Source organism: Adiantum capillus-veneris, chromosome 22 (genome assembly GCF_014529385.1).
Source record: "Adiantum capillus-veneris isolate H3 chromosome 22, ASM1452938v2, whole genome shotgun sequence".
NCBI classification, from domain to species: domain Eukaryota; kingdom Viridiplantae; phylum Streptophyta; class Polypodiopsida; order Polypodiales; family Pteridaceae; genus Adiantum; species Adiantum capillus-veneris.
The window spans coordinates 80,076,190-80,220,368 of NC_140952.1; the positions used below are offsets into that span (position 1 = coordinate 80,076,190).

At 43.5% G+C, this 144,179-nt stretch overlaps 1 protein-coding gene across 2 annotated transcripts; it reads left to right on the forward strand.

The window, feature by feature from the left end:
* The first annotated feature begins 24,616 nt into the window (after positions 1 to 24,616).
* COAD (4-phosphopantetheine adenylyltransferase) lies at positions 24,617 to 111,578 on the forward strand. Of its 2 annotated transcripts, XM_086495920.1 has the most exons (8): positions 24,678 to 24,774; positions 44,742 to 44,779; positions 71,462 to 71,600; positions 71,679 to 71,750; positions 81,516 to 81,575; positions 81,649 to 81,743; positions 110,552 to 110,621; positions 111,228 to 111,578. In XM_086495920.1, the coding sequence occupies exons 3-8, from the start codon at positions 71,475 to 71,477 to the stop codon at positions 111,360 to 111,362; spliced, it is 558 nt and encodes a 185-aa protein (XP_086352046.1). In that variant the 5' UTR covers positions 24,678 to 24,774; positions 44,742 to 44,779; positions 71,462 to 71,474; the 3' UTR covers positions 111,363 to 111,578. The 2 variants fall into 2 exon arrangements, with proteins under 2 accessions (XP_086352045.1, XP_086352046.1); XM_086495919.1 differs by lacking the exon at positions 44,742 to 44,779 and having other exon boundaries at positions 24,617 to 24,774.
* Positions 111,579 to 144,179: the final 32,601 nt, after the last annotated feature.

The following is a 144,179-nucleotide window of genomic DNA, read 5'->3' on the forward strand; positions in this document are numbered from 1 at the left end:
AAATGCACGAGCATCTCATGGACATAATAAAATAAATTTGTAGTAGTTGCATTTGATGCGTCCAAGAAGCCCAAGGGGCCATCTGCCTAGTGAAGACTTTGAGAAAGCAAAGAAGGAAATCCTATGTTTTAACGGTTTAGGAAGTGGACACGGGAAAAAGAATTGTCCCAAGGAAAAATTTGCTAATGTTAAAGAGAAAGTGGTTCACATGGTGCAATTTCTTACTCTTGAGTCCTCTTCTCACTTTTCCAATGTGGAAGTAACACACACTGAAGGGTGCACGAGTGTTTTATTACAGCCTCCATGTAGCAACCAGCCTTTGGTACATACGAGGTGGTGCGCATGCATGGGTTTATCCAAGGTGAAGGTGAGAATTTCTATCGATAATGCTTCACACAATTTTGTTAATTATAAACTAGTCAAATGGCTCAATTTTCCCCAGACTCCTAATTCCCACCGCTACAAGGTCACTATGATTAACGGCCATGATGCCAAGGTATGGGATACACAGGTAAAGGATGGATATCATACGTCCTTGAATTTCCAAGTCATGAATATGGAATGTGCCAATGTGGTACTAAGTCGGGAGTGGTTATATGCCTCATTAGAGTGTAGCTATGAGCATAGTAGTTTGACGTTGTCAGGAGTTTTTTAGAGGAAGGGATTGTGCATATGTACATACACATGCATGGTGCATCAAATAAAGAATTTCTCATTTTCAGAGCCAGGTGGTTACGTGGGGCCCACATGTGTACAGGTAGGACAGTGTGTACATAGTGCATCAATTTTCATCATTACCAGTACCAGTGTGTTTTTTCTACAATAATGAGGAGTTGGTAGCACGTAAAACTTCTCGAGGAAGCTATCCGCAAGCCGATGACATGAGGTAAGCAGGTGCGTCAGATAGCATCTAGTGGCGTCAGGAGGTCGAATGGGGACAATACTTGCACGTGGATGAGTACGGACACGACGTGGATGTTTTCTTGTGATAATTATGCAGAGAGGTCATCATGAGGACCATCTTTTGGGGCCACTTCATGTGGTTGTGGGATGCATTATTGGAAAAAGTTGAGTGCCAGGTGTGCGGATGGATGCAGCAGGGTGACAACTATGCACTGCGAGGTTAGTTTTTGGCATGTTCGGGGTCCGTTTGAGGTCAACTAAAAGGCCAAGGGTGCCCAAGTAATAAAGTTAAGTGTGGAAACTAAAAAAACAGAGAGAAGACCAGGAAATACGTGGAGAAGAGAGGAGGAACAACCGCAACTGTGTTTTTGGGGTTTTTGGAGCCTGTTTTGGCCGTAAACTGCTCATCCGAGGTCGGGGGATTTAAGCACTTTGACATTGTAGACTGGGGTTTTGGGCCATTCCGGATGCGATGGCGCTGTCCATTTTGCCAAATTCCTCACTCTTTTTCTACTGTTTTGGCTGTGTAAGTTTCTCCTATGAGCGAAGCTTCTGCTCTAGTTTGTGATTGTATCTGGCTTACTTTACGCATACTGTGTGAGTTGTTTGCCCCCTTGATGTTGGCCCAAGCTCATTTGTATCTAAACATCAGAAATTCTCCTCTTTTGAGCTGAGTTTTTGGGTGTGTGTGTGTGTGTGTGTGTGTGTGTGTGTGTGTGTGTGTGTGTGTGTGTGTGTGTGTGTGTGTGTGTGTGTGTCTCTGTGTTGAGTGGGCAAGTGGGAAGTCTCTCTCCTCTCACTCCATCGGTGTGTTCCCTGTCTCGGCCAGGTGTGTTGTGTAAGCCGAGTGGTGCCCCATAGTGTGTGTGTGTATCATTCCAAGAGTGTGTGTCGGGTCGTTATAGAGGCGTTCTGTGTGTTTTCATCCCGCTCACAACGTTTGAATTCAATGGTGTGCACGTGTTTCAATTGGGGAGAAAGGGTATTCCTTTCTTGCCACTTATTCGTAAAGCCAAGCTTATGAAACTCTCTTCACAAGATGAAATAGAAGAAGTTTTTTTGTGTTACTCGTTGTGTCATTCTTTATCAAATGCTGATAATTTTTCAATAAATGACAATTCCTCAACATCACATTCTTCAAGCATGCTTTTGTCTCTTCTCTTCCACCTATGGCTACTTCTTTATAACCAAAACCAGAAAATGTTGCTAGTAAATTAAAAGAATTATTAATGGAATAGAAACATGTGTTTCCAAACAATTTACCACCAGGGTTATTGCCAACACAGTCTGTGCCATATGTCATATATGTGGTTGTTGGTAGTAAGCCCTTAGTAAACCACCCTATAGAATGAGTCATTCTGAGGCTATTGAGGTGGAACGTTAGCTTGCTAACTACCTTAGTAGAGGGTTCATTCAACCAGTCCTTCACCGTGGGCCTCTCTTATTTTGCTAGTGAGGAAAGACGATAGTATGCGAACGTGTATAGATTATTGTGGTGGCTGAATCTGATTACTGTTAAGAACAAGTATCTGTTTGCCTAAAGTGGATGAGTTATTGATAAAATCACCCATTCTTGTATCTTTACAAAGATTTGCAATCAAGGTATCATCAAGTACACATTTAGGATTGCTAATATACACAAAACTACTTTCCAAACAAGGTTTGAACATTATGAGTTTTTGGCTATGCCCTTCGGGTTGACCAATGCGCCTGCTACTTTCATGACGCTTATGGACAATGTCTCGAAACCATATATGGGCAAGTTTGTTATCATTTTTCTCTACGACATTCTAGTGTATAGTGTCTCTGAGGAAGAACACTTACAACATCAGAAGTAGTTGTTTGAATTATTTTCATCAACACAAGTTATATGCCACGTGATCTAAGTGTGACTATATTAAAGATGAGATTCACTATTTGGGGCATGTAATGTTGGCTACTAGTATTCATATGGATAAATAAAGGATGCCATGGCCTTCTTTCAAAAATATGGAAGAGATTCAAATTTTCTTGATATTTGTAGGTTTTCATCGATGGTTCCTTAAAAACTATGCTCGTATTGCCATTCTTATGATTGACCAACTAAAAGCCAAGAGGAAAACCTTTTAGTGGGGAGAAGCTCAACAGTAAAGCTTTGATGATCTCAAGGTTTCATTAGCTACAGCTCCTATTTTAGCTATTAGAGACCCTATGAAACCGTTTGTGCTAGAAACATATGCTAGTAATCATGTTATTGAGACAATCCTTCTGTAGAAGGGAAGGCCAACTGCATTTAGCAAGACACATGATTCTGCATATAGCTAAATTACTTTGCTACAAAAGACAACTCTATGCAATAGTGTCTGCTTTGAAAACATGGCAACATTATTTGTATATGGCTCAATTAAAAATTTTGTTTGACCATGAAAGTATAAAATTGTTTACACAACAAACCAATTTGAAGGGTCAAAAGGTCAAGGGGATTGAGATTCTTCAAGAGTATGATGCAACAATATCGTAAAGGATGATACAATGTGGTAATTGATGCTCTTAGCTATATCCGTGAGATCAACTCTCTTCTATTTACAGAGCTTCGAAGTGAGTTTTAGGAATCTTCAAAAGGAAAATATGAGCATGATGAAACATACTCCAAAGTGTGGGGCCATGTGAAACTGAGGGATCCTTCTCACTCTAATGCTGGCAATGTGTCTTTTTCCTCCACACGTACCCAATTCTCCTCTTTTAAGTGATGAACTATAGAGGTGGAAGAATTTTTTCCATAGATGATAGGGGTACTTACTCCACAAAGGAAGAGTGTGTACCGATAGACGCAGACATTTGACACAAAATTATTTATGAGTAGCCCTAGTGCAGGGCACCCAAGCATAAAGAAAACTTATGCAAGCGTACGACGATGATTTTACTAGCCAGGTTTATATGGATATGTTCAATACTGTGTCTTGCATTGCCAAAGATGTCAAGTTAATAAAGCAAAGCACTTGAACTCAGGAGGTCTCTTACATCCTTTGGAGATTCCCAATGGTAAATGGGAAAGTACCTCCATGAATTTTATTGTGGGTTTACCAACCACTATATGAGATCTTGACTCGGTATGGGTGGTAGTAGATCAGTTGAATAAACTTTGCAAATTTATTCCAACCAAGTCCACAATTAAAACTCGAAAGTTAACAAAGTTATTTACAAACAATCTGTATAGATTATATGGATTTCCCATCAATATTGTGAGTGATTGTGATCCCAAGTTTAACAACCATTTCTAGAGGGTTGTGTTTAAACGATTGGGCACACAACTCAACATCAATACTGTAGATAATCTAGAAACGGATGATAGAGCATAGGTTAGCAAAAAGCAATCTGATTGGGAAGATTATCTCCCTATTCTAGAGTTTTTTTATAATAATGGAAAGCATGTGAACATTGGTTTTAGTCCTTTCATGCGTATGTATGGTTTTCAACCTAGATCACCAGTTACGGTGGGGTTGGCAACTGATAAACTTTAGCAGGGCAAGGATTTTCTCCAAGATCACATGGATATGCTGAAACTTGCTTGCCAAAATGTGCAACAAGCACAAGATAGACACAAAAAGCACGCTGATGAGAAACACCGGCAAGTAACCTTCATAGAAGGGAAAGATATATTTTAACGCACGCTAGAACATTGAGAAAGTCCGAAACCTGGGCAATACTTAAATTATCTCCGAGATATTGTGGGCCTTTTAAGATACTCAAGCAAATTGGAGATATGGCTTACAAACTCTCTTTACCTACGCACTCTCTTACTCATCCAGTTTTTCATGTAAGTTGATTATGTAAACGCTTGTGTAGAGATGACAATGTCATTGACCAATAAGTTTTGGTTGATTTCATTGAACCTACAACCGAACCACATGAACATTCTCGACTATCATGATTTATGTATTCGTCATCATGTGCATCGTTAAGCATTAGTTAAGTGAAAAGATCGACCTGAAGAAGGAGCCACTTGGGCAAACATTAGTGTTCTTAAGAAGAAATTTCCCACTTTTTGTTTTTGAGGACGAAAATACTTCTCGAAGGGGGGAATAATGTAAGGCCAAGGGTCTAGTCTAAAACCAGAGCTTGTGAGAGACCTATAAATGGGGCAAGAGGCTAGGAGGAAAGACAGGTTTCAGAGCCCAAGGCTTCACATCCTACTTCTCTAGTCCTTGCATGGCATGGTATGTGGTATACTCACCATCCCTGATACTTTGGATGTGCATATTTGGGAGGGAGGGTCTTTGTTATCCCAATCAAACCAAGGATGTTGCTTGGGGAGAAGCTCAAGATTTTTCCAAGGGCTCTTTGGCTTGCATATCCATCTTCCTCACAAACTCCCCGATTGCCCTTGGTCAATATAAGAAACACCCAATATAGGAAAGCATCCTTGCTTTTAGTTTTTTCCTTCCAATGAAGTGATGCCAAGTGGCAGAGCTCCTGCTAGCATTCTCCAAAACACTATTATACAATCAAGGTAACGAAATGGGGTGGTAAAAAATAAATGCCTATAGAGAGAGACATCAAGTGGTCTCCAATATCATGAAGTACTAAGCTTTACTACCACTCTCCAACACAAAGTGATGCCTCCATCACATTGCTTAAATCGTTCATTTAGATGATGATGAAAGATCCCAAGTCTGACATCTCAAAATTTTGCATTCAAATTAGACCTGAAAATAGGAATGTGCTTCTCATTCGGCCCAATGAGCAACATGTCATCAACACAGAGAACCTTGATCTCTTCTCATACCAAGCACAAGGATTTTTGTTTTGAACCATACAAAGATTTGTTCAATCTACACCAGTTTGTTCCACTCTCTGTTTTCCTCATTCCACACACTTCCTCATGCAAAGAACCATTCAAAAATACATTTTAATGTTTCATTGATGTGCATCCCACCCTTATGAGCCACTGTTACACAAATGCTACAAATGGTAGTCATATTGTTACATTACAACCATAATGAGCTACAAATGAAACCAGAGAGAAAAAGCCTCGTCAAATTAATATTTTTCTCTTGAGCATAGCCCTTTGCCACAAGTGTAGCCTTATAGAAATCATCTGAATCACATTTCAACTTGGAAACACACTTAATAGCAATCAGCTTTTTTACAAAAGAAAATCACACAAAGACCGAGTGCCATTCTTCATAATAGCATTCATTATTCTCAATTTGCAAGGCAACCAACCAATCTTCTCAATTTTGTGCCTCATCAAGCAAAACGAGTTCCTCTTCTTCACATACTCTGGAAGCAACCAAAGCAAAACAGTCCAGCACATAAGAGGCATGATGAGGGAGATGTTTTTGAGATTGTGGCTAGTCGTGTCTGCATAACCGTTTGGAGCCAAGCATTGGGGACCGGGTTACCCAGTGTAAGGTGGCTTAAGTTACTGGAGATCCCCATTCATGGCTCATCATAGGACATGTATAGACGGGTATACTCTGGGTATAGGTGTTTTGAATGCCAAGTTGGGACTCTTTCGACGGCTCTTTTGAGTACTTTATGCCCTATCAACACTTTGTTTACAATTTATGCTTTAATTTGCTGAGTTTTACTTGAAATTTTGAGAGAAGACTCTTGTTGTATGCTTCTTGCAAGTCCTCTAGTATACTTACAACACTCTTTTGCATCAACATTGTAGCAATTTTGCCGAGTTTCTAGTTGAAATTTTTATCTCCAAGCAAAGAGAGACTTCCGATTTGTTTTTGTTTTGTCATAAGTTCTTAGTGTTACTCTCTTGCAATTAGCTCTTGTCAATATGGTTGGATATTTTGAGAAAGAAGATTACTACATTAAGAAATTTGACGGCACGAATTTCACTATATGGAAGTAGAGAATGTTTGATATGCCAGTCAACAAAGGACTTGTACTGCCATTGAAAGAGCATAGAGAGGATTTGTACACTAATGATTAGTGGAAAGAGCTTGATGCTCGTGCCATGGCAACTATTAGGTTACATCTTGGTGAGTCTATATTCTTCGCAATTATGGACAAGACCAATGCTAAAGAATTATGGGAGTCTTTATGATGAGAATGGGATGGTAAGAGTGCATTAAACAAAGTGTTTATGATGAAGAAGCTTATAGATCTTAACATGAAAGCAGTGTCAGTTCACACCTGAACAAATTTAACTATGTGTTTACTCAGTTGACATCAAAGGGACTTAATTTCCATGATGAAATGAAAATCATTTTCTTGCCATGTTCTTTTCCTACATCATGGGTCACATTTAGCATTTCCATTAGTAACTTTGTCTCTAAGGGCAAGGTTGTTTTTAGTGACATTACCAGTGTTTCGCTCATAGAAGAGGTTCGAAGTTAGTCTCTTGACTCTGGTGGGCACGATGATGCGTAAATGGCAAACGGGAGTAGTAAAAAACACATGGAATCACTCCAACAAGCTAGAGCACTAACCTTAGGAGTAGTATTTTCACTTGAACAAGTTTGTTCCACAAAAATCGCTTTTGAGGAGCTATAAATAAAAAAACAAAACACAAGCTACACTGTTCGTACTAAGAAATTTATTTAAAAATATATAAAGAGTAGATAGTGCACAGGATACGTGAGTTTCATACAAAAATATGGTGGAGAGTCGGCACAATGTTTCTCCAACCTTTGTATAAAAGCCGTGCCTTTCCCTATAGTCCAATTCCTACTACATAGTCATGGTATTCAAGAACAAGATGACGAACATGTGGCCTCTATTATGTTACGTGGAGCTTATGCAACCTCATTTAAAACAAGGTCAGGAGTCACGGACACTTGCTTAAGTTAAGGTGGGATGAGAGTTATGGAGAGTAGATCTAAATGAACTTACAATCACATGCCATTTGTGTTGTGTTTTAATATAAAATTGTATTGTCCATTATACACACATAATCACAAATTTTTTATATATTATGAAGGGCTCCACTCACACAACAAGGTGAAAGGAGCATATTGACATTTTACAATGAAATAAAATGAAAAGGAGGTAAAATAAGAACAATAAAATAAAGGGTCCATTGACAAACTAAAACAAAAGAATCTTTATTGCTTTCGATTATAAAGGTAGGTTTAATAAACATAAAAAATAATAAAATAATTTAATGAAATGGACCTTTTATGAGGTTAATAAATGAAAAGACTCTTTGACAAATCAAATTTTTTAAGTAAGGTAGGTTTAATAAACATAGAAAATAATAAAACAATTTATTGAAATGGACCTTTATGAGGTCTTCAAATGAAAAGACACTTTATCGAGTCAATATTTCTCATCATGGGAGTAGGAGGTACCAATTGAGGGAAATTCAAAAAATCTCTCATTAGGAGGGTATATTGATATGAGGTGATCCAAGGGGATATCGCGCAAACAGAAGGTGGGGGAGGGGGAGGGATCATGCAAACAGGAGGCGAAAGAGGGGCGCCAAAGGCATGGTGGGTTTTTGAGGGACTGCAAAAGTCGCAAGCGGAGGAGGGGGAGGTGAATGTTTTCTTTGTAATTTTAATGTACAGTTTTTCCTAGCATACGAGTGCACATGAGTATTTCGGATAAATTTTTTAAAAGGCTTGATCAGTCGAATCTCGCAAAATACTTCTAATCTTTCTGGTCTTTTGCATCGATAGTTGAGGGACGATGGGTCTTGATCTAGGCTCAGGTGTAGGTGCTTGTGTTCAGGTCCCTTCTAATCTTTCTAGTCTTTTGCATCGATAGCTGAGGGACGATGGTCTTGGTCTAGGCTCAGGTGCAGGTGCTTGTGTTCAGGTCCCTGCACACAGAGGGTCAACAGTTGCGGCACTAAGGGATGACTGGAGGAGGAGTGCACTTTCTCTCCAAAATAAGGAGAGCATGTTTCAACAAACATGCCTTGTTCATACGGATAGCTCGTATGGCTTTAAGAGCAAATCAACAATTTTCCTGTGTTCAAACACCATGGAAAGGGGTGGGAAACCCTCGTCTATAAACGCCACAGAAGAAGTCAAGGGATCAATGGTGGAAATTTGATCAACAGTTGATCAAATTTCCTTTTGCAAAAAAGTTAGGGTTCCCCTCCGTCGCGAGCACCCTTCAAACACTAAATGTCCCCCTATTGAGGCCCAACCCTTACCATCTAAGCTAAGGTGCATCGCTGAACGACAGATGGGCCCGTCTGTATAAAATTCCTCCCCCCCTGCTGCGTTGATCCAACAGCCCAAAGCCCCCCTGCTCTACCAATCAAATGCCAAGAAGTAGATCCCTCGAAGTCGTGGCATTTACAAACGAGGGTGCAACAAAGGGATACAATAAGAGCCTGCCAAGCAAAAATTTTTACTCTTTTCATTTCATTTCATTACCTTGATTATCTAAGACCGATTTCTGGAACGGAGCAAGAGGAGGCATGCCACTTGGCATCCATTGATTTGAAGAACAAGCAAGGTAAAAAAAAAAAAGCGAGAGCTGAGCGTGAGCGTTAAAGCTTGCAGACTTTTAGAGAGAAAAGCATGGTGAGCATGGTGGCCATCCAACTTATATAGCAACCATGCTCTAGTTATAGTAGCGTCCTTGCCTAGCGGAGAGAGAGAGAGAGAGAGAGAGAGAGAGAGAGAGAGAGAGAGAGAGAGAGAGAGAGAGAGAGAGAGAGAGAGAGGCGTGCATCTTGCTGTATAACGCCAGAGGCGGAATCTTGTCAGGGTTGTATCCAGAGATGGGCAATCAAGCAATATGGCTTGTCCGCCTGCAAGAGCGCTATGGCTTCTCACTCTTGATATGTCAAGATTGTTGTTGTGGGAAAGCAGCAGAGGAGTATAAGGTCTCATGGTCGCAAGAAGGCAAGAGAGGGAGTATCGCTACTGGTGTAGACTGTCGTGCACTTCAGCCAATTGGCATAGAGTGTCATACACTTCAAAGAAAACAGACTCTCCAGCATGGTGCTGCATCAGACTGCAAAGACGAAATCTTGTCAGGGTTGTATCCAGAGATGAGCTTCTTGGCCTTCGCTCCTTCTACTGTCCGATCCCCCTTACCCTTCCCTCACTGCTTAGATTTACCTGCAAGCCCTCCAGCACATCGGATGCATATCGCTGCAAAGGCGGCCGTTTCTTGCTACGCTGGCGGCTGTTTACTGCCCTTGCTCACACCTTCAATTTTGGCTCTGCACCCGATTGGCAATACACAACCTCGCACGCAATCGAGTCTTTGCCTGCCACGAGCGCTCACAGTGTTGTCCTAAGCCATGAGAGAGAGACCACCACTAAAGGCCCTAAGTTTCACTAACCGCCTTCCACTAGAGGCAGTTCACACAACTCTTATGCTCGAGCTTGCCTCTCTCCGGTTAGAGGTGCCCTCGAAAGTGATAACCATGGCAGCAGTAGAGAGAGAGAGAGAGAGAGAGAGAGAGAGAGAGAGAGATAGATAGATAGATAGATAGTTCTATTATCGTCCTGGGATGTCAAATATGACCTATGGGACCAAATGAACATGTCACGTGGTGTGAGTGGAGTTCATAAGTGACTCTCGATGCTCAAAAATGGCTGAAATGAGCGTCGCAATAGAGAGTCCACATCATGGTTGGGAGAGGAAGGTATGTAGGGAGAGCTCATGGCTGAATATATGGGGAAAAGAGGACCTAATGTGGTCAAAAGCTGAGCACTCAAGTAGTGTGTGGTACTCACTCTCTCGCACTTGACGAGCGCATAAGGTGCAAAGTCGATGACACTCCTCGCCAGTGCCCCAACGTCCTGTCTCGCAGCGTAGAGAATGGGAGCTAAGACGAATGGAGGCAATGGTGCGGATCGCACTCAACGGGATGGGCTCAAGGATGTAGGAATGGGTTCGGTTACCTCGTTCTGAGAAGAAGAGAGATTTGTAGTTTGGGGCAACGTGTGTGGTGTAATGGCTGAAGCGAGAACCTCCAGATTTCTCCCAAGCCATGATACATTGGCGTTGTAAGAAGGCCTCATTAACTTGGGAGTCGATCGACGCATCCTTGACCAAGTGACATGCATCCCATCTTCCAAACCATTTCTTGATATCAAGCATCCACCCCGAACTTAGTATTTTGCTCTTGCATGTCTTTTGAACCTTTTGACTTGCTTCATATGCGATTCTAGGAAGTCGATGCAAAGGGCTACGTTGTGTCTTACGCATGTACTCCACAACCCTTTCCATGCCCAAGACCTCAATGGGAAGCGATCCGGACTCAAGAAGTAAGAGCATGTAGGGTGTTTGTGTCTTGACTTGGAGAAAGTTGGTGAGAAAACGCTTTTGGACATTCTCAAACTCTTTCCAAGTAGACTTCCCGATGCTTCCACCCCACACCTCCACTCCATAAAGAAGCACCGGTGTCACCAATGTGTCAAAGAGGTACTTTTTGAGAGCCCAACACTTGATCTCTCCTACATTGCACATGTTCTCAAATGCATAATAAGCCCTCTTTCCGGCTTCCAAGCGACGCATTGCACAATCCTTCCATTTATGATTGGATGGAACCTCAAGGCCAAGGTACTTGAAGTGATCTACCACTTCAAGTTTCTCATTGTTGTATACAATGCATGGATTTTCGTCATTGAGGGTCTTTACAAACATAACCTTGGTTTTGGATCCATTCACGATCAGCCCGCTATGTAGGCAAAAGCGTTCCAAGACACTCATAAGCTTTTGTGCATCTTCTAAGGTATGTGCCAAGAGCACTACATCATCGGCATAAAGCAAAAGCATGATCACCGCATTTCCAATCTTAACCTCTTCTATGCCTTCTTGCTGCATAAAATCAAGAACCATGTATTCCAATTCATCAATGAGTAGCCCAAAGAGGGTTGGGGAAAGTGGGCATCCTTGTTTGACACCAATAGTGCTTGCAAAAAATTCTGAAATTCCATCTCCCATACGTAATCGACATATCACTTTTTGGTAGATGCGAAAGACTGCATGCATAAATTCTCTCGGCACTTGAAGGCTTTGCATACGTCTCCAAAGATTTCCTCGCGGTACCATGTCAAAAGCTTTTTTGAAATCCACAAAGCAACAATACAACTTTTTTCCTTTCAATCGAAACGCTTCCATAAGAACTCGAAGAGTGACAAGGTGATCAATAGTGCTATGATGCTTTCGAAAACCTGCTTGGCCAAGCGCACGTTTGCCATTCTTTTCAGCCCATTCACTTATCTTCATCTCCATGATACATCCAAATAACTTTGCCATCAAAGAACCAACCATTATAGTGCGATAGTTGTTCACATTGTTTACATCTCCTCCTTTGTGCAAAGGTTTGATCCAATTTGCACTCCAATCATGAGGCATGCCATACTGAAGTGCAAGGTTAAACATATCGCATATCCAATATCGTGTTTTCTTGCTTGTCCATTTAATCATTTCAGCCTTGACACCTTGAAGGTCACCTGCCTTGCGAGTAGCAAGTTTCTCAAGCGCGCGGCATACATCTTCAATGGTAAAGAAGGGAGACATAAATGGAAGGGAGCTACAACCCTCCATCTTATCAACATTGGGTTGTTCATAGAGGTTCTTACAATGCATATACATATCCTCAAGAGTCAAGTCACCAAAGCTCTCAACGCGCTTGCCTTTTAGATTTTGCCAAAACTTGCCACATGCATGTGCTTTCTCTTGTGCTAAAAGAAGTTGTTTTTCGACTTCCCACCTTCTCCTCTTCTTTTGAACAAGTGCTTTGTATGTGTGTGAACATTCCAAGTAAACTTCCTTGTCTTTGATTGCATCCAATCTTAGCAAGTGTTTTCGGGCTTGACTACATTCCATGTCAAACCATTTCTTCTTGGTGCTACCCTTCTTAGACCTTTTGCAAGACATGTGTTTCGCCGAAAAGCATTCCTTCGCACAAGAGAAAATTACTTCTTTGAAAACTTTCCACTTGCATTCTAATGTTGGGCTCCCTTGATGCTCTATCATGCTTAACATTTGGTCCACCATATCAGCATATATAAGTGCTCGTTTGAAGTCTAGACGTAGGTACAAATGATTCACATCATGATTGGAGGCTACATGCTCGGGCCGTTTACCACACTTGAGGTCAATACATAACATCCTATGATCCGATTCCGGATTCCATTCACCAAGTGTAAAGCTTTGTATGCATTCTAGAGTGGCTTCTGAGAACAACATATAGTCAATCACGCTAGCACCATTGTGCTTTCTACATGTAAAGTCATTGGTGCCTTGCCATAGAGATACACCATTTGCAATGAGCATTCCGGTACTATTGCACATATGTAGAAGTGACTTTCCATAGTGATCCACTTCTTTTGCATCATTAGAACTTCGATTATACATGTATGAGTCATCCACTCTTCTTGATACATGCGGCATGTCGACTTGTTGTGTGTCGTGTTGTAACATATTTGTGCGAGCATTCATGTCTCCAAAAACAATGACTTCACCTTGATCCTTGTAATAAGCAATGTCTTCCTCTAGTTCAACAAAGGGCTGATCTCTATCCATATTCAAGCGAGCATAAAAGTTGGAGTCATAGTGAGGAATGTAGCAGCCGGCCACAAACATGACTTGACCATTTGGTGGGCTGATTTTCAGCCATAAGTAGCGTTTATACTTATCTTCTTTGACAATGGAAACATCTTTCAAACCCTTTTTGGTCATACATGCTATGCCTCCTTGGCCTCTTCGTTGCTTTGCATTTTTGGCCCACATCAAAGAATGTACATCGTATTTGTCAAATCCAAGAATTCGTTGCGCATCATGCTCCCATGTTTCGACAAGAAGTATCACATCGGAGTCATTGGTAAGCTCATCAATGCCAATTCCCGCATTCCATGGATACCCGTTACAATTCCAAAAGCTTATTCGCAAGCGTGAGTTGGTCTCATAGATCATGTGTCCCTATTTGTTGGGTGGACTTGCATCCTCCTCAAGTGCCTTTTCTTCTTGAGATGATACCTTAACCTTCTTGCTTCTTTCCTCGTATGCTTTGCGACGTACATTTTGTTGCATAAGAGTGCGATCCTCATATACATTACAACCCGTTCCTTTGAGGTAGATCCAACCATTGTCAAGGATGATCTTTCTCTTTACCTCATCAGCCATGGTACATACAATAGGTCTTTCTCCCGAGCGAGGGACTCCTTGTTTTCCAACTCGATGTGCACCATAAGCCATGATTCCTGACATGCCAAAGTGTGTAGCAAAAAACTCTTCAATAGCAACCGCAAGAGATTGGGGTGTTTCCATGCTTTCCTCCTTGATTCCACGAATGACGATGTTCTTTGAGCGTTTTTGTCGTTCTTGCAATTCTTGAGTGTCCACATTCTCTACATTCTTTGCTTGGACAACGGCTTGCGTGATAGGAGATGTAGAAACCACATTATCCTTACATATATCAGCCCATGATTTGGATGCATTTCTCATCTCACATACATCATGTCGTATTGTATCTATCGTTTCCTCTTTCAATACATGATCACTCTCAACTTTGCTCAAGCGCTCTTTCACTACATTCATGTCCACAAGAGAGCGTTTACATTCTTGAACTTCATTCTCAAGATGCATCAAGCGCGTTGTTTGCATTTCAAGAACCTTCTTGAGGTGCTCATTCTCCACAACGAGAACTCTTAAAGTACCATTCTCCATTGCAAGTGCGCGCAACTCTTCACCTTGCTTGTTGACGGTTTCTTGTAACGAGATCAAGTAAGCCATGATCATTGCTTCCGTTGTTGTAGACGATGTGGTTGGATTAGCATCCAAATTCCTTGGAGATTTTGCATCATTCTCCATGGCGAGTGTGGCTTTTCCACCCTTGCGAGTTTTGTCTGACATTGCCTTCAAGTCGGCAACAAAAACGCAAAGTTTTGACAGTTTTTTCAGTTCTGAGATGCTATTACAGCAAAGCCTTCCATTACACAGAAAAATTCTGTCTTTACATCAATGAGTAGAGGGCTTCGTGCTCTTCGATTGAGGCTATAGATCACCTAAATCGGAGTTCGGATGAGCAAGTTATGGTCAAAAGAGTGAACTGCTGTCTACTAGGTCAAAAAACGACTGTGTGAGAGAGAAGGGGGGGGGGGGGGAGGGGGGACTGCATTCTGGGACGCAATCACCTACGCGTGCAACTGGCGAATAGCAGGGGTGATTGGCATTGCCTTGGTCGATATGTATACCAACTGTGGTGCGCTTTGAGAGAGAGAGAGAGAGAGAGAGAGAGAGAGAGAGAGAGAGAGAGAGAGAGAGAGAGAGAGAGAGTACTAAAAATGGATCCTGTGCCAACACAAGAAAATGTACGATGATATTGTTAGTCTAAGGCTGATGAAGAGCTGGGACATGCCACAGAGAGAGAGAGAGAGAGAGAGAGAGAGAGAGCGCAAGGGGGGACAAAAAGAAAAATTCACGATGATATTGTTAGTCTAAGGCTTTTCCATTATACTGTTCAACAAAACAACCAATTACTTTTTTGAAGTAATTCACAAAGATATTTTTTGAAGTAATTCACGAAGATATTGTTAGTCGAAGGCTTTTCGATTATACTGTTGAGCAGCAGCCAATTACCTTTTTGAAGCAATTCACGAAGATATTGTTAGTCGAAGACTTTTCGATGTTCTGGCTAGACTCCAAGTCAGGGAGAGAGAGAGAGAGAGAGAGAGAGAGAGGAACTCTGCGTGCATCTTGAGTAATTCACGATGATATTGTTAGTCTAAGGCTTTTCGATTATACTGTTGCCAATTACTTTTTTTAAGTAATTCACAATGTTATTGTTAGTGAAAGGCTTTTCGATTATACTGTTTTTTTTTAATTATACTATTGAGCAGCACCCAATTACTTTTTTGAAGTGGCCATGCTAGTCCTTTCTTAAAAAATACTGCATGCATGCTTGTTCCTTGAATCAAATGTAAGACAGCGAAGCTAACAAACTATCGTCATTTTTTTTAAAAAAAATTTACTAAAAAAACTAGCCCCTCTAACACTAGAGGAAAAGCATAAGTCTCCCTTCAACACTGGAGGGGATAAAAGTGGCGGGGGAAAGGCACATTCCTTACGGTATTATTAAAAATGTGGAGAATTGTGCCAACTCCACACCATAACACACTAGCATTCTGTGCACGATGTTTGCACAAAAAACACTAGCATTTTGCACGTGCGTCTTGCTGTATTCTATGGTTTACTGTAACAAATAATTCCATGCTGTCAATTAATGCAAAACTTCTGCATTGCCTTTTTTATTGAGAAACATTATTTCCTTAATACTCTGTCATTAGGGTATTAAAAAGAAAACCGAATTTAGGGTACATATCAATTTAGGATATTAAGAAGAAAATTGAATTTTACTTCTGTTTGCTGGGTAGATGTGAAGGACTGTATGACTGTCCAAAAGCCTGATCACTTCGACATCAAAAGTCCTCTCGATTGCAAATGTCGTGCTCCCCCATTCACACACTATGGTCATCATCTCATTTGTGCAGGCCTTCGTCTTAAACTGTAAAATTGAATTTACTTATGTTGCAGCGTAAATATAGAGACCTATATGAAACTCCAAAAGCCTAATCATGTCGACATCAATTGTCTTATTGATTGCAAATGTCATCTTCTCTCATTTGTGTACATCCACGTGCATGTTGTTGTATTGTACGGTCTACTGCAACAAATAATTCCATGCTATCAATTACTGCAAAACTTCTGCATTGCCTTTTTTATTGAGAAACCATATTTCCTCAACACTCTATCATCAGTTAGTGATTTAGTGATCAAGGTTGCTCATCCATTATGCAGTACTATGATGTTGTTGTTGAAAATCTAGGGATCAATTGATTGCTAGTATATTGTTTAGTATTATCAATCTATAGTTCCACGTTTAGAGGTCGTTTTTCTGTACATATCAATTTAGGGTATTAAAAAGAAAACTGAATTTTACTTCTGTTGTTGGGTGGATGTGAACGACTGTTCGCTTATGTTCTTATTTTTCTCTACAAGAACATCATTCAGCTTTCAAATTTTAGGATTCAACCGCTACATGTACTGCAGCTCCAAGACTGATCAAGATACTAGTCCCCTAAATGTCTTGCAATAACATCAAGAGAAATAGACAATCCATTCCAACAACCCCATGTCTAATACTTCTACAAAAACTGATCAACTAATAAGCAACAAACCATGTAGCAACAACTTAGCATTTGTACATGTATAAGTTTATCATAACTCATTCCAGCACTCTCCAACTTTATGCCTTCTCCTCCAAAGCTTGGCAATCAAGGCATACTAGTTACTTCGTTAGCATAGAAGCCAAAATCACAACGCTGCACTCTCGTTAACCCACGTGTCATGGCCTTTTCAACGGCGTCCAAGGCAGAAACGTAGGCAATGAAGTAAAGAGGAAGTAAACAAGGAATAAGGTGGCGAGTAAAGAAAAGCATGCTGAGGCCGCCGTCGAGGAGTAGAGCCATCAGACAAAGCAGGTAGCAATAAGCGCGCAACGAGCAGGAGACAGGATCAAAAAGCAAGCTGGCGAGGAGGACGGCTTAGTTGGTAGAGCACTATCTTTTGGAGGTGGCCGAGCGAAGCACTACAAGGAGGATGGCAAAGTGACGTTGCAGTGCAGAAGAAGAAGCCAGAGGGAATCGCGTGCAGATTTTGGGAGGTGTGAAATAGATATTAGGGGAGGAGGAGCCGTCGGTAGAAATCCGTCGTCAGAGCAGGAGCTAAAGAGGAGCAAAAAGCGGGAAGAGATGTTGTCGAAGTGCAGCGAAAGAGCTGCCGTGGAAGTGCAGGGGCAGGTATTTCAAGTAGGAGCGTCAACTGCAGCAGAGCGCGCACGGAAAATATAAAAAGGAGAAAAAAAAGAGCATCGGCAAGCAGCAGAGGAGGTCAAGGAGGAGAGGTGAGCATCTCTTGGCTCGCGAACGCTTATGTAATCGAAAGGCGGGAAGGGACGAGCAACTAGATTCAGAGGGGCCGCTAGGCAGCGAGGAGACCTATGGGCGGACGAGTGAGGCTGGTAAGCCTAGAAGGGAGGCTTGAGGCTGGCAAGGGAAAACAACAACACGGGAGTTTTCTGATAGAAAGCGTGGCGTGTAGTAAAAGAGCAGAGCTTGTGAGCCTACAAGGAGTCGAGCAATGAGGAGAGAAAAAAAACTATCGTACTTGGCATTGTCTTGGTTGATATGTCTGTGAAGCTCGCGAGGGATCAGCGAGTGCCTCTCTTCAAATGGAATTACCTATGCATGCATCGTGAAGGATGCTGATATGGGCACAAAAAAAGCTGTCGTGCTTGGCACTGTCTTGGTCGATATGTATGTGAAGTGAGGGCTCAACAAGGGCATATGGAATTACCTATGCATATGCATCTTGAAGGATGTTGATATGGACAGAAAAAAAGCTGTCGTGCTTGGCACTGTCTTGGTCGATATGTATGTGACGTGAGGGCTCAACAAGGGATTTTCTTCATATGGAATTACCTATGCATGTGCATCTTGAAGGATGTGGCTCTACGCAAGATGTTGAGATGCAATCACCTAGCATGCATCTTGAAGGCATGTGTCTCTACGCAAGATGCTGATATGGGCACAAAAATTCACAATTTATATTGTTAGTCAAAGGCTCTTGAAAAGAGATGTCATGATTGGCACTGTCTTGGTTGATATGTATGCGAAGTGAGGGCCTCTCTCGAGCTGCAATCACCTACACATGCATCTTGAAGGCATGTGGCTCTATGCAAGATGCATACTTCAAAATCTACAACAATGATGGTGAAGCTGCACCCGTGACATTCTCTTCTTTGTTAACTACATCTTCTTCTAAAGATCTTCTAGCTGTTTTGTAGACTCCTTGGAGCACCTCGATGGCTTCTTGCACGATGTTTTGAATTCAAGGAATCAAATCACAGTGTTAAGGCTGGAGCTAGAGGTTGAGAGGTTCGTGAGGAATCCAAAGCTAGCAACAACTGATTTTGAATCCAGTTTCCTCCTTATCGTGTTTCCCAACACTACGACGTGAAAGCCATGGCACTAGACAGCAGTGTTCCACCATCCCCATCGTGAATTCTTTTGGCGAAAACTCTAGAAAGAAGAGGTCTAAGTGTTAAGCTAGCATATATACCTGTCGATTCCGGATTTGACGCAAACCCTGCATCATTGCCACATGGGAATCTTGCGTTTAGGCAAAGAGCAAGGGAGGGTTCCATTGCTAATAATGATTTGATTGCTTCAAGAAGGATGAACCCGATTGGACGATCAGATCCATTGAAGAACGAATGGACAAATACAACAAATCCAGGGCATACATCTTTAGCAATATTGGTGATGTTAGAAAAAGAGATGAGTGCCTTACTGATGCAACAAGTAGTGACAGATCGGAAAAGCAGATGCGGTGGGCGAACATCTTGTCACAGTTTCACTTCCAGATTGTCCATGTGCAGGGCCAAAAGAATGTGGTGGCAGATGCTTTGTCTCAGAAGCCGTTGGTTCTGGCTATTTCTGCGATACATCATAGGAGCTTCGAGGATATGGTCGATCAGTATGCTTTTGGGCATCCCTTGTAACATTTAAATACGTGGATTAGGGCTCACTTCTCATAGCATCTGGACGCAGAGTCTGAGAGTGAAACCCTAACCGCTCTTTGTACTTTGATAATTGATTTAATGCATAAAGAAATACCGAAAGGGGCGCTAGTCTTTGGGGCCGATATCTCTAGGCACGGAACTCCGCTGGACCAGTGCAAATCTATTGTGATCTGTGAATTGTTTTGAAGTGGTTATTTGGTGCTGTCGCGATTGATTCTTGACTTGGAGTGTCCAAGTCTGTTACAGTGGCATGTGACGCTACGCAAGATGCTGATATGAGCTTACAAATTCACTTTCATATTGTTAGTTAGGGGCTGTTGCAAAAAATTGTCGCACTTGGCAATGCCTTGGTCGATATGTATGCCAAATGTGGTGCACTTCAAAAAACAAAAAACGTGATGAGGAGCTTCCTGCAAATGCCGTCTCTTGGAGTGCATTAATTACTAGATACGTGCAATAGGAGCAGGGCCAGAAAGCTCTCCAGATGCAGTCACATACGCGTGCATCTTGAAGGCATGTGTTGGTATGCAAGATGTCGATATGGGCTTAAAAATTCACTCTGATATTGTTAGTTAAGCGTTGTTGCAAAAAACTGCCATGCTTGGCAATGCCTTGGTCGATATGTATGCCAAATGTGGTGTGGGATGTCGTCAATTGGAACGCACTGATTGCAGGATATGCTCGACAAGGGCCAGGCCAGGAAGCTTTGGGTTGTTTTTAGAAGGTGCTTGAGGAGCTTACTGTTCGAAATGACGTCAGCTGATTGGGGGATACCCACAATAGGAGTAGGGATAGAAAGCTCTGGTTTCAGTGGATGCAAAGTGAGGGCCTCTACCCATATGCAATCACCTATGTGTGAATCTTGAAGGGATGTGGTTGTACGGAACAAAATTCACTCTAGTATGCCTTGATTGCCAAGCTTTGGAGGAGAAGGCATAAAGTTGGAGAGTGTCGGAATGAGTTATGATAAACTTATACATGTACAAATGCTAAGTTGTTTTTTTCATTTCTTTTTTTTTCAGCGTAAGATGCTCACAGTGCAAGCTAGAAGGAGAAGCTACCCACGTGGCAAGAGCAATTGAAAGCAAAAGCAGCCTCAAAACGCGCAGCGATCACGGTATTAAATAAAAACTAGAGTGCTTCGTTAGCTACGTTCGTATCCAATCAAGAATAAGAAAAATATTGGAAATTGTATATGCCATTTTAGCACTTCTCAAATGATTTTTTTTTTGTTAATTTCATGCTATTAATCTATGTCTAAGATATTTATTAAATGGGAGGAGAGACTTCAAAATGAAGGGGGGAGAGAGAGAGAGAGAGAGAGAGAGAGAGAGAGAGAGAGAGAGAGAGAGAGAGAGAGAGAGAGAGAGAGAGAGAGAGAGAGAGAGAGAGAGAGAGAGTTCATCAAAGGGTGTTTGATTTTTTTTTCGAGAGAAAATGAAGCACGGAGAGAGATTTCATCAAAGCATGTTAACTTTTTTTACCTGAGAGTGTTTGGGATACCGATCGTAGTGCTTCAAAAGGGTTCCTTGCAAAAAACCACAAGGAGGGCTAGAATTTTGTCAAGCTCATTGTTCCTGATTATACAAGATGTCAATGTTATTAATTGTTTGTTGTTCCATTTTCATGTTTCAAAAAAAAAAGAAAATGCAAGTTTCCTTACATGGGGGAGTTTGCATAGCCCTCCCCAAGTCTCCTTACATGGGGGAGTTTGCACAGTCCTCCCCAATTTTTATGATACGAGGGAACGTGCCATTCCCACGGTAGCGTGCAATTTTCAGTGCATTCATTAACTGCGTTCTCAGTGTCAAAATAAAAAAATGATAATGCTTACTGTGGAATTGAATGTCTCTCGTTGATGCACTTCCTTGCATCAATGAAGTTGGGCATCTTGCGTAGAGCCACATGCCTTCAAGATGCGTGCATAGGTGATTGCATCTAGAGAGAGGCCCTCGCTTTGCATATGTTGAAAACAAATTAGAGCTTTCTGGCCCTGCCCCTATGGGACAAATCTTACGTCCACACTCCAGATCATAGGAAGCACGATAATTTTTCGCAAAAGCCTGCGACTAGTAATCTCATCATTAATTCTCTCACCCATGTCAACGTCTTTCATAAGACTACACACCTTCAATGTGAAAGCGTAAGTGATTGTATTGGGACAATTGGAAAGAGGCCTTCACTGTCCCATGAGAACAACAAAGTACTTTGTTGAAACAGCCACGTTGGGCTTATCTACAATAGTGATGACAGTTTGGACATGAGAATTTCTCACGCTTTTCTGAGTTTGCTTGATGTGTTTCATGAGTATTGCTTCTTATCTAGAGTTGTTAGTGGATTTGTTGCCTTTCTGTGGACATTGTAAGGGCACCACATTTGCCATACATATAAAGAAAATCCCTGCTAAGAACAACCTGTTTCTAAATATCTTGTGTCTATCATAAATTCAGATAGACAGGAAGCTTGTCGAGCACTTGCATAGAGCCACATGCCTTTAAGATGTAAGCGTAACATTCAAGACGAAAGTATAGGTGACTGAATTTTGAGAGATACACTTACTTTTGCATTTGCTGAAAATAGCCTAGAGAGTTTTGCTGCTGCTCTTGTTGCACACATCCCGCAATTAGTGCATTCCAAGAGGTGGAATTCCAGACAGGAAGCTCCTAAAGCACTTTTTGTGCTTTCTCAAGCGCACCACATTAAGCATACATATCAACCAAGACAGTGCCAAGAAAGACAACTTTTTTCTTGCATAGAGCCACATGCCTTCAAGATGCATGCATAGGTAATTGCTCTAAACAGAGACCCTCACTTCGCATCTGCTGAAAACATACTAAAGCTTTCTCTTGTGGGGCAAATCTTGCAATCAATGCATTCCAAGAGTCCACACTCTGGATAGGAAGCTCAAAACAGCCTAGACCTCTCTGGACCTACTCTTGTGGTGCATATCCCGCGACCAGTGCATTCCAAGAGACGTCATTCCCATCACATTTCAAGAAAAATGGTCATCAAGAACATGCCCAGGTCGTATTGCATCTAGGAAAAATATTTTTGAGCATCCTTGCCTACCCTTGCTTGGCATATCTGCGTATAAAAGCACTTCAAGAGACTTTGTATGGTGAGAAACCCTCACTTTTCATGTGGTTAAAATAGCCGAGAACTACCTTGCCACAACCATGTCGCTCGTATCCAACAATCAACGTGCCTTTTGACGATTCGTAGTAAAAGCTTATCCATAACTGGCACCACATTCAACATACATATAGATCAAAACATTGTTAAGCATATCCTGCAACCAGCTCGCTCTAGGGGGCGACATCCTTGCCACAGCCAAGTTAAGCATATCCTACAATCAACATGTCTCAAGAGACAACATTTCACACGGAAAGCCCATCAAGAAAGTGCTTTGCGCTTTCATAAGGGCACCACATTTGGCGTACATATCAACCAACACATTTCCATGGACAATTTGTGTCTCCAGCAGCCCCCTTATAGCGTCTGACTGGATAGGTAATTGTATTTGAAGAAAGGCCTTTCCTTTACATCTGGTGAAAACTTCTTAGTGCTTCCTTGCACATATCTGGTGAAAACATCTTAATGTTTCCTTGCCACAACCATGCTGGGCATGGACAGAAAGCTCATCAAGAACTTTATGCGCTTTCATAAGGACCCCATATTTGACATACATATCGACCAGAGCAATGCCAAGCATATGTTTTTCCAACAACCCCTACGTAGGAATCTCATCGTGAATTCTCTTTCCCATGTGAAGATCTTGCAGATGGTGAGAGGCCTTCAAAGTGCAAGCAAAGGAGATTGCATTTAGAGAGAGGCCTTCGCTACGAAGAACGAGACCTTTCAGAACAGCCCTTGACTAGCACTCTCATCATGAATTCTCTCACCCATGTCAACAGGAAGGGTGATTCTTTAAAAGTACTTGCCAGTAAAAAGAGGTCTTTGCTTCGCATCTGGCTGTTGCCACAACCATGCTGGGAAATCAACGCGCTTGAAAAGACATCATATAAAGGATTCCCATCAAGTGCGAAGGAAAGGCCTTTCTTCACGGCTTGCTCAACAACCTACTTATTAAACCTTGCAATAATCAGCCATGCTGCCTTAACTCCTCGCATTCATCTCTGTGAGATCCGCCACTGCTTGTTGCATCATCGCTTTTTCTAATATCACCAATATTGCTAAAGATGTGTGCCCTTCTTCAACGGATCTGATCGAGGTCACCCTTCTTGAAGCAATCAGAGCATTGCTTCCAATGGAACCCTCCCTTGTTCTTTGCCTAGTCGCAAACTTCCGAGAAGATCAAGATCTTTAGAAGAAGATGTAACTGACTAAGAAGAGAACGTAGTAAATGCGATGATGGGGAGGCTGATGATGACAAAGAGGACACAGAGAACACTTGTGGTGATGGTTCCAAATGCTGCAGAGTGCAGCTTCACCACCATTGTTGTAGATTTGGAAGCCCATATCATATCAAACCCATAAAGGAGAGAGTTGTTGGAAAGCCTTGCAGAAGAAGAAGCAAACGGATTTACAGAGCGGCATTAATAAAAGCATAGGAGCTATATTAAACGAAAAAAATGTAGCCACGTGGATTATTGAGAGGCCACAATCTTGAATGCAATGTAACTGACTAAGAAGAGAACGTAGTAAATGTGATGATGGGGAGGTTGATGATGACAAAGAAGACACAGAGAACACTTGTGGTGATGGTTCCAAATGCTGCAGAGTGCAGCTTCACCACCATTGTTGTAGATTTGGAAGCCCATATCATATCAAACCTAGAAAGGAGAGAGTTGTTGGAAAGCCTTGCAGAAGAAGAAGCAAACGGATTTACAAAGCGGCATTAATAAAAGCATAGGAGCTATATTAAATGAAAAAAACGTAGCCACGTGGATTACTGAGAGGCCACAGTCTTGAATGCAATGTAACTGACTAAGAAGAAGATGTAACTAACTAAGAAGAGAATGTAGTAAATGCGATGATGGGGAGGCTGATGATGACAAAGAAGGCACAGAAAACACTTGTGGTGATGGTTCCATATGCTACAGAGTGCAGCTTCACCACCATTGTTGTAGATTTGGAAGCCCATATCATATCAAACCCAAAAGGGTTGTTGGAAAGCCTTGTAGAAGAAGAACCAAACGGATTCGCAGAACGGCATTAATAAAAGCATAGGAGCTATATTAAACGAAAAAAACCTAGCCACGTGGATTACTGAGAGGCCACAGTTTTGAATTTTCCTTCTACGCTAACGAAGTAAAAACGCCAGCGATCACGGTAAACGCAGGACGCAGCAAGCAGCCGTAACCAGCACTCGCAGGGTTTGAAGATCTTCGATTCAAGGCAGTCAGGTAGTTACACGTGCCTTTGTGTGTGTGTGTGAGAGAGAGAGAGAGAGAGAGAACGCGTTCATCAGTGTTGGGCGCCTGAGGATTTAGAGAGAGAGAGAGAGAGAGAGAGAGAGAGAGAGAGAGAGAGAGAGAGAGAGAGAGAGAGAGAGAGAGCGCTAGCTGTTGCTTATAATGATTTTAACTATGTTGACTCTGCAATGTCCAGCTAATATCTTGGGATCACATGCATGCACACTCCACCTGAGTAGGTACGTAATATACTGCAATCACCTGAGCAGGAGCAGGAGCAGGAGCAGGAGCAGGAGAGAGAGAGAGAGAGAGAGAGAGAGAGAGAGAGAGAGAGAGAGAGAGAGAGAGAGAGAGCTGATTTACACCAAGCGGCTCCTTTAAGGCAATGGACTCCCTTGCACTGCTGCTGGCATTGAGATTGTTGGTGTTTTGAAGTAGGCGGCACAAGCGATGTTGGTTCTCAGTCGAGAGCTATACCTGCGCCACACTCTTCGCAGGACGACTAGTGCTGCTGCTGCTGGAAGTTACCTTCGTGCTACTTGCATCGCCCCTCTTCTTTGGACCCATCATGTCTTCTTCGCCTCCAGGTTGCTAGCAATGCATGAACATCAATTAGCACTCCGACGTCGGGAGGAGGCTAGGGAGAGACTTTACATTTGGAGGACGTTTAGAAAATTCCTCGAAACCAAAATTCTATCGGGGGAACCCCCTCGTGACTAATTGACACGGGCATGGGAGGGTGTATTTTGCCAGCTTGCCAAAACCACGAAAAGCTGGGTGAGCATGAGGTCTAATTTTTGTAGATGGCAAGTACATTCGAGCACATGGTGTGCAATATGAATCAGATAGTAAAGCGGGGTAGGAGGCAGAACAACTTGAAATGGACTACTCCTCGATTGGATGCAACTTCGAGTATTTGTGGCTTGACAATTACCCCGCTCTAAGTACTCATTGGTCGCTGGCCGATAGGAGACTTCAAAGAAATCTTTAAGTTTTGAGGCTGACGTCGATCGCTCATCTAGAGCGGTTGGGGCGCCGGGAAGAAGGCCAAGTCTTGTGTCTCTTTATTTGCACTAGTACGGAGACAGATCAGCTTGTGGCGATCTAAAAGGGGAATTAGCAGTCGAATATGCACGCGTGAGAGAGAGAGAGAGAGCGAGATCACCTTGTGGCGATTTGAAAGAGGAAATAGCAGTCGAGGAATGGTATGTTTTTCAAAATGTTGCAAAGCCTAGAAATAAGTTCCTGGGATCAATTGGAACTGCAAGTTTTGTGGCTCACTAGATAGAGAAATACGTGGCATGCTTCCTTGCGGCGAGAGTACTCATGATCACGGTGCAAGTTGGAATTGGCAGGTACAGAGAGGCCGCAAGAGGGACTGGGTGCGTTGATGGCGTAGCGCCTGGGCTAGCAGTGGCAGAGAGGGGAAGGGCTAAGATGGGTTGAAGCATAGTAGGACCTGCAGTAACCGTGTTCGCAAGGAAAGCACTATATGCAAGGGGTTGGCTTCTTGTGGATTTAACCACAGCAAGAGCTTTAGCATCAAGTGTGGCGTTGGCATCTGCGAGCGCAAAGCTAGGAGGAACATCATTGGGGTGTGCAGCATCATGTGCGGTAGACATTTTGGTGAAAAAACTCTTCTTCTGCAGGGTAAACAACAATCATGGCCACAACAGGTTCGTCTACATCAGGTGCTTCAAGAGGCCGCCCGGCTGTGCTGGTTTGAACCAGGATCATGAAAGCCGCAAGTGCAGTGGGTCAATGACCCAAGGCGGGGTGCTCGGCAGTAGAAGAGATCGCCCAGGTTTGCTCAGTGTGAGCAGCTAGATGAGCCAAAGAGGTGGCGTTTACTTCATCATCATGAGCACCATGCAGGTGTATAGGCTGACAGGTGTACACCGGTAGCAGCAGCATGAGCAGGTTGAAGAAATGCTCGTGTGGGTTGAAGGAGAACCTCTGGTTTAGCATCACGGCTAGTAGAAGCTTCAAATGGAGAGGCGGCAAGATGGGCCGGATGCGTTGATGGCGTAGCGTATGGGCTAGCAGTGCCAAAGAGGGGAAAGGCTGAGATGAGTTGAAGCACAGTAGGATCTGCAGTAACCGGGTTCACAAGGAAAGCACCATATGGTTCATGCAAAAACCATCGAAAATTCTGCCACCCTTTTCATTACATCGTCTGGTCGTAGTGATCTGGTCTCTACTACGCTGGCTATTCTCATGCGCACTCATGTTGTGCTCCCACTCTGTGAACAATCCTCTTTGACGAGGGGGAACCCATCAACCAACTGCCTTCAACATCCAGCTAAACTCTCTATGGCCTATTTGAAACATTAGCCCTTGACTGTCCCAGGTCTGCTCAAGCATCCCATTCAGCTGCATTCCCTCTTGGTTACTTGCATATTTACGTCTGGCATGTTTTGCACTCGTGGGCTGCTCAACTGTCCCATAGTTTGCTTCTTCACAATTGAGCACGCCACGAAACCTTGTCGCCTCTTGAGGCTCCTGACAGTCTCCGCCCCAGCAGTCTTCAAGATTTACCTCTGCCTCGCAAGCCAACAACTCCCCATCACACGGGGCATGACCAGCATTGCATCAAACTTCATGCATCAGTTCTTCCTCATCATAGGCATTGACATTGCTGGGAAACATTACACCCAGCTTCCTCGCCCATTTCTTCCTCTTGATATCTACTCATACACCCAAGTCTCATAAAAACATGAGCAGAGCAACTCCATCCCCCAAGAAGCAAGAACAATCGAGTGATAAATGTAGAAGTCAATGTATATAAGACTAAGATGGACGTCCTAATGCTATCTACTTTATTTTATAGAATAACTAATGCAACACACATAAATATACAAACTCCAAATAATGGAAAGGTATCCCTCCAACACTTTGAGGAGAAGCATTGGTGTCCCTCCAACACTGGAGGTGAAAAAAGGTGACCGGGGAATGGCACATTCCCTATGGTTTATAAAACTTGGGTGAGGACGGTGCCACCTCCCCACCATACTTGCGTATGGTTTTTTCTTTTTTTTATGAGCACTAGCATGCGAGCACGTACTGCATTTCCTGCATCATTGAAAAACCAAACCACAATTAAGAATCTCTAATGGATAGGATGTTTCATATTGTAATTAATGCTTTCAGATCCCAAGCATGGTGATGGACAAACTCAGTCAGAAAAGAAAGAGGCAAGTAGCAAAACAACGAATAATAAAAAAGAGGAAAGAGAGTTTGAGTGCAGCTGCAAGTTCGTGGACTGGAATCAACATTCTATCACAACGTTGGCAAGATCAGTGCGTTGCTGCATCCAAAACTTTACAATTTGTGCCGGTTGCGGAACTTCCACATTCTCAAAAACTCGCCTCGGAAAGAAATTGCTAGACAATGCCCGTGTTAGTCTAGCTAGCATGACATTCTTGAACGCTGTCAAAAAGGAAGGAGTATCGATACATTGGTCATGTTACTCCAGCTGCGACAGATGCGTCAGGTGTCACGAGGACGTGGCAGTTATTAACCATGTCACAGAGATGTGGCAACTGCTAACCTTGGTTGTTGGTTTCTTTCCAATGGGGTTTATTTTATTTGTTTTGAGACCCTCTTTTTGAAGTAGCAAACGGTCGGACATTGTATGGCCAGTGTGAACGGTAGATTCACCCGCAGACGGGAAGTGGTCGGCACTGGAATTCGTATGGTAAGAGGATGTCTAGGCTCAGAGCAAGATCATATAGGTCCCCCCGTCGCACTTAGCAAGTTGGTGGATACTAGGAAGTGAACTCAATTAAGGCGTAAAGTCAAGGTGGGACTTCCAACAAAAAGTATCCGACAGTTGGGCCACATTGCACTTTTGGATGCGGTCCCAATGAGGATAGATGGTCAGAAGACTAGTGGGAGCCCAACGGAAGCATCTCCTAAAATTTAGGGAACTGCTATTTTGGGCCGTGAAATGTGTTCGCGTCATTACCTCCGGTATGACTAGGGGAACATTTTATAACTCTGCCGTGAAGTCAATTGGGCAACCGGTCAGGATATTTTTAAGCGGCAAACCCGAAACGGGAAAATGCTTGAAAATGCGCCAAGTGTCACATTTTCGTGAACTTTCCTCTTGCAGAGAAATGGTCGCTGATTTTTATGCTGGGAGAGGCCTCATTTCAGCTTTTGTCACAGGTTAAGAGCTATGGAGTGCTTTCTTTCCCTCTCATGTACAGTGTGGTGCTAGGAGTGATGCCCTGCACACTACACACTGCTCTCTCTCTCCCCTACGTGCAGTTATGTGATGCCCCACAAGAGGGCTACTCATTTGACTGATGTACAGTTGTGTGGGTTCATGCTTTTGTGCTGAGGCAAGAGCCTCCTTGAGCAGGAACAGGGGTAGCTAACTGCTGCTCCAAAGCAGGCACTGGTGAGGGTCATAACCTCACCATACAGGTGCAAAATCAGCGCTGTGTATGCGCTGTAAATTCACCGTTTTTCAGTCGTACGGACGCCAGGATCATTGGGAATCGTGCCCCACTGGCAAAGGACAGTTAGGGGACTGTTTGGGGCTGAAAACAGGGCAAAAACCAGTAAATACAGCGGGCTGAATTTACTGTTTTTGGACAGGAATCAGAGGGTATACGCCAGTGCAAGCGAGTTCCAGTAGGGAAATTGGTTTCGCGCAAGTTTTGGGGTTGTTATGCTGCCGAAATTTGGCCAAATCAAATGGTATCTAGGTGAATACACGTGAAGGATTCTCAGGACCTTACCTTGTAATTTACCCTCCTAAAGAATAAAGAAATACCGAAAGGGGCGCCAATTTTGGGGCCTACAGGTTGTCGGCGTCTGCTCGGAGCATTCTAGCTTCCGAGCCGTGTGTGTATTCAAGTGTTAACTCCCGTCGCGGGTTCTCTTTGCAAAGTGCTCTGTGTGTGTGTATAAAGTAAAGAATTTCAGGTGAAAGCCAACGCCTACCGCCCTACGGGCCGGTTTCATGGTTCCGTTGCCGGGACCTCAATCACTTTTTCCTCAAAGAGTGAGCCTGGATTGTTCAGGGTAAAGACACACAGTGCAAGAACACGGGGATTACACTATGGCCGACAAGGGGAAGGGAATTATGGAAGAGGGTTTCTCTCCAAAGGACAGGCAGGAGATTCCTATGGTTTTTGAGATTGGCGAGAGCTCACGGCCACGTCAATCTGTACCTCCTGTCAACGTGAATGTCCCTCCAGTAGTACAGGGCTTTATGACAGGGCAACTTGAGGATGATGCGTTTAAGACTCAGTTAGTTGCCGCGGTGAATGTCTTTTCGCAGCTGGTGCAGAATCCGAGGTTTATGGAATTCTTGCAAGCGCCACCAGTGCAACAGCAAAATAGGCAACCTACGCCGCGTACGGAGCTTGTTGAAGCTCAAGCCCAGGTACTTCATGAGGCGCAGGAGGAAAGGGAACACTCGCATGTTGCGGAGTCGGGGGCTCCAAAGCAGGTTCCTCTCGTGCTTAAACAGGTGGCTAGAATGCCTATTCCACAGGTTATGCCAGTTCAGCCCGCCACCTTTCAGAGCCAGCATGCTGTCTTGAATGGACAGGGAGCTGGATACCAGGCTATGCACTCAGTTTTTCCACCACCCACGGTACATCCTGGGTATTTCGGGGGTGGATCAGTGTTCCAAAGTATGGCTGGTTATGCGTCTGGAAGTCAGCCGTACATGCCAGGAACAGTGTTCGGGGGTATGCAAGGCATTATGCCAAACCCCATGTATGGTATTATCGGCATGCAGCAAGGTTTCCACGGCAACCAGGGCCAGTTTGGGGTGCCACAGGCTCATTTTGGCATGGCTGGTTTTTCTGGACAGCAGCCAGATATCGCACCTCTTACGCAAAATGTGAATGGCCAAGGCGTGCCGATCATACCTAGTACAGTGCCCATGTTGCAGACCATTCCGTATGACAACTTGGGGGCACTAGAGAAGCCGAAGGCTTACAAAGAAGGTGGTGCAGCGGTAAAGTTCAGTACCTTCAGTGGTTTCGAGGACAAGACAAAGGCACTCACTTTCCTCCAGCAGTTTGATACAGCTTATGCGGGAGGGAATTTTACAGAGGCCTCGAAGGTAGGAAAGCTGCCACTTTCTTAAAGGACAATGCGCTGACATGGTGGACGACATTGTTAATGCAAGGACAGGCACCCGCCACTTGGGTTTACTTCAAGCAAATGTTTGCATCTGCTTGGCTATCAAATGAATTTGAAGCCGATGTCCTGACAGATTGGCACCAGCTTACGGCAGCTTCGTGCAAGAGCTTGCTGGAGTACAATAGGAGGTTTTGTAAAGCATTACTCTCAGTGACCTCCTACAGATTTGTGCCATTGACAGAGAAGATAGAGAAGTATTGTTGTGGGCTGCCTAAAGGGCTTCGCGATTACTGTACAAAGAACAGAGTGGCTACCCTTACTCAGCTTATGGAAGTTGCGAACACTGGTCTTGCCCTGTTGAAAGTAGAGGACAGTGGATTTCCGAGCAGTGATAAAGGAGGGCAGCAAAAGAAAAATTCAGCGAAGAAGCCCTTTGTGAAAACGGCTCTTGATGCGTCACAGGGCTCAGAACAGGCCACCAAAGACAAGGATCCAGCTGGGACTTCTGGAGCGCAGGCAAAGAAACAGAAAAGGAAGCCTTTTGTGCGCAAGTCGCTCGAGGAAAAGAAGGTCCTAATGGCTGAGAACAAATGCTTTATATGCGAGCAGCCTGGTCATATTTCTATCAATTGTCCACAAAGAAAAAGGCCAGCTGACTCAGAGGATAAAGAAGACCAGAAAGGCAAGAAGCCAAAACCCACGGCAGGTTTAGTGCCAGACATGGTGGGTGACAGGCCCAGCACAGATGCCAGTGAGTTATGCAGGGCATGGGGTAAAGTTAGGGATCATACGGCACTCATCTTCTTTGATCCAGGTGCCAAAGCCAACTTTATCTCACCAGAGTTAGCTATGAAGCTGGGCATCAAAGCTGAAGAGATGGGGTACACAGCAGAGGCAGGGTTGGCATGTCCTGGCCACTCAGAGTGTGTTACTCCCATCATTGGAAAACTGCGTCTGCATATTCAGTCGTATGTGGACACTGAAGAGTTTTACATCATGCCGTTGGAAGGTTGTGACGCCTTGTTGGGGATCCCGTGGATGTTCCGAGTGCATGGAGTCTTGGATGCCTACAACAAAAAGATCACTGTACAGCATAGGGGCAAAACTCACATCTTGGATGTAAAGCTTAAAGGAGAGTCAGTCCCTATTGTATCTGCTTCTGCTATCACTTCTGTAATAAAGAATCATCTTTCTGTGTACTTGATTTTTGCACGTGATGTCTCAGATAAGGATCAGTCAAATTTATCTGTGTTAGATAAAGAAAGGTCAGCATTTTTGCAAAAGTTTAGTGATTGTTTTTCTGATTCATTACCGTCGCAATTGCCGCCAGAGAGACCTGAGGACCATCGGATAGATTTGGTGCCAGGGTGTAGCCCACCAAATAGACCTCCCTACAGGGTTAGTGCGGCGCAGCAGAAAGAGATTATGGGCCAAATTGAGGAGCTATTAGAGAAGGGGCTGATTCAGCCTAGTTCTTCACCCTTTTGCTCCCCAGTGCTCCTAGTGCAGAAGAAGGATGGCTCATGGCGCATGTGTATTGATTACCGTGCGTTGAATAAGAATACCATCAAGAATAGGTTCCCTATTCCTCGCATTGATGATATTCTCGATCGTTTAGAGGGTGCTGCAATTTTCAGCAGGATAGACCTGAAGAGTGGGTACCATCAGATTCGTATAAGCCCAGAGGATGTGCACAAGACTGCGTTTAGAACGACATTTGGTCTTTATGAGTTTCTAGTGATGCCGTTTGGGCTAACAAATGCTCCTGCCACGTTCAACAGAATGATGGACCGGATTTTCCGCTCGCATCAACAGTTTGTTGGAACATTCTTCGATGACATGATTGTGTATTCGAAGAATGAAGAGGAGCATAGGCGTCACTTGACCATTGTGTTCGAATTGCTGCGCAGTCACAGGTTACTTGTCAATCCTAAGAAAAGTGAATTCTTCCTCGAAGAGATCCACTTTCTGGGCCACATAATCTCAAAGGATGGTGTTAGAATGGATCCCGCAAAGGTCGAAGCTATCAAGACATGGCCAGACTTGAAGACTGTGCACGATGTCAGAAGCTTCTTGGGATTGTGTTCCTACTATAGAAGGTTTATCAGAAATTTCGCAGAGATAGCATCGCCTCTTCACGCATTGCAAAAGAAAGAGGTCACTTTCAGATGGACCCAAAAAGAGATTTCAGCTTTTAGTCTCTTAAAGGAAAAGTTGACTTCAGATCCAGTTATTGTTTTGCCAGATCTCAGGAAGTCATTTGTGGTCCAGTGTGACGCGTGTGGCAGTAGCATCGGAGCAGTGCTAATGCAAGATGGACGGGTAGTAGCCTATGAAAGCCGAATTTTGCAAGGGCCAGAGAGGACTATGCAAGTCTATGAGAAAGAGCTCTTGGCCGTGATTCATGCGCTTTCTAGCTGGAAGCACTACCTCTTAGGTGCTGATTTTGTTGTCCAAACAGATCATCAGACCTTGCGATACTTCTTGACACAGTCAAAGTTATCCGAAAAGCATATGCGATGGGCAAACATTCTTTCCATGTTCCACTTCCAGATTATGCATGTGGAAGGCAAGAAGAATGTTGTGGCTGATGCGTTATCAAGAAAGCCACAAATTTCAGCTGTGTCAATTCCTTATCATCATGAGTTAGATGACATGAAGGGACAGTATATTGCTGATGAAGATTTTGCAAGGATCTTTGAACAGTTACAAGAGGGGCAACATCACGAGCACTACCTCCTCAGAGATGGTTTTATGATGATGCATGGCAGACTTTGTGTCACTAGGCCATTGCGACATAAGGTCATGGAAGAGAGTCATGTCCCACCGTATGTAGGGCATCGTGGCATTGATGCAACAGTTAAAGCGGTAGAGACGTTCTTCTATTGGCCTACCTTGAGGAGAGATGTGGATGCCTTTGTGCGAGCATGCATAGTTTGCCAAAAGGTCAAGTTTGACAGGCAAAAGGCACCAGGGTTGTTACAACCACTGCTGATTCCGGATAAGCCATGGGAAAGCATTGCTATGGACTTTATCTTTGATCTTCCAAGGACGCCAACAGGGAATGATGGTATATGGACCATTATCTGCAGGTTCAGCAAGCAGGCCCATTTTATCCCTGTCAGGAAGAAGATAAAATCTGATCAGATGGCGCGCTTGTTCATGTACAATGTGTTTAAGTACCATGGTATGCCACAATCGATTATCAGTGATCGTGATCCTCGCATGACCAGTTTGTTTTGGAGAGGATTGTTTGAGAACATGGGTACTACGCCCAAGTTCTCGTCTTCGTTTCATCCACAAACTGATGGACAGTCAGAAGAGGCCAATTCTACTGTCTTAGATCTGCTGACATGCTATGTGTCAGATAATAAGGGCAAGTGGGAACAGTATTTGCCTATGCTTGAGTATGCGTACAATAATACGGTGCATTCGTCTATTGGCAAAGCACCTTTTGAAATTGTTGAAGGCGGCAAAAAGGTTCCTCCCATTTTGCACACAAAGGACAAGATCTTTGAGGCAGATCGATATGTTGAGAACATGGATGAGATGTATAAGAAGATTAAAGTTGCCTTGGAGAAGACTCAGGCAAAACAGAAAAAGGCTGCTGATCGTCACTGTCGTGAATTGCTACTATCACCTGGTGATTGGGTTCTCTTAAGGTTCGAAAAGGCAAGGTTAAAGAAGATGAAGAGCAAGGAACGGCTGTTTCCTAAGCTCAGCATGCGTTACTATGGGCCTTTTCAAGTGCTTGACAAGATCAGCGATGTGGCTTACAGGCTGAAATTGCCTGATGCGTGGAAGATTCATAATGCATTTCACGTGAGTCTTCTAAGACCCTTCGTGGGTGATGTGCCAGAAGATATGCCAGTTGAGGATCAGCCAGAAGTTGAGGAACTTGATGAGATCCTGGTACCTGAGCAAGTTTTGGCACATAAGGACAGAAAAGTTAAAGGACAAGTTGCAAGACGTTATTTGGTGAAGTTCAAGAACTATCCACCTATGGATGCAAAGTGGATGGAAGAGCATGAACTGTCAGAGTCACCAAATGTATTGCAGCTCTACCTTGAAGCCTTTGGGTTACAGCCTACTTATGCCCCAACCCAACGTGTGCAAAGGAGGGGTAATGATAGAGCTAGTACATCAAATGTACATATGAATTCAGTGCCATAGATAGAAATGGCAAAAGTATGAAGGCCTCATTAAGTCATTTGTATCTATGTATGTTGCGACCTTTGTTGCGGATACATGCGATGATAAAAGAGTGTTGATAGCACAAGATCATCAGTGGCGTGTATTTATGGTATGCAATCGAGGACGTTTGCGATTTCAAGAGGGGGGTATGTCACGAGGACGTGGCAGTTATTAACCATGTCACAGAGATGTGGCAACTGCTAACCTTGGTTGTTGGTTTCTTTCCAATGGGGTTTATTTTATTTGTTTTGAGACCCTCTTTTTGAAGTAGCAAACGGTCGGACATTGTATGGCCAGTGTGAACGGTAGATTCACCCGCAGACGGGAAGTGGTCGGCACTGGAATTCGTATGGTAAGAGGATGTCTAGGCTCAGAGCAAGATCATATAGGTCCCCCCGTCGCACTTAGCAAGTTGGTGGATACTAGGAAGTGAACTCAATTAAGGCGTAAAGTCAAGGTGGGACTTCCAACAAAAAGTATCCGACAGTTGGGCCACATTGCACTTTTGGATGCGGTCCCAATGAGGATAGATGGTCAGAAGACTAGTGGGAGCCCAACGGAAGCATCTCCTAAAATTTAGGGAACTGCTATTTTGGGCCGTGAAATGTGTTCGCGTCATTACCTCCGGTATGACTAGGGGAACATTTTATAACTCTGCCGTGAAGTCAATTGGGCAACCGGTCAGGATATTTTTAAGCGGCAAACCCGAAACGGGAAAATGCTTGAAAATGCGCCAAGTGTCACATTTTCGTGAACTTTCCTCTTGCAGAGAAATGGTCGCTGATTTTTATGCTGGGAGAGGCCTCATTTCAGCTTTTGTCACAGGTTAAGAGCTATGGAGTGCTTTCTTTCCCTCTCATGTACAGTGTGGTGCTAGGAGTGATGCCCTGCACACTACACACTGCTCTCTCTCTCCCCTACGTGCAGTTATGTGATGCCCCACAAGAGGGCTACTCATTTGACTGATGTACAGTTGTGTGGGTTCATGCTTTTGTGCTGAGGCAAGAGCCTCCTTGAGCAGGAACAGGGGTAGCTAACTGCTGCTCCAAAGCAGGCACTGGTGAGGGTCATAACCTCACCATACAGGTGCAAAATCAGCGCTGTGTATGCGCTGTAAATTCACCGTTTTTCAGTCGTACGGACGCCAAGATCATTGGGAATCGTGCCCCACTGGCAAAGGACAGTTAGGGGACTGTTTGGGGCTGAAAACAGGGCAAAAACCAGTAAATACAGCGGGCTGAATTTACTGTTTTTGGACAGGAATCAGAGGGTATACGCCAGTGCAAGCGAGTTCCAGCAGGGGAATTGGTTTCGCGCAAGTTTTGGGGTTGTTATGCTGCCGAAATTTGGCCAAATCAAATGGTATCTAGGTGAATACACGTGAAGGATTCTCAGGACCTTACCTTGTAATTTACCCTCCTAAAGAATAAAGAAATACCGAAAGGGGCGCCAATTTTGGGGCCTACAGGTTGTCGGCGTCTGCTCGGAGCATTCTAGCTTCCGAGCCGTGTGTGTATTCAAGTGTTAACTCCCGTCGCGGGTTCTCTTTGCAAAGTGCTCTGTGTGTGTGTATAAAGTAAAGAATTTCAGGTGAAAGCCAACGCCTACCGCCCTACGGGCCGGTTTCATAAGGACCAAAGGCATAGTAGTACTGCTACCAGACTATGTCCGACGTATCCTGGGATCCAACCAGCTTCACACTCAACTCCTCAGTATAGTTGACATTTCTTTAAACGTCATAAGCTCTGCGAACGCTGTAGCATACGGCGTACTTGAAAAAAGATCCTTGCTTCATGACCCTCTGATCTATTGGACAAAAGCAGTAAATATACAACAACTATGAAAGCTGCTCGCGTCCTCGCGCTTATCAGACATTTTGGCCTACAACTTACTCCATAATCCAGTTATCAAGATGTATAAGACAGTGGCAGAGCAACCCCACAAAAAAAACACTTTGTGTGTGTTGACACCAGACGCTGTTACGTCAATCATAACAAGCCACTCAGAAATGGAGCCTTTTGCATTGATGGAGGAAGCAGAAGCGCAATGTGAGATGAGCATTCTTGAAAACACGTACGCCACCTCAAGAAGCAGGGCCTATACCAGAACAGACTCTCATGAGTTTGGCTCAGTAAAGCTCCGTGAGGGCTCAGGCCTCATTGAGCGTACGACTATCTTCAGGTACAATGGGATGCTTGCTAGCCACTCAGAGGCCAAAGACGTGACAATAGAAAACGCTGTGTTCCCTTTTTTATTCCCGTTCGGGTGCGGAAACTACGAAGGAGACACCCGATTCAGTGACTACATCAGGATGAGGATCAACATGTTGTTCTCCGTGTATACCTTGTACAAGCCATATATAGTCATCATGTACCAACTCAAGAGAGCAATCATGATTTTCAATTCTACAAACACGACGATGTCGCAGCGTGACATAGACGCGTATAAGAGGAAGCACAAGAATGCATCCAACCAAGATGCAGTAAGAAACATTATAAGATACAAGCTTCCGTCAACAATGCCTGGCACTCCATCATGGCATCGAAAGAACCTCAAAGATCTCATCACAATGGTTGACTTGTGGAGCCTACCTGATTTGTTCCTGACATTTACAGCGGACGAAGTCACAAAAAGCAGGTGGAACGAAATTACAGTAATCGAAAATACTGCCCATTCATTCAATGGAAGCTACATGGAAAGATTGTCCTGTCGAGTGTGCCGTGTTGTTCCACGAGCGTCTGCACGTCTTCTTAAACAACCATATTTTTGGGGGGAGCAAAGTCCTAGGCGAAATAGAGCATCATCTTTTAAGGTACGAGATACAAAACCGAGGATCGCTGCATGCTCATCTGATTTTGTGGATTTTCCGAGGCGACATTGAGTCGGTAGCAGATGAAATAGCGGCATACATACTTGACCCACAACAGCCTCCTTTGAACTTCTCGAACCATTTACATCACCTCGTCACAAGAAAACAAATTCACAAATGCAAGTCCGCTTGCTGGGTAATGGGCCAACACTCTGCATGCAAATATGGCTTTCCATTCAGTCCTCAGCTATCAACCAAGCCCGTAATGGACCCACAAACATCAAGATGGTTGTACTATCGGCCCGGAGATGAACACCGTAACGTAGTTCCCAACCACCCGACAATCTTGCTGCTGTGTCGAGCGCACATGAACATCCAACGTATGACCAACTCATCTATATCTCACTACTTGCTAAAGTACGCAATGAAGACAGAGCCAATGGGTCCACTGAACCTACCAGAAGAGAACGCAGCAAGGCTCGGCTTGAATGGACTAGACAAGGTCAAGCTCCGCGTAATTGCAACATCGATAATGTCCAAGCCGATTTCAGCAATAGAGGCAGCACTAAATTGCCTGCAAATTCCAATCATCACAAGAAGCGAAGCCGTGGAATATATCGACTCATCGCCACCTTCACTAAGACAAAGATTGTTATCACAGAGTCAAACGATTGTTATGCACCCAATTGACTTGTACTGTGCAAGGCCATTGCAGCTAGAGCAATACACGTTCTGAAGGTACCACAAAAATTTCAAGATCGAGAACACCACCACAGGATCTCAGAAGAGCCAGATGTACGATGCCTACAACAACTTGGTACTAGAAAATCACCGGCTCGTACGATTCACCGAGTACCACCCTGGCCACCAACCGGAGGGCTTCTTCTTCAACATTTAGAACTGAATCCGATCTGATCTCGCAACAAAACCCAATGTCTTGTTACTTTACAGAATGCAAAATCCGACAATTAATAAGAGACGAGGAGAACCTTGAGATGTACATCAACGAGTACACACAACGAAACATGCTTTTAAACGAGAACACGGGGCACATTGTGAACTTGATCCACCAGAAGCTCTTCCTGAACCGCGAGAGTCCGATTCATTCAAGCCGTGTAGAGATAAATGATACAAAGGAAACTAGTAGACATAACATGCTGCAGCTTCTAAAGGAGTTCGCCGATGTCCGTAACGCAACACTCACTCCTGAACAACACAAGATTTTCGAAGACACATCACCAGAACATCCGGCCTCCACATTATCACGGTTGTCCCAGGATCGAGAAAGTCCTTCCTCATCAAATACATGACGACCAGGTTCGTACAACAAAACAAGACAGTCATATTGACAGCGTCAACTGGCGCAGCTGCATCTCGGCTAAGCAGTGCCGCAAAAACAGTGCACTATCAATTCAAGATAACGGTGGGCTCGAATAAACACTATCCAGAATCAATAAATCCAGGAGACGAGAGATTCACATCCATCAAAGAGGCTGACGTTATCATAATGGACAAGATATCAATGCTCACAAGCACAACATTCAACATGGTCGTTCGCCAACTTGTCAATGTCACAAACATATCAATTCATGATCCATTCTGCAATAAATTAGTGCTTGTCTTTGGAGACTTCGCACAGCTACCGCCCGTCTGTAAGCACCCTGGGCCTTTTTGTCATGTATGTACAATTACACAATCGGCACACTTCAAGCATGGCATTGTCCACAAGATGACATTCTCAGTTCGACATGCAGCGGACCCAATATTCCTCAACTTTCTGCATACAATTAGACAAAGAAAGCCAACCGAAGAAGAGATAACAAGCACGCTTTCAGAGTGCATCATAAACGAACAAGAACTATTGGAAACTATGGACGAAGACACCACAATCATTTGCACCCATCGCGACGACGCTCGAAGATACAATGACATCATATTGCAAAGGAGTTTTGCAAACGAACAGATATTCCGAATAGCGTTAAAAAGAAATGCGGACAACAAGCCACTCTTAGAAAGCTGGGTCAACGATAGCTCTTTCAATGAAATACACAATGTCGCTGTTGGTGCAAAGTGTAATGTCACCTCAAATCTCGACTTGGAAATTGGCGCTGCAAACGGCGCCACATGCAGGGTCAAGAATATATCCCATGATTGCAACGGTCTAGTAGACGCGATCAGTGTGCTCATAGAGAACACAAATACCAAAATCACCATTCGGCATACAAAACACTCCACTAGGGCATTCAACTTCAAATATTACCACAAATATACATTCCCTTTAATACTAGCATATGCAATAATGGGTCACAAATCGCAGGGTGCAACAATAGCTAAAAAGGCCATACTCAACATCAAACAAGTTTTCGCACTAGGTGTTAGGTGCAGCGGAATGAATGTTGTATTTTCTCAAGATTAGTGATCTTTATTGCTCAAGGTTCCTTTTAGTTCTTAAGGAAAGAGAGAGCTTTCCGTCTTGTAGAGTGCTGTGGTCACGAACAAAGTGAGTGGATATTGTGCGTGCAAGTGAATGAGACTGAGAGAAGGAGAGAGAAGAGATACGACACCCGAGAGGTTGTAAAACCCTCCTCCGAAGGCCCCACTCTCGTCGGCGAGAGTGGTCTATTCTTTGATTGCACAAAGGTGTACAATGCGTATGCAATGGACTATGAAACTTGGTCTATGCCGATGACGACGACGACAACGACGACGACGACGACGATGGCTGAAATCTGAGATCTTCTAATCGCTGAATTTCGGGACTGTTTCGGTGGCTGACAATGACTGTTTTGGCTGCGTTTTCTTGGCTGAAAAATGAGGTTTTTTAGGGCTGAAAACTGATGGTCTTTACGGGCTGAATCTGCTACACTTTAGGTGAATGATGCCGGTCTTAATTTGCTGCTGAAATCCAAAAACGCCAGGGGCTGAAATTGGTCCTTCTGTCGCCGGGGTTCTGTAAATGCAAAAACGCTAGGCTGATCTGCTGTGTGGTGATGACGCCGGGGCTGATTTGCTGTGCACAAATCGCCAAGGCTGATCTGATGCAAAAACGCTAGGTCTTCTGTGGAGAAAACGCCAGAGTAGTCGCGGGGGTCGGTCTTGCTGAGAAGTTGCCTGTTGAGCAGGTGCTCCTACTGCCTCTTCTGCCATTTAGTGCTAACTTGGGTTTGCTTATATAGAAACTTAGCAAAATTGCCCTACCTACTTTTGTTGGAAAGTCACTTAAAAATAATAAGTGAAAATCCCAATAAATAGGAAAATAGGCTAAATGCACTGGAAAATTCCCCTAACTGATGCAAATAGATTTTGATGGGAATTCCGATGATCATGCTGTGTGCAACCGGAGGATATGCATCTATGCTAAGTGAGTGGGCATGCACGGTCTACGAATAGACTCACAAAAGTGCTAGATCACTGCTAATCTAAACTGACTGAACTGACTGAACCCTGCTGTGGTGTAGCTTGTCCACGGACACGTAGGGTTGGGATGTGTCACGTGACATCCCCTCCTTTTCAAAGTGAGGTACTGGTACCGAACTGTATGGCGTCGAGGGAGATCGCCAACATCATCCGGAATCCTGGAAGGGACTCTTCGCGGGCCCACTCTGATGTGTGGGTCGAGCGGTACTTGAACTTCATAAAGGTCTGCAACGCTTGCTTCTTTGGGCCGCGCTGAAAGCGACTCAAAGTCTTCTGTGGCTCCTTTGATGCTTCAACTTCGTCTAGAATCCTGCTTCTTTCGTCTTCAAGAATCTCCATGACTGAAAATTCCTGAAACAATCTCCAACACAAAACCATGAACATACCCAGTCCATGTAAAGTGAAGGAAAAAAATCATGTCTTTGCTAAAGACTGTGTATGCAATGTAGATGAACATAGAGACGGAGTGACAACCCGTTCATCAAACACATGCAAACAATGCGCTCGAATCTTTTCTGTTTGATCGAAATCAATCAACTGTGGCAAATCACAATGGAAATGCCCATGCTTGGTGCTCATACTATCATGTGCTCTTTCGGAAACTCTGTCATGCCAAGGAAGAGACATGAAATGTGACTTCCTGACATCCAAACTTTTCGGCTTTTCATGAACAATCCTCATACATTCGTGCTCATCCATGAGAGAAACGTGCTCAACATACAATATGCCATGCCTAGGAAAAGAGATCACATAAGGATGTTGACTAAAATACAGGAAACCGTCACGAATGAAACACTCGAACAATGCGTGCGTATCAATCATGCGAACACATAATACTTCCTGTGATGGTTCTTTGGACCAAGGCTCGAGAGCCAAGATCGCTTCTTCGGGATCTATCGAATCAGCTTGAGGGGGATCTGTGGACCTCGACTCGAAAGCCAAGATCGATTCTTGGTGATTGATCGAATCTACAACGAGGTTAGCTTCGCTAGGAAAAGCATCCACTAACACATCATCCTTGTGAACAATCACATCATCTTCATGCAACTCATCATGCTTGTGAGAAATCACATCTTGATCATGCAAATCATCATGCTTGTCATTGTCATCCAAATCATCATGCTTATCATTGTCATTCAAATCATCATGCAAATCATTATCATTCAATTCATCATGCTTCTCATCATCATGCAAATCATTGTGCTTATCATTGTCGTTCAAAACATCATCATGCTTCATACAATCATGCAAATCTTGTGTATCATGCGATGGAGAAGAAGAGACTGAGATAGTCTCCTTTTCCCGAATCTCTTGCATCGGTGCCTGCCTTTGAGAAAAGATTCGCAATAACTCTTGCATTTGTGCTTTGTTCTCGGGATAAAATTCTGCTTCTATGGCTGCTCTTCTTTCTTGGTACTTACGCTCGATGGCTGCCATATCTTCTTCGTAGGCTTTTCTTTCTGCTTCTCTTTCTTGGTCCAACTCCTCCATAGGAGTTAGTGCATTCTTTGTCGTAGATGGGGAAGGGTCAGAAAAACCTCCTGGTGGGGAAAAGTCTTCTTCGCCTCTCTCATGCTCATCACCTCCAAGCGAAGTATCCATTCCGCTTCGAGTGATGACCATTCTGCAATCGTGGGTTCTTGGGGGTTCTTGTGTTCTTAAGTCCACGAGGGACTTGGGTTCTTGGGGGTCTTGGGTTCTTAAGTTCACGAGGAACTTGGGTCTTGAGGGTCTTGGGTTCTTGAGGTTTTCTTTCGCTTGCAAATCGCGTTGAGAAGGATCTTCTCTTCACCCGAGTTCTACTCCTTTTTGCGGGCGCACCCCTTGGCGGCCTTGTGCTCACACCAAGGTTGCTTTTTCCCACCTCACGTCGATTGGCCGGCCGCTAAGTGCACGGTCCGCTCTCAATGAGTGAAAAGAGACACAAGGGGAGGCTGGACAAGCCATTCTTTCTTGGGATTCCTGTCACTCTTCAATAAAACACGATTAGGAATCGCCACGCCCAAGTAAACTTGGGTTCGTGGGATCACAAGAAGCAAAAAAAATTCTTGTGGTTCTTCCCTTGAGTAATGCAGAACACTTCCAAAGCTCTGATACCAATGTTAGGTGCAGCGGAATGAATGTTGTATTTTCTCAAGATTAGTGATCTTTATTGCTCAAGGTTCCTTTTAGTTCTTAGGGAAAGAGAGAGCTTTCCGTCTTGTAGAGTGCTGTGGTCACGAACAAAGTGAGTGGATATTGTGCGTGCAAGTGAATGAGACTGAGAGAAGGAGAGAGAAGAGATACGACACCCGAGAGGTTGTAAAACCCTCCTCCGAAGGCCCCACTCTCGTCGGCGAGAGTGGTCTATTCTTTGATTGCACAAAGGTGTACAATGCGTATGCAATGGACTATGCAACTTGGTCTATGCCGATGACGACGACGACGATGGCTGAAATTTGAGATCTTCTAATCGCTGAATTTCGGGACTGTTTCGGTGGCTGACAATGACTGTTTTGGCTACGTTTTCTTGGCTGAAAAATGAGGTTTCTTAGGGCTGAAAACTGATGGTCTTTACGGGCTGAATCTGCTACACTTTAGGTGAATGATGCCGGTCTTAATTTGCTTCTGAAATCCAAAAACGCCAGGGGCTGAAATTGGTCCTTTTGTCGCCGGGGTTCTGTAAATGCAAAAACGCTAGGCTGATCTGCTGTGTGGTGATGACGCCGGGGCTGATCTGCTGTGCACAAATCGCCAAGGCTGATCTGATGCAAAAACGCTAGGTCTTCTGTGGAGAAAACGCCAGAGTAGTCGCGGGGGTTGGTCTTGCTGAGAAGTTGCTTGTTGAGCAAGGTGCTCCTACTGCCTCTTCTGCCATTTAGTGCTAACTTGGGTTTGCTTATATAGAAACTTAGCAAAATTGCCCTACCTACTTTTGTTGGAAAGTCACTTAAAAATAATAAGTGAAAATCCCAATAAATAGGAAAATAGGCTAAATGCACTGGAAAATTCCCCTAACTGATGCAAATAGATTTTGATGGGAATTCCGATGATCATGCTGTGTGCAACCGGAGGATATGCATCTATGCTAAGTGAGTGGGCATGCACGGTCTACGAATAGACTCACAAAAGTGCCAGATCACTACTAATCTAAACTGATTGAACTGACTGAACCCTGCTGTGGTGTAGCTTGTCCACGGACACATAGGGTTGGGATGTGTCACGTGACACCAAGCCTCACGTATGTCATGTTCTCGTGGGTCACCGAAAGAAGACACATAAGGATCCTAGAGCTTCCTACACCAGACATGTTTGAGCCTATGAGAGATTTGCTTTCTGATACTTGAGTATGTACAGTGATGTAAAATTGTATAACTCCATTTCATATAAAGTTCGTCCTCACTTGCAAAATCATATGATGCATTTCTTAATATTGGCTCTTGTGATACAGGTTTTTAAGAAAACAACTACAACTTGGCAGCCAACAAGGTCTGTACATTCCAAAATCTATGTTCCTTGAAGATAAACAATACGTTTCAATGAATAGAAAACTCTTCCTACAACATGCTTATTCTTTGTCCTAACTTGCAGCTATTTGATCTGTTCAAAAGTAACGCAACAAGCACTTCATCTGCAACAAGCAACGACGGCTCATCAAACTATCCTACCTCCGGCTAGATGAGAATGGCAAATTTAGCAGGGGAGCATCCACATTCATACATAAAACCATGACACAATACTCGCATGTCCGCAGCTAGATCAACTCAATGAAGCAGATATTGAAGCAAAACAGTGACAAACAGGTCAGGTTCGCAATCGGATTGCAGAAAGAAATACTCAACAAACTCGAGTTGCAATACGACGAAACAGCGGGAAGACTACACGACGGAGAGGCTCTGCAATTGCTACAGCCTACATACAAAGACAAAGGGCATTTCATTGTTTACCATCGAAATGTTTCACTTTGGCTTCAACATAGAGCTCGACAAACTCGTCGACCTTGACAGGAAAAACGGCGACATGATATTAAACAAAATTAGGGTCGAGATGGGACTCGAAGAAAATGAACCAATATTAACAGACGAGCATTTCACTTGGCACTTCGATCAAGAGTTGTTCAACAAACGCTTCGGAGAAACAACATACCCGTTCAGAAAAAGAAAAGAATCAACAGGTAAACATTGCATCCACTCCTTAAGTATAAGAACTATTTACAGCTATGTGCATTTCTAAATCAGAACACAAATAACACTTGCTTATGAAGTGCAGGGATGTATCGCAGATATAAAAATCGAAATGGAGGACAATACTCAAGCAACTCAGACACAGGAGGAGACATCATCGGAGATGCCAGCATCAAAGAGGCAGGCGATAGACAAGGAAATCAACTATATAGTCTACTCGACAACCTACACAAAAAATGGAAGAAGATACATAGGCGTGACAAAGAACTACGACGCGAGGAGAAAGGCACACACGAGAAAACCACCCAAAAAAAATGAGAAAAGACTTCGCAGCATACGAGCCGTTCACTGATAATTTTAGGTTCGATGTTTTGCATACGACAAATAGCAAAAGTATAGCTGTAGCATTAGAAAAAAAGGAGATCATAGCTGAGCAAGCAACTTCAACAGAGGGATATAATAATTTGATACGTCATCCTCCTAATTGTCCAAAGTACTATTGTTTGAAGTATCACAAAAAAATATAGTAGGTAATGTATATTCCCTTTTGACTTATTTCCTTACAACGCAAGAATTCATTTTGGTAGTTTCGAGGATCTGTCTGTGCTTCATTTCCATATTACTCTCTCTCTATCTCTCTCTCAATCAATTGATTGCATTTCCAATCAATATAATGTTATTTTAATGCCCTCTTCTAATTGATGAGGTACATAATGTCTCTGCTCGCACACTACTCTCTCTCTCTCTCTCTCTCTCTCTCTCTCTCATTGTATGAATAAATCCTCAATCATTGTCAATACCAAGTTACTCTCATTCTCAGCTTGTAGATTTTTATTTATGTGGTTAGTTATGTCAAAGGTTCATACTAGTTGTCATTGTGAAGGCCGTGGAAAGGTGACAGCCGTGGGCGCTAAAAACGCCGTCGATCAGCTCGCGGCCTCTCGCTAAGTTTTGTTTTTCTCCTTGTCTGTGTTGAAGGCTTTTCCGCTAGAGCTCCAGTGAGTTTCTGTGTGTTTGGCTCTGCTATGGCAAGTTGAAGCTCTATTTCTACAGGTACGTGCAGGGACACTGCTTATTTCCTTTGTTCTAAAGTCCCGCAAAACTAATTCCCATAGAATATTGGAATTTTGGGCTGAAGCTTGTACATAAGCATAACTAGAAGAATCCTTATAAGGTGGAAAGGTATGCAGTGTATTGTGCGTAAGGTATTTTCTTCTATACACGTAGTATGAACTTTAAGGTACGTATTAGTATGTAGCATGACAAAAAAAATCAGAATATATGTCAACACTTGGATACAAAATACTAGAGCTATACCCATTGCCTCGGATGTGATTTGAGGTGTCACAATGATTTTAGCTCCTCACAACCAGTGGTCAGGAATAATCAATTTCAAAATTCCCCTTAAGATAGATTCAAAGAGGAAATTTTTCTCCTTCTCCCCCTCTCTTCAACCAGCTTATTTGGTTTCTCAACCGGATCAAGGCTAAGCTAGGCACACTTTTCTTGAACATTGCTCACAACTTATAAGAGTCACATAACACTATGGAGCATACAACAAAGAAGAAGCTGAAGCCAACCCACCCAAATTGCAACAATACAAGCAGCTCCTCTAGCAATAGTGGCGCTTGACCCAAGGAAAACTGTTATGTCCCTAGACATTAGGATGGACGTTAGGGTTTGTAGTGCAATTATACCTTTAGGTTAGAGTGGTTATACTTATGAGAGTCCTACAAATAGGTCCAAGGACACTGCACTTGAACTATAGGCCCTTGATTGTGCTTGCTTATAACACCTAGGCTAGGGTGTGGGTTGGATGTATAGGACTCTAGTCTTTAAGTTGTGGTGCTAGCTCTAAGGAGCTGCAAGGTGCAAAACTTGAGGGTAAATTGGTCGAGACTTTATGTGAGTCAAAATTCTTTATATTTGCCTTTGGCTTGTGTCATGTCATGTGTTCATATAGGATCCTAGGAGAGCACTTTCATTGGTAAAAAAAAGTATGTTGCTATTTCAAGTGGCAGATCGACATACTCAAAATTACTGTAAGGGTGCAGGCCATACTTGCCGGGCACCGTCCATTACTAACCTTATTCATGTAACAATTCAAAAAGAATAAGGGGCTGTGGATTATTATCCACTCCGAGCTCCACCCACACTACTGTGCTCCCACCTTTGCACTCGCACTCACGCACGCTTCCGCTCGCCTCACAAGTGGTATTAGAGCCACAACGGTTCCTCCCGGCTCTGACGGCGGCGCGTGCACAAGCTCCGTTTTGAGCTACATAGTGAGCTTTTGAGCTTTGTGGAAGCTTCGACACTCTGCAGAGAACAAGTCCTTGGAATTTTGAAACAACTGTGTGAAGCAAATAAAAGCAATCAGTAGCGCTGAAAGCAACCATAGCGTTGGAAAATTTGGTAACGATGGCAAATAACAAAAGCATAGCGTTGGTGAACTTATCAGAACGTTGGTGATTTGCTTTCTCTCTTGCAGGCATCGTTGGCTACTATAAACAACACTATCTGAACCGGAAAGTAGCGTTAGTTTTTTTTCTCTTTCTGCTCCTTTCCAGAAACGCTACAGAGAGAGAGAGAGAGAGAGAGAGAGAGAGAGAGAGAGAGAGAGAGAGAGAGAGAGAGAGAGAGAGAGAGAGAGAGAGAGAGAGAGAGAGAGAGAGAGCGTGTGGGTATCTCCGGCTTCTCCGATTTTGACTCCGACCTCTCCGATTACAACTCCGGCTTTCTCGATTTTGACATCGACACACATAGTGTGTGTGTGCATCCGGTTTTTGTTCTTTACGACTCTAGATTTCAGACATCAGCATCATCCTCTCTAGTTTTGACATCTCCGACATCGACATGACTCTCAGATACAGAAAGAGATTGGATGTATGGTTTTTTTGTGGATTGTTGATGGACACCTGTGGATACTGCCCGATTCCACGATTCCCTTTGCGAGACAGACATTTGCTCAATCAATGGCACATAGAGAGCAGCTACTTTCTGTGCTAGTGGTCTCTCGAGAGACGCGATTTCCTGAGCACATTGCTAAGAGGCGTAGATTCGGCATCGACACTACAAGTGGAGTTAGCATTGGAGATCCGATCGTAGATCGTTTTTTTGGTCGAGATGTAGCTTTCTGCATCGACATTACATGTGGAGTTTTCTACAGGTTTCATAGGTTACAGGTATAGATTACAGGTATAGTTTCAGTGGGAGTTTTGCATATCAAAATAATGTGTTTTTGACAACACATGCGTACTGCTGTGAGCTCTTTTGAGAGCGTATCTCCGCAGGGACTTTGCATGCAACAGTTCTTGGCACCTGTTTGTGCGTGATTACTCATGTACGTTGAGTTGCGGTTACTGCCTATGTATGTTGTCTGTGGAGGAGATTTGGCGTGATTTTTGGCAGTTACCTGACCGTTTGTGATACTCTGACTGGAAGAGCCCTTTCTGAGATTGTGGTTAGACTTGAGTCTGCTTAGCCTTTGGAGGGTCGTTTGCGTGAGGTTTCCTTGAGCTTGGATGTTCTCGAATGTTGAGACACTTTCGGTGATACAAGTTGCTGAAGTACTCCTCTTTTGGTATCCTCGCCATGGGCTATGTATCTGGTCGGACATTTTTGCTTTTGATGCCGAGTTGGCAGTCACACAACAGTTTGTTTGAGCACTTTATGTCGGGCTTATGCCCAATGGTTGCATTTGTCAGTTTATGCGTTGATTTTTGTCTTGTCGGGTTTGAGATTTTGCTCCCCATACAGAGGAGGCTTTGCTGGATTTTTCCCGCGAGTCGACCATATACGTTCTTGGTACACTTGATTGCTTACAACCAGTGATTCTGCTGTATTTTGTCTTGAGTTTCTACTCCTATTTTAGGGGAAACTCTATCAAAATTCTCCCATCAATTTTGCCATAAATCTTTGGTCACATTCTCTTGAGTTATGGCTGGTAGTAGTGCTTCAGAAAGGGAAAACTACTACATAAAGAAGTTTAATGGCACAAACTTTACGATTTGGAAGCAACGTATGCTTGATGTCTTGGTCAACAAGGGCCTGACAGCACCATTGAAAGAGCGTAGAGAGAATGCTTACACTGATGATCAATGGGAAGAGTTGTGATCATATCTTGGCGAGACCATATTCTTCACGATTATGGACAAGACTATAGCATTAGAGCTTTGAGACTCTCTGTGTGTAGCTTGGGATGGCAAAAGTGCTTCTAACAAAGTTGTCTTGATGACTTATGCGTTTGAATATGAAAGAAGGCAGCAGCGTTAGTGCACACTTGAATGAGTTCAATAGCACCTTTTCTCAGCTGACATCAAAAGGTTTGAATTTTGATGATGAAATGAAGGCCATTTTCTTGCTATGCTCTTTGCCTTCTTCTTGAGATACGTTCAATAATGCGGTTAGTAACTCCGCACTAGGCGGTAAACTGAAGTTCAGTGATGTTACTAGTGCATTGCTCATTGAGGAGATTAGACGTCAGTCTCTCAATAGCGGTGGGCATGGAGATGCATATATGATAAGTGGCCATAATCGCCATAAGCAAAGAGGTGGGCATAGTCACAGCCGCGGTCGTTCACAGGATCGTAAGGATCGCTAGAATCGTAGCAACAGTCGAGGTCGCGACTTGAGAAATGTAGAATGCTATCATTGCAGTAAGAAAGGCCGTTTAAAGAATACTTGCCGTGTTATTCAGTGTGAAAAGAGCAAGGCTATTGTGAAGTCTGACGCTCCTAAGAACAATGTAAAGATAGAGGAGATCAATGTGGTTGGATCTCCACCTCCAAAGGTTGTGCTTGACGTGCAGCAGCCGTCAGATGTTCTTGTTTTTATTGCCGATTTGAGTCCAGATGCGTTATTGGCTCTTGACGAGTGTTATGCACAAAATTGGATCATTGATTCAGGTGCCAGTTTCCATGTTACTCCCCATAGGGAATGGTTCTCCACATATACTGACTGCTATGCATGGTTCAGTCAAGCTTGGAGATTCCTATCAGCTTGATATATGCGGTATGAGAGATGTCAAGTTATGCATGATAAATGGCACTGAATTTATACTTCGTGGAGTCAGACAGGTTCCTAAACTGACTAAGAGTCTAGTGTCAGTTGGTAAGCTTGATGCTCTAGGCTATACTATTGTTTTTGGCAATGGTTCTTTGATGGTGCGTAAAGCAAATTTGGTTGTCATAAAAGGTCAAAAATGTGGTTCATTGTACTCTTTATATGTCTCTTCAATCAAAGAGAGTTCTATCTATGTAGCCGAGCAACCTTCCACTGAGTTGTGGTATAGCCGGCTAGTCCATATGTCCTACTAGTCTACTCCCCTCCTGCATAGGGTCTTTAAGTGTGGCCCAGTACTACTTGTCTTCGTGGGATCTTGCCTTGCTCAACTGTAACAGACTTGGACATTCCAAGTCAAGAATCTACCGCGACACCACAAATAGTCACTTCAAAACAGTTCACAGTTCACAATTGATTCGACATTGGCTCGGCGGAGTTCCGTGCCTAGAGATATTGGTCCCAAAGACTGGTGCCTCTTTCGGTATTCTTTTTGTATTAATCTGTGTTCAAAGTACAAGAGAGTAGGCAGGCGCTTACTCTCAGACTCTGCGTCCAGATGCTCCGAGTTGTGAGGCCCTGCCCACATATTTAAATGATTACAAGGGATGCTAAAAGCAGTGCTAGGTGCAACGGAATGAATGTTTGCGCTTTGCTCAAGATGAGTGCTCTGAACTGTGCTCAAGGTTCCTTTTGTCCTTATGGAAGGTAGAGCCTTCGGTTCTTAATGAGAGAATGCTATGATCACAAACAAAGTGAATAGATATTGTGCGTGCAAGTGTATGAGACTGAGAGATAGAGAGAGAAGAGAGATACGACACCAGAGACGTTGTAAAACCCTCCTCCGAAGGCCCCACTCTCGTCGGCGAGAGTGGTCTACTTATGATTGCACAATCTGGTACAAATGGAATGCATGAGACTGATGCAAGGCTAGGCTATGTTGACGATGACGACGGTGATGACGAAGTCGACCTAAGGGCTGAAATCTGCAATCTTTTACTGCTGTCCAAAAACGCTATGGGCTGAAATCTGCGATTAGTCCAAAACGCTGATTTGGAGGGCTGTTTTCTGTGGTCCTTTGACGCTGAAAATCTGCAGGTTTAGGGCTGAAAACTGAGGTTCTTCATGGCTGAAAACTGATGATCTTTATGGGGCTGAATCTGCTACTTCTTGTGGGCTGAATCTGCAAGTCTTCTATTGCTGAAATCCAAAATGCTAGAGACCGAGGTTGACCAAAAACGCTAGCTGATCTTGCATTTCCAAAAACGTTGGGCATGTGAAAAACGCCAGGCATGTGATGGTCTTTCCGGCGACGATCTGATGCAAAAAACGCCAAGGGCTTGGCTTTCCGGCGATGAATGTTGTTGAAAACGCTAGGGATAGGAATTTGCTGCTTGGAGAAAACGCCAAGGCTTGGAGGGAATCCACCAAGGTTCTGCTGAAAAGTTGCCTGTTGAGCAAGGTGCTCCTGCTGTCTCTTCTGCCAAATAGTGCTAGCTCTAGTTTGCTTATATACAAACTTAGCAAAATTGCCCTATCTACTTTTGTTGGGAAGTCACTTAAATTAATAAGTGAAAAATGTCAAAAATAGGGAAAATAGGCTAAATGCATTGGAAAAATCCCCTAACTGATTCTAATGGATTTTGATGGGAATATTGATGATCATGGTGTGTGCAACCAGAGGATATGTATCTATGCTAAGTGACTAGGCATGCACGGTCTACGAATAGACTCACAAAAAGTGCCAGATCACTTCTAATCTAGACTGACTGGATTGACTGAACCCTTGTCGTATTGTAGCTTGTCCAGGGACACATAGGTTTGGATGTGTCACGTGACATCCCCTCCTTTTCAAAGTGAGGTACTGGTACCGAACTGTATGGCGTCGAGGGAGATCGCCAATAGCATCCGGAATCCTGGAAGGGACTCGTCGCCCAGCCCACTCTGATGTGTGGGTCGTGCGGTACTTGAACTTCATAAAGGTCTGCAAAGCTTGCTTCTTTGGGCTGCGCTGAAAGCAACACAAAGTCTTCTGTGGCTCCTTCGATGCTTCAACTTCGTCTATAATCCTGCTTCTTTTCTCTTCAAGAATCTTTATGGCTGAAAATTCCTGAAACCACTTCCAACACAAAAACATGAACATACCCATTCCATGTAAAGTGAGTGGAAAAAATCTTGTCTTCTTCAAAGACTGTGCATACAATGTAGATGAACAAATAGACGGAGTGCTAAACCGTTCACCACATGCACGCAAACAATGAGATCGAATCTTTCTCTTATGATCTAGAGCAATAAAATGTGGCAATTCACAATGGAAATGCCCATGCTTGGTGCTCATACTTTCATGTGCTCGTTCTACAAATGTGTCATGCCAAGGAAGAGACATGGAATGTGACTTCCTTGAATGCATACTTTTCAGCTTTTCATGAAAAATCCGCATACATTTGTGCTCATCCATGAGAGAAACGTGTTCAACATACAATATGTCATGCCTAGGAAAAGGGATCACATAACGATGCTGACTAAAATACAGGAAACGATCACGAATGAAACATTCGAACAATGCGTGCGTATCAATCATGTGAACACATAATACTTCCTGTGAGGGTTCTCTGGACCTAGGCTCGAGAGCCAAGATCGATCCTTCGTGATTGGTCGAATCGTCCTGTGGGGGTTCTTTGGACCTTGACTCGAAAGCCAAGATCGGTTCTTCGTGATTGATCGAATCTACAACAAGGTTAGCTTCGCTAGAAAAAGCATCCACTAACACATCATCCTTGTGAACAATCACATCATCTTCATGCAACTCATCATGCTCGTGAGAAATCACATCTTGATCATGCAAATCATCATGCTTGTGAGAAATCACATCTTGATCATGCAAATCATCATGCTTGTCATTGTCAACCAAATCATCATGCAAATCATTGTCATTCAAATCATCATGCTTCTCACAATCATGCAAATCCTGTGTGTCATGCTTTGGAGAAGAAGAGATTGAGAGAGTCCTTTCCGCAAATCTCTTGTATCTGTGCCTGAACTTGAGAATAGAGTCGTCAGAACTCTTTGTTGTGTTGGTCGCTCTTTTCTTTGAGGGCTTTGTTCTCGCGATCAAATTCTGCTGGTCTTTCGTTGTTCTCGCGATCAAATTTGGCTTGTCTTTCTTTGGCTTCCAAGCGTGCTTGCTCGCTCTCATGTGCTATGACTGCCATTCTTTCTTGGTACTTACGCTCGATGGCTGCGATTCTTTCTTTGCTTTCTAACTTCCTGTCCATCATCCTCTTGTCAAAAGCCTCCATAGGAGTTAGTGCAATCCTTGACGTAGATGGGGACGGGGGAGGGTCGGAAAAACCTCCTGGTGGGGAAAATTCTTCTTCGCCTCTCTCATGCTCATCACCTCCAAGCGAAGTATCCATTCCGCTTCGAGTGATGACCATCCTGAAGTCGTGGGTTCTTGGGTTCTTAAGTTCACGAGGAACTTGGGTTCTTGCGGGTCTTGGGTTCTTGAGGGTCTTGAGGCTCTTGAGGTTTTCTTTTGCTTGCAAACCGTGTTTGAGAAGGATCTTCTCTTCACCCGAGTTCTACTACTTACAGTCCCCCAGAGTTTCTGCGGGCGCACCCCTTGGCGGCCTTGCGCTCACACCAAGGTTGCTTTTTCCCACCTCACGTCGAGTGCCCGGCCGCTAAGTGCACGGTCCGCTCTCAATAAGTGAAAAGAGACACAAGGGGAGGCTGGACAAGCCCTTCTTTCCTGGGATTCCTGTCACTCTTCAAAAAACACGATTAGGAATCGACACGCCCAAGCGAACTTGGGTTCGTGCGACCGCAACAAGCAAAAAAAATTCTTGTGGTTCTTTCCTTGAGTGATACAAAACACTGCCAAAGTTGTGATACCAATGTTAGGTGTAGCGGAATGATTGTTTGCGCTTTGCTCAAGATGAGTGCTCCGAACTGTGCTCAAGGTTTCTTTTGTCCTTATGGAAGGTAGAGCCTTCCGTTCTTAATGAGAGAATGCTATGATCACAAACAAAGTGAATGGATATTGTGCGTGCAAGTGTATGAGACTGAGAGATAGAGAGAGAAGAGAGATACGACACCAGAGACGTTGTAAAACCCTCCTCCGAAGGCCCCACTCTCGTCGGCGAGAGTGGTCTACTTATGATTGCACAATGTGGTACAAATGGAATGCATGAGACTGATGCAAGTCTAAGCTATGTCGACGATGACGACGGTGATGACGAAGTCGACCTAAGGGCTGACATCTGCAATCTTTCTACTGCTGTCTTAAAACGCTATGGGCTGAAATCTGCGATTAGTCCAAAACGCTGATTTGGGAGGCTGTTTTCTGTGGTCCTTTGACGTTGAAAACCTGCAGGTTTAGGGCTGAAAACTGAGGTTCTTCATGGCTGAAAACTGATGATCTTTACGGGGCTGAATCTGCTACTTCTTGTGGGCTGAATCTGCAAGTCTTCTATTGCTGAAATCCAAAACGCTAGAGACTGAGGTTGACCAAAAACGCTAGCTGATCTTGCATTTCCAAAAACGCTGGGCATGTGAAAAACGCCAGGCATGTAATGGTCTTTCCGACGACGATCTGATGCAAAAAACGCCAAGGGCTTGGCTTTTCGGCGATGAATGCTGTTGAAAACGCTAGGGATAGGAATCTGCTGCTTGGAGAAAACGCCAAGGCTTGGAGGGAATCCGCCAAGGTTCTGCTGAGAAGTTGCCTGTTGAGCAAGGTGCTCCTGCTGCCTCTTCTGCCAAATAGTACTAGCTCTAGTTTGCTTATATACAAACTTAGCAAAATTGTCCTACCTACTTTTGTTGGGAAGTCACTTAAATTAATAAGTGAAAAATGTCAAAAATAGGAAACATAGGCTAAATGCACTGGAAAAATCCCCTAATTGATTCTAATGGATTCTGATGGGAATACTGATGATCATGCTGTGTGCAACTAGAGGATATGCATCTATGCTAAGTGACTGGGCATGCACGGTCTACGAATAGACTCACAAAAAGTGCCAGATCACTTCTTATCTAGACTGACTGGACTGATTGAACCCTTGTCGTGCTGTAGCTTGTCCACGGACACATAGGGTTGGATGTGTCACGTGACAAGCAGAGCCCAAAAGTTGAAAATCAAAAGCTTTTAAAATAAAGCAGAAGAGGTTTCTGTCTCTCAAGCTCTCTCTCTTGAGCCAAAAATAAAGCAAGAGCCTCTCTCTCTAGTTGCGTAGCAAAATAAAGCAAGAACTGCCCAAAAGCTACGCTGTAAACAGTGCCACGTCAACATGTACAGAATTCCGTGAAAAGCGCCGCAATTTTTGGCCTGTCCGTATGAAACTTGCCACATCAGCAATTCATGTCTCCGGGGGCTGTCCATGCAGGAGGTTTGTGTGTACCGTGCAGCCACGTTACCAGATTGTGACATCAACCAACGCATAGACGTCCCTTGGGGCGAGCTCTTCACCTCTTGTCACATGCACATGACTCTGTGTGCCATGTGGACATGCTTCATCGACTTTTTGTACATATCTCTAGATAGAAGTGTCTAGAATCCTAGGAGGATTAGTATCGGCAATTTTGTGAGCCTGTTCGCAGGACCAGCATGTCCGAACGAGTCCATTAGATTAGGTTTTCCAATTTTGGAACCCTCTTGCATAAATGGTTTGTACAAATGTTTTGACAAATGTCGTTACACACACACACACACACACATCATGTAGGCTTGGGAACATAGACAAGCATTAACCTCTTACTCAACAAGTCTTTCTACACTAAAATACAGTGGGCATATTCCTTGCGTCAATCGAATTCCCGGGTCGGCAAATGTGTGACAGTTTCACTCCAAAACCTCGCCCTCGTCAAGTTTATTAATAAGTCATTTTATTATTTATTTTTTAAAACTTTGACTGAAGTTTTTCCCTACCTAATGATGAGCGCGCGGCGGTGTGTGCAAGTGAAAGAGCGCGCGAGGAAGTGCAGTGTGTGTGCAGAGAGGGGAGGCGAAGGCCAGCAGGAGAGGAAGCGCTAGCAGAAGAGAGAGGGCTCACGTTTTTGGGAAAAACTCAATAAGTGAGTTTTGGGTTTTCCCACTTTTATTATAAGTGACCTTTAAAAAATGTGTCCAGGTTCATAGACAAAGTATAAAAATGTACAAAAAGGGGTTATTTAGGCCTTTAACCCAACAACCTCCCACTTAAAGGCATAAATGGCGCCTTTAAGCTACGTGACTCCCACCATCTCTATGCATAGATGATGTTGTGCTTTGGGTAAGCACTTAGTGAGAGCATCGGCTGGATTTTGTGATGTATGGACCTTAACCATTGTAATAAGGCCATCCTCAAGCACTTCTCGTATGAAGTGATACCGCACATCAATATGCTTTGTGCGTGCATGAAACATGGCGTTCTTTGCTAGACATATGGCACTCTGGCTATCACAACCAAGCATAGGTGCCTTGGCAGGCAAACCAAACTCACTGCATAGGCGTGCTAACCAAATAGCTTCTTTGAAAGCCTCAGTGGCTGAAATATATTCAGCCTCTGTCATAGACAATGCAACAATCTTTTGCAATCTAGAACACCATGAAACAGCACCTCCTGCAAGAGTAAATACATAGCCACTTGTGGATTTCCGTGTATCCACATCACTAGCCATGTCAGAGTCACAAAATCCCTTCAACTCCATTGGTCCTTTACCATAGCAGAGGCATTTGTTTTTAGTCCCTTTCAAGTACCTCATAATGGACTTCACTGCATCCCAATGCAACCTGCTTGGATTAGCCATAAACCGGCTCACAACTCCCACTGCATGGGCTATGTCAGGCCTAGTAGCAACCATAGCATACATAAGTGAACCACAAGCTGAAGCATAAGGCACACTTTGCATGTCATTGGCTTCTTCCTTTGACTTGGGACAATCATCCTTGGAGATTTTAACATATGGCTGTAATGGCACACCAAGAGGCTTTGCTTTAGCCATGTTAAATCTGTCCAGCACCTTTTCAATGTACTTTTCTTGCGACAAATACAATAGGCGCTTGTCTCTTTGCCGTGTAACACGCACTCCAAGTATATGTTCAGCTGTCCCAAGGTCTTTCATTGAAAACGCAGATTTCAGCTGCCCTTTAAGAGCATCAACAGTGCTTCTTTTCTTTGCAGCTATCAACATATCGTCTACATAGAGCACAAGAATGATAGGGCTGCCATCCTCATCATGTTTGGTATACAAACAATGGTCTGCATGGCTTCTTTTGTAACCATGTTTAAGCATGAAGAGATTAAACTTCTTGTACCACTGTCTACATGATTGTTTCAGCCCATACAAGCTTCTATTGAGCATACATACCAAATGTTTCTTGCCAGGGATAACAAAACCCTCGGGTTGCTTCATGTAAAGCTTTTCTTCCACATCACCATGCAAGAAAGCGGTATGTACATCCATTTGGTCCATTTCCAAGTCAAGAGCAGCCACAATGGCAAACAATACACGCAAAGTGGTCATCTTCACAACAGGAGAGAACACTTCCTGAAAGTCTATGCCCTTGGTTTGAACATATCCCTTTGCAACAAGCCTTGCCTTATACTTGGGTTTTGCATCAACAGTCTTGATTTTATACACCCATTTGTTAGGAATAGCCTTCCTTCCTTTGGGCAATTCACCAAATCCCAAGTATGATTAGCATGCAAAGCTTTAATCTCTTCCTGCATAGCAAGCTCCTACTTGTCGCTGTGCTCACGTCTTTGCCTCTTTATACGTAAGAGGCTCTCCCTCATCTGTCAACATAATGTAATGCAAAGAGGGGTCATATCGACTCATAGGCCATCTTTGATGAGTAGACCGCCTCACCCAATGATCCACATTATCCGGCAATGGGTTTACATTAGGTGGCACTACAAAATCATCAACAATGGGCTGCTGTACATCATTTTCAGCATTGTTTCTTGGCTGCAAATGCCCTTCAGGAGCCTCAATTTGCTGTCCAACATCATCTGGCTCAAACACCACTGGATCATCTACATTTTCAGCCATTCGTGGTGCATCCTGAGGGTCAAATATAGGCCTAATAAGTGGCTGGTCATGCTGAAATTTCACCCTTTTATGGTCATTCTTTGAGGCACAATTGTTTTGAAGCAGCCTTGCCTCATTAAAAACATCTCAGCTGCGTATAACCCTTTTGAGCTGAGGTAACCAAATTCTGTAACCCATTTCGCCTTCTTCACCATATCCCATGAAGAGGCCTTTAATGGACTTCGCATCTAGTTTACTCCTCAACTCAGGTCTAACATGCACAAAAGCTTCGCAACCAAAAATGCGTAAGTGATCGTATGAAGCAGGCTTGCCAGACCAAACCTCTTCAGGGATGTCACCTTTCAAAGACACGTGAGGGGATCGATTGCATATATGCACTGCAGTTTTCAAAGCTTCTTCCCAAAATCCATGAGAGAGATTAGCTGTGGACAGCATGCATCTCACCCTCTCACAAAGTGTCCTATTGAATCTTTCAGCCACACCATTAGAAGAGGGGCTGTATGGCACAATAAGCTCCCTCTTAATGCCCAAATTTTCACAAAACTTGTTAAATTCAGCACTTGTGTACTCCCCCCCATTGTTTGTACGCAAGCATTTTAGCTTTCTACCTGTTTGGGTGGTCACAAATGCATGAAATCTCTTAAACGCAACAAAAATTTTCCTAGAATGATCATCAACAAAGGAGACAAAATAACATGCACCACCCATAGACTTAGTAGGCATGCTACATATATCAGAATGTACAAGATCAAGCACACAAGATTTACGAGAGACACCAGAGTAATAAGAACGCTTTACTTGCTTGCCATATTGACATTCATTACAAAAATCAAGCTTTGTGCCTTTAGCATCAAGCTTGTTCAAAGTACAAAGCTTAGAAAGGCCCTTTTGGCTCATATGGCCAAGCCTCTTGTGCCACAACTCCATGTGAGAGTTAATTTCAGCCAATGCAATAAACTTGCCCAACACGGCCTTTCCATGCATGCAGTAAAGTGTCCCTTTCTTTGTGCCCTTTACAATCAGCCTTGAGCCTTTGGTCATTTTCCATGACCCTCTCTCAAACAAGATGCTGTAACCATGCATATCCATCTGACCAACAGAAAGCAGACTCTTCTTGATTCCCGGCACATATCGAACATCATGCAAGACAAGCTCATTTGTGCCATCTATGGAGAGATGCACAGTGCCAATACCCTCAATGGAACATGCATGATTATTTCCAAGGTATACATGGCCACGCTTGCCTGCATCAAAAGTAGAGAAACACTCCTTGATAGGAGTCACATGAAATGAAGCACCGGAATCAACAATCCAAGTCTGGGACAATGCATCATTGACAGTCAACAAAGCATCAATAAGATCACTCTTAGTAATCTGCATGTCCTGTGAATGAACATTTAGAGAGGCATCAAAGTCATAAGCATCATCATCTGACAAAGTGGCACACAATATGTCCTCTACATTTGACAGCTCCTCAATCACAACACTAGAAGCCACATTGGCCTTCTCTTTGTCCTTTGAGCTATCTTGTGCATCTGTCTTGACTTCGTTCTTCTCTTTCTTTTTGTCTCCACCATTCTTTTTCCTTTCTAGCTCAGCTTTATAGTACCTGCAATCGGGTTTCTTGTGACCCTTCCTACCACATTGATAGCAAGTCACATCACCCTTGCCTTTGCTTGCATTTCCCCTTTCTTGACTCTTACTCTTACTCCTTTGTGCATAAGCATTCTTCTTTTCTGTCCTGCCTCTAACCATGTTGGCAGAGCTGCCTCCCTCTCCACTTGCTTTCCTCCTGATTTCTTCATTCAAGATAGAATCCCTAACACCATCAAAGGTCAAATTGGGGTTATTGGACAACGAAACCACCAAAGTTTCCCACGACTCAGGTAAGGTCATAAGCAAGAAGATAGCTTTTAGCTTATCATCAAAAGGGGGCAAGCCAGAATCCTGAAACTGCGACAAAGTACCTGCGAACAATGACAAGTGCTCTGCCGCGCTCTTGGACTTATCTAGTTGCATGCCGATAAGTTTTCACATCAAGTTCACCTGGTTGACAGGCGTTGTATTTTCATACATTCCCTTTAACTTCTCCCACACATCAAAAGCAGTCGTGAGACCTTTCACATCAATGACGGTCTCATCGGTCATGGCCATTTTAATGTATGTAACGGCCTTCCTGTTCATGCTAACCCATGCTTCATCCGTCATATTCTGTGGCTTCACCTGTTCAAGTGCCCCTTCGCAATCCTTAAGAAATAGGATTCCCTGAATCCTGTCTTTCCAAAGATCAAAACGTGTGCCATCGAACCTCTTAATCTCGAAGAGGTTCTTCACATCCGAAGAAGATGAGGCCATAGTTGCATGAAATAAGAGGGATAATACGCTGAATTTTTGAGCAAAATGCGCAAAAATCGGAGTATAGCCTCACAGAGATGTGCACTACAGCTCCAAATGGTCACAGGAGCAATTTGGGGCAAAATAAGTCGATTTGGGCACAGATTTCAATTTCTAAAATTTATGCGCAGGAAATTTCAGCGAGCGAATTTGTGCTCGAAAACAACAAATTTAGTTGTTTTTAGCCTCAGAAGACATACATAAGGCTAATACACAGCCTTTAGAAGCATGTAAGCACAAAAGCCCCAATTTGTAGCATCAAAATTGCATGAAATTGAGCCACAAATGGTCGTACATAGACAAAATTTATCAAACGTGCGTAGATTGCATCAATTTGCACTTTCCCCAATGTAATCGCACCATAAAAACACTTGCAAAAACCTGTGTAAATCTGAAATTTGCTTAAAATACGCGTTTTAGAGCTTGTTTTAGGGCTTGATTTTCGGCAATTTCAGGGTTTTCGGGTAGAGGGGACTTAGCAAAAGTATTCCCACACCTTCATACACTATTTGCAAAACCTGTATTTTCGCTGTTATAACCTGTAATTTCCTATTTTTGACCTAATTTCAGCCTGTTTTAGGTCAATTTGGGTTGCTGGGAGCTCTCTGGTGTCTGGGGACGAGTCCTTTGGCGACGAAATTGCAAAATCTCGCAATAAAGTTGCCCTTCTTGGCTGAAATTCAGCGTTTGCAGGTTTGGAGGCAAACCCTAATCGGGCTCTGATACCAGTTGATGAGCGCGTGGCGGTGTGTGCAAGTGAAAGAGCACGCGAGGAAGTGCAGTGTGTGCAGAGAGGGGAGGCCAAGGCCAGCAGGAGAGGAAGCGCTAGTAGAAGAGAGAGGGCTCACGTTTTTGGAGAAAACTCAATAATTGAGTTTTGGGTTTTCCCACTTTTATTATAAGTGACCTTTAAAAAATGTGTCCAGGTTCAATATGAACCTATATTGAACGTGGACAAAGTATAAAAATGTACAAAAAGGGGTCATTTAGGCATTTAACCCACCACCTAAGCAGTGTTCTTTCCTATAAAAGGAGTAGAAGGCCTAGTGTTTTCCATTAGTTGGAGGAGCTCTTGGAATCAGCCTTGGCGTTTTGCATTTGCAGCCCTAGCATCGTAGATCAGCCCTAGCGTTTCTGCAATTGCAGATCAGCTTGGCATTTTGGCCTCACATCGAGAGCATCAGCCCGGATCAGCAAATGAGCCCAGTGTTTTCAGTTTTCAGCCCCTTTTCTCGCCGGAAGTGCCTTGAATCTGATGACTCTAGCCTCTCCATCGCAGTTTGGACCTTCGACAACCCATTGAGCTTCTTCTTCGCCAATCCCTCGCCGCATCGAGTGCTCCCATTGATGTCCATATTTTGCTCCATCTCCATCAGCGTTTTCAGCCCTGCTTCACGCGTAAGATGTGCTACGTTTTTGCAGCCATATCTGCATTTTTACAGCCAGTCTTCAATCCTTCATTCCTCACGTCGGGAGTGCAAACAGCCTCAGATCTACCCCTTGGTGGCCATCAGCAATCCCGCATAGAGACGGATTCAAAGGTTTATCAAATCGGCCCCGGAGGTCATAGTGACAACCCGAAACCGAAATGGCAAAAACGAAAATAGGAAAACCGGAGTTTCAGAGTTTCGATCGAGGTAGAAACGGTTAAGAAACAAGATTTTTTAATTTATTTACAACACTAATATAATACTTAAAGCAAGAAGCCTAGAAAGATAAGCAAATGATTATATTCTATAGAACTTCAGAATTTATATGACAAAAACTAAGAAGCTTCAACCTACGGTCTACCAATGACCACTTTGAACTTTGTTGGAGGTCTGCAACTTTTTTGGGGAATTTTTTTTTTTCACTCAAGAAACTCCACTTCCTCCGGTCCGAAACTCTCAAGAAATGGAACGGAGTTTCTTGGGACAAGAAACACCGTTTCTTGTCACTACTACGCCGGAGGTGCTTCATTTTGAAGAGTTACCCCGCAGAGAATTTCCCATTCGAGTCAGTAGAGTCTGTGTTGAGGTATTGCATGTGTGTACATTCCATTTACGCAATCAAAAGCAAATACCACATTGGCAACGGTGTGGGGGGCCCTTGAGAGGGTTGGTTGGACCCATTGTCATTCTCCTCTTCTCTCTCTTTCTCCCCCACTACACATCTTTACCTCTCTCATTCTCTCTCTACAAAGAAATAAAAGGAACCATCATTCGTGCTAAGTAGTACACATTCAAGCAAAGAAAGACGTAAAGATTTGTAGAAGTGTTAAGTCTAGATATTCACCATTTCAATTCTGTTGCACCTGACATGCGTATCAGAGCTTTGTGATTTTGCACTAATGCGCTAATCTTTGATTTTTTTTTTCTCTCTAGTGTTTGAGTGTGTGTTGTAGCATTTTGCCCACGGTCGCTTCTCTCACTCAAGCAACTGCAGGACCTGCCATTGCGCATAGGACCGTGCACCTTGAGCGTAGGAAATGCAAACATTGTGTACCGGGGGTTACAGTTCTGGTGCACCTGCGAGAGGGTGTGCGCGCTCGACCACCTCGACATAAGGAAATCCTCGTATGGATATTTGCAGCCATAAATTCTTCGAGACATGACCGATCGCATCATTGAAGACATGCACTGGGAACATGAAGATGATTGCGAGTATCAGGATTTGTTAGTGGCCTATGATGACAAAGGAAGGCGCCATCTAGATCAGCCTATTAGCTTTGGAGTCTTGCATTGTTTGAACAACCATCTCTCCCATCTGCTTGGAGAATTCCATCATTTCAAAATAGGCATTGCATCGTCATTGATATGTACACATCTTTGGCAACATGTCGGGTCCACACCATCTGTATCTTCTTAAAAATCGGTGGCCAGCCTTTGCAGTGGTTGCCTTCAATGGTCCTTTTGTGGTACATCCCAATTGCCTAGCTAAAGAGATCAATTGTGGTGCCTTCATGCTTTCAATGGCTTTACCTTCCTTTTCAAGTATCTCTCGAATTTGGGCTCTTCTCACTTCATTGTGGTGGCTTTTATCACTTGTTCGGTCCAATTTGTCTTCAATGATAGTTTCTGCTTTCTTATATTTTGTAGGAGGAATTCTTCTTGTAAAGAACACCTTGGCTGACCAAGCATCATTTTGATGCTTCCAATAATCTTTGATTTCTTTATATTCACTATCATTTGTCAATGCAGGCCGTCCATAACGATTAGAAGCAATGAAATTGCGCACATCCCTGTATCTTCCGCTGCCACCTTTGACAGTGGGGGGCCCTTCAGAGGGTTGGTTGGGACCCCATCGGGTGTCTCTCTCTCTCTCTCATTCTCTCTCTACAAAGAAAGTAGCACACATTCAAGCAACGAAAGAAGTAAAGATTTATGGAATTGTAAAGTATAGATCTTCATTATTTCAATTCCGTTGCACTTGACACCTCTCCAAGTTCGAGCCTTGCCACCCTTGACCAGAATTATTTTTGCCGAAACAATGGTGCATGGTTGTCAAATCCCCCTCTTCTCCCTGATTAGAGTTTATCTTCTATCCGGTGGTGGCTCCACTATATCAAGGAGCAAATTCGAGAGTGAGGCTGTTTCGTGGTTGTGCCCGACCGTATTTGAGGTAGACGTACCTTTTCCAGCTGTATGAGCCATGCATGTGCCTGCTTGGTCTGGTAGGCTGGACCCTTGTTCCTAGGTTTTCCTGTTAGAGTTTTGGCATCTCAAGTGAACTGCCCAATGCGATCCCATTATTTAGTTTGGCTTTTAGGTATTTATTTTACTTATTTGTCAAAATCTAAGTCTGGGTAGGGTAATTTACTGAGGTTGTTATATAAGCTTCCCCTTGCCTCCATTGTATACAAATTTAGTTATTCATTGCTAAGGTTGATTGGTTCAGGAGACTCTCTCTCTCTCTCTCTCTCTCTCTCTCTCTCTCTCTCTCTCTCTCGCGCGCGCGCGCGCTCACTCCCCTTGGTCTCTACGCTTCCGCATCGTGGGCTTTGACATGGTATCAGAGCTGAGTCGTGCTTGAAGCCCTTGGCGTGGAGGAGCAAAGTGGAGGAGAAGAACCTCATAGCCGGGGTTGCTTTCCCACTCCCTAGTCGCTGCCCATCGCTGCCTCTTGTGTATTAAAACATTGCTGTGCAACGGCGCCAAAAGCACTCCTTGCTAGCGTTTTCAAAATACGCTGTGTTTAAGAGCTCCCTCCCCTCATCAACCGCCCTCTACTCCCTTGGTCCTCCTGCGTTTCAAAATGCTATGAGCTAGGGGTAGCTTGTACATTTGGGCCACAGAGAGGGTTGGGGCGGAAAAGCGGGGTGAGGAGATTGGATCCCAAAGCGGGATGGAAAAGGTCCTTTTGAGGAGCCATTTGGGAGTGGCTTCGTGCCAACCTTGTGGCCATTTCCAAAGTGCTTTGTGGCGATTGAGGAGAAGCACTTTTGGACAAAAGAGAGGGAGGAAGTCTTCGCTTGGAAGCAGGGATTTTTGGAGTTTGGAGCTGAAGAGCGGGACAATGGATTTGGCAGAGCCGTTTGGGAGTAGCAAAGAAGTGGACGTGGCTTGAGAATTTAATCGGATTCATGCGGCCATTTTTTGGGAGTGCGAGAAGGTACCAGATTACGAGATTTTGTAACTTCAACATGGGTCCCTCTTGCTTGAGCGCCCGCGACGACAATGACCAAAACCAACAAGTGGCTATGGATAGCGGATTCACCATCTAGTTAGCGGCCTATGCACCGGCACTTCTCAAGGAAACTGGCAAGTTGTTTGGCTCGAGATTGTGAAGCCAAAAGCAAATGTACGAGCTCGCTAGAGGACAACGACAAAGGCAAGCTTGAAAGGGATGGCAGTACTAGTACTCAGCTAGCTACCTCGATACCCACGAGGTCCGACAACCATTGTTATACATGTGACAAGACTCTTTGTTTGGTTCGGGAGTTTGAAGCCAAAGGAAAAAGCAGGAACTCACAGATAGACAAAGACAAAGGCAAGCTGGACAGAGATTACGATATAAAGATTTGACAGAGGAGATCGGCATGGCACATGTGGCGGCGGCCATAGTGGCCTCGACGTCAAAAGCTAGGTTTAAGCTTCAAATTTCACTTCAAATTTCTAGTTTTGGCAGAGAGGGTCTTAAGAGTTTTGGCATCTCAAGTGAACTGCCCAATGTGATCCCATCATTTAGTTTGGCTTTTAGGTATTTATTTTTACTTATTTGTCAAAGTCTGGGTAGGGCAATTTATTGAGGTTGCTATATAAGCAACCCCTTCCCTCCATTGTACACATTCAGTTATTCATTGCTAAGGTTGATTGGTTCAAGAGACTCTCTCTCTCTCTCTCTCTCTCTCTCTCTCATAACAGGTCTTGAGTTTCAACTCCTTGTCGGCTAGATCTTTAAGGTCTCTTGGGATAGTTTCCTACAACGTTAAAACTCTCTTCTTCTCGGGTGTGTGCGTCTGTGTATGTGTGTGCGCTAATAAAAAGAGGAAAATGGTATAACCTTTCTATCACACAAGTGTGGTAGATTGGTTATGCCATTTCCCTCTTGAATTACAGGTCTTGAGTTCAACTCCTCGTCGGCTAGATCTTTAAGGTCTCTTGGGATAGTTTCCTACGACGTTAAAACTCTCTTCTTCTTCTTCTCTTTTCTCTCTCTCTCTCTCTCTCTATAAATCGTTAAAACTGTGGAGGAGATTACTACTCTATTGACTGAGATCTTGCATGGGGCAACAACAGAGGCATACCCACATACTCGACTAGATCAGAGAAGACGTTCTGGGAGCATACCTCAAAATAGTTGGTATGATGATGAGTGCAGAGAGATGAGAGCTCAAATTCAGCGCGAGCTTGTACTTGGGGTGATCACATATAAACAGTCTCGGATTGCTCTTCGGCGTCTAGTACGACGGAAGAAGCGGGCCTTTTTAGCCCAGTTGGAACATGATTTGTATCAGCTCTTTTTGAGTCGAGATTCAGGGGAGGCCTGGCGTTTCTTCCATGAGCACTCCCCCCCTCCAGTGATTACTTCTCCCGAAATTTGGGGTCAATATGCAGCATCATTATATACAGTACCGGGGCAACCGCCTCTACCAGGCCCCCCATAGCCATGCCCAGACACCAGTACCTTCTTTACCACTGAGATGGTGAAGAAGGCCATTGACAGGATGAAGACTAGGAGAGCATATGATCATGATGGTTTGGTGGCAGAGCACTTATACATGCTAGAGATTTATTGTCAGAGGTTCTTGCGCGGTTGTTTAACCGGGTCATGTGTGAGGGACTGCCCAGGTCTTGGAGTTTATCTACTATTGTACCTCTCTTTAAAGCAGGGGATCCCAAGGTACCAGGGAATTACCGTACTATTATGGTAGGGCACACATTAGCACGGTTGTATGCGTCCATCCTGGAGCAGCAACTGAGTAAATGGGCAGAAAATGAGGGCATACGAGCAGCAGGACAGGTTGGATTCAGGAGGGGTTTCTCCACCTTGGACCATATTCTTACACTCAGAGCCATTATTGAGGAGGGTAGGGCACATGGGAGACGGATGTATCGTTGCTTTGTGGATTTCCGCAAAGCATTCGACATAGTACCGAGAGCCAGATTGATGCGCAGGTTACAAGAGTTGAGAGTGCCCACATAGATCATTTGGGGGATCATGGCTTTATACGGCTCAGTGATTGGCCACATACGCACTCCCGAGGGGATTTCTGACATTGTGCATTCCACTATTGGTGTGAAGCAGGGGTGTCCTCTGTCCCCTACACTATTTGGTATGTATGTAGATGAGGTTTCTGACTACATTGACAGAGAAGGTGACAGAGGTGCTCAGCTAGCAGGGACATGGATCCCTTTGTTACTATATGCTGATGATATTGTGTTGATATCAGAGTCACCAGAGGGCATGCAGAGATAGTTCGATGCATTACACAGCTTTGCGGAGGATAGTAGATTGTCTGTGAACCTTGGTAAAACCAAGGTTATGGTGTTTAACACTACTCCGCAGTGGGTCAGGAGATCGGCACCTACACTCGTATATGGTCAGGACACTGTGGAATACACAGATGCATATACAAATCTTGGGGTGGTATTCTCGGGACCGAGGTTTTCTCTAAGGAGAGCAGCAGAGACTAGACTGTCTAGAGCATATGCAGCACTGGGAGGGCTAGAGAGGATGTGTTCGCAGGTTCAGTTTTAGGAACCACAAACAAAGCTATGGCTCTTTGATACTTTGGTTACTTCAGCTATGCTTTATGGGGTACAGGTGTGGGGACCATATGTGGATCATGACAGGTGGAGGAACATGGAGAGGCCCTTGGTATCTATGATCTCTCGGATGATTAGAGCCAAGTCCTCTATACCACATGCGATTATTCGAGCGGAGCTAGCAGCCCCTCCTATAGAGATTGAGGCTATTACGAGATCAGTGTCCTTTTTGCACAACCTATGGGATACACGTGGAGGCAGATACGCTAGATTGGCTCTGGAGTCTTCTAGACAATTAGCGACGCAGGGAGACACATCATGTTGATATGCGCAGATGACCTCTTGGTTTCAGAGGCATGGTTTCAGCTTACATAGACTGCCTCCTTTTCAGTATTCCCTGGATGCACCTTCACTACAAGTCACACGGACGGAGATCACTAGACTTATTCGTCAGGATCTTATACAGTTGGACACCAAGAGGACATGGGTAGAGCTAGTGCAGGAGTTGGACACGAAGATGGCTTTCTACAAGGAGCATCTTCTCCAACTCTCGGGAGATGGGTTTGTGATTCGTCCGAGCTACATGGACACTCATCTGTCTCATAGTTTGCGATGCGCTATAGGTCAGATTTGCACATCCTCGCACCATTTGGAGATTGAGACGGGCAGATTCAGAGGGATACCACCGGAGAGCAGGATATGTAAATTATGCGGTACAGAGCCAGAGACAGAGTTACGTTACATATGCCACTGCAATGTGTATTATGAGATACGAGGGCGCTTCCATTGCTTATTCAGGGAGGGCTTTGGACCCCTAGATAGAGTCATGAAGTATGAGGATCAGAGATGCCTTGGCTTATATCTACTTGAGCTACAACGGCATAGGGATAGTCTGTTGAGGAAACATGGGATACGACAGTCACAGAGACTGATCACAGATTTCTTTGGATCGGGAAAGCCAGGAGAGCAGCCGCCAGCGCAGAGTTGTGCCCGCGTGCATACCAGAGGCACCCTCATTGACAGGGCGATTGAGCTTGGGAGATCGAGGCGACCACGACCGAGACACAGGAGCACACTTCATCGATGGAGACTTCAGCAGAGGATCAGGGACATCCTAGCACGACATCTGGAGTGTCATTGAGAACTTACTCTACACTTCATTTTCACTGTCACTACTCACTTCTCATTTTTATTTTTTGCATTCAGTACCTTTGTACTTTTGTATTCAGACATTGTACTAGTTTCACCACTTTGTATCAGCTGGTCTCATAGGTCATTTTGGCCTTTTGAAGACGTTAATATATCATATCATATCATATCATCTCTCTCTCTCTCTCTCTCTCTCTCTCTCTCTCTCTCTCTCTCTCTCTCTCTCTCTCTCTCTCTCTCTTTCCCGTGCTCACTCCCCTTGGTCTCTACGCTTCCGCATCGTCGACTTTGACATTTCCGAGGTTAGAGTCTCTTATATGCATGAGGTGAGACCCTTGTTCCTAGATTTTTTGGGGTTAGAGTCTCTTAAACTTGTAGTTTTCCGAGTTTTTTTCTAGCCGGGGACTAGTTTTGGACCCTTGCCGGTTTATCACTTCTCTTAAGTGGTGTGCCATATCTATCTAGGCACCCCCAATTTATTGGGTCGTTGGATATATGGTGAGTCGGGCAACATGGAAGGGTCCCTATATAGGGACCCCCCCCCCCCCCCCCCCGCGACCATTCTAGTTCAGTGCAAATTGCCAACGTTTACAGTCTCATGCTCTCTCATCATTTTCTCATTGCACTCTCACTCCTCTCTCTAGCTTGCAGGTGGTGTTGCCCTAGGCAATGCCGCTTGAGCTCTCGTCGTAATTCACGCTTAGCCTGCACATGAGAAATAAGACATAAAGAATGGAGACCTTTCTCACTGCGGATGACCACGGGAGAGGAACCTTCCGGTGAGAAAGTGAGCATGTTTGCTTTCTAATCAAAGAGTGGAGCATGCTCACGAAACCATTTAATACCGAAAATCATATCACATCTTGAGAGAGGAGAAACAACAAATTTTTGATGGAAAGATGCCTGTTGAATAGAGACAGACTAACACACTAGGACATTATGCTCCTATCTTCGTCGCTATGTCTTGGATACCCTTAAGGCATATCTCCTCATCATGAAGGAAGATTGGCATCAGATACATTAAGATCTAGATCTTGAGTACCAAGATCTACTTGCCTTGTATGCAGATAAGGAAGAAGTTGGAGAAAGGATCCATAACCCTCTTCTGCATTTGCGTTTGCATGTAGCGTGCATCCACTTCCGTCGACAAGGCACTTATATATTGACAGAGACACTACAGGATGCAGTAGCAGAGGCATACCCACACACTGAGCCTGGCCAACGACGATGTTCTCGGAGCATACCCCAGAATAGCTGGTATGATGAGGAGTGCAGAGAGACCAAAGCCCGACTTCAGAGGAAGGTACTTCTAGGAGTCATTACTCACAGGCAGTCACGGATTGCTTCTTGGCGATTGGTACGACGGAACAAGAGGGCGTTTCTAGCTCGACTAGAGCAAGATTTATATCAGTTGTTTTTGAACAAAGATTCAAGCGAGGCATTTTGGGCCTGGCCTTCTTCGTGTATATGCTTAACAGCTCAGCTGAAATTCTTGTTACTTTTCTCACTTACATAATTTTGCCTGCAATTATGGGGGAAAAAAGGTAGGATTCCACATGTCTGGTTGAACAAGCTCAAATATTTTTGATGATGTGTGTGAAGCCTCCTTATGGAAAGATAGACGATGCTGTTTGCATCAGTACCACATACACATGCCACATAGCAAAGGTTAAAGTATAGAGAGAATGTTGTGTGATTTTAGTGGAGAAAGCAAAGATGAACACGCTTTTCATGGAGAGAAGGAACATTTTGTATATAATAGGGAGAAGGTGTGCTTACCTTCGAGAAAAAAAAATGCTTGCTTTGCTTGGAGTATTCTCACCAAGACATCTGATACTAGATAGAGTAACTTTATGTAGTTTGTGTAAGAAACAAAGGGCTCATTAATGGCCTTGTATCTGTTTTTTGAACTGTGGAAATAGAGATGTTTACTTGGGGGCATGTGAAAGTTTCCAGGCTTAGGATGGGCTGGCTATTCTGGCTCTTAGTGTCTTGTGTTCAAGCAAGTTAATTTAGGCTCCTTAACCTTATATAACTGGTCTAGGTTAAATAGTGGTTGTTTTGGCCAAATTTCCTGTGAAGGTTTGTTGTGAGTGTTGTTATCTTCAGTCTAGGATTTTTTGGTTTCCAGTTACAACTATTTAGGTGTTGAGGTGTTTCAGGTGTTCTTGCAAGATGGGGGAGGAACTGGAGTTCAATACTTGTGAGGATGGGCTTCCTATACAGGCAGTTGTCTATGAGTCTGTTGTTCTTGGGGGAACGTTTGATCACCTTCATGGAGGCCATGAAAGCCTTCTTAAGGTAGAATCTCATGGTGTTTTTAAGTTAGTAAAAAAGGTTTAAGTGATATAGCTACATTTTTTTTTGGAAATTTTGTAGGCTGCTGCAAACTTGGCCAGAAAACGTGTGGTAGTGGGGATAACCACAGGAGAGATGCTTGAAAAGAAAGCAGTTAAGTTCATTTGCTCAGCTTTCATTAGTTAAAGCTTAATTTTTGTAGCATGCATTGTTGTGAGGTATAGACTGGGAAGTCCTATTTTTTACTGTATCAGGTGTAACTTCATGCATTTGCTGCAAAGCTTATTTTTTAACTTTTTAGAAGTTTAGGAACTCAGAGGAAGACCTTCCTGTGAATACATGCTCTTGTGTGCGTGTATGTGAGCTTATTATGATATGGAGATCGACGCCCACTACTTGGTAATGATGATGTCAGTGGAAATGTCATTGTTTCGAGTCAATACTACGCACAATGGAGCTAACGGCTGCTTAGTATGGAAAATTACTGTTAGTACCTAATAAACACCAAAATGTGGTTGTGAATTCATCACACAAGATCCTAACAAAATTTCACCTAGATGGGTGCAATCAAACTCAAAAAAGCTCAAATCAGAATGAGTGAAAGGTTAGCAAGTGGAATACTTGGTGACTAGGGGCTGAGAACAGCCAAGACTCTACGAGACTCAAGTGGTCCAAGGTGTGATGAATTCTTCGTTGGGCCATCCTTGAGATGATTTTCCAGAACAAATGTACAGAATGTGGTCAGTGGCATATGCGGGTCATCAAAGGTGGCATGTCTTTCAAATCAGCTTTTTATCAATGTCAATCATGACCGAGAGAGTTATATCTGTAAATTCCTTAATTTTACTTTCTCAGCAAAGGAATTTGGTCTCGTCAAGGGGCTCTCCCTGTGTCTGTGCATCTCCAATAAAAATAGCCCAAGGCATCTCTGATCCTGATACCTCATAACTTTGGCTAGTGGTCCAAAACCCTCTCTGAATAGGTAGTGGAAATGGCCTCGTATCTCATAATAGATTGGGGAGTGATATGTGATGTAACTCTGTCTCTGGCTCTATATGGCATAACTGACAACTCCTGGCCTCTGCTGGTACTCCTCTATATCTACCAGCCTCAATCTGTAACTGATGTGATGATGTGTGCATCTGTCCAATAACACATCGTAATCCATGGGATAGATGAGTGTCCATGTAGGCGAGTCTGGTCACAAAACCATCCTCTGTAAGCTCAAGGAGATGCTCTCTGTAGAAAGCCATCTTCGTGCCAAGCACACGCATAGGCTGTATCCATGTCCTCCTAGTATCGTCTAACTGAATAAAGTCCTGTCTGATGAGCCGAGTGATCTCCGTCCGTGTGAGAGACAAGGAGGGTGTGTCCAACGAATACTGGAAAGGGGGTAATCTATCCATGTCAAAACCATGCAGCTTGAACCAAGCTGTCATCTATGCATACCAACAAGAGGTGTCTCCCTGTGAGGCAAGCGGTCGAGAAGACTCCAAAGCTAGATGGGCATATCTGTCTCTGGGGAGATCCCAGATACTGTGTATGAAAGAAAAGGATCTGGTAAGTGCCTCGATGACCAGTGGGGGAGCAGCGAGCTCTGCACGGATAATCTCATGCGGTACAGAGCCCTTGGCCCTAATCATCCGAGAAATCATAGAGACCAGAGGCCTCTCCATGCACTTCCATCCATGAGTACTGCCAGCCCGCAGCTATGAGGGTCCACTGATGGCCCCCATATGTGCACCCCATAAAGCATAGCTGATGTGACCAAAGTATTGAAAAGCCATAGTTTCGTTCGAGGTTCTTGAAACTGAACCTGCGAACACATCCTCTCCATCTTCCCTAAAGCCGCATATGCTCTCGTTAGCCTAGTCTCTGCTGCTCTCCTCAAAGAAAACATTGGGCCACTAAAGACCACACCAAGGTAAGTGTAAGCATCTGCATACTCCACCGTCTCCTGACCATATGCAAAGGTAGGTGCAAATCGCCCGACCCACCATGGTGTGGTGTTGAACACCATAACCTTGATCTTGCCAAGGTTCACCGATAAGCCGCTATCACTAGCAAATGTGTGCAATGTATCCAAATGTCGCTGCATTCCCTCCGGTGAATCAAGATCGACACAATATCATATGCATATAGTAGCAATGAGATCCAAGTCCCTGCTAACTGTGCTTCTCTGTCGCCTCCCCTCTCAATGTAATCTAAAACCTCATCCACATAAATACCAAATAAAGTAAGGGAGAGTGGACGACCCTGTTTCACCCCAATAGTGGAGTGAAAAAGCTCAGACACCCCCTTGGGAGTGCGGACTTGACCCACAACTGTCTTGTATAGGGCCATGATCCCCCAAATCAGCTCTGTGGGTACACCCATCTCCTGTAACTTGCGCATCAGTCGAGCTCTAGGGACTGTGTCAAATGCTTTGGGGAAATCCACAAAAGTATAGTAAATCCTCCTACCATGTGATCTGCCCTCCTCAATAATAGCTCTGAGTGTCAATATGTGATCAAGAGTAGAAAAACCTCTGTTGAAACCTGCCTGTCCTGATGCTCGTATGCCTGCTCTCTCTGCGCATCTACTCAATTGCTGCTCCAGAATAGATGCACATAACCTAGCCAGTGTGTGCCCAATCATAATGGTGCGATATTTCCTGTGCATCATTGGATCTCCTGCCTTCAAAATAGGCACAACAATCGACATACTCCAAGTATCAGGAAAACCCTCACATGGCTCGATTGAACATCAATGCAAGAAGTTCTGCAAGCATATCTCGGGCATGTATAAAGTGCTCCGTCACCAATTCATAATGATTGTATGCTCTCCTAGTCCTCCTCTTGTCAATAGCTTTCTTCACCGTCTCAACGGTAAAGAAAATGTATGTCTCTGGACATGGTATCGGGGGGTCTGGTAAAGGTGGTTGTCCCAGAATTGTGTAAAGAGATGCTGCATACTCACCCCAAGTCTCAGTGGATGTGATAGCCGGTTGTAACAAACTGTTGACGTGTCAAAGCCTAAAGAATGGAGTCAACTTACAGATGCTCGTTGAGGGGCCTAAACCCTAAGAAGAACAAGTAATAGAAGAAGAAGTCCTACCTACTTATGGGGACCCCGTCCGATGGGGCCCCAAGTGACATAAGGAAAATAAAGCAGGACCCACACACACACACACACACACACACACACACACACACACACACACCAGAAATTGCGTAGCTGCTGAGATGTGGCAGATTTTCGAAAATCACGCTGGTTGATGTTGTGGCAGTTTTATGGATTTCCGCGATTTACGCTGGCAGCTTTTGGCATTGCTTTTTGGACCAGAAGCTCTTTAGATATGAGGTTAGGGCTCATTATCTGGCATGTTTCCTGGAGAAGGTGCAGAGTCTGGAGTACCGGCTTGTACTATGTTGATGCAATATAAAGAAATACTGAAAGAGGCACCAAGGTTTGGGGCCAATACTCTCTGGGGTAAAATTCCGCCACTCCGTGTTGCGTGTCGTCTCTCTGTTCAGTTGTTATTGAAGTGCTAAAAGTCTGTTCAGTCTATTCTTTTCTATTGGCACGTGGTGCCTGTCTTGTGACAGTGGTATCAGAGCATTAGGCATGTGCTTTTCTGAAAGCATACCGGTCCTACAAAAGAGCAGACAGAGCTATTCTTCGAGGTATCTTCGGCCTCCAACCCGGACTTATTAGCCACTCCCATCCTTACGTCATCGCGCATCGCGCGCGCTCCCGTCTTCACCGCTCATGTCTTACATGGCATAAGCCATAAAGATCACTTATAAGAGAAGGATCCAAGATTTGTTTCGAGGCAGTGCTTTTCTCAGAGGCAGTGCTATGCAGATGTTGATAGCTACCAAGCAGCATACTCCAAGTACTTGGCAAGCTTTCAAGAAAATTTTTGCCCGAAGTTATATGGTTTCTGATATCTTCCTTCAAAGTGCAACTTTTGGCAGAGTGGGGTATCCTGAAATGCTTGCCATGGAAACCCTAGCAGATTATATCTTGAAATTTCTCGACATCTCTCAGTAGATGTCTCTTCATGAGCAGATGACCTTGGAGATCCAGTGCGATTGCTATCTTAGGACTACCATCGCCGCCAAAGAAGCACTGTTTGTCCAAGAGCTGATGGACCATGCTGTACTCGACCACGACCCTATGGAATGGACCTAACCCTAAATTTTTTGGTGTAGGTTTCAGGATGGAAAGTCAATCGACTTTTCGAGCACGATTGATGTCGAGATTGCTTTTTAAGTTTGAAATCTGTTTGAGACCTTTTTTGGTGATCTTGTTTGAAATGGATGGTATCTGTTTTGAACCTGTTTTGGTGCCGATTTGAAATGTTTGACTCTGGTTTTTAATATTGGTTTCATTGATTGGTGATTTTACTCTCGGGTGGAGAAGTGAGAAATTATGTTTGAGAATGCTCGTTCATACTCATGGCCCAGACCCTTGTGGTTATTTGCGGGGGGAGTATTGAATGATTGAAAAGTGTTGTTTTTACTCATGGCCCGGACTCTTGTGGTTATTTACAGGGGGGAGTATTGTTGTTGTTACTCATGGCCCGGACCTGCATGGTTATTTACGGGGGCAGTATTAAGAAGTCTGAGTAGTGGTTACTCTCAACACCTCCAAACGACGCAGGCTGCGGTCTGGGGGCGCTTGGTTGTAAAAAGCTTCTATCTCTCATGGCCCGGACCTTTTTAGCTTATTTGCTGGAGGAGTGATGAGGGAGTCGTTGAACAGCTCATGGTCCGAACCTGGATGGTTATTTGCGGGGGGAGTGTTCATTGGCGGCTTTATGTTTTTATGTCTTGTAACATGCATATGTGAGCATTTGTGTTGCATTGTGATGTGCCAACCACTGAATATTCCTAATTGGATGAGATTGCCTGGGTATGCAATTTTAGTGCATCAAGACTCCCGTGGAAGATCAGTACGGTCTGGGTGTGATGGCTAATTTTACTACGCCGGAATATCGAGAGTTCCGATCAGGCCAAAAGGAGAAGCTAACTCCTTGATCAAAAGAGCCAAAAGGAGAAGCTAACTCCTTAACAAAAAGAGCAAACTGTTTGTCCCTCGAAATGTCCCTTTAGAATTTTTTGAGCTAACTTGAGTTGTTTTGCAGATATGTTGTAATCGCGGACGATTTCTCTCTTTCAAGAAGGGGAGATGTAACAAACTGTTGACATGTCAAAGCCTAAGAATGGAGCCATCTTACAGACGCCGGCCGAGGGGCCTAAACCCTAAGAAGAACACGTAACAGAAGAAGAAGTCCTACCAACTTATGGGGACCCCGTCCGATGGGGCCCCAAGTGACATAGAGGAAATAAAGCAAGACCGACACACACACACTAGAAATTGCGTAGCCGTTGATGACGTGGCAGATTTTCAAAAATCACGTTGACAGATGACGTGGCAGTTGTACGGATTTCCGTGATTTACGCTGGCAGCTTTTGGCATTGCTTTTTGGACTAGAAGCTTTTGAGTTTTGAAGGCTTTTCACTGTAACTGCTTTTCAGGCCAAGGGCCTTTAAATATGAGGTTAGGGCCCTGCTAGCCCCATGTCTGTGAGGAAAACAAGTGAACCCACTCGATGCTGGAAATCTCTGTAGACCATTCAAAATGGCCAGTCCATGTGCAGTCCCCATGTCTATAAAATATCCCCCTTGACCAGTGTGCTCCTCATCCTGCCGAACGCCTGGCCAAACCCATATCACTGACATCCAATTCTCTCAACATCTCCTCTGAGGTATCGTAGAAGAGTGTCTGAGAGTGGCCCGTGCTGGCATTAAAGTCCCCTAGAAGGATAACATCCCCATCTCTAGAGAACTCCCATATGTCCTCATCTAAAATCATATAAGGTGACTGTCCCTTGGGGGATGCATAGTGAGACGTGCTTGGTGGAAAATAGAATATTGCAATGTAGAGTGGCCTCCTAGTCTCCGCTCTCACCTTGACCCACATATACCTGGCATGCTCATCTCTATGGACAATACGAATGAGGGATTGGAACTCCTCCCTGAATAAGACTGCCACTCCTCCTGACCCACGTCCTCTATACTCTGATCTCACCACCCGTCTACAAGTAGTCTCCCAACGATACCCCCGACACTCTAGGTAGTGTGCCACCGGGAGTTTGGTGCGTCCCTGAGTAGAAAATAATGTCTGTTCCTTTGAAGCTATCTTCAAAGGCGCCCACATCTAGCTTCAATGACCCATTGCAATTCCATGCTGCTAGTTTTTGGTTTGTCCCATAGGTCTCGCACCGTCATGCAATGCTTTTATCCAAAATCACTACTCTCTCTCCTATGTAAAAAGCAAATTTTCCTCTCTCTCTGTGGCTGCCTTGATCTCCGGCATCTTCTCTTGCATGTGCGCTATCTGTGCTAGGGTGAGATCATCCCCCAAGAAAATCCAGGTCTTCTTGAGTACTGGTCTTTTCTTCAAAAACTCCTTCCTAGCCTCCCCAAGTAGGAAAGCGTATAGTGACCGCTCTTTCTTTGGAGCTACCTGTCCCATCCTTCCCTTTCTTCCCCACTCTCCAAGCCCTTGTGTGAGTAGGCTCGGGGATGTTCATTTGTTTCAGAAGTTCCTTAACTTCTTCTTCCACATTGTTAGTGTCCTTCACATGAAGAGCTCTCGTCTTCTTCTTTTGCTCCTCCAAGGTCAAGTTAATGATGGTGGATGGAGGTGTGGTAGTAGAGATTCCACCTTTTCCTTTCTTTGCAGTCTCAATCCACTTCTCTGCTTCATCCGCCTTCTTCTGCGTTTGGAAGAGCCTATCTACCCACGAGGAAGCTTCCCGTGTTTTTTGTTGCTCCTTCTCCTTAAGAGTTTTTACCTGCTCTTTGATATTGTTCAATTTCTCGAGCACTGTGGGCTGGTCAACTTTATCTTTTTCTGATTTACTTTTGCACTGTGCAAATTCTCTCTTGAGTCCTTCAATCAAGGCATCCTTTTCATTCATAAGTTTCTCTATCTCTGATTTCCAAACCGCAAAGGTGGTTATTGTTGCATCCAATTCCTTTCTCCAAAGGACCTGTGCTACCTCTTATTCTGTCCTCATCTTGTTCTGCATTTCTGCTATGAGTTGGTTATACAACTGGACTTTGCATGCCTCCTTGGCTTTGACAAGTTCTTTTTCCATGTCTGCTCTCATGAGATTGAGTTCAACCCGAATCATCATTTGAACCTTTTCATACACAATTTCATCCTTGATCTTGCTGAGCTTGCTTGCTCTCATAGAGTTCGGTGACAACACACTATCACGCATCTTCTGTCGGAAGGTGGCCGTCGCCTTGGATGGAGTCCGATAGACATTGCGCTCCTCATTCGTAGGTGGGTCTATCTTAGCACACTGCACTAGAGATAGAGATTTTGTCCCACAGCGCGCGCCGTTGCGATTACAAACCTTTGGTTGTGTTGTGCGCACTGTAGAGCATAGTAGAGGGAGAGAAGGCGCAAGATCTGACGGAGAGAGAGAGAGAGAGGGCTTTCTTTGTTGCAATGCCCAACCCTCCTCAAAGCTCAATTGCTTGCAGTCATCCACCTTGCTACCTTCTGCAGCGAACAGCTTGCGCGAACTAAGAGAGAGAGTTGAGAGGTGTGTATGGTGGCCTTCGAAAGGTCTGTTCTCTGCACCTTGCGCGTGCCCGAGAGAGAGAGAGAGAGAGAGAGAGAGAGAGAGAGAGAGAGAGAGAGAGAGAGAGAGAGAGAGAGAGAGAGAGAGAGAGAGAGAGAGAGAGAGAGAGAGAGAGAAATGAAATGAAATGAAATGTAATGTTATATTAACGTCTTCAAAAGGCCAGAGTGACCTATGAGACCAAACTGATACAAAAGTGGTGAATCTGTTACAATGTTTGGGTACCTTAGTACTAAAGTACTAAGTGTGAAAATAAATGCGAAAAACTAAATACAAAGTATTAGATAAACTTCTTAGGAGCATTCTGGGTGTCTGGCTAGAATGCTTCTAATCCTTTGTTGTAGTCTCCTCCGGTGAAGTGTGCTTCTGCATCTCGGTCGTGGTCGTCTCGATTTCCTAAGCTAATTGCCCTGTCAATGAGGGTGCCTTTGGTATGAATGTGGGTACTCCTTTGTGCTCGCTGCTGGCCTCTTGCTTCTCCTTCCATTCCTGCTTCTCTCGATCCGAAGAAATCTGTGATCTGCCTCTGAGGCTGTAGTGCTCTTTGTCTTCTCATTAGATTATCCCTGTGCCGATGTAGTTCCAGTAGGTACAGGCCTAAGCATCTTTGATCCTGGTATTGCATGACTATCTAGAGGTCACATATGACCTATGGGATCAAAACAAAAACACTACAATGATTCCTTTCGAGTGAAGGTGTGGGATACATATTAGTTAAGGTCCGAGGGACCATCGATAGGGTAAAGAAAATAGTTAAAAAACCAAGGAGGGTCAAGGGATGGAGGCATCGGTTTGGGAGTCCGGAACTCTTGGATGACCGCTTTACCACCTCGGTAGACCACCCATTTACCTTGCTTGCGGGCTTCGTGTATCTTCTTGAGCTCGCTTGCCTTGAGTTTCAGCTGGTTGGTAGTCAATTCCTCTGTTATCCAAAACTTGGTTCCCTTGAGGAGGAGGGATTGGCGTAATAGATTCATCCGCTCCTCCTTTGTCTTGAAGGTGATGACGTAGTGCTCAAGTGGCATAGTCATGTAGACAAGTTATCCTTGTTTACAATATGTAGTGTGACAGAGGTGAAGCAGCCACTAGATAGATCTCTTGAGGAGAGTTTACTAATCACACAATAGAAAAACTGAAAAAATTGAACAAAATTGAGAGAGAGAGAGACGACACGGCATAGGTACAAGCCCTCTTCTGTCTGGGCTCTTTCTTCTAGGCCTTGCCACGTCATCACTTTGTGACATACTCCCCGCTTGAAAGAATTGTAATTGCCCTCGATTACGCTTGCAAAACAGACATAGCGCAAAATCGATTCAACAGACACCGACTCTAAGTACCAATGTACTAGACCACATATATCCAACACTTGCACGAAGATGACAGTCACTGAAGATTCACATCACTATCACAGTCACTGAAGATTCACATCACTATCCCTGTCGAGATCTTAGATGAGAATCATGATCATTGTAAGTTACTAAGCAATCACATCCAGACCAATGGCATCTTAATTATATGTTTACATGCAGACTTAGGGGCATTTCCTTGTGACTATATCCTCGGCCGTTGGCACGCCCTTAGCTTTAGTTGGTCTCAAATGATAAGCTGACCGCAATGGAAGCTGCAGTCTAAGGTGTCCCAAGAACTGTGCCAAACACTTACTCAAATGCTGGTTGGCAGATATGGCTGTGGCATTCTGAGAAATAAATTAGTACTGGCAAGGCAATCGAGTTTTCAAATGTGATGGGCTGTTTCAAACATCATGTGGTCATCCGCTGTCTTTCAAGCCAAGGGATTGGCTTGCAATTGTCAATCTCTATTGCAGGAGGGCTTCAAGAAGAAAAGGAAACAAACATCTCAACTGCATGCACACAAATACTCATGGACACCGATTTGCACATACATGTGCACGCATGCATGCACAGACATGTGCACATGTCATGCATGCACGTACATACATCAATCCCAGACACTAGCTGGTGTGTGGATTTCATGTGTCACCCTTGACTCCACCCCACACCTCAAGGAACCAACTGCACTTCTTTCCTCTCTTCTTCTTTGCCACTGGGCTACATTTTGTTCGAAAAAATAGCTGGCATTTCTGTAAAGCAATTTTGCACTCATGGTGTTGTAATGCATTTTATAGGCCCAATGAAAGGTTTATGCTTTCAATTGATTTGAAAATGCTGCTAACTTAAGTAGTGGCTGTTGTACATTTTCTTTCGTGAATGCATAACTGAAAACTATTACCATTTGTTTTATTTTGGCAGCTAGCACATCTCATCCAACCATTTGAGGGGAGGAAAAAAGCTGTTGAAGAATACCTGAAGGTTTGGCTCATCAGTTTTTGTGGATTCCTCTTTACTTTAGAGAAAAGTTCATGTTTTTCTCCTGGCATGGCAGTCGGTCAAGCCAGGTCTCGAAGTGGAGGTTCACCCCATTACAGACCCATTTGGCCCATCTATCATAGATGAAGATTTGCAAGCTATCATTGTCAGGTTTTTGCTCTAGCCTTATAGCTTTGGTAAATGGCTGTTATAGTCTAGGAATGAGAGTCTTTTCAAGGAAACAGGATATGTATACCAAACATTTATGATAAAGTTTTATGTGCCTCCATCCAGTATTCAAGCTCATACTACATCATTACGTGCGGCATCCTCCCCCGTAAACCTCTATTGCATCCTTAAATTATCCGTTTCTTCCTCTCCCCTTCCCATGTTCATAGTCTTGCTGCTCAACCTTCTCCTTGCATGTTTCTTTGTTTCTTTCTTCTTTGTTCTTTCTATGTTTCCACATATTTTCTTTGCTTCAATGGGTTTTAGGATTAGGGTTCTCCGTTTAGGTCAAAGATGGAATTGGCCATAGTGTCTGTCTGGCCAGTCAATGTGGCCAGCCCGGTGGGATGGTGAGGGAGGTGATGAGGTGTGTGGCCTCTCTGGATCCAACTATGTAGTCCAGCAAAATTGATGGGGGGATGCATGTCAATCCTCTTGAGCTGATCCACTGGACCATCCCATTATAAATAATGAGATTGTGCTGTGACCCAAGCCGAAATCGAGCTAAAATGCATGAGGACTGTATGCTGTGGGGGTCTTTGTCTGTGCTGAAGTCTGGCTGTTGAAGTCTCCCACAAGGAACCCCTCCCGAGTTTGATGATCCCTTCTGCCAAGTATGTTTACAGTGAACATGTGTCTCTTTCCTCCTCCTCTCTAGAGCCAGCCATCCTCCTCTCTCTCTCTCTCTCTCCTAGTGAAGCAAACTTCAACACAAACTACCGTATGGCCACATATATATGAAGTGCTCCTCCTGTAGCTGCAGCCTCCTCCACATAAAGCAGGCTTCTGAGTCTAGATCCACAATCTCCACTCCCCTTAGAATTGCCACCGCTCCTCAGCCTCCATAAATATTACTGCATACACATTTTATGTAAGGACCGGTATCTGTGTACTCTTTGGCTCTAATCGGAGATTAGTATCTATCTTTTATGCAAAGTGTTAATTGGCAGTAATAAGCCTGTGGTGTGTCAAGGGCGAGTTTCAAAATCTGTCACACATGCATTCCAAACTAGTGGCTGCCTCGCGACCTCCTCTACACAAGAAGGTGGATGTCGAATCAAAGCAAGTTGCAATATCCTTAGCAAGCAGCACATAAAAGGTGACAAATGAGCCATATTTAAAGGTGCATCAGTGAAGATGAATCTGATGGTTGAGTGCCATACACGGGCAGTATCCATAGATCCAAAACGAGGAGAGGCACATGACAAAGCCTGGTGCAAAAACTGTTTCCAAGGCTCGGCCCTAGGAACAATCCGCGTACTATGAGCTTGGCAAGAGATGCATTGTTGTGCATCTTTGGATCAATAATCCCCAAGCCTCCCTCCTCTCTAGGCAATACAACCGTGTCCCAATGAACTCATAACCATGTGTCAATAGAGCCATCTGAGCCACCCCACAGGAAGTTGCACAGTAGGCGCTTCTGTCAGGTGCAATGAAAGGGTTTGAGGATTTTAGCTCAAATCTAGTACTTCGCGCAAACACAAGATTACTTTACATCCCGTCTCTTTCATTGTGTTCAATTCAATTTCTTTCTTCAAGTGAAGTAAAGTAACCTTGTGTTTGTGGGAAGGAAGCGATCTGAGCTAAAATCCTTAAACCCTTCTGTTGAACCTGACATTGGTATCAGAGCAAGGGGGTCCTTGAGGGTGGTTGAGACCCGACATGCGGTGTCGTCTCTCTTTCTCTTTCTCTGCCTCTCTCTTTCATTGTGTTCAGTCCAGTTTCTCTCTTCAAGTGAAGTAAAGTAACCTGGCCAAAGACAAATGCGAGGAAGACCCATGGTAAAGTTTCCTCCTGATAAACTGTAAAACTGGCTCAAATTGTTGCTCAACTGATACAATAATGCCAACATGAGAACCCTAATATCTGCAAGTTTGTCCTATGGGTACCCAAGCGAAATATCTTGCACACCTCACTGACAATCCTCATCAACACCTACAAGAAAACCAAAAGACTTGTGCAAGTTTATGAGTGTACTACGGGCAAAGCAAAAGGTAGCGAGTGCGTCCTGTAGACTCTCTAAAATGTATGTGTCATAGCGTACAAAGGGCATAGTGTCATCTGCATACTCCTAATCCAACAAGGCTAGTGGGCCATCCAAAGGCATAGCTAAACCTCTTAACTGTCCTGTAACGCAAGAAGAGTGACATGGCCTAAGCAAAAAATAAAAAATACGTCGCCAAGGGACATTCCTGTCGGATTGGAGGAGATAGTGGAAAACTCCGTCCAATGTGGCCTCTAATAGTGGTAGAACTGGAAGCAGTACGATATAATGCAGCTATATCCCTGGTCCATTGTAAGGGGAAATTCATTCGCTGGATAGTGCCCTTCAAGAAACCCCAATCTATTGTATCATAGGCCTTTTCAAAATCGAGAAGCATGATAACTATTGGCTATCCTGGCTGGTGAGCCCACTCAACTGCCTCATAGAACCTGAAGATGTTGTCCAAAATGCATCGATCCTACACAAAACCAATCTAAAAAGCATGGATGAGGGCGGGCATAAAAGGTCTCAACAAACACATACTAATCATGCGAGCGAAGATCTTATACATGGAAGACACGAGAGTGATCGGCCTCCATTGTTGGAGGGACGATGCATTTCCACCTTTTGGTATAAGAGAAATGAGTCCTGATCACATAGCGACATGTATCTCTCCTCTGTCAAAAATCTGTTGAAAGCCGAAAAGCTAAACAGGGCTGAGTACATCGCGTAAAAAGAACTGTGTTGTCAATCAGTCCTCTCCAAGACAAGAGGCACCATCGAGGCCATCCACTGCATCACGCATCTCCTGCAAAGTGAAAGGGGCAAGTAAAGTGTGGCACATAACCTCCGTAACCACAAGGTTGAACATGAGACCAAACCTTCTCTTTAGCATGCAAAATATCATTAGTCAGCTGATTTGTAGTAAACAGATGCTCGAAATAGTTTAAATCACGCATCTCCTGCAAGGTGAAAGGGGCAAGTAAAGTGTGGCACATAACTTCCGTAACCACAGGTTGACATGAGACCAAACCTCCTCTTAGCATGCAAAATATCATTAGTCAGTTGATCTGTAGTTTTCAGATGCTCGAAATGGTCCAAAGCTACGTGGACCTCATCACGATCTGTGTGCAACCTGTCTACAAAATCTCGTAAGGCCCTAATAGCAGTCCCCTTAGGATGCTCCTTGATATAAGCAAAGAAATCCTTATTCATCCTGTCCAATTTGGATATCCATGTCGAAACCGAAGCATGATAGGTAAATTCAGATTTCTCAGTCTGAATGTGGCTAAGAGTCTCTCTTGTGTCAATCTCGCACTCACGCAGAAACTCATCTCTCTCTCTCTCTCTCTCTCTCTCTCTCTCTCTCAATTATAAAAATCAGACCATCTATGCTTGAGATGAGAGTCGAGTACCTCTTTTGTCTGACGAGCCCACTCGACTGCCTCATAGAAAGTGAAGATGATATCCAAAATACATTGATCTTGCACAAAACCTGTTTGCAAAGCATGGATGAGACCAGGCATAAAGGGTTTCAAGCACATACTAATTATGCGAATAAAAGATCTCTAGGACAAGATGCACCATCTAGTCCAACTACAGTGTCATGCATTGCCTAAGTTTGGCACATAAACTCTGTAACCACAGGTTGTACATGAGACCAAACCTCTTCTCTGGCATGCGGATTATTATTAGTCAGCTAATCGGTAGTAAACAAATGCTCAAAATAATTCGACGCTTTGTAAAGGACCTCATCAAAATCCATGTGCAAGGTGTCTATAGAATCTGGTAAGAACCTAATAGAGGTCCCCTTGGGATGTTCCCAAAAGTGTGCAAAGAAATCCTTATTTATCCTATCTGCTTTTGGATATCCATATCGATACCAAAGCATGATAGGCGAATTTGGATTTCTCAGTTTGAATGTGACCGCCTCTGGTGTCAACCTCATGCTCACTCAGAAGCTCGTTTCTTGGAAACTCCTCGAGTTGCTGGCATGTGCAACTCAAACGGTCCTGTAACTCACGTTCCCTGTGGAACAAGCCCTGTCGCTACTTTGCAGCTGTCTATCTACAAGCCTGGGAAAACGCAGTGATACATAAAGCGAGATGAAATGTGGGATCTACAGAACCAACGTGTGTCCAAACATCGTGAATTAATTGAGACAATGAATCGTCCTATGACATTGAGGCAGATATGCGCAATCCTCGTCTAGGCAGAGAGGAAGTTTCAAATCTCAAATGCAAAGAAACTGGGGCATGATCAGAGAGCACTTTACTAAGGCCAATGATAACTATCCCACCATGAGATGTTGCCCAAGTGTCAATGCAAAATCGCTCTAGCAAACAACTTGACTGCCGTCTAAAACGCAACGAAAACTGCAATGGCTATGGAGTGCGAGCCACAGATGGGATATGTCAAGCATCTATATGAGAAACTGCAGAAAGTAAATTGTCCCAAGCATCTCTCTCACATGGTGCTACATATGCCAGGCATCTGTACCAAAAACCGCAGAAAGAAAACTGTCCCAAGCATCTCTCTCACATGGTGCTACATATGGTAAAGATAGAGGTTGAAAGGCTCACTAGTCCTCAAAGGTCTCTAATTGTTGAAATCACCTCCAACAACCCAAGAATCCACAATAGGCAATACATTCACAATTTGATGCCAAAACTCGACTCTCTCTTGAGCTGAACTGGAGGCATACATGCACATCACACCTGCCAAAGAGTCATCTATCTCTAAAGTAATTTACATCGCTCTACCATGTACCAATGTACTATGGTCACGTACACAATGACGCCAACGGGATCCCATAAAAGTGCATATAGCATTGCTAGAACAATGCTAGCCGATCACAGTTTCCCAAAATGTGTGAGAATTCCCAAGTAACAACTTGCCACATCTACGGCAACTGTCCAAAGATAGCTTGTGCTCTTGCACATAAAGAATATCCACATCTCGATCTACATGAGACCGCAAATCGTTGCGAAGCAAATTCTGTCCGGGACCACTGATACTAGTGTGATGCAATCCATTGACATTCCAAGTGAATCTGTAATTCCATGGTCAACCAATGATGATCCCTGGCCGAAGCCGTGGAACAAGAGCTAATGGAAGCGCATCCTCATCCTGTGGTTGTGCTCGTAGGAGCTATCCTGGAGCAAAGGAGTGAGCATCTATAAACCAAGAACCAGAGTAGTCTGAAGAGCATCTCAATGTAGAAACTACTGCCAACTCCAACGATATTCGCATGGTGCGAGAACCTGTGATAAACAGTAGCAGTCCTATGTATGTAGCCACTGTATAGCTCCTATACTCTGTGCTAGTCTGTCTGTAGTAATGCATGGATAGCCTGCAAAGTATGGTGTAGAACAAAATCCATGATAGAAACCTTTGTCCATGTCTCCATGCCAGCAAAAGGTAGGGAGGAGGAGAGCATGGGACTCCGCCCACTACCTAGAAAAGAGCGTGCCTTTTGTGTATCACAAAATGTACAGCCAGACCAATAACAAACTTGTGCTATCACCGTTGTACTCACCTCTAGAGAATTGGCTGTTATACTTTGTTTGGCTCAAGAATGTGAAGCCAAAGGCAAATGCTAGAGCTCACAAGTGGACAAAGGCAAAGGCAATCTTGATAGAGATAGCGGTGATAGAGATTTGACTAGGGAGATTGGCATGGCACACGTGGTGGTGGCCACGGCGCCCACGATGCGAGATTTCTAGTCAAGTGGTCGTAGCCGCAACTTGCTTCAAACAGAGAGAGGCTTGTGAGCGACAAAGAGGGGCAAAAGGTGCTCCCTATTCATGATTTGGACCCATGTGTTGGAGTTCAAGTTATCTGTGTTTGAACCCGTGGATCGGAGTTCAAGGCACATACATCTGGCAAGGAACCAACACGACCTATACAAAACACTATGGATGTGCGCGCAAATATATTGTTGTTGGCCGGATTATGGACAAGATGTGTTCCAAAAGCTCGTTGTCTAGGAAAGGTTGGACGTGATGTGTTCACAGTTCAGGAATTGGGATTCTTGGACGTAGTGTGGTCTACAATTCAATTTTCTTTGAGCAACCGATGCTCAAGATGGCATTATACTCAGGTGAAAGAGGTTGATGGTAGCAAATCCGAGGTGTATCGAGTAGTGGCCAATGTTGGAGTGTCCATGGTAGCTTCTTCATCGACTTGGTCTTCCTACATATATCCACTATTAGCTGCAAAGAGGGTGTTAAAGTTATAGCATTTCAAGTGAATGCCCAATGTGATCCCAATATTTAATTTGGCTTTAGGTATTTATTCTACTGAGTTTTCAAGATTTTGGGTAGGAAAATTTGCCAAGGGGGGTACTTAAGGTCCCCAATATAGCATATAAGAAGCAGCTAGCCCCCATTGTGTAATCATCAATTTCATTGCGGAGGGGATGCAACGTCATTTAGATGCTTTGTACACATTTGCCCATGATAGTGGATTGTCTGTTAACTGGGGAACCAAGGTTATGGTGTTTAACACCACACCACAGTGGGTCAGGAGGTCAACACCTACTTTTACGTATGGCCAAGAGACAGAGTATACATATGCATACACCTATCTTGGGGTAGTCTTCAGTGGACCGGCATTTTCAGTGAGGAGAGCAGTAGAGACTAGATTGACGAGAGCTTATGCAGCCTTGGGAGGTTTGGAGAAGATGTGTTTGCAGGTTCAGTTTCAGGAACATTCGAACAAAGTTGTGGCTTTTTGACACTCTAGTGGCTTCATCGATGCTCTATGGGGTTCAGATTTGGGGGCCCTCAGTGGACCACCAAGGCAAATCTGGTAGCACTGATGGATGGAGATGTATGGAGAGGCCTCTAGTTTCTATGATCTCTTGGATGATTTGGGTTAAGGCCTCAGTGCCACATGAGATTATTCGGGCTGAGCTAGCTGCCCCTCCTCTTGTAGTTGAGGCCAATCTCCTGCATGCATAGTTTATGGGACCTTCCCAGAGACGGATATGCTCGGCTCATCCCGACAGCTAGCGCTACAAGGGGACACAGCATGTTGGTATGGGCAGATGACATCATGGTTTCAGCCACACGGCTTCAGCATGGATAGACTGCCTCCATTCTAGTACTCCTTGGATTTGCACCCTTCCATTCTCTCACACGGATAGAGACCACTAGACTTATACGTCAGGAGTTGATTAAACTAGATACCAGAAGGCTGAAGCACATGGATACAGCTGGTACAAGAGTTGGGCATGAGGATGGATTTCTATAGAGAGCATCTCCTCCAACTAACAGAGGATGGATATGTGATCAGACCGGCCTATATGGACACTCATTTATCCTATGGGATACGATGTGCTATTGGTCAGCTGCACACATCATTGCATCAGCTAGAGATCGAGACTGACAGATTTAGCATAGTACCAGCAGAAGCCAGGATATGCCAGTTATGTCTTATAGAGCCAGAGACAGAGTTACATCACATTTGTCATTGTCCGGTATACTACGAGCTACGAGGCTGCTTTTACTGTCTATTCAGAGATGGCTTTGGACCACTGGCTAGAGTCATGAGATATCAGGATCAGGGTTGTTTTTGCTAGAGGTGTGCAGACATAGGGAAAGTCTCTTGAGGAGACTAGGTAGTGGGAGACATTCACAGAGGGAGATCACTGACTTCTTTAGAGCAGGGACTCAGCAGCTGGATGAACATGCTTCGCAGCAGACTTCAGTGCCCACTTCTACCAGAGGTATATTAGTGGGCAAAACCACTGAGCTCATGAGAGCCTTTTTAACACTCTAGTGGCTTCAGCTATGCTTTATAGACTTCAGATATGGGGACCTTGAGTGGACCACCATGGCAGATCTGGTAGCATTGATGGATGGAGATGTATGGAGAGGCCTTTAGTCTCTATGATATCTCGGATGATTCGGGCTAAGGCCTCAGTGCCACATGAGATTATTTGAGCCGAGCTAGCTGACACCCCCCCCCCCCCCCCCCCCCCCCCCCCCCCCCCTCCCTCGTGTTCGAGGCACTTACTAGATCAATATCCTTTATGCATAGTTAATGGGACCTCCCCAGAGACAAATATACTCGTATGACCTTAGAGTCATCCCGACAGTTAGCGTTGCAGGGTGCTACAGCATGTTGGTATGGGCAGATGACATCATGGTTTCAGTTACATGGTTTGAGCATGGATAAATTGCCTCTGTTTCAGTACTCCTTGGATGCACCCTCCCTATCTCTTACACGGACAAAATTAACTAGACTCATACGTCAGGATCTGATTCAACTAGATACCAAGAGCACATGGATATAGCCGACACAGGAGTTGGATACGAAGATGGCTTTCTATAGAGAGTATCTTCTCCAACTCACGGAGGACGGATTTGCGACTAGGCCCGGATATATGGATACACATTTATTGCATGGGATACGGTAGGCTATTGGCCAGATACGCACATGCTCGCATCAACTTCAGATTGAGATTGGCAGATTTCGAAGAGTACGAGTAGAGGCCAAGATATGTCACTTATGTCGTATAGAGCCAAAGACAGAGCTACACTACATATGTCACTATCCGGTGTACTATCCATTGTCTGTTCAGAGAGGGTTTTGGACCACTTTCTAGAGACATGAGATACGAGGTGTCTTGGATTGTTTTTACTTGAGCTGCGTAGATATAGAGAGATCTTGCTGAGGGGGACAACGAGTCTCAGTGGCAGATCACATAAGTCTCAGAGGCAGATCACATATTTCTTTACACCAGCCAATGGGCAGCTAGAGGAGTAGTCGTCACAGCAGATTCCAGATTTCACCCACACCAGAGGTACGACGTTGATCGATCGAGCGATTAAGCTAGGGAGATCCAGGCCCCCACGATTGCGGGGGGCCTCACAGCATCGACAGAGGCTGCAATAGAGGATCCGGATCACTCTAGCTCGAGATGCGAGATGCCTCGTCAGAATACTAACCATGGAGGATATTGATGAGATTCGACATCGACCGATGGGGGATCTCCTCTGAGTTTGATCCACCTACCTTTGCTGTTTGGTATCACCCATTGTATCAGCTCTCATACGCCCCCCCCCCCCCCCCCCCCCCCCCCCCCATTTCAATTCTTTGTACTTTTTTGTACTCAAACATTGTATCAGATTCACCACTTGTAACTTTTTGGTCTCATAGGTTACTTTGGCCTTTTGAAGATGTTAATATAACATTTCATCTCTCTCCCTCTCTCTCTCTCTCTCTCTCTCTCTCTCTCTCTCTCTCTCTCATGTATTCTCCCCATTGCTCTACGTGCAACTGGCTCGTAGGGCGGTAGATGTAGGCTTTCACCCGAAAACTTTACTTTAAGTTTACGACACAAAGGAACTTCACGAATAAGCCTGTGATTGGAGCTCAACACTTCAAGACAAACCACGACCTGGCAGCTAGAGCGCTACCAAGCAGACAGCGACACCCTGTTGGCCCCAAAGACTGGCACCCCTTTCGGTATTTCTTTATTCTTATTACACTCAAGAAAAACCTATAAACTTCTACAAGCTGTCCCACTTTTATCGGGCTGAAATTCCTCTACTCTAATCCGATTTTGGCAACATAACCACAGTAGAAGTCTCCACAGACAAAATCCCAAGTACACGGTGACTTTCCGCGCACTTTAGAGCACTTCACAAAACTTGGCGAGAAATTGCAGCACGCTGAATTCTCTGTTTTGTGCTCCGATTCGCGTGTCGATCACTTCTTTGGATAGCCCTCGAGCTCTCGCACTTGTATGGTCACTTGCCCCTTGAATTAGACGAGATTCCTCGCAGGAAATCTCTCTAAATTGTCGTCTACAATCACCCAATGCTTTCTCGAGGCTCCCCTGGCAAATAAACGATCCGAACGCTTTCACCTTACCCTCACCAAGCTGTCCAAACCTGTCCATGGCTGAGGTTTTTGACCCAATTTCCCCAGCATAACGGTGCAAATATCCCTGTAGGTCAACAGTACACGTCAAGGACACTTTCCCTTGCGGTATGGAAGCTTTCCAGTGAGTTGCAAGCCAATTTCAGCATGCTGTAATTTTCTGTTTGCCACTGTTAGGTGCCTACTACCCTGTACACGCATCCCAAGGCCTTTTCGAGGCTCCCTTGGCGATTCCCTGCAGTTTAGGTGCAAAACCCTAAACCTCCAGAAAAACACAGCAAGCTGTAATTCTCTATTTTGGACCGTTTTGAGCGGAGCAAGCACGCCTACACGTGTCTCAAGTGCTCCCGCACGCAATGGGACAGTTCCCTTGTAAATCGGACGAGTTTTCACGCGAGAAAACTCTCCGTTTTTGCATTCCTACGTGATGGAACTGTGCGTACCTGAAGGGGATTAGCAATTAGCTAATCCGGTTCCTGTACAGAAGGCGTTTGCCTTGGCAAACGCGCATAAACCCACCCCCAAAACTGTACATGGTCATCTGAGAAGCCCAACTAGTGGGGCATTACCATATGTTCAAAGGGGAGAGAGAGATGCGCGAGAGAAAATCGTCGCGCTACATAGAGCAAGGGAGAAGGCAAGCTTTCCAATAAAGCTGTGATCACCTGCACCCACTACTCACACACACTGTAGCACACTAATGGGCAAAAATCAGCCCCCTCTCTTGAAACGGGTGTCCCCTCTTGCTGATGCTTCTGGCAGATGCATTTGGAGCCACCATGTGTCCAGTTTGCCTCTTTTGAGTTAATTTCCTAGTACCCACCAACTTATAAGTGTAGCGAGGGGCCTAGATGACTTTGAACCATAGTGACATAAAAACCCGTTTCAGCCCTCTGAAATCTCGAAACGGCGAAACAGCCGAAACGTTTCGGCGAAACGAGTTGATTTTCTTGTTTTTAGCCCCCTTTTGACCAATTAACCTCAAAATTACCCGTTTGGGTATTTTTAAGCGATGCACAAAGGCTGCCTCAAAAATCTACATGGCCGTCTCAAAAAATCCATAGATTTTTTTACCCTAACGCACATCGAATAATCTCTCTCTCTCTCTCTCTTTGAACCTTACACGTCAGCCTGGCCCCCTCGTCTTTACATGTATATTGTTGCAGTTGGGTGCCGACTTACCTTGTTCACTCGTGACTAAAGTCTCACATCCAAATTTTGGTATTTCACATGTCTTGACAGGTGAAATATACACGTAAAACGAAACCTGTGTTTCGCTTTCTTTGAGCTTTGAAATGAAACGTTTCAGAAACTTCGAAACCCCGAAACGCACGAAACCCCGAAATGTTTCATGTCACACTGCTTTGAACTGAGCCTAGACACCCTTTTACTGTTCGGATTCCAGTGCCGATTGGCCCGACCAACTCGTGGTGACCTGCCCTTCCCGAATGCGGGTGAAACTCTCGGCCGTCGGCTGTTTCACATTGGCCATACAATGTCCGGCCATTTGCAACTTCAAAAAGAGGGTCCCAAAGATTAAACAAAAATCATCGGAAAGAAACCAACAACTCAAGTTAGCAATTGCCATGTCCTCGTGACACTATGCTTCTGCATCGTCGACTTTAACATACTGTTGTTCCAAGAGCTTGACTTTAAGGTGGTTCTTCGGCTTGGGAAGCATCATGTCATGACAGATTACCTCTCTCGAGTGAAAACAGGTAGGAAGCTTTAGGAATTGAGGATGATTTCCCCTAGTAGTTGTTTGTTCAAGGTGGACAATACTCCCAAATGGTATAATGATGTCTTACACTTCCTTTCTATTGGCATGTACCTTGACAATGCTTCCCCATTGCAAAAGCAAGGGTGCTATTGAAGTCAAAGCCCTTTACTTTTTTTGGTTGCCAAATGTACAATGCTAGTCTAGATGGCGTCTTACGCAGGTGTGCTCCCCCTCATGAAGAACAAAGTATTCTCGAGGATGCCCACAACGGTCCAACTGGTGGTCACTGTCCTGGTCATATTATTGCACAGAGAGTCTTGCACAGATGGTGGCCATATCTTTTAAAGATGTTGTTGTCCATGTCAAGACATGTGATGTTTTCCAATCGGAAGCCAACCGTCCTCTACATGTGTCAATGGCTAGGATTTTGTATGTCATTTTAGTCTAACAGCCCAACCAGGGAACCATCCGATTGCCATTGACTATGCTACCAAACAAACGGAGGTAGCAGCCACCACCAACTACTCTACCGCAACAGTGGCTAGGTTTCTCTATGGAAATATCTTCAGCAGGTTTGGTTGTCCTCTAGAGATAAATAGTGATCGAGGCAAGTAGTTCATCAATGAGCTGATGTCTAGCTTGCTCTCCAGCTACAAGATTTCCACCGCAAATTGTGCTCGTACTATCTGAGGGAAAATGGGCAGGCTGAAAGAACCAAGTGTTTAATTGCTTTACTAAGAAAGACCTATCATCTACACCCGACAAATTGGGGACACACTATTCTAGGCACTACATGGGCGTATCATGTAGTTTTCAAAGAAACCACTCAACACACCCCATTCCAATTAGCTTTTTGTCGTGAGGCTCTTGCTCCATTTGAATTCAACTCAAGTTCTCCGCGGGTTGGCACAATGCGTGTGGATGGTGGCTTATAGTTTGCACATCCATCTCGCCTTGCTCTGCTTGAGGTATTTAGATTGTTAGCCACACACTCTTCAAGCTAAACAACTTCGTCAGAAGGCATGGCATGATTGTCATTTACAAACTCCGAGGTTTGATAACGGGTCTTTATGCTGTTATATCGGGCAAGATACCAAGAGAAAGCCAAAAAACTAGTTCCGCTGTCACGTGCACATCTAGCCCTATGTGTACGTGGACAAGCTACTTCATGACAGGGGTTCAGATAGCCTAGCTTAGGAAGTGATCTGGCACTTTTGTGAGTCTGTTCGCAGACCGTGCATGCCTAGGCACTTAGAGTAGATGCATATCCTCTGGTTGCACACAGCATGACCAACAGATTTCAGTCAGAACCCATCGGGAGCATTATTACAGTGCATAGACCTATTTTCCCTATTTTAGCCAATTTTCACTTATTATTTTTAAGTGACTTTTGTTGGGAACTTGGTAGAGCAATTTGACTTAGCCAATATATAAGGAAACCTAGTGCTAGCACAATCTGGCAGAAAAGGCAGCAGGAACCGCATATTCAACAGGCACCTTCTCAGTAGGACCCCCACAGGACACCTAGCATTTTTGGAGCAGGACACCTAGCGTTTTCTGCATCAGCAACCTAGCGTTTTCAGCAGTGCAAATCAGCCCTAGCGTTTTGCATTTGCAGGACAACCCGGCAATAGCAGTACAGCAGAAACACTAGCATTTTTGCAACAGAACCCAGAACCAGCCCTAGCGTTTTTGGATCAGCAAGCAAGCTTAGCGTTTTGCAGATTCATCGCGACAGAACTCAGATCTAGACCAACAGAAGCCTAGCGTTTTTGCAGCAGACCCCCATTCAGCCCTAGCATTTTTGATTTGCAGATCAGCCTCGGCATTTTGCAGATCTACCGCGACGGAATCTCAAGATAGACCAGCGTTTTCAGTTTTCAGTAGTTAGATCCCGCAGAAGAAGTCCCGAACCTCGTACCTCAAGAACCCAAGACCCACAAGAACCCAAGTTCCTCGTGAACTTAAGAACCCACGACTTCAGTGGATGGTCATCACCCGAAGCGGAATGGATACTTCGCATGGAGGTGGTGAGCATGGCAGTGGCGAAGAAGAATTTTCCCCACCAGGAGGTTTTTCCGACCCTCCCCCTTCCCCATCTACGCCAAGGATTGCACTAACTCCTATGGAGGCTTTCAATAAGATGATGATGGATAGGAAGTTAGAACGCGAAGCAAGAAAAGCAGAAAGAAAGGCAGAACACAAAGAAAGAATGGTAGCCATAGGGCGTGAGCGCGAGCAAGCACGCTTGGCGGCCGAAGAAATACAAGCAGAAATGGATGGCGAGCACCAAGAAAGAAAAGTAGAATTGGCTGGCGAGCGCGAAGAAAGTCCGTTATCCTTTGAGCGTGAGCATGAGCAAGCGTGCTTGGAAGCCGAACAGAGAGCCCAACACATGCAAGAGTTGTTCCGACTCTTTTCTCATGTGCAGGCACAGATTGCAAAGGATCAGGAGACGGAGACTCTCTCAGTCTCTTCTTTTCCAAAGCACGACACACATGATTTGCTTGATAATGATGAGCATGATAATTTGCATGATCAAGATGTGATTATTTACAAGCATGATGATTTGCACGATGGAGATGTGATTATTCACGAGCATGATGAATTTCAGGATAAAGATGTGATTGTTCACAAGGATGATGGTTTAGTTGATACTTTTTCTAGTGAAGCTAACCTTATTGTAGTTTCGATCAATCACGACGAACCGATCTTGGCTCTCGAGTTGAGGTCCAAAGAACCCCCTCAGGAAGTTTCGATCCCTCACGAAGAACAGATCTTGGCTCTCGAGTTGAGATCCAAAGAACCCCCACAGGAAGTATTATGTGTTCGAATGATTAGTCAACACGCATTGTTCGAGTGTTTCATTCGTGATGCTTTCCTGTATTTTAGTCACCGTCCTTATGTGATCCCATTTCATAGACATGCCATATTGTACGATGGACACGTTGCACTCATGAATGAGCACGGATGTATGCGGATTACTCATGAAAAGATGAAATGTTTGCACCCAAGGAAGTCATATCCCATGTCTCTTACTTGGCATAACACAGTATTCGAAAGAGCACAAGAAGGATTGAGCATCAAGCATCGGCATTTCCATTGTGTTTTGCCACAATTGATTGATTTAGATTAGAAAGTCAAGATTCGACCCAATTGTTTGCGTGTGTTTGATGAACGGTTTGGCACTGCGTCACTTTGTTCATCTGCATTGCATGCACAGTCTTTAAAGGAGATTAGAATTTTTCTGGTCACTTTACATGGAATGGGTATGTTCATGTTTTTGTGTTGCAAGTGGTTTCAGGAATTTTTATCCTTGGAGATTCTTGAAGAAGGTAGATGCATGACTATAGAGGAAGTTGAAGCATTGAAGAAGCCACATATGACTTTGTGTCGATTTCGGTGCGGGCCAAAGAAGCAAGCGTTGCAGACCTTTATGAAGTTCAAGTATCGCATGACCCATGCATCAGAGTGGGCCGGCGAAGAGTCCTTTCTAGGATTCCAGACGTTGTTGGCGATTTCCCTCGACGCCATACAGTTCGGTACCAGTACCTCACTTTGAAAAGGAGGGGATGTCACGTGCACATCTAACCCTATGTGTACGTAGACAAGCTACTTCATGACAGGGGTTCAGATAGCCTAGCTTAGGAAGTGATCTGGCACTTTTGTGAGACTCTTCGCAGACCGTGCAAGCCCAGGCACTTAGAGTAGATGCATATCCTCTAGTTGCACACAGCATGACCATCAGATTTTAGTCAGAACCCATCAGGAGCATTTTTATAGTGCATAGACCTATTTTCCCTATTTTTAGCCAATTTTCACTTATTATTTTTAAGTGACTTTTGTTGGGAACTGGGTAGGGCAATTTGACTAAGCCAATATATAAGGAAACCTAGCGCTAGCACAATCTGGCAGAAGAGGTAGCAGGAATCTCATGTTCAACAGACACCTTCTCAGCAGGACCCCCACAGGACACCTAGCGTTTTTGGACCAAGACACCTAGCGTTTTCTAGCATCAGCAACCTAGCGTTTTCAGTAGTGCAAATCAGCCCTAGCGTTTTGCATTTGTAGGACAACCCGGCAACAGCAGGACAACAGAAACACTAGCGTTTTTGCAACAGAACCCAGAACCAGCCCTAGCGCTTTTGGATCAGCAAGAAAGCTTAGCGTTTTGCAGATTCATCGCGACAGAACTCAGATCTAGACCAACAGAAGCCTAGCGTTTTTGCAGCAGACCCCCATTCAGCCCTGGCGTTTTTTATTTGTAGATCAACCTCGGCATTTTGCGGATCTACCGCGACGGGATCTCAGATAGACCAGCGTTTTCAGTTTCAGCAGCTAGATCCCGCAGTAGAAGTCCCGAACCTCGCTGATCTCACCTTCCTGCAGCAGATCCTCGCCGCACGGTCAGATCCGTCGAAGTTTGCAGTTTCAGCCCGGAAAACGCAGATTTCAGCCTCTGCGTTTTCAGCGTGTCATCGTCGCATAGTCGTCATCGACATAGAGTGAGAATTCAACAGATAAAGATTTGCAGATTTCAGCACTTAGTGTTTTCAGATTTCAGCATGTCGTCGTCGTCCTCATCATCTCGACATCGTCGGCAAGTCCAAGCATTGTAGAGATTTGTGCAATCAATAGTAGACCGCTCTCGCTATAGAGAGTGGGGCCTTCGGAGGAGGGTTCGACAACATTCTGGTGTCGTATTCTTCTCTCTCTATCTCTCAGTCTCATGCACCTTCATTCACATTGTTCACCACTTTGTTTGTGTCCATTGCACTCTCTCACTAAAGAAACGGAAGGCTCTCCCTTTCGTAAGTAAAAGGAACCTTGAGCACAGTTTGGAGCACTCATCTTGAGCAAAGTTCAACATTCACTTCCACTGCACCTTACATTCGTATCAGAGCTTTGGCAGTGTTCTGTATCACTCAAGGAAAGAACCATAGAGTTTGTTTTTTGCTTGTTGCGGTCACACGTAACCCAAGTCCTCTTGGGCGTGTCGATTCCTAATCGTGTTTTTGCAGAGTGACAGGAACCCAAGAAAGAAGGGCTTGTCCAGCCTCCCCTTGTTTCCCTTTTCACTCATTGAGAGCGGACCGTGCACTTAGCGGCCGGCCAATCGACGTGAGGTGGGAAAAAGAAACCTTGGTGTGAGCGCAAGGCCGCCAAGGGGTGCGCCCGCGGGAAAGGGAAGAGCTCGGGTAAAGAGAAGATCCTTCTCTAACACAGATTGCAAGCGAAAGAAGAACGTCAAGAACCTCAAGACTCCATAACCTCAAGACTCTAGAACCTCAAGAACCCAAGACCCACAAGAACCCAAGTTCCTCGTGAACTTAAAGAACCTACGACTTCAGTGGATGGTCATCACCCGAAGCGGAATGGATACTTCGCATGGCAGTGGCGAAGAAGAACTTTCCCCACTAGGAGGTTTTTCCGACCTTTCCCCTTCCCCAGGCACCTTCTTAGCAGGACCCCCACAAGACACTTAGCGTTTTTGGAGCAGGACACCTAGCATTTTCTTCATCAGCAACCTAGCGTTTTCAACAGTGCAAATCAGCCCTAGCGTTTTGCATCTGCAGGACAACCCGACAACAGCAGGACAACAGAAACACTAGCGTTTTTGCAACAGAACCCAGAACCAGTCCTAGCGTTTTTGGATCAGCAAGCATTGCGACAAAACTCAGATCTAGACCAGCAAAAGCCTAGCGTTTTTGCAGCAGACCCCCATTCAGCTGTAGGGTTTTTGATTTGCAGATCAGCCTTGGCGTTTTGCAGATCTACCGCGATGGAATCTCAAGATAGACCAACGTTTTCAGTTTTCAGCAGTTAGATCCCGCAGTAGAAGTCCCGAACCTCGTAGATCTCACCTTCCCGCAGCAGATCCTCGCCGCACGGTCAGATCCGTCGAAGTCTGCAGTTTTCAGGCACCTCATATTATCGTACTGTCTGATGATCAAAACATCTTTATTAAAGAGTCTCTGATGACATTGAAGTAGTTTTCGATACATTCCATCCTAACTTGCACTATGCATTTGGTGAGTGCCTTTGAGAGTATTCAGTGCTTCTGCTAGGGAATGAATAGCCCAACGTTCATTGTTAAGTACTTAAGTCAAACTGCTATAGGAAATTAGGTGGTTTACCTCTCTGGATTACAGAAGAATGTAGTTCAGAGAAAGATGGATTTGAGGATGGCTTGGTGATGATTGTGAATGAGTCAATGACACCAGCGTGTGACTACTATCTATCCTTTTTGTTGATTTCTTTCTTATTATCTATTTACTTTCACTTTTTGGAAACACCCCTCGGGAAATCTAACTGCCCTGCATTGCATAGCTAGTGTGGAACTGTCCAGAGGGAGTCCAGGCCTGAGGGCAAGAGAGCACTAAGGTTGGACAAGGACTATGGTTAGCCAAGTGGGGTCATTGACTAGCCAAAGTGGAATCCTTTGCTACAGAGGCTACATTTCAGTTCTGGATGTGGCCGCAGTGTACAAAGAGGGTCGGATGACCTAGAAAGATACAATGGCAGCATCTCCTAAAATTTAGGGAACTGCTATTTTGGGACCTGAAAATGTGTTGACGTCATTATCTCCGGAATGACAAGGGGAACATTTTCTTACTCTGCCGTGAAGTCAACTGGGCAACCGGTTGGGAGATTTTTAGGCGGCAACCCCGAAATGGAAAAATGCTTGTAAATGTGCCAAGTGGCACATTCTGGTGCACTTGCCTCATGCAACAAGAAGTGGTGCTGAATTTAGGAGTGGGAGAGCCTCATTTTCAGTTTTGTCACAGGTTAAGAGCTATGGAGTGCTTGCTTTCCCTCTTATGCACAGTGCGGTGCCAGGAGTGATGCCCTGCACGCTACGCAGTGCCCTCTCTCTCCCCTTTGGCAGTATGTTATGCCCCTCTAGTGGGCTCTTCATTTGACCAATGTACAGTTGTGTGGGTTCATGCGCGATTGCCGAGGCAAGAGCCTCTTGCACAGGTACTGGATTAGCTAGCGGCTAATCCCCCGCAGGTACAGGTGAATTCGGAGAGGTTTCACGCCAGAAATCTCGTCCGATTCAAAGGGCAAGTAGCCCTACAGGTGCGGGAGCTGGAGGACTTGCTACGGATGCGACCGGCACGCGAAACGGAGCCCGAAACAGTAAATTACAGCCTGCTGTGTATTTTTGCAGGTTTAGGGTTTTGGCCCTAAACGGACCCTAATACCCCTAGGAGGTTCGGGGACGCAAGGGGACCGCTGTACAGGTGATCTGGCGCATTTTCAGGGCTGAAAACAGAGAATTCAGCGTGCTGCAGATTCTCGCCAGGTTTTGCAAAGTGCCCGTATGCGTCGGGAAAGTCTGTCAATGCGTGGGAATACTGACTGTGAAGGGTCCTAGTATAGTTATGCTACCGAAATCAGGCCGGAACAGTTGAAATTCAGCCAAGTTTGTGCGGGGCAGCTTGTAGGGATCCACAGCATTTATTCCCTATTTTAAAGAATAAAGAAATACCGAAAGGGGCGCCTAAGTTAGGGGCCAATCTGGTGTCTGTCTTCTCATACAGGTGCATTCTAGCATCTGTATCCCATTTCCCCTCTCTTGTGTCACTATAGCGCAGGTATAATAGACGACTAATAATGGGTGAAAGCTAAATCAAGGTTTGAAGTAAAGTCTACCGCCCTTTTTGGATTGAACAGGCCGGTTTCATGGTTCCATCGACGGGATTAAATCACTTTTTCCCATAGAAGTGAGCCTTGGTCAGTTTTGGGCTTGAAGACACAGGGATCATAGACCAGACACAGTGAATTGCAATTATGGCTGACAGATGATGTGACTGAAGAGGTTTCCTCTTCACAGGGTCAACAGAGACATGAAGTGGGTGAGTCCTCAAGACCACCACAGACAGATGACGATATATTCAGGACCCAGTTGGCTACTGCTGTGGCTATGTTCACACAAGTAATGCAGAATCCGAGGTTTTTAGCCTTTCTGCAACCTCCTGTTCCGTCTCAGCAAGTTGGGTCACTGGATCATATTCAAAAGCTTGTTAAGGCTCGAGCACAGGTGATTCATACCGCACAGTCAATGGAAACACCTGTACACTTGACGGAGAACATACAGTCTCCACAACCTATGCCTAAGGTGCAAGAACAGGTGGCTGAGATGCCAGTTTTTCAAGCTGTACCAGTTCAGCCCGCCACCTTTCAGCAGCCTATAGTTGGTTCTAATGGGCAGGGAAGTAACCTACAGGCTATGCAACAGGTCTTCCCACCACCTTTAGTACACCCTGGCTATTTTGGAGGTGGATCCGTATTCCAGAGCATGGCTGGTCATGCACCTGGAAATCAGTTTTACACGCCAGGAACAATGTTTGGGGGTGCTCAAACGATGATGCCTAACCCCATGTACAGTGTCATGGGTATGCAACCAGGGTTTCAGAGCACTCAGGGCCAATTTGGGATGCCACATGCAAATTTTGGTATGGCTGGAATTACAAATCAGCAGCCAAATATGGCATTTCCAGGTCAAGTTAATAGCGGCCAAGGAACACAGATGAACCCTAATAGTGTTCCCATGTTTCAGTCACTTCCATATGACAATTTAACGCCGCTGGAGAGGCCAACTCCGTATAAAGAAGGTGGCAAAGGTGTGTCATTCACGACCTTTACAGGGTTTGATGACAGGAAGAAGGCTCTCTCATTCCTCCAGCAGTTTGACAAGGCCTATGCAGGGGGAAACTTTACAGAGGCTTCAAAGGTTCGCAAGGCAGCCACTTTCTTGACAGGAAATGCGGGACAATGGTGGACAACTTTATTGCTTCAAGGGCAAGCTCCGTCCACATGGATTTACTTCAAGCAGATTTTTGCAGCAGCATGGTTATGTGATGATTTCGAAGCAGATGTCATGACAGAATGGCACCAGCTAAATGCTGCCACTTGCAGAAATCTGGATGATTACAATCGGAAGTTTTGGAAAGCTCTACTTCCAGTAACTTCCTATAGGTTTGTGCCATTGACAGAACAGATTGAAAAATACTGTTGTGGCCTACCCAAAGGATTGAGAAAATACTGCACGAAGACAAAAGTCACTACTTTGACGCAGCTCATCGAGGTAGCAAACACTGGGAACGGTTTGCTCAAGGGAGAAGATTGTGAATTTAACACTGGCGTCAAGGCAGGATCAGGTAAGAAAAATTCAGCCAAGAAACACGTTCCCAATGAGGCTCCTAAAGGGACTCAGGAGTCGGCCAACGCAGGGAAAGATAAAGCTACGGCTGAATCAGAAAAAGGACCAGCAAAGAAATGGAAAAGACGTTTTCCTCGCAAGTCAGAAGAGCAAAAGAAGGTCCTAAGGACAGAGAACAAATGCTTTATATGTGAGTAGCCTGGCCACATTGCTTACAATTGTCCTACAAAGAAAAGGCCAGTTGATTCTGATGACAAGGAAGACAAGAAAGGAAAGAAGCCCATGGCTGGTCTAGTGCCAGATATGGTGGGCGATAAGCCAAATTCAGATGCAAGTGAGCTTTGCAGAGCATGGGGAAAGGTCAGGGATCAAACAGTGCTTATCTTCTTTGATCCAGGTGCCAAAGCCAACTTCATTTCCCCATAATTGGCTTCAAAGTTGGGAATCAGACCTGAAGAGATGGGGTATACAGCAGAGGCAGGTTTGGCATGTCCTGGCCATACAGAGGCTGTGACACCCATCATTGGAAAGTTGCGTCTACATATCCAGTCCTATGTAGATGCTGAAGAATTTTACATCATGCCACTGGACGGATGTGATGTGTTGTTAGGTATTCCTTGGTTGTTTCGTGTACAGGGAATCATGGATGCCTACAACAAAAAGATCATTGTACAGAGCAGGGGAAAGGTTCATATTCTGGATGTAAAGCTTAAAGGGGAGTCTATTCCTACTGTATCAGCTTCTGCTATTACTTCTGTAATGAAAACGCATCTTTCTGCGTACTTGGTTTTTGCACGTGAAGAGTCAGATTGTGATGAATCAAATTTATCTGTGCTAGATAAAGAAAGGTCAATGTTTTTACAACAGTATAGTGACTGCTTTTCCGATTCATTACCGTCTCAATTACCGCCAGAGAGACCCGAGGACCATGCGATAGATTTGGTGCTAGGAAGTAGCCCACCAAATAAGCCTCCGTACAGGGTTAGTGCGGCTCAGCAGAAAGAGATAATGGGCCAAGTACAGGAGCTGTTAGAAAAGGGACTGATTCAGCCCAGTTCATCTCCATTCTGTTCTCCAGTGTTGTTGGTGCAGAAAAAGGATGGCTCATGGCGTTGTGCATAGACTACCGTGCACTGAACAAGAATACCATCAAGAATAGGTTCCCTATACCTAGAATTGATGATATTATGGACAAATTAGAAGGAGCAGCTATGTTTAGCAGGATAGATCTAAAGAGTGGGTACCATCAGATCCGCATTAGATTAGAGGATGTGCACAAGACTGCTTTTAGAACGACGTTTGGCCTTTACGAATTTTTAGTGATGCCCTTTGGTCTCACAAATGCTCCTGCTACGTTCAATAGGATGATGGACAGAATTTTCCGTCCACACCAGCAGTTTGTTGGTACATTCTTTGATGACATAATAGTCTACTCAAAGAATGAAGAGGAGCATAGGCATCACTTGGCCATTGTGTTCAAAGAGCTACGCAGTCATAGGTTGCTCATCAATGCAAAGAAAAGTGAGTTTTTTCTGGAAGAGATTCACTTTCTGGGACACATTGTCTCAAAGGATGGTGTCAGAATGGATCCTGCAAAAGTTGAAGCGATCAAGTCATGGCCAAATTTGAAGACGGTGCATGATGTCCAAAGCTTTTTGGGACTATGCTCCTATTAGAGAAGGTTTATCCGAAATTTCGCTGAGATTGCTTCACCTTTACATGCTCTTCAAAAGAAGGCAGTCACCTTAAGATGGACACAAAAAGAGATTTCAGCTTTTAATCTCTTAAAGGAAAAGATGACTTCAGATCCAGTCATTGTGTTGCCAGATCTTAGGAAGTCATTTGTGGTCCAGTGTGATGCCTGCGGTAGTAGCATTGGTGCAGTGCTAATGCAAGATGGCAGGGTAGTAGCCTATGAGAGCAGAATTTTGCAAGGGCCAGAGATGACCATGCAGGTCTATGAGAAAGAGTTACTGGCTGTGATTCATGCGCTCTTAAGTTGGAAACACTACCTGCTAGGTGCAGATTTCGTTGTCCAAACGGACCATCAGACCTTGCGATACTTCTTGACACAGACAAAGTTATCTGAGAAGCATATGCGATGGGCAAATATCTTGTCCATGTTTCATTTTCAGATTGTGCATGGGGAAGGCAAGAAGAACGTTGTGGCTGATGCCTTGTCAAGGAAGCCACAAATTTCAGCTGTGTCGATTCCTTATCATCATGAACTTGATGATATGAGAGAACAGTATGCAAATGATGAAGATTTTGCAAGGGTCTTCGAGCAACTAATGGATGGACAACGTCATGAACACTATCTTCTTAAAGACGGGTTCATGATGATGCATGGCAGATTGTGTGTCACAAAGCCATTGCGACGCAAAGTTATGGAAGAGAGTCATGTCCCACCGTATGCAGGGCATCGTGGTATCGATGCTATAGTTAAAGCGGTTGAGACATTCTTCTATTGGCCTGCATTGAGAAGGGATGTGGATGCCTTTGTGCGAGAATGCCTAATATGCCAAAAGGTCAAGTTTGACAGGCAAAAGGCACCAGGGTTATTGCAACCACTACCTATTCCAGATAAACCATGGGAAAGTATTGCTATGGATTTTATCTTTGATCTTCCGAGAACGCAGACAGGAAACGATGGTATTTGGACCATTATTTGCAGATTCAGCAAACAGGCTCATTTTATTCCTGTCAGGAAGAAGATAAAGCCAGATCAGATGGCACGCTTGTTTATGAGCAATATTTTCAAGTATCATGGCATGCCACAGTCGATTGTTAGCGACCGTGATCCACGCATGACAAGTTTGTTCTGGAGAGGCTTGTTTGAGAATATGGGCACCACACTCAAATTCTCTTCGTCATTTCATCCTCAAACAGATGGGCAGTCAGAAGAGGCAAATTCTACTGTCCTAGATCTGCTGAAGTGCTATGTGTCAGAGCATAAAGGAAAGTGGGAGCAGTATTTGCCATTGGTGGAGTATGCATACAATAATACGGTGCATTCATCAACTGGCAAGGCACCCTTTGAGATAGTTGAAGGTGGCAAGAAAGTTCCTCCCATACTGCATACAAAGGACAAGATATTTGAAGCAGATAAGTATGTTCAGGACATGGATGAAATGTACAAGAAGGTCAAAGTGGCCTTAGAAAGGACTCAGGCAAAGCAAAAGAAAGCAGTTGATCGTCACCGTCGTGAAGTGGTATATTCACTTGGTGATTGGGTGCTTTTACGCTTTGAAAAGGCAAGGTTAAAGAAGATGAAGGGCAAGGAAAGACTGTTTCCAAAGCTCAGCATGCGTTACTATGGGCCTTTTCAAGTATGCGACATAATCAGTGATGTTGCATATAGGCTGAAATTGCCTGACAGTTGGAAGATTCACAATGCATTTCATGTGAGTCTTCTCAGACCCTATGTGGGTGATGTGCCAGAAGATATGCCAGCTGAAGATCAGCCGGAAGTCGAGGAACTTGACGAGATCTTGGTCCTTGAACAGATTTTGGCACACAAAGAAAGGAAAGTGAAAGGCAAGGCTGCTAGGCGTTACTTGGTAAAGTTCAGAAACTATCCACCAATGGATGCTAAGTGGATGGAAGAAGGTTAACTTGCAGAGTCACCAACTGTGTTATCACTTTACCTGGAAGCCTTCGATTTGCAACCTACCTTGACCCCTTGAGTTTCAAAGCTACATGGATTGTCAGTGTGACAATGGCTTCTGAAACAAATGATGGACATGGTATTTAAAATGAGCTCAAATCAAATACCTGTTACATGAATGTTAGAGCTGTACAGATTGTCAGTTTGGCAATTGCTCTTATGGAATGTCCAAAAGTTTGGTTAGTGCTATAGAAGTGAGTATTTCTTGTCAGTTTGTCAAGGATACAGTGATTGCTTCTATTGAAGAGTACATGTGTAACTGCATTCTTAAACTGTCGGTTTGGGTATGCTCGAAAGTGTTACGGGATCCAACGTGTACTATAAGACAGTGGCAAAATGTGCAGCTACCATTTTGTCATTGGAAAGTTAGTGACTCAAAGCAATGGCAGAGTGCGCAGCTACCACTATGTCATTGGGACAGGGTTCACACGCAGGCAATACATGAGTCGACGAGGTGTTGAATACACCAGGGTTGACAATGAGCATGTATGTGTCGTACATGTGTCGACAGGTGTTGAATACATCAGTGTTGACTAGGAGCATGAACGACATAGATGCAAACGAGGACGGTTGAGATTTCAAGAGGGGGGTATGTCACCAGCGTGTGACTACTATCTATCCTTTTTGTTGATTTCTTTCTTATTATCTATTTACTTTCACTTTTTGGAAACACCCCTCGGGAAATCTAACTGCCTGCATTGCATAGCTAGTGTGGAACTGTCCAGAGGGAGTCCAGGCCTGAGGGCAAGAGAGCACTAAGGTTGGACAAGGACTATGGTTAGCCAAGTGGGGTCATTGACTAGCCAAAGTGGAATCCTTTGCTACAGAGGCTACATTTCAGTTCTGGATGTGGCCGCAATGTACAAAGAGGGTCGGATGACCTAGAAAGATACAATGGCAGCATCTCCTAAAATTTAGAGAACTGCTATTTTGGGACCTGAAAATGTGTTGACGTCATTATCTCCGGAATGACAAGGGGAACATTTTCTTACTCTGCCGTGAAGTCAACTGGGCAACCGGTTGGGAGATTTTTAGGCGGCAACCCCGAAATGGGAAAATGCTTGTAAATGTGCCAAGTGGCACATTCTGGTGCACTTGCCTCATGCAACAAGAAGTGGTGCTGAATTTAGGAGTGGGAGAGCCTCATTTTCAGTTTTGTCACAGGTTAAGAGCTATGGAGTGCTTGCTTTCCCTCTTATGCACAATGCGGTGCCAGGAGTGATGCCCTGCACGCTACGCAGTGCCCTCTCTCTCCCCTTTGGCAGTATGTTATGCCCCTCTAGTGGGCTCTTCATTTGACCAATGTACAGTTGTGTGGGTTCATGCGCGATTGCCGAGGCAAGAGCCTCTTGCACAGGTACTGGATTAGCTAGCGGCTAATCCCCCGCAGGTACAGGTGAATTCGGAGAGGTTTCACGCGAGAAATCTCGTCCGATTCAAAGGGCAAGTAGCCCTAGAGGTGCGGGAGCTGGAGGACTTGCTACGGATGCGACCGGCACGCGAAACGGAGCCCGAAACAGTAAATTACAGCCTGCTGTGTATTTTTGCAGGTTTAGGGTTTTGGCCCTAAACGGACCCTAATACCCCCAGGAGGTTCGGGGACGCAAGGGGACCGCTGTACAGGTGATCTGGCGCATTTTCAGGGCTGAAAACAGAGAATTCAGCGTGCTGCAGATTCTCGCCAGGTTTTGCAAAGTGCCCGTATGCGTCGGGAAAGTCTGTCAATGCGTGGGAATACTGACTGTGAAGGGTCCTAGTATAGTTATGCTGCCGAAATCAGGCCGGAACAGTTGAAATTCAGCCAAGTTTGTGCGGGGCAGCTTGTAGGGATCCACAGCATTTATTCCCTCTTTTAAAGAATAAAGAAATACCGAAAGGGGCGCCTAAGTTAGGGGCCAATCTGGTGTCGGTCTTCTCATACAGGTGCATTCTAGCATCTGTATCCCATTTCCCCTCTCTTGTGTCACTATAGCGCAGGTATAATAGACGACTAATAATGGGTGAAAGCTAAATCAAGGTTTGAAGTAAAGTCTACCGCCCTTTTTGGATTGAACAGGCCGGTTTCAGTCAAAGGTGGGTTTTGTAGTGGAAGGAGTGAAGATGGGAGCAGGTGCACAGAGAGATGAGTGAAATGGAATGGAGCTGGTAACGTGAGGACAGGAAGGAGTAGCCCAGCGGCTTCAGGCCTAATAGGTGGTCTCTGAGCCTACATCTACTGAGGGTGCACCAGTTACTATCAGTTCTGCTGCCACTGCTTCTATGCCCCTCCCCATGGAGACTTTGTCAGTGGGGACGACTTGTGCCAGTTCAGAGGTGGTGGGTAGTCAGCATGGTGCTTCACACTGTATAGGATCAAAGTGGCTTACACAGACATAATCTACCCTTCAGGCATTGGCCTTCCTACGTTCAGCATCATCAGCCTATGCTTCTCCTTTGGGCGCCTTCACTGGCTATCCATTTCCAGCTTCCCAGGCTCCCATTTAGCATCCATTCCAGGACAGGGAACTGGAATGCCATTTCCGACGTACCACCCTCCGCCTCTAGGTTTGGTGCATATCCGGCTCCATACACTTGGCCTCCACATTCCTGCCCGCCATTTTACCCGCATCAGCCTCCTCCTTCAGAGTGTCAGTAGCCCAGGGGTGTCTTTTCATTGTATATACAAGGTATATTCTTGGGAGCTGTAGCAGTTTTTGGTTAGTAGCTTCACTCATCGGGACAATGAGATGACTTTTGGTAGGCAACCTATAAGAGGGCTACAGTGTCACTTGCAGGCGGTTACAGTTGGCTGTGGGTTCATACTTGGGAGGACACTCAACTGATAGACCATAACCGCCAGTGGTCTAGTGGACCAGAGGCGCTTGATGGGACACAGAGGAGTGGTAATCCAGATATGTGCAGCTGTCTTTCAGAAATATTTGCTAGCAGTTATGGATGTTGTGTCGCTATTGTACATATGGTCTGTCTGGTACGAGTCGTGATACGAGACTTTTGTCCAGAGTCCAGTCTTACACACAGCACTCTCCTTGCACTGTTTAGCCTCAACACCCCCATTGTGCCTTGCGTGCACTTGGTCTGGAGCTGTGTGCTGCCAGCCAGTTTGTAGCTAATGATACATTGAAAGCAGTCAAGCTTGCATTGGGCTTGGAGTCTACCTTGCTGTGTCTACGTGAGTATATTTCTTATATTTTAGTTCTGATATGACTTTTGTTTGTCTTTCTGTGTGCCGTAGATATTGCTGTGTATATTGGAGTGAGGAGCACCCACAGTAGAGAGCAAGAGACAGTTTTCCTGCTACACCTAAGGAGCCTGCACTCAATATTGTGGACCACCTGGCTTCTTGCATTATTTTGTGTACTACAACATGCAGAGCAGCGATCACTTCACACAAAGATCTCTTGCAACGAGAGCAGTTCCCACATGATGTTTTTGTCACTGTAATAGAGAGATGCAGGCCAGGCAGGAACTTTTGCATGTAGAGCAGTTGAGGTCCATCATGCCTTGGTTTCCATATGGACTACTAAGGCGGATGGGATGAACAAGGATTTCGTATTAGGGGAGAGCTCCTGGTAGTACTCTTTCTGATCTGCGATACTCTTTTCACTTATGACCATGAAATAGCTTTCTAAGGAAGCTATGAAATAGCTTTCTAAGGAAGCTATTAGTGACGTTATTATGGGAGATTAACACAGTTAAACATTCCATGACTATATGCAATGATTGCAATTTAATGATTGATTGCATAATCATTAGTTGGTCAACTTGCAAATGTAGTTCGTTCTAGCCATAACCTAGGCCTTCCCAATGTTCATAGCCTTTCCAGCTCGCAGAAGCTTTGACCTCCTTAGTTCCCTAGTCCAGAGCCCTCAACCTAATAACATAGAGCTAGAGACCAGGGAAACACTGCCCAACCAACCCCTAAATATAGGCCTGCCTATGTATATGGCCTGTTCCACCTAGGTTCTGCCTTCACGACCATTGTCTTGCCACTCCCTGCCTTCCACTTGTAGGGATGCCGTAGCTTTTGTCTAGGTATGCATGATATGGTTGATTTTCCTACTCTTTTTGTTCGTCAAGCACCGAATCCAATGCTGCTTGATCATTGAATTTCAAATCATAGGCTTAGAATTCATCTTTTAATGCTTTATTTGGTAGTTTAAGTTTAGTTTAGGAATCAAGGTAAATCCATTGCCTTTCCATTTTTTAGCACAAAGTATGTAGCTAAATTTTTCTTTTATGCAAATTGTAATTGTGAGAACAATTGCCCATGTGGCAAAGCCACTCATGTAATTGTGGGCTATGTTTGCGGTGGATGCAGTAAGGAAACGGTCGCTGGAGGCCAAGCTGTGAACAAGAAAAGGGCTGAAAGAGGGCTTAAACTACTAAAGGTAAATCTTGCTGTTATTAACTTCTCCTATGGTTGCTAATATCTCGGAGTTCAGCGTTGATCTATGTGCATGTAAAGTACACAAAAATTTCTGCATGCACAAATCGAGGAAAGGTTTTAGAGCCTCTGGACCATCAGCTCACCCAGTTTAAACTTTACACAGAATGGTGTCTGATATGTGGTGTTGGTTGTTAATCATACACAGATATCGTCTTGATTAAAAAGTACCGCCATTACTATCCTATTTGTCTTTGCAGCAAGTCACGGTATCGGTTTGGGGGGGGGGGGGATTTATGATGTTCCAGTTTACTCTTAACTTCCAATGCATATCCATCTAAATTGTTAGATGTGTGGAAAGTGTACAGGGGTGGGGTGTGTGTGTGGGTTTCCCTGCCGTTTTAAATGACATGATGGCAGGCTTTTGCTGGAAAAAGAGGATTCTTTATATATTTGTAACGTCTTATGCATGGTTCACAAGATGACATAAGATTATGGCATGGTTATCTAGCTCACTCTGTTAATGTTTGTCATGAAATTTATACCTTTATGCCCTTTTCATTAAGGAAAGTTTTACCCTCGATTGATTTTTAAATGTTTTTTTTTTTAGATTGAAGTTATTGAGCTTGTTGAAGGAGAAGGTGAAAAGTTGAGCTCTACCCTTAGAAGGCAGCAACTAGCAAGAGAGATTGAAGAGCAAAGTGTTTCTAGAGATGCCAAGGTGGAAGAGCCCCTATCTACTTGAGAGTTTGAGGTGACTATCGCTAGGCACCAGTAAAAGCACAAGCCTCTAACTGGCCTCAAGGACGGCATGTCATAGGCACGGACCTTCCATTTGACACACGTACCTCCGTGGGCCGGTCCCATCTTGGGATATCATAATGTGTACTAAGATAGAGCTCTCAATTTGTAAGCTTTACGTGCTGAGGATAGCAATTCTGCTTAAGAGTCTTCAAGAATCTCTCTCTCTCTCTCTCTCTCTCTCTCTCTCTCTCTCTCTCTCCATATTGCAAGAGAACTAAAATGACTCCACATTCTTCTTGAAGGAAGTAAGGATACTTGGCAATTGTTTACAAAAGATCTAGCCACTAGTTCATGTTGCTGATTGGCGGAGGTGATAGGCATTGGCTACCTTCCCACTTGCTCATATGGTAGGCCTATGAAGAGCTATTTCATTACTCTTGTCCTAAGGTGGTTTGGATAGAGGCTACCCCTCTTGGGACACTCGTGTGGTATATTAATAACATGATTATGTAGTGGACCCTTGAGGGTTCATCACCTACCAAGGCTTCATTTAACTTTTTGAGGAGGTGGCATGATAGGATTGACTTTGCCGGGTATGATCGTTGTACATTCGAGATCTTGCCCTTTAACGAGTTTTACAAAATACTGAGCAAGTTTTTCCAATCAATGGAAAAGCCAGGCGAAGTCCATCGGATAAAACAATGAGGACAATTTATAAAAAAAAGTAGTAATCCATTATAGCATAAATATAAGATTGCAAACATTTCAATCATGATGTGGTTGAAATATCCCGGTTTGTAGTGTAAATATCCCAATTGTAATTACATTGGGCCTTGATTTTCAAGGTCAAAATTTGTGCATTTTAGTTATGCTGTAAAATACCTTAATTTTGGGCATAGGTCCTTGTTTTGTCCTTAGAATAAAAGACCAAAACAATGGGTTATTTTTTTTGTGTTATGTTTGAGTGCACAACTACTTTACACCTTATCAAGTCCTACATCCAGCCATTTGATTATGTCCTTGTGTTGCTTCAATTAGGCTACTCTGCCTTCAAATCTCATCTTCTAGTTTTTTAAGGATTTTACTTAGTGGATTCTTTTATGTGTTTTCTTGTTCTCTTGATTAAGCGAAAGGGAAAGCGTTTGTGCTGAAACTTTTTCAGTATTTTACCTTTTTCACCTTTAAGTCGATTGTTTATGAATGCAAATGAAATTTCACTAGATTGTTTGTTTGTGTGTGTGTGTGTGTGTGTGTGTGTTTGTTTTTGTGTTAAAGCAATACTCTCCCCAATTGGAGAGAGTTGTAGATGATATTAGATAAGAAACACACAGACACAATATCTTCATGCTCATATCCTTGTGTTGCTACCTAGTGCCCTGCTAGTATATGTACAACCAATTAATCTTGCCATGGCTATACAAACGAAGTGGACATAACCGAATGAATTTCAAACAAGATATCCTTGGCCAAATGAGGCTCCACCCTACATTAGATATTTAAAGGTAGTAGTGAACTCGTAACTCAAGCAAGCCCTTTCCAATTAGAGAAAGCACGCATCCACTCAGGAGCATACACGCAAATTGTGAGCATAAAACATCCATTCATTCTTTTATATGCAAGTAAAAAACCAATTGTGGCATGTTCCTTGTATGTATGTATTTAGTACAAAACTCAGGAGTATACGTGCAAATTGTGAGCATAAAGCATCCATTCATTGTCTTATATGCAAGTAAAAAAACCAATTGTGGCATGTTCCTTGTATGTATTTAGTACAAAACTCAGGAGTATACATGCAAATTGTGAGCATAAAACATCCATTCATTCTATTATATGCAAGTTTAAAAACCAATTGTGTCATGTTCCTTGTATGTATTTAGCAGAAAACTCATTTTTTTTTTTTACATCAAGCCAGAATAGCCCGCCTGAGAAGAAGCCAATGTTTGCACCTCCATTGTTGTTTGCTTATCCCTCCCCTTTGCCATATCGTTACGCACATAAGAGTATTCAATTCACGATTTAAATGCAACAAAGCACAACCGCCCAGGAAGACAATAGAAAACACAGAAACCTGTTAAGCCTCACCTTTAAGTAGTAGAGTGTAGGCATGCCCTTTGAGTACAGCTCAGACAAATCCCAACTAGTCATAAGCCACTCTTCAGCACCATCACAAAACCAGCTCGTGCAATCGCCATTGTAGGTAGTCGATCCGTTGTTAGCCTTTAAGAGGCCCATGCCACCTGCCCTACTACAACGTTGTGTGTTAGTTAGAGCAGCTCGTTAACTTCCAAAGAAATAGAAAAAATTAGGTAGGCAGAGGAAATCGTCAGTTTGCAGTTATATTTATCCTAAAGCTAAAAGTGGGTAAGCAAAAAAAAACTTTTAGCTACATTAATCCCCAACATACTAACCACAAAATACATTCCTCGTTCAAACCTAGGGTACATCCCATTGGCTAATATCAACAATAAACTATACACATTAGTGTGCTATTATGTGAGCAACACCGCGGGGCTTGGGAAAAGCCAAAATCTCTAGCTTTTTTGGCCAAGTGTACGTGTGCAAAGCAAGAGCAGCATTGTGCCAATTAGATTCTACTATTAGAAGTCAATGACAAATCCTCTTTTGAACCTTGATCGTGTTCGTGTGTGTGTGTGTGTGTGTGTGTGTATTAAACTTATAGACAAGTGAAAATAAAAGTTCAAAAGACAGCTAGCTTTAGACAAAGGACAGAGATCATCACAAAAATGACTCAATATAGCTTCATTTTTGTACATCAAAGTGAGAATGAAGTATCATTCCAGTGCATTTAAACATGCATTTTAACGTGAAATAGTCACTTACATCCATATAAACAAGATAATAAATTCGTTAGCCTGAATACGTATTACAAGTATCAATGAACCTATCATTTGTTATCAATGTCCTACTTAAAAACTTTTTAACTTAAACCTACTATCTTTTTTAGAGTATCAAATAATGCAAAGTATTTAGGAGACTGATAGCCCATCAAAGAGTCAGTATATAATCCAAAAAAATGTAAATCCATATGTTTTGATAGTGATCAGAAGGTAACCACTCCTTCTGATCCAAGTGTCAAAAGTTCCCCTTAATTTTAAAGATTATTCATTGTGATCAGAAGGCCACCAGCCCTTTTGATCCAAGTGTCAGAAAGATCCCCCTCTTTTTTGTATTCAAAAAAGCCTAAATCTGTCATCTGGTCACCTAAAGTCTAAAGTCCTCATTTGGTCATTCGAAGACTAAATACCTCGTTTGATCATTTGAGAGCCTAAACTCATTCAATACTCTGAGTCTAACTCTAGAATAGTGTGAAAGCAATCTAGCTCATTCCACATTTCCTTTTACTTTTTTCTTATTTGTCTTCCTTGAGTCATGATGTTTGCAACAATCGTCTTTGTCTTCATCACCATTTTTTGGACTAGTAGTTGCTTTAGTCCTTTAATGGCTCATAACATTTGAAATTTATACTAGCAAGGTCACAAGCTACAATCCTTAATCCGTTAGCTTTTATCATGATGAACATTTTCATGTAGTTGTATATCAATAGACGTTCCTTGTATCTCAAGAAATGTACATGCTACATGTGGGCCATTGCTTAGATAATCAAGCATTCTAGGGTCTTCAAATAGTTGTCTATTTGTTTGTGGATATTTATGTTTATATCTATTTCAAATAGCATACAGTTAACCAATTATATATTTACTTGTACATGTGTGTGTGTGTGTGTGTGTGTGTGTGTGTGTAGAGGCAACATATACAAACCCAATATGAAATTTCAAAGAAGGACAAAGTGGAAGAGATTGAATATAAATTCTCCATTGATTATCATGCACAAGTTCACAATATATGAAGAGGGTTTTTGTAAGGCCGGAATATAAATCATCCATTGATTTCGCAAAAGTTTACAAGGCATGAGGGAGGTTTTTGCAAGATGACTGCAAGCTAAATTTGTGCATGATAATCAATGGATGACTTATGTTGTGGCTTTGCAAAAACCCTCCTCATATCTTGTAAACTTATGCAAGATAATCAATGGATGATTTATATTTAATCTCTCAGTCTCTATGTTTTCTTGAAGTTTGATATTGAGCTCATATCTACTGCCTGCACGTGTGTGTGTGCGTGCGTGCGTGCACACACACACACACACACACACACACACACACACACACACACACACACACACACACACACACACACACACACACACACACACACACACACACACACACACACAAATCCCCTATTTTTTCGTACTAAATTCACCATCCTGCTTGCACGGCTATGGTTTACAGAGCATGTGAGGGGGACAAAGTTGGGCCAAATGGTTGGATTTTTGGAACATGGGCCCAAATATTGAGTGTCCTTCTAACCCTTTGCCATGTATTGAATGGGAAGATAAGGAAAATTTTAGTATTATCCCAAATGATTGAAAAAGAAGCCAATTTCTGCTTTCATAAGGAAATAGAGTGCATGTAATTACAAGAGAATAGTGTGCTACAGCGTCTCACTTGTGAGAGATGCTATGTCACGCCCATTTGTACTTACCGGCATGCCTTCAAATGCTTTTTGCCATAATTTAGAAGGCTGCAAGCTTTTGTTTCTGGCATTGGCTTTTGGCCTTGATTGGGCAAAAGAAACCCACCCTCATGATTGGCAAGTAGGATGTACAAGGGCAAGACTGATGCCCTCAATATACACAAAAACCTATTCAAGTGCGTAGATGATGCTACTATCTACATGCTATCATGGGATGCTCTTCACCAATACATTGTTCCAATGTGCTAATTTTGGCTGCTTTGGATGATGATGATGGATGGTCTTTGGCCAATTTCTTGGCAAGTCGGAAGAGGAAGTTGGATTCTCAAATGTATCACCCCATGTGGATGTACAACATGTAATTTATACAGTGAATGCTAGTTGCAATGATGAGAATTTGATGCATGGTATGGATGTGATGGATAATGCACTGACGATGCATGCAAAAATGTCTAATCATGTGGAGCTTATGCAAGTGTCACCTATGCATGAAGTATGCAAGAGGAACATATGGAGTTGTTGGATGCATGTGGATCTATTCATGCTTTGGTTGTTAGTAGGAGGGGACGTCCTCCAAAGTGCAAAGTTGTGGGAAGAAGTAGATCAAAGTCGTAGTAGCTTGATGTGGTTTGTGATATTCATGTAAATTATGCTTATGAGGTTCTTGATAGCTATGTTGATGTAGTTCTTGATGCCCAAGCAATCAAAGCTGGTTGGTCTCATGCTCGTTGTATGCTTTGCCGTACGTGTCGAAGGCTGGGATCTTGCCTGTGCACTGTGTGCGAGCCTCGAAAGGCTACAAACACACAACTAGAAGAGCCTAGCAAGCTCAAAGGGGCAAGGGTGTGTCACTCACCGCTCAATGCTTCCGTCGTGAAGAATCCTACACTACGAAGAAGAAGGAGCCGCTGCCAATGCGGCGCTCAACCGCCTCGCCTTCGTCGATGCCGTTGCAATGCTCTCTCTCTCTCTCTCTCTCAAGCGCACACACACACACACACACACACACACACACACACACACACACACACACACACACACACACACACACACACACACTTGTGGGCACACAAAAGAGAAGGAGACAGAGATGGAGCAAGAGCACTTCTTAGCTTACACCTCCCAGAATACAGATTTTAGGTCAAAATAGACCTTTTATATGAGTTTAACCCATTCACATATGGGTGCCCTCAGTGGCTGGTCAAGGTAAAAATAGTATCAAATGAGATATGTGGTGCACATTTTATCGGCGATCACCTACACACTTATTGGACCAACAAGCCCGGTCCCTGACTCAAAACAATGTGATGTCCGTGGATGTTTACTGGGCCAACGCCCATTTGCCAAGGTCAGTACCAAGCGATAGGTGGCGTTGGGCAGTCACCAAGCCTCCTATTTGCCCAACGGCCACCATTGTCGCTAATTTAACGGCCGAAAGGCACTAGAGGTCAATTATTAATACCATGGATAAGCTTCTCAATTTTCTCTGGTCAATTAAGTTGTTTAATCATGAGAGCAAAGTATTTGATGTTCAAGGGTTGACTAGGGGCTATACCTAGAAGGCCTTGTATTTAAGCTGCGATAAAAGGAATTGCTCATGAAATTATCTCCTGATTGATTCCATTTTCTTTGACCCCCCAAAGTCTTTTCACATTGATTCAATTTTGATGTGTGTGCTTATTTTGTATGCCATGGGTTTTTGGCTTTTCAAAAAAAAGCGCCCACACTAGGAACCTCTAGGGCTCTAGTACCATAGGCGATACATGTGAGTGAAGTACCAAGTCAGGCTGGGATTTCTCTTTCAGCTTAAGATTTTACATTGTGGCACTTTTGATTCTTTTGTTTGTTCATTTTTAGCATTTTGATTTTGTAACTTTGGGGGATCATATAACACTGTTACCCTCCCCAGGCTCATCACAGTAGTAAACTCCCTTTATAATATTTAAGATAAAGGTAAATAGAGACTAAGCCCGCTAGAAAGCCCTAGTACATTGCACACAATGCTACCTAAATCGGATTAAGAACCTAAAGTAACCATTTATTATTAGGAAGGCATTTCCCATGGTATTAAGAGAAGATCTCTAACTCCTAACTCGGTCAAACTAGCTTAGTCACACTGCTTGATTCTGAAACCTAGACAAGGAATTATGACAGAAAATTATATAGAATCTAATGTTTAATCTAAGCAAATGTGTGGAATATTATGCTACCAATCACAATTAAATCAGACAAACATGGGTGCAAAAACAAAGATAAGGGGAAATGCTGATGGTCAAGAAACACATGTTCGTGTTGTATGATCGTGCTTGATTCGAAGAGTGAACGAGAGAAAGATTCCATGAAGTTCCAAATCCTAAAAACATCAACACAGTCCTATACACACTAGGAAGCACAAAGAATACCTCTTTGAGGCACATCAATGGGAAGAGGCACCAACCCTTATTGAGCACAATCAAACAACATAAGGAACCTAGCCTAATTATTTACACTCCCCCTAGAGAGTCAAGGAAATAGGATATTATAGAGACGGGGAGAAAACCCTAAGGCTAAACCCCTATCCTTGTCTTCATCAAGAAAAACAAAGTCATCATCCGTGAGACCATACGTGCCATTCGTGTAATCATGTAAATCGTCTTCATCATTAGAGGCGCCAATGTTTGCTAAGAAGGTCACTAGACATCTATAGTCATCTTGGTCAAAAGGGCAGTCTTGCGTAATGGGAGAGACACTGTCTACTTAGTATGGATCAATCGTGGTCAAGAGACGTATTAGCCATTCTAACTCCTCAAAATTCCTCTCACATGCTAGCGTACCTACCAAATTCCATTCATAAGCGAGCACCGGAAAAACCATGTGAAACACTTGTGAAAAGTAAAGAGGGTACCTCTCACCCGAGGTAGGAGTGGATGAGTTTAGCGTACTAGCCATATATGTACACACAAATAGATGTTGGTTCGAGTGCAAATATTATAAGGGTCGTATCAAAATGTCGTGTCCTTGTGCATAATGTGTTTTTATGATTTTGGGTCATATATAAAACTTGTAGGTCTCCAAATTTTTGTTTGGTGGTTCTTGCTCTTTTACTTTTTTATTTTTGTTTTTGTGAGTATAAGGCTCTATATATACGTTCCCTAGGATTGGGAGATTAAGAGGTCAGGGAGGAAGGTTGAGAGGGGAGTGAGTGAATGATAGCTGTCAACAAACACTTCCCCCTTCCTTAGGTAGATTATACCTTTTGGAATGATGTCGTCACCTTTTGAAACCAAATTGTTCCAAGTTGTTATGGGTGAAGGCTTTAACCAATAGTTTTCGACCGCCCTAATCGTTTCATCTAGTTGCAAGGGTGGTAAGGTACTCTCCCATGATTTTATTTGCAACGTTTTTGTAGGTGGTGAACTTACAACATGAGGTGCAAAATCTTTTTAGTTTGTATGGATATGTACAATGGTAGATGGAGGTTGTGTCGAAGCTTCTATTTCCATATATGAACTACATGAAGACCAAGAGGCTTCATTCTTTTTTTCTATGGTTGAGCTGAGCAAAACAAGCCTTTCTTGCTTGAAAAGCCATACTAGCTCCGGATGCGGTGTATAGTGTTCTGTGATTTTTCCCTTCCCACAATCTTCCATCGGCTTTGTCGTCCTCACAGGATTTGACTCACATGGGTCAGGTATGAGGTAAGAACACAATTTATGTTTTGGCATCCATATTTTCCTTGATAGTAGCCTTGGTCTTCCAATAGTCATTCAGGAATCGAACGCAACATTTTCTTACATTTTTGGGAGCGAGTGGGGCTTTTCTTTAAACGCTCCTATTTTTTAGCATCAGCCATGGTCTCTAAAGAAGCTTTAGGGACCCACTTGTATGTTTTGTTTGCTATATTAGGATGCTTCTTATGTGTCTCAAGCTTTGTTTCAACTACAGGAGTTGAAGCTCTAGAGAGTTGGGCTATAAGGACATATGGTTCAACCTCTTGGACATACGATGTTTTTGGTTTTATTTCCTCAGGAGGTAATATCTCAGGGACTATGGCTTGAGTGACAGGGTTAAGAGTTGGTTTCTGTGTTGTGACCCTCCCTGTTCTCCAATCAATAGTGCATTTGGTGGCTATCATCCACGTGTGTCCTAGGTTTATATTACCCTCCATAGCTTTAGCAGGCATGATAAAAAAGTCTTGAGCTATAATCCTGTTGTCATAAAACTAACAGAAGTGTGTCAGATTCTAAAAACCATGGTTTTTTTCTTGTTGACACCCTTGACTTGGATAGTACTCTCAGATAGAGATGGCTTTCCCAACTGACACCACACTCCATATGACAATAGATTATATTTAGCACCAGTGTCTAACAAGGCATTATATAGCACTTTCCCATAGGTGCTACTTAGTTCAATAGGGTATCATAGAGGTGTATCAGAGTCCAACCAATCATCTTCTGTTTCAACGTGGATGCATGTGTAACTCCAAGTTTGGCCTCTCATTGGCATCTTATGTGTTGTTGTCTCTTCTTAGCCTCAGCTTGAGCTTGTATCTTCTTCAATTCTGTTTGTGCCTTGGCTGTCTTTTTTTTATCAATGGCATGTAGCTCCTCTTGGCTTAAAGGATCATAATATCTTTTAAATTTGCTCCCATTGAGGAATCCAATGGTTTCAACTCCATCAAGAGTCTCCACACGAATGGTACCTTGTGGGGTGATTTCACATACTCTATTAGGTCCTTTTCTTGCATGTTTTAACTTTTTCTTTTTGTTACGTACTTTATACATAAGGACTTTATCACCAACATTGATATCTTTGTTCTTTAGATGACGGTCAAACCATTTCTTCCTTCTATCTTTCTCCACAAGTGCATTTTGCATAGCCAATTGTCTTTCTCTATCTAATCTCTCAAGGATATATAAACGCTCAACTAAAGGGTTACCATCCCAACCTTCTTGTGAGGCTATGTGCAAACTAGGAATTACAAATTTCCATGGCATAGCTACTTCTTGGCCATATACCATTTTGAATGGTGTACAATTAATAGCAACTTTGTAAGAAGTACAGTAAGCCCATAGAGCTGATGTCAGCTTCAAATCCCAATCTTTGAGATGAGCTTCCATTGTTTTGGTCAAGATAGAAATAAAGGTCTTGTTAATGCTCTCAGCTTTTGGCCATTTGCTTGTGGATAATAATGCGTGGACTTATGGTGGGCTATCATGAATTTGGTAGCGAGTTCCTTTATCACTGTATTTATAAAATGAGTACCATTGTCACTCACAATCTCAAAGGGACAACCAAATCTTTTAATAATGTTCTCAGAGAGAAACTTGGCAGTTGACCTTGCATCAGTCTTATGTGTCGTTGTGGCTTATGCCCACTTTGTCACATAGTCAGTGGCAAACGATAATATATCGAGATTGAGTGTTACGAGCTGCCGGACTAATTGGACCTACAAAGTCTAAACCACATTTTTCAAATGGTTGAGTCACTTTAACAAGATGTAAGGGCATCTTATCCTTTCGTTGTGTGATCCTGTAACAATGGCATTCATCACATCCTTTTGCAAAAAATGATGCATCCTTGAATAAGGTAGGCCACCAATAGCCTGATTGCAACATCTTTCTAGCAGTTAGTTCCCCTGAGAAATATCCTCCGGCTATACCCATGTGGGCTTCTTGCAATATGTATAAATCCTCATCCTCACGGGCACAGAATATCATCCTTCCCTAGCCTGTAGAGAGTTCCTGCAATGAGAGAATAAGGTTCACAATCTTTTAACAGTTTTTTGAGCTATATCCTTACGAAGCTCTTTGGGTGGAAAACCATTAACTAGAAAAATTCACAATCTTCTCACTCCATTCATGCATGGTCTCAACTAGAAATAAGAAAGTATTGGGCAATTCATCATCGACTCTAGTAGGGGCTTCACCACTGGGTATGCGAGACAAATGATCCGCCATGACATGTCTTTTACTAGGTCTCATCACAACGATAATATCAAACTCAAGGAGAATTAACAACCATCGTGTAATTCTTCCCGTGGAGCAAGGTTTATTTACTAGATACAACAAGGCTTGATGATCCACATAGAAAACAACCTTGTTGGCAAGAAGGTAGTAGTGAAACTTCTTCACTGTGCGTAAATCATAGCTAAACCTTCCTGCTCTGTAGTGGTGTAGTTTCTCTCAGCATCATTCAATTGACGACTTGGAAAGCTAATGGGGTATTCCAATTTATGTTCTCCTGTGGTTGAGATAGAACACACCCAATAGCAAAGTTTGATGCATCAATATGCACATGAAAAATTACATTCCAATCGGGCATTCGTAGAATGGGAGCGCTTGTCAAGGTCTTTTTCAATGACTCATAAGCATGGTCACACTCAACGGTCAAGTGGAACTTAATAAGAAGTTTGTACAATGAACGAGCTATCTCGTCAAAGTTTAAAATAAACCGTCGATAATAAAAACGTGGCCCATGAACCTTTGAACTCCTTTATAGTTTGTAGGTGGTGGCAATTCAGCAATGGCTCCCATTTTTGGACACTATATGTCCTAAAATGACTCCGTGTTTAACCCAAAATTGGTATTTTAAAGGGTTTAAGGAGATGCGATACAATCTGCACTTCTCAAACACTTTTTGTAAGCATGATAGATGTTCTTTCCAAGAGGAATAAACACAAAGTCCATCTAAGAAAGCTTCCAAAACTCCCTCAAATATTCTCTAAAAGCGGTGTTTATTAATCTTTGAAAGTTAGCTGGGACATTGGTTAAGCCAAAAGCCATAACACAAAATGTGAACACTCCGAATTCGGTTATAAAGGTAGTTTTAGATTGGTCCTCTAGCGCAGTTGTAATTTGATTGTATCCAGAGTACCCATCTAAAAAGCTATAAGCTTCCTTTCTTGCAACTCTTTCAAGCACATGTTCTGAATATTGCAAGGGGTAATGGTCCCTCCTAGTGGCGGCATTGACCTTCTTGAGATCCATGCACACGCTGAGTTTCCCATTCTTTTTTGATAAATCACAATTAGAGACACCCATTCGGAGTGCTCAATAGGGTATATGAATCCGCACTTGACAAGCTTTTCAATCTTTTCTTGAACAATCTTTGCGTACTTAGGATTCATTGGGTAGGGTCATTGCTGGACTGGTTTTGCTATGCTATTCATGGGAATTGTGTGTTGCACCACAAAAGGTGGAACACATTTCATATCACGATATGTCCAAGCAAATATATCCTTGAATTCCTTGAGAATTTTTTTAAGTACATTCTCCTCAGTCTCTGTCAGATCTTGGGCAATCAAAATAGGTTTGGACTCTTTCCTGGGTTTGCTAACTCTGACTCCATTGCTTCCATCGATATGTATTCTTTGAGCCTTTGTATACACAACCTTACGTTCCTTTGTGGTGTAGGATTTGAAATGTTCAGGTGCAGGGTGTAAGTATGTGGGGTCTTGTTGGTCTATGGATTTTGATTTCTCTTCAGCTTCCTTTTGTTGTTGAGCTAACTCTTTATTTTGTCGTCTCCTTACGGTATGACTCAACCTTGGCTTCTTTGTAGACTCTAGTTGTGTGATGTCAATGGGTTTTGGACTACACCACATAACGCTTTGAAGGTATTCACCCCAGTTATCAACCAACTTCCGATGAGCATCACATGACCCTATATAATTAAGCCATTCTATGGTAGATTTCTTTTCATTTATTCTAGCACGCACAATTGCTCGATATTGGCGCCTCTTATATCTCTTACTCTTCTTGTCTAATTTTTGATTATGGCTGATCTCTAGTGAAGAGTCAGTAGATGAATCACTATTTGTGTCTTCTGCTCTCCTCAAAAGATTGTCATCTAGGGTACCACTGGGCCCTGAATGGTTTGTCCCCACATTTGCACCAAGATTTAACTCAGATTCTTCATCCTCAGAGTGAATTTCAATTGATGATTTTGACTTCGAATCATGTGGGCTATAGTCTTGTGAGACGCTACTGGTTCCAATGTCATTCAAGCCTTCATCCTGTAGGCCATCAGAAGCTGTATGCATTGCTCCTATCATATTTAAGGGTACAAGTTGTGATATTTCATCCCCCTCAGGTGTTACCCAAGTCGTCCCCCTATTTCCCCAAGTGTCTATGGTTGCTGCCAGGTGGACCCAATCCACATTTTCAGACTCAGTCATCCCAGGTAGAACATCCATATAAGGAGAATCTTCCCCAACATCAGTGTCCGCTTTACACATGTAACAATATTGTAATGGGGCCGAGTGAACTTAGTCACAATGCTAACCCCAACGCCACCATCAAGGATTCCCTTCACAGTCAATCCCTTGGTAGTGATTGGTATGGTCGCATTGGATTCATCGCCCTCAAAGTATTGTCCCAACTTGTTAACATGTATTTCTACAACAGAGTTCTAATCTATGTTGGGTTGTGGATCTAAGTGTTCCTCCTCTATTGGCATCTCCCTAGCTCCATCCATCTGTGAAAATTGTGGTAGCACGACCTTCAATTCTCCATTGAGGAAAGCTCGAAGAGCTAAGAATATCTCAAGGTCTCCATATAGTTTGGACATGATGGTGGTTATAAATTCTGAAGCCATGAACTCCATCAATTTGGCAATATTTAACGACACCTTTTGGGCTTCAGTCCTTTGACGTGGGAAAGATGGGATCTCCATTTCTTTGATAGGGTTAGGTAGTCCCTCCGTAAACATTCTTTCCAACAAGAAGTGAGTACGCCCACTTTCCCATGACTTCAAGTCACTTTCTTCTTGGATGGCACTAGGTTTGGCTAGGGGTTTATGGACTTTGTGAGGTTGTTGATGTGTAAACACTGTGTCTGTAATCTGGATCTGCCTAGGTGCTGGCTCTAGATCCCTTTGGGTCTCTTCTACCAAACCTCTTGATTGCTTGACTCTCTCAATCTCCTCTGTAGGGTTTGGGTAAGTTCCTATCTTCTTTTTGGGTCCTAACTATTGTGGCTCATGATGATCTTCCTTGTTGGTTTATGTCCTAGTGGTTGTTTTGGTCTCCATGGTTTCACATAAATCAAAATCCTCTTCAACGTCGTTCATATATACGGGCTCGTCACCACTCCCTATGTTTGTCTTTGAACTGGGGTCTGACTTTGTTACGTTTTGTGATCTCTTTCTTCGTGTTTTCTTCTTCTTCTAAGATTGGGTAATTGGTGCCGTGTCTCTTTCATCAAGAATATAATTTTGTTTTTGGAGCATCGATTGTGTGATTACATTTATTGGTACCACAAGTGTACTTTGTGATGGCTCCTCGATAACCTCAATCAAGTTTAATGACGTGATCTTTTACGCATTTAGATTATTCGGACATTGGGCAATCAAATCAGCTATGCCACATCGATTACACATGAGTATCGGCATTGTAGATGTGCTCTCTTGATTGGTTTGCATTAGGGTAGCATTATTTTGTAGCCTAATAGGACACTCAGCTACATAATGTGGACCCCCACACTCATAGCATTGCAGAGGTGGTCTCTTGGCAGTGTAATTGATATTTTGAGCTCTTGCAACAAGAGCAGCTACTTGATAGACAGGTTTGACTTGTCCCCAATAGTCCTCCATGTAGTATTGTGGAATTTCTTCAAGTGCATCAATCCCAAAGGCAATATTAGGGTCTATATCTTCCTCACGCCTTCCAAACAAGCAATAGATGACTCACAATCCACTTGATTCACATAAGTGATTCTTGGATGTGGTGGTTGCAGTCCTAGCACTGGAGGTGGTAAGGGTGTTATTTGAACAACATTTTGGACCCTAGGGACCATGTGTTGTAAAGTTTGTTCAAGAGGTGGGGCTGGCATCAATGCAGGCACTCGAGGTGTGTCCATCCATGATAAGGTTGGTCTATTGCCCATCACGCGCTTAAATACTATGAAATTCTTAACTTGATGACCATACCTCCCACAGGCATTGTAATTCCCATTGAATTTTACTCTAAAATTAGGGCATTCACATTGGTATAATGCGGACCATAGCATACTGAGCACCATTGTTGCTCCCTTCTTGGATAGATATGATTGTGCTGGAGAGCACGATTGTCCTAAGACTCTCTTGAATGGCCTTGGTGAGATCTACTAAAGTCATCTCAGATATCTTTGGCTCCTTAGCAATAGGCTTTAGGGTCATTAGCTGATGCCCCAATGCTTGCAAGCTAGTAGATTTAGGCTCAACCCTCCTTGAGAGGTGGGGCTGGCATCAATGCAGGCACTCGAGGTGTGTCCATCCATGATAAGGTTGGTCTATTGCCCATCACGCGCTTAAATACTATGAAATTCTTAACTTGATGACCATACCTCCCACAGGCATTGTAATTCCCATTGAATTTTACTCTAAAATTAGGGCATTCACATTGGTATAATGCGGACCATAGCATACTGAGCACCATTGTTGCTCCGTTCTTGGATAGATATGATTGTGCTGGAGAGCACGATTGTCCTAAGACTCTCTTGAATGGCCTTGGTGAGATCTACTAAAGTCATCTCAGATATCTTTGGCTCCTTAGCAATAGGCTTTAGGGTCATTAGCTGATGCCCCAATGCTTGCAAGCTAGTAGATTTAGGCTCAACCCTCCTTGAATCATTAAATTATCCTCCAATTGGATCGCATTGGTGGTGATTGCTTCCCAAGTGGTGATACCTCTAATGACTAGGCCTTTGTAGATATCCTCATGTCATAATCCCCTAATGAATCTTTCAAGCAATTGGTTATTATTGAAGTGTTAATTTGGATTACAACAAGAATTCAAATGCTTCAAGCAACTAATAAAGTCTCTCACCGACTCTCCTTCCTCTTGTTGGGCTTTCTGGAGCTGAGATGCTACACCCCAAAGTAGTGCCTCTTGTATGTATTCTTTAAAGAACAGTCTCCTAAGAGTAGGGTAAATCGTTTTTTCTTCCACCCTTAGGGTTCTATACCAACAATCCCCAGCCTTCCCACTTAAGGTTAGGCTTAGAGCACTACTCTTATTTAGGTCATTGTGTTCTCCTAGGGAATCACATATTTGTTCGAACACTTCGATATGCTTTCTCACATCCCCATCTCCACTAAATTTTTGTGGGAGCTTGACCATTTGTATTGCCTTACTTTTAGGCTCTCTATCAGGCGTGTTACGCATATTCTTAGCAATAGATTGATCTATAGCTTGAGCAAACATTGCCAAGTCACCTAAGTGAGAAGGCACCATGGGTGAAGGCGCTCCAGAGACTACATGTGGACTAGGTATTGGAATTGGGCTTGACGCATAAGAAGCCCTTGGGTTCCAAGTTTTGTACGGTGTTGTGCCATCATGTGGCAGCCCAAAGTTCATATGTGTGGCCCTAGGCATAGCAGACATCAGATGTGACATGCTAATGCTATTTGGTATGGTCCCATTGAAATAATAGCTTAGATGTTGTGGTTGTGGAGCATAGGTTGTTGAAACAATGGGAGGGGTAGGAGCTACATAATTACGAGTACCCATAGGTGTATATGATTGGTACACACTTGTAGGTATTGTTGCAGGCATTGAGCTACCATGTAGCGGTGCTTTCCTAACAAAAGAGTTCCATGACGTGTTTCTTGGCATGCCCATCATTGGCGTAGGCATGGTAGCCATGGTGTCATCAAGAGAAAGATGAGCTGGACTTGGAAAGGTAAAGCTATCACTTGTGAGCTCAGATTGCAATGAGATCCCTGTTGAAACAACATATGGAAAATCCATCGGACTTACCGAGGGAGTCTCCATTTGCAATAAGGTTGGTTGTTTAGCCTTTCTTGTATCCAAGAATCTCATGAGATGTGTTGAAGGCATGTGGATCCACTTGTTTTGTCTCTCTAGCTCAATAACCCTATGGATGACCTCACAAACTCTTTGTTGTTGATCCTTTACACTAGTAGCACCCGTTGTGGATTGTAGGATATCTAACCAACCCACGTGATAAGTGTGACCTATGTATAGGTCGGATAAAGTCTCCATTTGTAGTTCATACTCCTAGTTTTTGTTTAGAAATGCTTCATCTAGGATTGAGGTGCTAGGGGTGTCCTTTGAACTAGATGCAATGTGGCTCTCTATGGGTTGACCCTTAGTGGTCGCTAATTTAGGAGCACTTGATTGCTCGCCTGGCATGGATGTTGACATAGGGGCTTCTTCTTTTAAATCTCTCCTTTGCTCTACGCTACGTAAGCTCTCAATTTCCTTTTCCCTAGCCGCAACGATATAATGCTCAACTTCTTGCACTTCGGCAAGGCTTCTACCATCAGGTAATATAACCTCGGAGGGGGATAGATCTAAAGAGTCAGGAGGTGCAATGAAGGGAGTATTCCCGTGCATACTCTATAGGAGCATGGGGTCTACATTGGTCATGAATGGAAAATTTACTTCCTCACCCCCCTCATTTACATCATTAGCTCCATGTTCGGAGCGAGTGGCTCTACTAAAGGTTTCCTTCAAGCGGCTAAGCATGCTTGGCCCGGACCATGGGCCCATGGCATGAATTTCTTGGCTTGAGCTATTGGGATTAGGCATTGGGTAACCCTCCATGACGTTGTAGTCAGAGAAAGAGTCACTAGACGCAATATGTGGGTCCTGAGTGGTATTGCCTTGGGTTTTCGCTGAGGACCTAGAGCCTAAGGTAGAGGAATAATGAGTGCCTGCGTAAACACAGACACTCAATGTGCTCGTCCTCTATCACACCACCAGAGCGTAGGTGCATGTGACCTCAACACTCTAGAGGTGTTGGTGAGTGCCCGTGAACTCCACTCACCTAGTTTTTTAGGTGTTTACAACCCAATTTTTTGTAATTTTGGTCCCTTTTTTTAACCGAGCCACAGAATATGGTGTACGATAGCTCAAAACCAGCATCTTAGCTAGGGGGATGTGCCATGCTTTACAACCCCCAATTCGGTTACGTACAGCACTTGGAATCCTGAAACTAGTCTTTTCCTAGGTGGGGAGAGGGCTAGAATTAGTAAGTCCAAAGGGTGAGTGTGAAGGGGATGGTGGAGGACTTGAGGAATTGGTCCCACATACCCTCCCCTCACTCGAGATCCTAGTCTTTATATATAAGGTAGTGTTAGTAGTATATCATAACACAAAGGACTGAGGCCTGAGCCTGGGCTTGGGCTTGGGTTTGGGGAAAGATCCGGATCCCTTCCTTTTATAATAATATTATTAAATTTAATATTTTGATTTCTTTTAAGTCCCAAATATCCCAAGAGTTCTTTTTTTTGAATTTTTCTTTTTCAAAAGGATAATGTGGCCACGTGGGCACCGAGCTCCCACGCGTACACAACACCTCCTAGGAGCTCTATCTTATCTCCTTGCAGCTAACACAACTAAATATAGGTAATAAATGCTAACTACGTCTGCTAACACTCTGTCAAACACGGTACTCTGCACACTCACAGACAATCAACAAAACACAGAAAACAGATGGAAGAAAGGCTTCCCGAGGTAGCACCGAGTGCTCCTCAAGCTTAATGCAAAGCTTTCCCCGACAGCAGCGCCAAACATGTACGCTTTGCCATACGTGTCGAAGGCTGGGAACTTGCTTGTGCATTGTGTGCGAGCCTCGAAAGGCTACAAACACACAACTAGAAGATCCTAGCAAGCTAAAAGGGACAGGGGTGTGTCACTCATCGCTCAATGCTTCTATTGTGAAGGATCCTGTGCTGTGAAGAAAAAGGAGCCGCCACCGATTCCGTGCTCAACCACCTCGTGGCCGCCGATGCCACCACAATGCTCGATCACACACACACACACACACACACACACACACACACACCTGTGAGCACACAAAGAGAAGGAGATAGAGATGGAGCAAGAGCACTTCTTAGCTTACACCTCCCAAAATATAGATTTTAGGTCAAAATAGACCTTTTGTAAGAATTTAACGCATTCACATATGGGCACCCACAGTGGCCGGTCAAGGTAAAAATAGTATCAAATGAGATATGTGGTGTGCCTCTCATCGGCGATCACCTACACACTTTGGACCAATAAGCCCAGTCCCTCTAAGTTGCATTGTACGTTATATGGTGTATGTATAATACGCCTTAAACGGGCGTATTATACGACACCCATCTCTATTTAGCCGTATTATACGGTGCCACATAAGCAAAAACACTTTATCGTATAATTTCTCAGCATTTCGATCGAAATATTAATTCGATCTAAATATTAATTAGATCAAAATAAATCTGTTTATATACGATGAAACGGACTGTTTTGCTCATACCATTGATCTCTCTTCCCTCATCTCAACTATAGGTGAGCTTTACAACACGAAGAAAAATATAAAAATGCTAGTTTAAATTTAGCCATATTTTTTCTAGTGAAAATTTAGAGTTTGGATTTTTTTAAATAGGTTTTGGAGTTTTGAGTTATCTGCTCTGTATGAAGTATATCTTACACTGAGAGGTAAGTTAAGAAAGATAGTTAATGATTACTTGCCTTCTGTAGAGGAAACTCACACTTAGAGGTGATTCAAGGTAGTTAAAGTTAGCAGTTATTTGCTTTGTGTTGAACTATGTTTACACTTAGAAGTAACTTTAGTTAAATAGTTAAAGTTAAAAGTTACTTGTTGTGTGTTGAACTATGTTCACACCTGGAAGTAACTTACGTTAGATTTATCTAATGATTGTCTGTCATGTGTAAAGTAATACTCACACTACAGACAATTTAGGTAGATTAAATAATAATCTCTCTCTTTATGTAGAGGTATTCTCACACCTAGAAGAGATTTACAGAGTAGTGAATTTTGATTGCTTGCCGTGTGTAGAGTTACACTCACACTTGGAGGTAATTTAGATAGGTCTTTTAAAGATATGTTACTTTGTGTAAAGTTTACTCACACTTGGAAGTTATTGAGATAGATTAAGAGATTTATTTATCATGATTCATGTGTAAAGTGAAAGCTCACACTTGAGAAAAGATTATTTTTGGTATTTATAATTTAAAGAAGTTGAAAATGTTGACGAATAAAGTAATGTAAATGGTATTAGAGTTAGATTTTAGATGTGTATTTAGTAACTAGTTCTATTTGAGTTTGCAGATCTGAAGAAGATGGTGAAAGGATACAAGTGGAACTACGTAGATGAATTGGCCATTGGGAAGACTACATCAAAGCTGAGGTGTGAGACCTGCGGCCATAATTTTAGTGTCAAAATTCTTGGAAACGTGGCAGCTTGCAAAAAACCGCCAAGAGGTATTGCTGAAAAATTTCCCGAGTGGGCGCTCGAGGCAAAGAGAGTTCTTGAGGGGAAAAAAAAGGGAGGTCCCAAAATGATGGCTCCATCTATGGCTAGGGACATCAAGATGACACTCAAGAATGATCAAAACCCTCACTCGACCCCTACTTCAGGTCAAGGAGGGTGTCATCCATCCTTTGCTGGGAATTGTAGCTCTAATCCTACCGGAAGCTCTACTGCTAACATAAGCCGAAGTGACGCATGGACTGGAGGAGAATCTGCACCAAGTGATCCTACTTTGCAACAGGCATTTGAGAAACAATGGCTGCTTGAACTCCATCTTAAGTGGACTCAAGCATTTGTTGCATGTGGAATTCCTTTTAATGTCATTCGAAATCCTATCTTCCTACGCTTTGTTTAGAACAAAGTCCCCAACAAAAAATTTACAGATTTTTTTTGTGACCCGTTTTGCGACAGCATATTACGTTCTCTCCACACTGCAGAGCAGGTAAAAGGAGCCCTTTTTGAAACAGTGGCAGATAGAAGATGGGACATTTGGCTTGATAAATATCCCAAGTATGAATCTGCTGCTTCCAAATACTATCAGCTTGTAAACTCTCCTGTTTTTTGGAGAAATGTAGACAAAATAGTTACTGTCACAGAACCTTTCACTCAGTTGATACGATTAGTGGACAAAGAAGCCTCTATATTTGGATGGGTTTACTGGTACATGCATGAAGCCACTCGCAAGTTAAAAGATAGTACATCTTATGCAGGAAAAGAGAAAGCCATGATGATGACATTTGTCAAAAGACGATGGGAGCAATTGCATACTCCTTTACATGGAGCAAGTTTTGTCTTGGATCCCAAGTTCCAGATGGACGAGCAATCTTCAAACAATAAAGTGATCAGTGATTTCAAGAAAGTGTGTGCTCAACTATTAGGCAATGTGGATGGACAGGTGGCATACACACAGAAGACGGCATATACTAGTAGAGAGGGAACGTTTGGGGATCCTTGGCATATAGATGCTATCAAGATGATGAGCGCACCAATTTGGTGGAAAGAGTACGGTGGAGAAAAAGTAGAACTTCAACATGTGGCTGTGAGAGTATTGTCTGTTGCCGCCTCAAGTGGTAGCTGCGAAAGAAACTAGTCTTCATTATCTTTCGTGCATACTAAAAACCGAAATCGATTAAGTCCTAAATGAGTTGCGGACTTGGTGTATGTCTTTTGTAACATGCGACTTATGCATAAGCCAGCGAAGTTAGCCACACGTGCCACAGAAGAAAGCTTTGGGTGATTCCAAACACACGAAGCAATTGCAAATGAGCTCAACTCTGATGATGAAATGGAATGGAACCCAGAAGATATTGATCCGCAATGTTCAGATGTCAAAGAAATTGATGACATGGTGCTTGTGATTGAGGGGATGGATGAGCTGTAAAGTTTGTACTATATTCTCAATTAATTTTGCAATGCAAAAGTTATGTGGAGTTTAGCTTTACAATCCATACCTTCTCTCTCTCTCTCTCTCTCTTTCTCTCTCACTGTCTCTCTTTCTCTCCATCTGCTCTCTATCATTGTTAAAAAGAGGGTAGAAGAGAGAACATAACTTACACAACTGCCATTAGGAGAAATATGGACTTTGCATGGGCCTTGTAAGGAATCCTAATTTTTAGGGATTAAGGCTAATGTTGTGTAGGGTTAAGGGGACAAGGGCATTCAAGAAACTAGTTTTGAGTAGACTTTTCTAGCCTTTTTTTTAGACACATATAGGATGTGGACCTAAGAGGTCACTTTCTCTCTCTAGCTTTTGGAAAGTGAAGGGAGTAAAGGGGTGTGGCCACATCAGCAAAAACGTGGGTCACTAAGAGCCAAAATTTGACTTTTTTTCAAAAAAGTTATTTTTACTTATTTTTTACTTAAAACTCCCTCCCAACATATATACACATCAAAAAATCATTTTTTGACATTTTTTAAAACCTACAAACACTAAAAATCCACTTTAAAAAAAAAAAAATCCCAAAAAAGAAAAAACCTTTGTTCTCTCCTCCCCTTTCCTCCTCTCTCCCTCTCCTCTCCATCCCTACCCCCTTCTCTCCTCCTCCTCCTCCCCTCTCTCTCCCTCTCCCCCCTCTGCCCCCTTCTCTCCTCCCATGTTCCTCTCCTCTCCCTCCCTACCCCCTTCTCTCCTCCTCCTCCCCTCTCTCTCTCCCTCTCCCCCTCTGCCCCCTTCTCTCCTCCCATGTTCCTCCCTCTCCTCCCCCCTCTTTCTTTTCATTCTTTGCTTCCTCACGCAACAACTGCCATGGTGCTCACGGACATCACAAATCGTATGCCTCCACCACCATGTACTCCGCACAACAAAAGTGTACATATTGCTTGTCCGCGGTGTTTGCACCGAAGGCCGCACGTGAGGGTGAGCAGAGGTCATCCCAAGATCGTCATACTGTCGGTGAGACGAATGTGTATGGTTCTTCAATATCTTGGGAGGGGAGAAGTAGGCTTGTTAGGCTATTGCAATTGGTTGTGTATGGGTGCAGGTGCTTCTTTGCATTCGTGGATACACGAATGTCAAGCTCTTCAGCTCAAAACAGTGGCATTACAAGAAACAGTGGGTGCAGGTTAGAGAGGTCAAGTGTCACCACTTTTCCTCTAAAACAACCTTCTTTGTTACATCTTGCAAGTAGGTGCTTCAAATCCATCCTTATTAGAGGTGGGTAATCTCATCCTAATGCAATAATGGCTCAAGGAACTAGCATAACATGAAGCTTTTACGGTGGCACAAAGCTCTCCTCAAGCAATGTGGCTCCCACTACACCAAAAATCACTATGCTAATATGGAGAGATCCCTAGTAGGACAATACAACAACTTTTCATCAGCAGCACACCCTTTCCTAACATGAGGGCACCCCCACCAGAGATATTTTTATATGATAGGTCACCCCATGAGCATACCATGTCATGGAATGGATGTAAGAACTATGACTGCACTACCCCTTGGAAGTTGTTCACGAATGTATGTTTATTAAAGTTAATGAGAAGAGGTTTGGACTTTTTGGTTGTTGATGTGTAAGAGCACTCTTGGTCTACCATATTTTAGATTGTTTGATAAGTTAAATAAGATATGTAGTCATTTAAAGTGTCAATTTTTTTTTTGGTAAGATTGTACACGAGAAGACATGATAAAGTACAAGAGATCTTGATGGAATAAACCTCGATGAGATTCCCACCATGCACTTGTGACACCATACCTCTCCTTGAACCCTTTGACTTCTATCGTTGTGGGGAGTCCAATGGGGGGCTATTTTCAAATTTTTAGCATAACTTTTTTTTGAAGGAAATTTTGGTTATTCTAAAGTTTATACACAGTCTAGGAGTTCATTCTGATTGTTTTTCTTCAGTTTCAAATTTTGACCTAGTACACTCCTTGGAAGCCACTTTTGAAGGTGTTAGGGCGAGATTTTGGGAAAGTTTTGTATGTAGGAAATACAGTCCTTAACACAATAAAAAACAATGGTTCTTTGAGTATTTTCAGATTCCATGGTTTTAATGCTCGTTGGAGCCCGTAGATTAAGAAAAAAGTAAAAAATGTATGTTTTACATCATTTTTAAATAAATTGTCAACTTGCACGTTGATTTTTGGAGAATGCGAGCAAGATATGATTTTTTCTCATCACATGATGGTCGAAGAACGCGATGAGATGAACAAATTCATGTGAGACAAGCCCAGACAGATTCGGAGCCGATTGAAATCTAGAAGCTGTTGAAAACAACCGAAAAGTTCAACACTTAGAAAAAAAAAAAAAAAAAACGTAACACTTGAATCATGGCCATGCATCAAAAATATGCTCACACGGTGAAGGGAGGTGCTTCAAAGCTATAGAAATCAGTATAAAATGCAAGCAATAGCGTTGGAGGCTATTCAAGAAGTTGTAGAGGCTCACATCATTTCAGATGACTTTGCAATGACAAAATGATTAAGAGTTGTGTCTACTGTCTCCATAGTGATTTGGCTTTTCGGTTTATCCATGTGTTTTAAGTTAAGTGGTTTTGGCCATGAAGAGTTAAATTTAAATCAAATATTAACATTTTTGCCATCCTAAGGGGCAAACAAAGCTAGAAAATGCAAAAAAAAGGGTGGCCACAAGGGCGCACAGATGGCCCATCCAGCAGTTTTGGATGGCTCATCTGTGCGCCCTTGTGGCCACCCTTTTTTTTTGGCATTTTCTAGCTTTGTTTGCCCCTTAGGATAGCAAAAATGTTAATAGCTGATGAAACCAGATGTTTATGTAGCATGAGACTAGATTTTTATATTGTCCAATGTGATTTGGCCTTTTGGTGCAGGGAACTAGTAAGTTGAGTTGAAGGAAGGCATAATGTGCTTGAAAAGTTAAATTTTACATTCATCTCACCTTTTCCAAAGTCCTGAAGTGCAACAATAGCCTAATTATGCAAAAAAAGGGTGGCCACAAGGGCGCGCAGATGGCCCATTCAACACTTTTGGATGGCTCACCTGCGTGCCCTTGTGGCCACCCTCTTTTTGCATTATATGGCCTTGTCTGCCCCTTATAATAGCAAGAATGTTAATATTTGATGAAACCAGATGTTTATGCAACATGAGACTAGATTTTTATACTGTCCAATGTGATTTGCCCTTTTGGTGCAGGGAACTAGTAAGTTGAGTTGAAGGAAGGCATAATGTGCTTGAAAAGTTCAATTTTAGGTTCATCTCATCTTTTCCAGGGTTCTGGAGTACAACAATAGTCTAATTATGCAAAAAAAGGGTGGCCACAAGGGCCCACATATGGCCCATCCAACAGTTTTGGATGGCTCACTGCGCGCCCTTGTGGCCACCCCTTTTTTGCATTATATGGCCTTGTCTGCACCCCAGGATACCAAATTTTTTTTAGATTAAGTGAAAGCAAATCTTTATGCAACATGACAGTACAAATTCCACTTCTTTTCACTTAGATGTAATTCGAGCTCCCCCCCCCCCCCACCCCCTTTCTTTGTGTTCAAAGGTCCGGAGCATTCACTATGTAAAATTTTCCTATATCACGTGCGCTCACTAGAATGGATTAAAAGAACCCCTTATAGGCCTTATCTACACATGTTTCTGCAACTTTACAAGAATATAAAATCCCTTCTGTTGAACACATGTGCTATGTTACATATACTTTAGTGAACTCCCCATGTCAACGGCCTCACAAATCCTGTGCACTAAACATTAAACACTAGAAATCGACCAAACAAGGAGCCAATTTTTACTTCCTTGTGTCCACCTAGTGTTCTTGTGAAACATTGCTAATGATATATATTCAACATCCCCAAATGAGGACATCTTGACAAAGTTTATGATCCACTTTAATAAGAATAACCATTAATGATTAAACTGAAATCAAAATATTGCTTGAATTTCTTCAAGGTGGAGTGATGAAGACTTGCGACTTGAATCATCGTACAGGCAAATCAAAATATCCATAAAAGTAAACAATATTTCTCAGATCTGTATGAAACTTCAGTAATCTAAATTAAATACTCTCACTCAATGCGACACCATTTAACAAAAAACATATTTATATTGCATTTATAGAGGAATCCAGCCTCATGAAAAATAATTACAAATGGAGACAATGTTGTTGCTGTTAGGCTTATCTTACAAGTATTTGTCTTCCTCATCTAGAGATTCATATACACTTGAGTATTTGTGTGTCTATGACACTAGGAAAGATAGTAGTACTATATGGATGGCTTCTATGAGAGCTTCTAGAGAGTCCCTATTGGTTCAAGATTCTAAAAAACACCTACCATTCTTATCAAAATCTTTTAACGTGGTAGTGAAAGGTTCCTCAAGGAACAAAAATAGAGTGATTTCCATCTCTGCATATGGTTGCTTGCTCATGTCCTCTTAAAACAAGTTGAATCTGTAAGTAAACAAAAGATTATGTGAGCACAAAGTTATAAAGTACAAAATGATATCATTCCAATTATCTAATGACAATTATACGAAGAATAAATTACAAGAAAAATCTTTGACGACTCTCCATAGATAACACAACTTACTTACATTGTGAGACTCAAATCACATGCTACACAACTATAGATGGCGCACCAAAGTCATCAACAAAATAGCACCACCCAGTGTTATGAGGTGTGAAGCCTAAACACTGAAATACATAAAGAGGTTAATTCTCTCCAGCATGATAAACTTAAAGATGGAGATGATGTTAAGCTCTGAATGTAAGCTACAAGGGTAGTTTTCTTACCATTCTATCTTTATGTTGGAGATGAACCCTTGCAATGCCCACGTGATATTCACACCTCCTATTGTTGTGGTATGCAACTCATGTGAGCTCATACTTTTGCCACCTTCGGGAGTAGAGGTTTCCATGTAGTGTGAGTGAATGAAAGTAGAAGGAGTAGAATCTTGTTTCATGTTGTAATGGAGATGAGAGAAGGGAGAGGAGCTAGCTTGGTGTGAAACTATGTGGTGGGCAAGGGGAAGAGATGGAGGAGGAGCTTGCTTGGTGCTACAATGGAGGTGGGAGAAAGCTAGCAGAGAGATAATGATGGACTATAGGGGGTGCATGTGGTTTTTGCAGCAATGGTGAGCTAGGAAAAGGGTTTGTAGAGAGAGAAAAACACTTTTTAGCTATAGAATAGGTTTGGAAAGACTTTGGAGGATGAAAATAATGTTTTGATTTGTTTTTTTTTAAATCAATTTTTTGGATTTTTTAGTGCACGTTTTTAACTTTTGAAGGTCAAAAATACTTATTTGACCATGAAATAGGTTTGGGGACCTTTTAAGGAGGGAAAACTTGAAATTTGAAATTTTTTGAAAATTTGAAATTTTTAGTGTATTTTAAAATCCGGACCAAAAAGTGGGGGAAAAGAGGTCAAAGTGGTCCCCCCCCCCTCTTTCCCCTAGCCACCTCCCTTACCTTCTCACTAGGTAAGAGACAATTAAGAGGTGTAAGGCTACCTTGTCCCCCTACTTTTTTGAGGGTATAGAGTGTGTCCACCACCCTCTTCCTATTGGCTGACCTCTAATTAACCTTAATCCCAAAGGGCCCCTAGAGGGTTCATATTTTTCCTAATGCAACAACATCTGTCATGTCCATTTGTTCCAACAAATAGAGATTTACATACCAAAATGAGGTTTTAATTACAAATCTTGAGATTTAAGATACAAAAAGAACTATGTATTGTTTGGGAGATTTAATTTAAATAATGGGCTTATTCTCCAAAGATATCAGATACACAAAATTATGAATTGCCAACTGAATCACTTGGAGTGGCATTGCCCATCTCTTCTTCGTTAACAGGCCCATACCTTGCCTCGTACCATGTCAACTTTATTTCTAGCTCTGCTAGAAATTAGGAGCGCGCAGCATGGCTAGGGTCTCTCCTTGACTGCCGAATCCACGCCTTGGGTTGCAAGCTTCTCGATAACTGCGGTTTCTTCAGGCAAATATGTGTAACCTCTCTTGCGAGGAGGGTCTTCTGCGAGGAGGTGCATGAATCTTCTCAGCTGGGCACCCTTTCCCAACACCTCTTGTAGTGGGATGATCGTTCCAATCAACTTTGAGCCACAATACATAGTAGTAACAACATTGTTGCACAAAGTAAATTTCCACTTGATTATTATTTGGTGGCAATCTGTACACTTGGATAAATCTTGCAAGGATATTTCATGCAAGGACAATGTGTTGCAAATCTGAAATCCTCAAGGGAGCAAAAGCCTTAGCATTTTCACTGACTCAAAATAATGTGTTGCGTACGAAGTGATTTGGGCATAACTGTCTGCATTGCCTATAATTCAGTGGCTCCCCTTGAAGTTTTGATTCGTCTTGTTGGGTTGCAGCCAAAGCGCTGAGATCTCCTTGAGCCACCCGAATCTCTTCCTCTTTGTAAATTTGTTGAGCCAATGCATGATTAAGCAAAGGATCATTAGGCTGCTGTGCGTTCTGGTCGGGAGCAATATCTTCCATAACTGAAATGCAAAATAATAAACTTTAGCGAGACAGGTCTTAGCACTTGAAAAAGAGAGATGGTTTAGAGAATTGAGCGATCTAACTTGAAATACTTTAAAACTTCAACTTGAAGAACTTTAAAAACATTGCACACATGACACCACACATTGCACATGTGACACCATTAATGCCAAAAAAATTGATTACTAATTTAATCATCAATAGGCCTCAAGCCAGATTCGGCTACAATATGATAGACAACATTATGGATTCCATTCAAACAAAGGCTTAAATCCCATATCCTAGGTCTATCTAAGGGTTTGGGAGATTTTCCACTAGCAAGATGTTTGTTTACATTGCACAATTGAGAACCTCAATGGGCTCTGGAATACATGCAAGCAAGCGCCTAAGAATATACAAGAGACTATATATATCAGATGCCTTGGTGAATGGAGGAGGATTGGTGCTGATATTTTCAGGGGCAGTCCATGGATAATCTCGCTCAAATTGAGCTCTACATTGAGGGGTGAGATTTGGTAGCTTGGAAAATGTTGCCAAAGTGTTTGATGGTGTACTTTGTCCCCAGTCCGCAATGCCAGCATACACTCCTCGCTCACCAGAATGGAGTAGAATATTTCTAGTGTGTAGATCATTGTGAATAAATTCGTGACTATGCATTGCAGATTGGCAAAATGTTGTCTGTGAACTGCTGTACAGTTCCAGACATGCGTTGGAAATCTCTGATTGCAGGATTGCTTCCATCATGATGACATGCCTGAATCCACTGCTCAAGATGACCTCCATTCCAAAGCTTGAAGATCAACATAGGTCTTTTGATATACCAAACAAGAGCATGGAGCAATATCATGCCACAATGCTGAACAGTTGTAGCAGCTGCCTCCTCTAGCACAATCTACAATGTTGGCTTGCTTCCTATTTGGTCTTTGTATATCTTCACCGCATAGACAGGATCTTTGAAGAGAGGATGATCCACTGATACTTGTTTCACATTTGCAAAACGTCCCTCACCTAATTGGGTGCTTGCAAGTGAAAGATGGAATGCTCCCCAAGTAAGTGTAGGACACGAGGACACATCGTATCATCCAGGTTTACAGTGGAGGACTGAGCACCTGATGGAGGAGGTACATCCTCTTCTTTTCCTAGGATGTTTTGAAGAGCCTTCGATCTTATCTTTGCTCTTCAATTCTGAATGTAGCTGTGCTACAAGTTGCATTCCCTCTTTGATTCCACGTTTGGTTTTGATTTCTGGATGAACCATACTTTCAAAACTTCTAGTGACCTGGCCTAATAATTGCTTTACTGTGTTATGCATCACTCCATTAGTGCGCAGAGCTGGGTCAGAGTGTGCATAAACCCTGAGGAATATGAAACATATTTGTTGGAAGCGCATATCCAAGCAGTAACATTTCATTGTTCAGCAACAAAAACCTTCCAGAGACTGCGGCAATTGGGAGTATATTGGTTGACTATGCGTATCGTTGTTCATGATTATGTCACTAGTTGTGTCAAATGCAAATCAAGCCCACCCATTGAACATGCCACATTGTTTCAAATAACACTTACGCTAGCATGGAGTCAATACATTGTTGACTATTTGGAAACGAAAACATTTCCTGAAAATATCACCAAAACACGACAGAAAATGATAGAAACAGAAGCTCGCGATTTCACTCTTGTTGAAAATCAACTGTATAAAAGGGGAAAAGATAACCAGCTTAAGTTATGTGCAACGGAGAACATGTACATTCCAATCTTGGAACAAGCGCATGGAGGGATTAGTGGAGGCCATTTCTCAGGGTGAGTCTTGTCAAAGAACCAACGTACCACTAAAACGGGATGAGATGCCCTTACTAACAATGATGGGAGCCAGAGCCTTTGCCAAGTGGGGAATAGACTTCGTAGGACCAATATCACCCCCTGCATACAAAACACATGCTCAGTATATCATTTTAGCCATAGAATATCTGACAAAATGAGTAGAAGCTAAAGCTACACCAAAGGCTGATGCCAAGACTACTGCACAATTTTTGTACAAAAATATCTTTGTGAGATATGGTCTACCGATAGAAATTGTTAGTGATCGAGGCACACATTTAATAAATGAGATAATTGAAAATCTTCTTGAACACTTCATGATAGTTCATAAGAAGTCAGCTCCCTACCACCCACAGGCTAATGTTCAAGCCGAGGGCACAAATAAGACTCTATGTACAATTCTAACAAAGATAGTATCAGAGTTTAGAATGGATTGGGATCAAAAACTATATTCAACTTTATGGACGTATAGAATAGCTTACAAAACCTCTATAGACACAACACCTTACAACATGGTGTTTGGCCTAAATGCTATACTGCCTATGGAATTTCTAATCCCAACCTTTAGAACATCAAAATATCTAGAGTGGACTGGTCATGAAATGTACTCATGTATAGATGACCTTGAATAGCTAGATGAGCTTCGCTTGAAAGCAGTAGCTTCTATCTATGCACAAAAACGAAGGCAAAAAGAATTTTTTCATAAGCATGTACTTTCCAAAAAATTCAAAACAGGCCATTATGTCTTGGTTTATACATTGAAACAACATGCAAAGAAACTAAAAAAGCGAGCGATGGGACCCTTTGTGATTAAAGATTTATCACCAAGTGGTGTTGTCAAGCTTGCTACATTGGATGGGGAGGAAATGCCTAATTGGTGAGGGCGAGCTTTTTGAAATGGGGCAACCCAATGCCGTGCATCAAATGAAATATGCAATTTGTGGAATAGCATTCACCTTCTCCCCATAAGAATACCCATAATACATCCAGACTCCTCCTCTCTCAAGCATTCATAAAAAAATCATGCGCACAAGACTTGCCTCTCAAACACACAAGAGAATCACTTACATCAAACTAACACACTTTGCATAGAGAGCTCATCTCCATCTATGCAATGCCGTTGTCAGGAGTTTTTTGGAGCAAGGGATTGCGCATATGTACATATACATGCATGGTGCATCAAATAAAGAATTGCCCATTTTTCAGAGCCAGGTGGTTACGTGGGGCCCACATGTGTACAGGTAGGACAGGGTGTACATAGTGCATCGATTTTCACTATTACCACTACCACTGTGTTTTTTCTACAATAAGGAGGAGTTGGTAGCACGTAAAACTTCTTGAGGAAGCTATCCGCGGGCCGACGACATGAGGTAAGCAGGTGCGTCAAATGGCATCGAGTGGCGTCAGGAGGCCGAACGAGGTCAATATTTGCACGTGGATGAATACGGACACAAAGTGGTGTTTTCTTGTGAGAGTTATGCAGAAAGGTCACCATTAGGACCAATTTTTGGGGCCACTTCACGTGGTTGCGAGACGCATTATTGAAAAGAAATGAGTGCCATGTGTGCGGATGATGCAAAAAAGGTGACAACTATGCACTGCGAGGGCAGTTTTTGGCCTGTTCGGGGTCCGTTTGAGGTCATCTAAAAGGCCAAGGGTGCCCAACTAATAAATCTAAGTGTGGGAACTAAAAAAACTGAGAGAATACCAGAAAAAACGTGGAGAAGAGAGGAGGAACAGCCGCAGGTGTGTTTTTGGGGTTTTTGGAGCCTGTTTTGGCCGTAAACTGCTCATCCGAGGTTGTATTTGAGCACTTTGACATTGTAGACTGGGGTTTTGGGCCGTTCCGGACGCGATGGCGCTGTCCATTTTGCCAAATTCCTCACTCTTTTCCTGCTATTTTTTTGTGTAAGTTTCTCCTATGAGCGAAGTTTCTGCTCTAGTTTGTGATTGTATCTGGCTTATTTTACCCATATTGTGTGAGCTGTTTGCCCCATTGGTGTTGGCCCAAGCTCAATTGTATCTAAACATCAGAAATTCTCCTCTTTTGAGCTGAGTCTTTTGGGTGTGTGTGTGTGTATCTGTGTGGAGTGGGCAAGTGGATAGTCTCTCTCCTCGCACTTCAGAGGTGTGTTCCCTGTCTCGGCCAGGTGTGTTGTCTAAGCCGAGTGGTGCCCCATAGTGTGTGTGTGTATCTTTCCAAGAGTGTGTGTCGGGTCGCTATAGAGGCGCTGTGTGTGTTTTCATCCCGCTCACATTCTTTTGGCGCCCCCACGAAGGATCTTCTTCGAGTACCTTCTGCTTCGAGCTTCGAGCTTCGAGCTTCGGGATTACAGGTTGCAGATTGCAGATTACAGGTTACAGGTTACAGGTTAAAGGGACAGGTACAGGTACAGGTACAGGTACAAGTGATTCACACAGGTACAGGTAGCTGGAGTATAGTGATATACTAGCAGTGATGTCACTTGCGGTTGTTGTGGGTATGCATCACTTGGCACCTGTTTGAGCGCATTGTCTGCTAGATTGTACGTTACTTGTGGAAACTGCCATTGTACGCATTTGTGGAGCCATACTTGGTTGTATTTGGCAGTCCCAGCCATTTCTGAGACTTGGTCTGGAAGATAGTCATTTCTGAGACTTGACTATACGCGATTTGCATTAGCCTTCGTGTGAGGGTCGATAGCGTGAGGTTTTTATTGAGCTGGGGGATTCTCAAATGTAGAGATCCTTTCGGTGATACAGGTAGCTGGAGCACCCTTTTTGTGACCTTGCCATAGGCTATGTACTAGTGAGTCCTACTTGATGCTCGGGTTCTATTGTTGACAGTTTATGCATACATATACAGTCTATATTTTGGGTTCCTACTGCTCTATTTCTGGGGAAACTCTGCCAAAATTTTTCCAAGTTATGATGGCTGTTTTTTTGGTCTTTTGAGCCATTTATGCTGTTATGCTGCTGAAATTTTGGCAAAATCAGAGGTTAAGTCAGGTGTGCCTTCTTTGGAGCTTCATGGTTGGCTTTAATGGATGATCAAAATGGCCCTCAATTCACTCCATTTCATTTAACTCAAAGAATCCAGATAAATGTTCATGTGTCCAGGAAGATTTTTTTCCAGCAGCGCATAGTCTTTATGTTTGGGCCAAGAAGATTACGAGAGATCTTGGAATGTCCTTTGCCTGTTGTAATTCCGATGATCAACTATGAAAACTCATTTGATGTGCATGTGTTTGTCCTTATCTAAAGTTGAGCTCCATTGAAGTTTCTGGGGA

Bases quoted from the DNA above. Each gene is read 5' to 3' on its own strand.
- COAD (XM_086495919.1), top strand. From the start codon at position 71,475: ATGGGGGAGGAACTGGAGTTCAATACTTGTGAGGATGGGCTTCCTATA. The intron at 81,576-81,648 runs GTTTGGCTCATC...CTGGCATGGCAG, and splicing joins CTGTTGAAGAATACCTGAAG to TCGGTCAAGCCAGGTCTCGA. The intron at 110,622-111,227 runs GTAAATCTTGCT...TTTTTTTTTTAG, and splicing joins GAGGGCTTAAACTACTAAAG to ATTGAAGTTATTGAGCTTGT.